General features: G+C 37.4%; 1 protein-coding gene and 1 long non-coding RNA gene across 6 annotated transcripts; one reads left to right on the forward strand and one right to left on the reverse strand.

The window, feature by feature from the left end:
• Positions 1 to 23,862: 23,862 nt before the first annotated feature.
• On the forward strand, positions 23,863 to 108,526 carry ITPRID2 (ITPR interacting domain containing 2). Of its 4 annotated transcripts, XM_046659391.1 has the most exons (19): positions 23,863 to 23,961; positions 71,269 to 71,514; positions 71,870 to 71,915; positions 74,770 to 74,819; positions 75,692 to 75,748; positions 78,007 to 78,046; positions 78,132 to 78,230; positions 79,487 to 79,695; positions 80,594 to 81,294; positions 88,051 to 88,123; positions 91,926 to 92,014; positions 93,380 to 94,573; positions 96,643 to 96,720; positions 96,800 to 96,927; positions 97,207 to 97,357; positions 98,701 to 98,766; positions 99,385 to 99,849; positions 106,426 to 106,543; positions 107,091 to 108,526. In XM_046659391.1, the coding sequence occupies exons 2-18, from the start codon at positions 71,304 to 71,306 to the stop codon at positions 106,528 to 106,530; spliced, it is 3,762 nt and encodes a 1,253-aa protein (XP_046515347.1). In that variant the 5' UTR covers positions 23,863 to 23,961; positions 71,269 to 71,303; the 3' UTR covers positions 106,531 to 106,543; positions 107,091 to 108,526. The 4 variants fall into 4 exon arrangements, with proteins under 4 accessions (XP_046515347.1, XP_046515346.1, XP_046515344.1 ...); XM_046659390.1 differs by lacking the exon at positions 23,863 to 23,961 and having other exon boundaries at positions 71,175 to 71,514; XM_046659388.1 differs by lacking the exon at positions 23,863 to 23,961 and having other exon boundaries at positions 71,289 to 71,514; positions 106,426 to 106,539.
• LOC124238427 (uncharacterized) lies at positions 64,905 to 71,848 on the reverse strand. 2 transcript variants are annotated; one of them, XR_006888306.1, is made up of 4 exons: positions 71,790 to 71,848; positions 67,860 to 67,973; positions 66,479 to 66,549; positions 64,905 to 65,489 (listed from the first exon to the last, which is right to left on the reverse strand). It is a non-coding gene; the product is annotated as an uncharacterized LOC124238427 (long non-coding RNA). The 2 variants fall into 2 exon arrangements; XR_006888305.1 differs by lacking the exon at positions 71,790 to 71,848 and having other exon boundaries at positions 67,860 to 68,206.
• Positions 108,527 to 144,179: the final 35,653 nt, after the last annotated feature.

Genomic DNA, 144,179 nt, shown 5'->3' on the forward strand with positions numbered 1-144,179 from the left:
CTCTTGGCAATGACTATGTGGGTTTGAACTCAGCTCTATACAACCATGGTCAAATTACTTAGCCTCTCAGTGCCTTAGTTTCTCCATCTATGAAATCAGTTAATGTTAATATCTACTCAGGGGTGTTAGTAGACAATTCTCCATAGGTTTCTCATGTTTCTCCCTGTCTTTCAAACAGAGACACTGACTACCTTTGTTCAGGACTATCTTTTCAAAGATGTTAGCACATACAACACCCTTTGAAAGATAGAGATAGTGCTGCCTCCAGAGAAAAGGGCAGGTTTGCCTACTGTACAGCAAAATCAACATAATGCCTCCCTCTGAGGCAAAAGTATGCTTACTGCCTATTATAAAAGATTTAGGGGGCCAGCCCTGAGGCCGAGTGGTGAAGTTCATGTGCTCTGCTTCGGTGGCCCAGGTTTTCACCAGGTCGGATCCTGGGTACGGACATGGCACTGCTCATCAAGCCATGGTGAGGTGGCATCCCACGTGCCACAACTAGAAGGGCCCACAACTTTAAAAAAGTGTATATATATATATATATATATATATATATATATATGCAACTATGTACTGGGGGGCTTTGGGGAGAGAAAGGAAAAATAAAACATTAAAAAGAAAAAAAAAGATTTGGGTTCCCTAAACTCAGGACTCTTCTCCTGTAATATGACCCTCTGCATGTGTAGGCATCACTTGGCCCTCAGAAAACTAGTGCAAATGCTGATACTCTGGATGCTAATACTGATGTGAGTAATAAAGACCTTTGTCTCCGACCCAGGAGTCTCATGTCTTCTGTCAACATCTATGCAACTGTGGCAGACTAATATATTAGCTTCCAAGTAGGGTAAAATCTCAGACTCTTCACAGTTCTTGACGATAGATTTCTGTAAGAACTGAGTAAACTAAGTAAACAAAAAGAGCTTATAAGAGTGTCTGGCACATAAACACTAAAGACTGAGTAAACACTGGTTGTTAATATTATTATATAGTCATACTTGCCAAATGCACATGGGTTATCAGTGGCAAAGCCAAGACAAGAATCCAGATCTGTAAAAATTCAGTCAAATATTCCTTTTACCTCTCCCTTCTACCAACGACTCCCACCAAAACATTATAGTTTCTGCATATTTAACTTACAATTAATGTTGGAAATAATGTAATTTAAGAGGAAGAATTAAGAATTTTATACCAACTTATTTGGTAAACACGTTAAGACTATTATGAGAGGCAATAAATCTGGTGATCCCAGACCCACATATAAATCATTAAAGTGTTATTTTAGGAGAAGAGTGGCCAAAACTGTGGCAAGCTGTGATAGGTAGAAAAGATTAATTTGTTTGGAAATATATTGAGTAAAATACCATAAAGTTTGGAAATTCCCTACTGACAATCAACATTTTAGTATGTCTACTTTTATCTCTGAAAATCCACTACTGCTTTTTATTAAAGGCTCAAAGTAAATTTTTAAAATGTATACGTAACAGACAGAATCTCTGAACACAAAATGGCTCCCTATTACTAACCATTGGATTTTGAAATACTTCCCTAAGACATTTTCTACAAGTCATGTCTTAAGATTTGGCACCTGTATTACCACAGGAATAAAAACAATTAATACTAATAAATTATTGCCTTATGGCTGGCCCAAACTTAGTATTTTCATGTTTTCTTTCACTGAATCCTCACAAAAATCCTACAGGTTAGAAATTATTAGTAACTTAGTTTACTGATGAGAAAATGATGCATAGAGAAGTTAAGTAGCCTACCCAAGTTTACACAGCTAGTAAGATCTAATAGACCAAAGTGAACTAACATCTGATGACTAGTGACCCTTCTCCATTAAACGCTAGCTATACTGCCATAAACCTTTGGTTAGATTTACCAAGCAAATGAATATGGTGAGATGAAACACTAAATTTAAGAAACTAGACTTTTCACCAAACAATAAAACAATTCAATAGTACTCATTATAGAACAATAATTGCAGAACACAAATCAGTCCTACTCCTTCATTAAGGTATTCATGGACAGCCTGGTTCTAACCATATGCTCTTGGATAGAATGCAAGACTTTTGAAGAAATACAATTATAAAAAATCAATCTTAAAAGAAATACAATTTTGTAAATCAATCAGCCTTCTTCCAGAGGCCCTTGAAGATTGTGCTTTTATTGTAAACACAAATATTACATGAAGATAAGCAACTTTTACAAGTTTCTTTATTTCCCTCTCTGTAACTCTCCCTGTTTCACTACTCACACACTTGAACATCACATTTTCAATTGTGAGAAGGTTAAGATCAACGTGCAGTGTGGCTAATGTTTGAGTCACAATGTTTCTAAAAAATTCAAAGCTTCTTCCAGTATTGCCAACTCATTTTTAGTTACTTTAGTTAGAAAGCGAATCTTTCTGATTCGCTTAGTTCATCAGCTCTTTAAAAAGCCTGAGGTCTTTTTTCCCTATGTGTCTTCTATGCTATTTCTGGAGCTCTGTTTTCTATCTTTAAGTCTGTCAAACATAGCAGTTCCATTTTTTAAAAAATAACATTTCACCTGTTCTTTTTCTTTTCTACAGTGCACTTTATACTCTTGAAAATCAGCATGATTTTCTTCATTTTTGATCAACACTTGCTGTAACAGGTTCCCTTGAAGCAAAAGGAAGTAAGTAGAACAGACAACATGCTATGTCATTTTAGGAATTTCAAAACCCCACGTCTCCAAATCTTTTGAACATCAATTTGCCATGATCTTTGTTCATTATCAGTTTAGAGAGGAAAAGACTTGTCTTTAGTTAGCCGCTGGTAAAACACCATAATCATGGATGATTATTGTTAAAAGAACTGCTTATCAACTTGGGCTCTGAGAACAAGAGTACGTCACTATGCAGTAGGGAAACAGGAGTAAAGAAAGACGATGTTGGGGTGAGTTCTCTACAGTGGCAGAACACAGGAGGCATTGTGCAGGGACGTCTAATGTTCTGCAGGGTATGGGAAACTTGAAAGGCCTTATTTGTCCCCCTGTGTGTCCAAGAATGGGGAGAGCCCTGAGGGGATGATAAAAATGATAAGATGTAGACTCTGCCTTTAAAGCATTTCCCATCTAGCTGGGGAGATTAAGCCACATGACCTAGTCAGAACACTGTAGATAATTATTATATTACATTGTATAGACAAGACTGTTAAGAGTTCAAAGACAGGAGACATTAAATATCTCAGGATTACTAATAGTGTTTTCTAGAGACAACAATGAAGATGACAAAGAGAGGAAGGAAAGTGATGAATAAGGAGAGTAGTCAAAGAAGGAAATAGTGATACATCAGCCGTGCACTCCACTGACAGAGGGGTTGTGTGGAAGCAGTTCCCAAAAGATTAGGCAAAAATATTTTTCAGCACAATGTGGCTTTGGGCTGGGGACATCTTAGAAGGGAGACTTGGAGTCCATGTGTGGCCGTGACTCATACAAAACTATAATTCAATTTCTATGTTTATAAAAACAACTTAAATGGAATTTGCTTGTTACCCTCCTAATTCATGATGTCTTTGGGTCCACCAGGTTATAGCAGATATTTCTAAAAGCATATATTAAGTGCCAATTTTGGCATGGCATTAAGTCATGAATTAATAGGACCCCATAAACCCTGTTCTTGGCCTGTAGGTCATTACAATATAATATTGTAACCTAAGGAAACGTCGATGATAGGAATATCGCTAGCACATTCTTTGTAAGATGATTGAAAAGGAGTGGCCCATGATAAAACACTTGTGTTTCCAGTGACTTTTTCTTTGTTCCTTGCCCTTCTTTTCTCAAAGTTCTTATTTCTTCTCAAACTTCCTGAGCAAATCTTGGCAGAACGTTTAGCAAGCTATATCTAAGAAGTGGTAAAATAGTGACTTTCAGGGATGCAGAAAATCTTGAGTTTTGCCTTCTTGAATCCTGAAGAGATATTGCTTTAAGGAGTAAAGGCCAACTCTATTCTTGGAAACACTTCACAGATAATTGCCAATGGCCTTTATGTTACAACAGGACCAGAGTTTTCAACGTGAAATAATTCCATTGGTTATAAGGAGCATTTCAAAAGAATAAGAACTAAAAGATTCAGGGAATTTTGATCCATTCTCAATACCTCAAAAAGCCTTATTTCTTTCTCGGAGAAGTCACTGCCAACATTGTCATGTAGAGAAATCTACTGTTACTGAATTAAAAAACATTAGCCTCAAATCATGGAGTGAAAATTACAAGAACCAGAGCCAGCTCCTTTCAATTTTGACTTATTTTGCTGTTTTTACATAGAATTTTGGATAACCTCTGGATGCAGTGCAATGAAGAATCACCTAGTGTACTGAAGTTTACAACAGGAACAGACTTGACTTGGAAATAACTTACTGGCTTATGGGGAGACATCTACAAGTTTAACTTTGGAGGTAAATGAAGCATAATGTTATTGCTTGTTCTATTTGTTATCTCGGTATTTTTATTAGTGAAAACAGTTGTTGAATAAGAATTTCTTTATTATGAAAGCTTTGGTACTATTCATATAATTGACTGAGACTTGGAATTTTATGAAAATACCCTTTCACCAGTTCTTGCTTTAAATATGCATATTCATTTAACGCTTACTTGAGAATTTAGGATCTGTTCACTTTTGTTCTTTAGGGTACTTTGAAGAAAATACTGTTGTATGAATCCATGACAAGTATTAACAGATAATATCTTGGCTGTTTTATGAATACTTATATTTTACAAACATGAAAGCCTGTTTGCAATTTATTTTTTTCCATTTTATTTTCCTAAGTAGAGATTTCTGTATTGAAAAGTATAAGACTACAAAGATCAGAGAAACATATCAAGGGAGAAGGATGTCTGAATGAAGTGTGGGAAGAGATTCAGTAAATATTTTCTCCAGACATTAAAGAGATGATGTGCTAGACAGTTCTTGGAACATGACTAGAGCTTTGATGTATTGTTTTTGGTTTGATTGATATACCAAGAAAATGGTTGCCCTTCACAGTCAGAAGTGAAATAGGATGTGAAAAGCAAATAAAGTCTGAAAGAACAGCTTGTGCTGTAGTATTTAATATTCTTTCTCTGTCAGCACTCCCCCTCCAGCTTATTTTATAAAGGCCTAAGGTATGATGAAGCATCAGGAGGAAGGGATAACGGGGCATCTGAGCATGGGAAAAGAGAAAAGAAAGATGAGATCTGAAATGGGGGTTGGGCTCAGAGTTAGAAAAAAAAGTATACTTTTTCAGTTAACTACTTGGGGAAAGCAGTATAATCTGTGGGGCTATAAAAAAAAGAAGAAGAAGAAGAAAAGTAGAACTGGAATCTAGGGATCTGGATCCAAATTGTACACACCATGGGCTTCTCTAGTATCAGCTCTGTGCTCTCAGTTCATGGCCAGGAGTCACGACTTACTCACCGTGGAGGAGCTGCAAATTTGAGGATATAGAGCAGTGACTGTCTCCTGATACTGGATATCCCTCAACTCTGATCACTCCGTTCTTTCCATTCCCTTCTAGGGTGGAGGGGCCATTTCTGTGTGAGGTTAGCTGTTCTAGGATAACTAGAAACTGCTAATTATTTATAAACTATCAATAAAACCTAATAAAGAATTCCTTTGAGCAGAGCTTTTGGAAAACCAGATTCTAATGCCAACCTCATAACTAATGGTATACATGAAATATTGGATAACAGCCTATGTGAGTCTCAAATGCTCCTTTTAATAAATAAATCAGTCTCTACTGATGTCCTGCTGTTAAGATTAAATGAGATCAAGTATATACAACACTTTGAGAGGAATAGGCACAAGATTTGTATCTGCGCTGTAGAATTTATTTTATGCTTAAACATGGAAAGAGCCTCAGCTAAGGTATCTGTGTGTAAATTCTGAAGCATATCCCATGAGAAAAGTAAATCTTAAGGCTTTGCACCTGTGTTTATTTGTGGGAGGTGTGGGGGAGGGGTGAGAAGTGCAGGAAATGGGAAAGGGACCCAGTGAATCGGAGAAGACCAAGGATTCTTCTTATGTGAGGATCTTAAACATTACCTCAGATTGTACTTCTGTATTCTACATTAAAATAAAATGGATCTTTAAGAGACTCTTTCTACCTTATGACATAATTATTTATGTCAATGTCTCCTCTGCCATATTTGCTTACAAAGTCCTTGAGGACAGAAGCCGTGCTGTGTTTTATATTTTCTACCTGTGTAAGACTCAGTATAGAGCTTTCACACATAGATAGTCAAAAAACATCTCGTAAGTGAATACTATCTGTTGATTTTCCAGCTGTTATCTGGAGATAAAGTTCTGTTCACATGTTATTAATGCTAGCTCTGGCAGCAGCTAATAAAAGAAACCAGATAGGTGGTTCAGAGGGGACATGGATTCCATTTCCAAAGAAGTCCATTGAAGGCAAACATTTTAACTGCCTAAAAATTCATCATTCAGATCTGGCCATCAACCAAGTTTCTGAGAATTTTTTTTTAATCATTCACAAAGTGTATGTTCATCAAATACGCAAATCCTGGGTTTCATCATCTGCAGGACACACAATGCCAGTTTTTAAAAGTGTTTTTGAAATACAGTCTGAGATGTAATTATAGACGTAGAATTGTATCTCCCAGCTCAAAGAGAACTGTTGAAAGAAAAGCAGCTGCTTTGTTTGTCTAGACTGTCAGTGTCATTATTTTTATGGGATGCTTTTGAGAAACACTAATTTGTGAAAGAAAAGCATCCCAGAAGGCAAATTTGGCAGTTTAAATTCCCAGGCCCAAATTGTTCCAAGGATCATAATTAATTGAAAGATAATGAAAGGCTGAATATAGCTTTGTTTCACTTCTTCCAGAGTCAGGGAAGTCATTCTGAATTAAATTTTCAAATTCTGAAAGAAGAAAGTATACTATGCTTTAGACAGAAAAACACAGGGTGATTGAGTGATTATGAAATGCTGCTGGGCATCCCAATAGCATTCTAGGGTAGTTTCAGCTGGTTCTAGACTCTTAGAATAAGCAAAATCTCTTCCCACACTGATAAACACATACTTGTATATGGCATTCCATTTTTTAGGCAGACTTAAATAGTATGTTAGTTTATTATTGTCTGGAAAGTGATGCCAATGAAAAATTGCCAATTTGGTCCTTGTAAAGAAATCACAACCTAATCTTATCTGAAAGTCAATCATTTTTGGTAGGTTTAATAGCTAAACCAATCTGTGGGCAAACCTTAAAAATGGAATCTGTCATTTACGTTGTGGAGGAGTTACAAGAACAAAAATGTAGTTGCAGTTAAAATCGAGGAAGAACTGTGAACTTCAGGACCTACATTCCTTTATAGTACCAGGTTAACTAATTTTTCAGGGTTTTTTTTTGGCGGGAGGGAGTGGGTATTTTAGCTTTTCCTCTTCTTTTATTGATCCCTGACTGTCAACCCAGTGATGCCAGTAAAAAAAGATGTGGTACTTTCTTTGGGGACATTTAACTTCAGAGAGAAATTGAAGCTGAATTATTTTATGTGGATCAAGATGGAGGTAGGGAGAAAGTTAATAGTAAAAATATTGTCACTTGAAAACAAGCAGGGGAAACAAGTTTGAGCTGGAGGACTATCCCTGAGTAGAAAGCTATTCCCAATGGCAGAAGGTGAAGAGGTCCACATGGCTACCACCTGACAGATTAGAGGGTGGGCACTGTGTGGGGGAATGTCTTGGTGTCACTCACAGAGCTTCTGTGTGAGAGGATTTTATAACTCGGAGTACATTTTCCTGAAGGGAAGTACCATTGATACTTAATAGTACCTGGCAAAAAGGAGGTGCTGAGAAATTATTAGTTCAGTGAGTGAGTAAGTAAACGAATAGAGACCATTTTTTTAATCCCCCATGGAAGTTGAGTTCTCTTCTATCAGAACAAGTTGATATAGTCAATCCAGGTGTAGAATGTAATTTACATATATTTATTGACTTTCTGCATGCTATCTCATGTAGTCTGGGAATTTATCCAGTATAGATAACATTGCAAAGGGAAACTATTTTGAGTCTTAAATAACTGATTTAAAAACAGGATTTTACAAATATTTATAATTGTAATAACTGTCATTTGAATACTAAGTCTCATATACTTTGTACATGTATCATCTCTTTTTATGCTCACAAAGAACCAATGAGGTCAGTGTTAGCATCTCCATTTTGCACAAGTTATTGATTTTTAGTTTAATTCTGTTAAAGTCTGAAACATACTTTAAATTATTTCAATTCATTTAAATGTCTAATATATTAAGGTTTGTTGTATGACCTAGAAGATGGTCTAGCTCAGTGAATGTTCTATATGAACTTGAAAAGAATGTGTTTCCTACAGTTTTTGTGTGGAGTGTTCTATAAATATTAATTAGGTTAAGTTGGTCAATAATGTTCAGGTCTTTTATATCCTTACTGATTTTCTATTTGTCCTATCAATTACTGAGAGGGGTGTTGAAGTCTCCAACCACAATTGTGAAATTCTCTTGTATTTTATTTCTATCAATTTTTGCTTTATGTATTTTGAAGCTCTGTTGTTAGAGGCATATACAGGTAGGATTATAATGTTTTCTTGGAGAATTGACTTCTTTACCATTAAATAATGCCCCTCTTTAACCCTGGAAATATTTGCTAAAGTCTACTTTACCCATTATTAATTTAGCTACTTCAACCTTTTCTGATTAGTGTTTTCATGGTATACCTTTTTCCATCTCTTTATTTTTAACTTATCTAAGTCCTATATTTAAAATTGGTCTACCTGTATACAGTATGTAGTTTGGTCTCACTTTCTTATCCAGTTTGACAATCTATGTCTTTTGTTTTTTGAGGAAGATTAGCCCTGAGCTAACTACTTCCAGTCCTGCTCTTTTTGCTCTTTTGTTTTTTGCTGGGGAAGCACCTGGGATCCGAACCGGCGAACCCCGGGCTGCAGAGAAGCAGAACATGCGAACTTAACCGCTGCACCACTGGGCAGGTCCCAACAATCTATGTCTTTTAATCAGCATGTTTATACTATTTACACTTAGAATAATTATTTTATGGTTAGATCAAACTCGATCATCTTACTATCTGTTTTATAATGTTCTTTCTATTCTTTCTTTTTTTCTTGCCTACTTTTGAATTTATTATTTTTTCAATTTTAGTTTATTTCTACTATGGGCTTATTACACCTTTCTATAAAACTTTCAGTGGTTTCTGAAGGTTTTTATTTACTTCTTGAGGAAGATTAGCCCTGAGCTAATATCTGTGGCCAATCCTCCTCTTTTTTTGCTGAGGAAGACTGGCCCTGAGCTAACATCCATGCCCATCTTCCTCCACTTTATATGCAGGATGCCTACCACAGCATGGCTTGCCAAGCAGTGCCATGTCCGCACCTGGGATCCTAACTGGCGAACCCCAGGCCACCAAAGTGGAATGTGTGCACTTAACCACTGTGCCACTGGGCAGGCCCCTGAAGGTTTTTAAATATACATATTTAATCAATCAGGATCCACCTTACAGTAACAGTATATCACTTGATATGTAATAGGAAGACCTTAAACTAGTACATGCTCAATTCCTCCCTCCTATGTGCTATTGTCAGACATTTTACATTTACATTTGCAATAAATATATAATACATTACTACTATTTTGCTGTAGAAAGTTATCTTTTGAAGCAATTAAAATAAAAAAAATTAATTTTAAATTACCTTACTTTATCCCATTTCCAGCGCTCTTCATTTCTTGATGTAGATCCAAGTTTACGGTTGGTTTCATATTCCTTTTGCCTGAAGAACTTTCTGAATTCTGAATACATTTTGAAGGTAGAGCCAATGAAATTTCCAGACGTATTTTGATTTAGCCTTTGAGAGAAAGCAATGTCAAAGATGACCCCAAGGTTTATAATAGAGATGCTGATAAATCATAATGAAAACTGCAAATAATTGAAAAGAATTCATTTAGGAAGGAAGAGATACTAGTGTAAAAAGTAAAATTCAACTCTAAAAGAATACAACTAGATACACCAAATGTATTTTGTAACCTAGATATCTACCATGGATTTTTCTTCCCCTCAAAGTTCCAAGTTCAATGACCTGTAGAAGTCCCAAGGGGGAGGCCATAGATCCTGTGTGTGACTCCTATATCTACATATGCCTACCTCCTCTCCTCCTTGACAATGTGGATGCAAAACTCAGTCCCTTCACTGGTTTCAATGAAGTCTTCTCCTCCCACATTTATCAGGTTTCCTCACTGTTGTTTTTTACTCCCTCATGTGGTCTTTGTTTCCTCCCCATGAAATCACTTCCGAGCTCTGAATTCTTTCATTTTATGTGGAATATAACGATCTCCTACACTCAGCATTATATACATAAAATCCTTTATGGAGGGTACCAGAATAAAGGAGGCTTCAGGATCCGCCCTTCCTAGCAGTTTAGGTTTACAAATATACCCCACTATTGCAGGTAAAGTTCCCCCAGGATTTGTATGCAGGAGATTTATTGGAAGTGGTCTTAAAAGCAATATCTGTGAAGGAGCAAGGGAGGCAAGACTGAGCAGAAGGAGAAGTTGGAATGAGATACAGTTGAAACAGTAGCCTCAGCCAATGCCACAGGATCTCTCAAGGCTGAGACGATCCTACAAAGATGTCCCACATTAAGGAACATACCTCACAACAATCCATCATTGGATATGGCTGCAGCCAAGAATAGGAGCACAGATTTGGGCAAGGCAGCTGCCTTCAGCTGAGGGCAATTCCCAGAGTTGTATGCAACTGTGAGTCATCAGTAGCTAGCACTACTGGCATTTGAGCACACAAAGCCTTGACCAGGAAGGGGAATCTAGGAGGTGTCCAAATACATTCACTACAATCCACCCCTGTACCCTTCAGTTTCACTTGCTTCATATAGTATATTTCCTTCACGAGGGAACAACTCCTCCAGGATTGTAATTGATCTCCTTTCCTAGGGAAGCTTTAAGAAGAGTTTAGTGGGACGAGCTACAGTGTCAGCCATCTGCCCCCTTCTCCCTCTCCCCATCCACTCTCCTGTTGCCCCTGCAGCTATTCTTTAGACTGTACCTCATATTTATAGTCTCCCTCATCTATTAACCCCATCTCTAGATTCCGCTCACCTTTGACTACCACATCAGCTGGCCTCCATCACTTACCTGGTAGGACGACCCAGGCCCCTATCACTGAGGAGGTCTGAGCCCATAGTTGCTACACCCTTCACACGATGTGCCTTCTGAACATGTCCATTTACCATCAAAATTGGTCTGGGGAACACCAAGAGCCCCCTTCCTTCCCCCCTTCCCCAGCAGATCACTTGGGTGCCAAACGTATTTTTCCCTGTTCCTATTATGTAACAGCAGCCCTACCTTCTCCTGAAAATCAGAGACAATTACTCCTGCCAGGATGTGGATCCTTTTTTGGCCTACTGGATCCCTGACAATAAAACCTAAAGTAACCACGTGGCAGTCATAGATAAAGTTTAATGGGGCTCCTGTGGAAGCATCCTCCCTCTGGAAATCACAACCATTAGATCTACGGAACCTAAGGTTGTGGGGATAGGAAGGACAGATTGCCCAAATGGCTCATTGGGAGTGATAAGAAGCAGAGTCCCTTCTCCTTGCAACACTTAGTTTCAAGATCCACATATTCTCCCTACTGGGGAACACAGCATTATATAATGGTTAATGATTTAGGGTGTGCTTTTCATCCTGGAGGATGAAGATATGCACCGTATCCTCCCATAATATAATTTCCAAGTTGACACCTTAGATGCACCTTCAAAAAGCCATTCCATCCCTCTGTCAGGCTGGCAGAAGCAGGGTGGTAGGATACATGATAGGACCAGTGAATCTCATGGTCAGGTACCTATTGTCACACCTCATTTGCTGTAAAGTGCATTGCTTGGTCCGATGCAATTTATGTAGGATCACATGTTGGTAGATCAAACATTTTATTTGCCCTTGGATAATGGTGCTGCCTAGGAGCCCAATGGGCAGGAAAGTTAATCACATAGAGAACTAGACTCAAAATAATTCCTGCCTTCCAAGGTGGAATGGACACAATATAATCAACTTTGGCTAGTCGATCGCCTCAAAGGATGGTGCCATATTACAGGGTCAGCATTAGTCTTGCTGCTGGCAGGTTAGATGATTGGCAGCAGCAGTACTAGGTCTGCCTTAGTGAGTGGTAGTCCATGTTGTTGGGCTCATACACAGCCTCCATCCCGCATTCACAGCTTCTCCTGTATAGACCCTTTGTACAACATCAGGGTTGTGGGGGCTTTTGACAAAGACTGGCTATTGTCAACTGGCTAAGTTATTCTCTAAGAGTGTTTAGTGTCCCTTCAATGGTAAATTCTCTCTGGTAGGCATCACTATATGAATCAGAGATTCATACTTCATGGCCCTGTTTACATGCCAATTCACATGCTCCTTCACCAGACTTCTTTGTCTCATTCTTCTAACTTTTCTCCTTCCAAGCCCCTGATGAACAAGCCAAACTATTTGTCACTGCTAATGAGTCCACATATAATCTGATCTCAACCTACTCCTTTTTAGACACAAAATAGATGATTATGCACACCACCCAAACCTCTTCCAATGGGGAAGACTGCCCTCCACTGCCGTCTCTCAAAACCATCCCTGAGTGAGACTATTGTGTGAAAGTCCAAAGTATACATCAGTTGTCTACTGTTGTATAACAAACCAGCCCCAAAACAACTGGTTTAAACCAGTTTATTATTTCTTAAACAGAGATGACAAACATGGCCAAGGACGGAGACAAATGAAGTGGAACGCAAGTGAAAGTCATAAAATGAGGATGTATTACATAAAATAGTAATTGTGATATCACCATCAACAAACAATGGCAGGATGTGAGATAAAGAGAATGAAGTTTTAAATAAACGTAGGAGATAAACTAGAAAAAAATCTTTATTCTTTCTACTGAACAAAACCAGAATTCTTTACCTCCGTCTTCAGGCATCTCTCCACTTTGGATTCCATTTGGCTGTTAAATATTCTTCTCTGGCTACACATTGAAAGACCCTACTTTGAGAAACTCATCTTCCGTTTACTGGCTTCACGTCATTACTTCAACCTGGAATTTTCCTCCCACCCCATCATACTTCAACCCTCCATGAAATACTTAATTACTTTTTATGATCCAACTCAAATTTTTTCTGGAAGTAAGTGAGGACTTAAATAAACAAACAAATTGAGCCCCCATGAAGAAACTCCTGTCAAAAATAGATCTTCCTAAAATCCCTAATAGTAGGGCCCACATCTTACTAATCTTTAAACTGCTGCACAAAGCGTATAGTAGTCACTTCAGGTTTGATGAATGAAAGCCTTAGCACTTTCTACTTAGGCAACACAGTCTTGTAGTATATTTTGGAGTCATTTATCATTTCTGTAAGTTAAAAATTTCCTGGAAGGCAGAGACCAAGCCATAATTTTGATTTTCATAGCATCTAGCAAAGTGTCTTAACATCAAGTTAGTACCAAAATATTTAAATTAATTTGTTGAAGGAATTACTGCTAATTCAAGACACAGGAGAAGGGAGGCAGACCTGTAATTACAAGAACAGCCTTGCAGCCTTGCAGTACCCCATGAGGATCCCTGAAGGTGGAGTGGCCCTTTAGATGTGTCCTGAATCAAGGCAAGGGGGACAAAGCTTCATATCCTACATTGCCCAGGCATTGGATGTGTGCTGCGTCCCAGGAAGCGGGCATAACCTTGGGTGAGGCAGCTTCCTTCAGCCAAGGACAATGCCTGAAGAAGGACACAGCTGTGAGCCATCAGCATCCAAAAGTCCAGTCAACAAGGAGAGTGACTACCTTGATTCTAAAATGGGACCTGGGTGGTGCACGAAAGTATCAACTACAGCATCCCTGAGGGGGAAAAACGCAGCCTCCTGCTCACCTTCCATAAAAATCTTCTTCTTGAGGTATGGCTGAAAAGACAAGACTGAATTTACTTTTAGCACCCAAGCCTCAAACTCCTTCTCTGAGCCCAAACAACCCCTCTTTCTCTTTGAGGATTTGAATTGGCACCTGAAGTATTTATTTCTGGCTCTGCCCTGTCACTTGGATACTGGGAAAGTTTCTCACACTCACCTACACAGTGCTAGTCAGCCACGCCAATAATGCCACTGCCCCAGCCTAATCAGGCAGGGTCTCCCTGCATCAGCAGACATCTCTGTGGCATGTGGCTTTTGGGGGCTATACAGCTGTCCCTAGCTTGAAGATCACAACATTATAGAATATGGGCCTGAAAAAAATAAAATTCTCACCAGCGTCTTCTATCATCTTATCCAATCTCAGAATCAAAGCTTACTCCTGGGTTAATGACTCCTACATACAGGGAAGGAGCGTCAGCTTCTGTTCTTTTCAGCTCCTACATGTATCATCTCTGCCTCCTAACAGAAGAAGGAGCCAGAATATTGGGAAATTTTGCTTACAGGGATGACTGGTCTCCTTGGTTCCTCCTTGTTTTCTGATCTTAATTTCTAGATAGCTAAGAAAAGTCTCCCATAGCAAGTGTTGTTTGCTAAAAATTATCCATCTTTTCTATAACCAAATTTTAAAAGGGAGGGAGATGCTTTCCTTTCACCTGGAAACCCTATGCACTGAACATGCACCAGATAAATGAATAGCTCCTAAGTTAAAGGTGGTTTGTATTTGAATGGTCCCAGCTGTTCTCTCTGAGATTAGACCTCACACACTAAAATTAATTAACGGACACAGTTTCTCACTAGGGCTCCAAATCTTTCTGGGTTTCAGATGAGAGCTGGATGTTGGAAATCACTCCCTGGGACCTTACTTGCAAGGAAGTTGATTTACTAGGAAGGCTATTAAACCAGCATCATCAACTGCAACTCTCCGAGTCTCAACTAAGGCCTCCAGTTCAACTCTGCCATTTGGTTGGGTTCCCTAGAGAGATCATCGTCACCCCTCTTTCTTCCCTTGTTGAATAAAGCTGTGCTAACGAGGAGAATTTAGATCTCGCATGAATTCTAAAGCTTTTCTAATAATGCCTTACTGTATGTTGCTCTTGTAATAACATGCTTTAACTGAATCCGATTTTCCAAACTGTTCAATAGCACCTTGTCATATGGCTCATTGCAAAAGACTCTCTAGTATTAACACATTTTCAGAGAACTCTTCTCCATCCTGTTGGTGCATGGTGGGGAAGTGGCTGTGCGAGTCCCAGCAACTCACCACATTATGGAGTACACTTTCAATGCTGTCAAGTATTTCGTCACACAGGTGAAGCTTTGGCAGGACTGAGATCATGTGTACCTCCTAAAGCCAAGCTCATAAACGTTCTTTTAATCTCCTTCGCATCTCTGCCTCTGAAGCCTGCCTCTACCGCAACACAGTATGCTCTCTTCAAACTCAAACTCCTTTTGTCTGTTTGCTGAAATTGGACTGTTTGAAAATATACCTAGCATATGGTTAACAGGTTAGCAGCCTCTACTGGGGGTTCCAACGCTTGACTGGTACCTACTCCAACACTAGATGTCCTGCATCTGAGAAACTCTATCTCAACAGATGGAATTGTAGAAGCCTTTGATCAGGCAAAAATGCAATGGCCATGTACGCACTTCCCATTCCAAAGGGAATGGTATATTTTAGAGTCTATCAAGGGAAACCTCTTACAAAAATACCTTCACCTGCAATTTGGGATAGTTTTGGCTTACATAATGATAGGATACCTTGATTTTTGCTTAAAATATTCAATCTCAAACAGTGTGTCTCTATGCAAAAACTGGAAAGTTGACCTCAGAGTCAACATCTACCCTTGGGTTCCCTATGATGCCGTTGTGGACCTATTTTTTTTAAGATTCTTGGAAGGGCTATTGTTCAATTGAAAATAGAGGGCCTGTGAGGCACATCCTGAAAATCTGCAGAAGGTTTTTTGAAAGGATCTATGAGAAATCACCTTAAATCTTTCAATATCTTAAGAAGGGGTTTTACAGTCACACATTTTGCTTCATATTTACTCTGAGACTATGTTTCCTGACAGAGCCCTGGCTTTGAGCTTTGCCCTGAGGCTCTTCTTACTTTTGAGAGTCGTCTTCTGGGAGAAACTAGGGATGAGAAATAATTTTATTTTTGAACCTAGCAAATCAAGGGTCATTTTGATTTGTTCAACATGTTTCTTGAAAACGGAATAATTTCTTCTGTAGCTCATGTCTCTTTATCTTCATTTTATGAGATGCAGCTAAAAGAAATTAGTTGTCACTTTCAACATTTAGCCTAGAAATATCCTTAGCCAGATCAATTAGTTCACCAGGTTAATTTCTAACTTCTGCAGATGACGGTTTTCCCAAACTTTCCACCACTATATATGCAAGATCTTCTATCTTTTAGTCCCCAAGAACATTTCAGTCACTCTCCTTCAAGCCTTCAGTCACTCTCCTTCAAGCCTTCACTGACAGCCACTTTGAGGCTCACTGGTCCTGGTAACCCCCTACTCCCAGGTAACAAAATCTGTTACTCTTGCTACATAGCAAATCCACCCAAACCTACTGGTATAAAACAACCTTCATTTTGTTTTGCTCACAGATTTTACCTGACAGTAACTTTGAGAAGGGCTCAACTGGGCAGACCCTACCTGGAGTCTCTCACGTCATTGTCATCATATGTTGGCCAGGACCACAGTCATCTGAAGGCTTACTTGGCCTGGATGTCGAAGAAGGCTCACTCTCATGGCTGGCAGTTGAAGGAGCTGTCAACTGGGAGCTCAGCTTGACTGTCAACCAGAGCATATGCAGGTGACCCCTTCATAAGGTTTAGTTAGCTTCCTCACATCTTGGCAGCTTCAGAGAGTTGGACTTCTTATGTGGCAACTCAGAACCCCAAATATGAGTGTTCTCATGAGCAAGGTGAAAGCTGCATCACTTTTATGACCTGGTCTCAAAAATCACATAGCATCATTTCTCTTGTATTCTATTAGTCAAAGTAGTTACAAACTCACCCACTCTCAATGTGAGGAGCGTCTAAGAATTTTGTAGCCATTTTTTACAACCCACCACAAGGGGCCTTGCTTTCTCTTATATCACCAGACCTTATGATAATGTCAGACACATAGGGGATGCTCCATAAACACTTGTTGACATAATGAATTTTGGTAGAAATACAAAAGAAATTCCATGGGTGATGCTAAAACTAGTGAGTCACCATGTGAGGTCTCTACCCCCGAGATCTTCAAGAAGAGAAGAGACACCACTATTGGCTACCTTGGGTGATGCAAGCACTCATTTGTCTAAAAGCAAAGGGCTAACCCTTGTGTTCTTCTCTTGGCCCTTTTCATTTTGTGATTATTCTAGGCACAAGGGAGATTCCTATACTACTAGAGCTTTTATTTGCATTTTTGAATAACAGTCAGATTCCCATACCCCAAGAATATGTGAAGTTAAGACAACCTTGTAGCAGCCTCAAGTAGCATATGGCAAGGAATCTGGAAGAACTATGGATGCTCTCTAAGTGCTGTATTCTATGGAGCCTCACAGATATCCAGCTGAATGTCCTTCTCTGTTCCATGTTACTTAGGGTATATAGTAGAGTGTTTTCATTTTCTTGTGTCACAGGATACACAGAAATTCCACATGTGGATGAGAGGAGCAATAGGAATATTATACACTAAAACCAAATACCTAGACTTGGAGCCAGGATGAGTTTCAGTAATGCACTTTTTTACACACCGTAGAAAGTTATAAATAAGACACAAGCCTTAAAAACCTTTGTTAGTGTCCCTTAACACTCCCACCTAACAAGTTACCAAAATTATAAGTGGAAATATCCTGTGAGAAATGTCATGCATCTTGTTTGAATCCTCTGAAACAAAACAATTTCTGTGATGCATGTATAGTGATGCCAAGAAGTCCATCTGCCAGCCAGAACTTCATCTTTAAATATCTTGTTATGACAGCACAAAAGAACACAATGAGTTTTGTTTAGAGTGTCAGTCTTCCATCTCTGGGCTAAAAGGATTAGGTCTAAATTGCACATCATTATATAAGATCACATGAAAATGTTTGCTTCTTTTGTCCTTAAAAGTATTTCATAGTGTTTTATAAAAAGCCAAAAAAATATTAAAGAAATCCATTTTGAGGTTTATAAGCAGTAGATATGCCAGACATTCTATTTTATGTTGGTAGTTATTTAATACACAAAAGTCAGGGACTTTTCAAGTACAATCATTTGTTGGACATGGCAGAGGGTGAGGAGAGGCCATAGAGTTTGATGGTTCAAAGTGGATTGTGGTGTCAGTCAGATCTGGTTTTAGCCTCTCTGATTAATGTGTGACTAGGAAATGTACTTAACATCTCTGTGGCTCATTTTCCTCATTTGTAACATGGAAATAAAAGTATTCACCTTCTAGGGTTGGTTTAAGGATTAAATGAGATAACATATGTAATTTACTTACCAGTGCTTGGCACAGAGTAGATGCACAGTTACCAGTCAGAAAAGAGTGAGCATACACTTTGTGTGAGCACACACACACATAATGGGGAGGGGGAGGAAGAAGGAAGGAAAGGGAGAGAGAGAAATTGAGGGATAGAGATTGAGGGAGATAGAAAGAGAGCTTTTGGGAAGGGTATATAGAAAATATTGTTAGAGACGGTATGGATGTGATCGTTGTTAATGTTAACTTATTTGATGAAAGGATTTTGAATTTTGAAGATGTTGGAACGGAACAGGAATGGAATGTCAGGAGGCATATGGAGATTTATGTTACTTTGAGAGAGTCACTTGTCTCCTATACACAGGACAAAGCAGAAAGAAACATGTCCCACCTCCTTCTCAGCATTCTGTTCCCATTTCAATCATACTTTTGCACACACCCCACCCCCGGCACTTGTATGCACCCCATGTCAAAAGTCTGTCCTTTGAACAAGATTCTGCTGTCCACTGAGACAGTTGGAAAGTCACCAGGCCATTACAGTGTCACTGCAAATAACTTAGAGGTATTTTCACGTTGTTAAGGGAGGAAATTCCAGCATGATATACAAATAAAAGTGGACTTTCCTAAGAAGAAAAAGTTGGGAAAAGAGTGAAGGAGAGATTTTGAGGTAGGCAAGGCCTTTCCTCCCTTTTCAAACGAAGTGGTGAGGTTATTCTTTTTTTTTTTTTTTAAAGATTTTATTGTTCCTTTTTCTCCCCAAAGCCCCCTGGTACATAGTTGTATATTTTTAGTTGTGGGTCCTTCTAGCTATGGCATGTGGGACGCTGCCTCGGTGTGGCTTGGTGAGTGGTGACATGTCCACACCCAGGATCCGAACTGGCAAAACCCTGGCCCGCAGGAGCACAGTGCGTGAACTAAACCACTCGGCCACAGGGCCAGCCCCTGGTTGTTCCTGTTTTTAATCTTTATATGTTAGACCATTTGGAAGAAACATATTCTGTAATATAATACAGTAACATTGCTATTATTAATTAGAATAATAATTTCCATTGCTTAAGGTTTTGTTCAAAAAATAACATTCAGGTTTAGCAATGTATATAAAGAAATAGGGTATCAATGGCCAATTTCTAGGGTTTTTAATACTTTTTCAAAAAAGTAGATTTTTCTTTTACCTTACCACAGTTCTGTTCAAAACAATTCTGTTAACACCCTTCAAATAACCTTTTAAAATATTACTTATGAATCTGTACACCTCGATAAAATGTTTCCTGTTTTTCATTTCCCCAAGGCTAAAGTGACACAATTATTAGCTTTTGATAGGGTTAAACAATAACTACCCGTACTTACCTTTGTGAAAGAATGGAAAACAAATATACCTTGAAGCATTGTATCAGTTGAAAAGATACTCCTACTTCAGCTCTTTCTTCTTTTTCTTTTTCCCAAAAGAGCACAGAGGAATTTTTTTTAAATCAAATATTTTAAATAAACTTTTTCTCTACTTCTAGGGCTGAATACAGTTCGTTCTGTCTCTAAATGTTAACAATATAATACTTTCTAATGGGGAACCCCTTTAATCCTGTGCAGTAGCAGTTACAACGTGCCAGGTAACATTTTAGAGGCTGGGGATATACCAGTAAACAAAACAAGTAAAAATCCCTGCTGCTGAGTTTACAGGCTAGTCGGGGGAGACAGAAAAAGAACGATACGAATAAGTAGATTGTGGTAATAAATGATAAAGAGGAAATTAAGACAGGAAGGGAATAGGGAGTGTCAGTGCAGTTGGGCAGGGGTTGTGGTTTTTAGATAGGGTTGTCAGAGAAGGGCTCTTGAGAAGATGACGTTTAAGGAAAGATGTGAAGGAAGTAGAGGAGGATGCTGTGTTTTAAGCAGCATTTAGCAGGGCAGGTGGAGTCAGCTAAGGGGAGAGTGGTAAGAAATGAGAGGTAAGAGGGGGCCAGTCTGGTAGTCTATTTTAAGAACTTTGGCTTTTATGCCATTACATTAAATGGCATTACAAGTATAAAATAGGAAGCCATTACAGGTATGTCTGTATCTTCTTTTTCTCTCTCAAAATTCATTCTCCACCCTTCTCCATCCTGTTCTCTGGCCTAGGGAAGCTAAGCAGTATTTTCCTACTTTTCCTTATGACCCATTCCATGTCTTCCTTTTGGCCACCTTCCACCTCTTTCAATTATCCAAGTGTTCCGTCCGTCAGAGAAGCAGAGACCCAGCCACCTGTGTTTCTTTGGATTAGTAGTTCTCAACAGTGGCCCTAAACCCACCTGTGTCATGCTAGGAACCCAATAAAATGCAGATTCCTTGGCCGCACTCAAGACACTCAATCAGCATCTCTGGGATTGGGGTCCAAGAAGCTGCATGTTTAACAAGTTTCCCAGGTCAGTTCCTTCTCACTGTGAGGCTTGAAAATTAGAATTCTGGGTTATAGGAATGGCACCCTTCTGATGGGCATCCAAGCAGTTTCTTACATTCAAGTTTTTTCTTTGCTCCAAAAATAAGAACTCAGAAATATTCGGTTTGGCTCTAATAAATTTTGACTGACTATAATCTGCTAAATTTTTATTTCTATTTTTATTAAATGCTTATATTTTATTTTGTGAAATATTTCATCATCAAATACAATCCATAAGAATCATTTTGCACGGTCCTCATCAATTTGTATCATCTGAGACGATGTCTCATTCACATATTTATAAATTGTGGCAGGATTATATATGACTTCTCTATATTTTTGTACAACAGCACGGATTTTATTTTTATTTAAATGCTAATGTTTCCCATGATGAATCATTTTTCAACACCATACTTGAATTAGAAATAAAGTCAACCAAAAGTTACTAATAAATGCCATATAGCACGCTCTGTTTTTGTGTTGCTCAAGTTGGTAGCACTGAACGATGAGGACTTTTTCAGAGTTAGGGAACGGAAATAACTCTGTGACTTAGATTCTTATAGAATTTGTGGTGAGGAATTCACATTTCCTGGGAGCTTATGCAGCACTGCTTTCACATTACACCCAATCTTCTGTGAAGAGAAACACCTTATTGATGTTTTCCAGAGTATTTCTGTTACAATCTCCAGAGTTCAGCACTTTTAAACAAATATTGTCCTTTCAAGTTTTTGCAGATTTCATAGGTTAATTTCCCCTGTGCCAGAATGTGCTATTTCAAGATACTAAGGCAAACAAGGCTGTCAGAAATAAAGAACAAGGGAGGCACGGTCATGTACCAAGAGGATAATAGTAAATATCTACCTGAGTAGTTGAATCCAATCGCTCCGAACAAGGTTGTTTCATTTGGCCTCTTACTAATTTTGAATTTTTTCCTAGCAGAGAGAGGGTGTGTATTTTGATTGAGAGAGCTGCATAATGGATTTGACCAAGACCTGAGCTTAAACCTGTCTTTTAAGCTGGAGAGGATGAGATGTAGACTTTATGGCCCACTCTGCCTGGACTGTGTTGACAGTGAATATTCAAAAGCATGCATTTCCTCTCAGATATTAGGATTTGCAGCTGCTGGTTAAAAACAATTCCAAAGGGTTGCCAAAGCTGAAGCAAATGGTCCATACATTTTAGGAATATAAGAAGAAAGGCTTGTGAATCATTTAATAATGGCATTGCATATAATAAAATGTCATAAGAAAAGATTCTTGCAGAATTTCTGCTTCTCTATGCTTTTGGCTAAATTGTTCAAGCCAATGTATTTAACATGAGTGCATTTTTCAGAAAGATAAAGACACTTTTCAGTTTTTAAAATAATTGTGCATTTTCTTTTTATTAGTAAAAGGGCATACAAAAGTTCAAATATTAGACATATTCAACGTAAATGAGGATTAATCTATAAAAAAGGGAAAAATAATTTTATGTTTTTATGCTTCAAGAGCCTTTTCTACATTACTTTAAACTTTTATGTAAGGATTATATAGGATTTTGGAAATCCTAAATCTGAAAAGGACCTTGAGTTTAGGAATACTAGTAACAATAATGTGAATGATATAGCTAACCTTTGAGCATTTTCCATCTGCTGGGTACTGCTTTAAGAAGCTTTACATACGTAATCTTAGTCAATCCTCACAACAAGCCTACAAGGTAAATATTATTATATTCATTTGACAGATAAGGGAACTGAGACACAAAATGTTTAACAAATCTGCCTGAAGGCATAGAGCTAGCAAGTGGCAGAGTCAGTACTAAAGCCGAAGGAACACTTATAAAATGATCCCAGCCAGTTCAATCCATGGAAAGTGTACACAGCTGTCGACAGTGTGATTTGAAGGTGCCAGAAGGTCTACCCAAATGCATCACCTTCAACAGTTTACAACACCGCCTCAAATTCCCACCAAGAGAGAAAGTGCTTTGTATGAAGATAATACCTCCAAAAATCTATATTTTAAAAATATTACCTAAGAAGAACTGCTTGCTAATGATAGCAATACAAGGTAGACACATTTTAGGGAGATTTGGATGAGAAAATGAGAAAAAAGAAAACAACGACCTCTTGAAGGTAAACACCATAATATAGACTCTTGGACAATCCTGGCAAAGTAGAGGGGTGATGAAGACAAAATTCATCCAACTTGGCTTTGGTTGGATACAGAAATTATCCATCTTAAGCTGTCTTCTCTTTTAGGAGATAGAGCCATAGCATTGAAAATGGTCAAGTTTAACAGCAAAAATTATCTATGTACAATGTTTTCCTCACCACTTGCCTTTTTGAACAGAGGTTCTTAAATAGGGGTCCCACATATGGACCCCCATTGATATATGAAATCTCCAGTATGTATGTGAGAATGCACAGCACCCCAAGAAGATTATCCAAAGATTTCATCAAATCTCATACGTATAAATGAGCCCCCTCAAAACAGTTAAGTTAGCATAAAATCAACCTAGCCCAGCTGCGCTTATATATCACCTAAAATTAGTGCCCGCTGGAGGTGGTCTTTAACAGCTAAGAGAACACACAACTGCTTTGAATTATGTATCCTAATGAGCGTAGAGGGCTACATTCAAGCAGATATTTATGAAAGCAAAACATGGTACGCAAAATGACCAAGACTAGGATAACGTTACATATCACTGTGTTTCTGCAACAACAGATGCAACTATTCAGGATTGGAGTTTTAAGTAAACAATACGCCACAAGGAAGTGTGACAGGTATGTCAATAAATGTTCTCAGGAAAAGGTTAGGCAATCGTAATGGGCAAGTAATTAAAAATGCTTTTTAAAATGAACAAACTGATCTCACTTTCTTGGTGAGCTATTACCAGGTTCTTTTGAGTTCTTAAAACATTTTCTTTACTCTGTGTTTAACAACAAACGTGGGCCAATTGCTGTGAGTTAATTGAAAAGGATTGTTTGCTAGTTGCCAAGAAACGGCGCTTTCTTACATTATGCAGGCCATTATGTGCACAGATCAAGCTTCCTGATTTTTCTTTCAGGGTTTAAGAATATAGGCTGCTGTGATTTAGTTGTCCCTTGAGGAGAGGAGCACACATCAAGAAGGCTTTCAGGAGTGTTGTTCCATTTTAATTTACCAGGTAAGATTTGGATTTGAAAGTGTTACCTTCTTCCTAATGCTTAACTTTTCCTAAATCACTTAAATGCCTTTATGTTGAGTGAATGAGTGGATCTAAAACGATGATTTTACTTGAGATAGTTTCATGTAAATCACGCTAAATTGATTTTCTTCCAGCGGAAGGTTCTAAGGAAAAGAAAAGAGGTAAAGATAATAACAGACATCTGTGAGACTGGCTCTGGCATTTGTTTCTTCTTGATTTCAGAGTAGTAAATACATGTAAACCAAGAAGTTGTGAGTGTGGTTAGCTTTGAAAATATTAAAATTATTGCTATGGAAGCAAATATCATTACTTCTATTTGTAGAAAAGATAAAATCTTGACTCTTTCCAACTGAGAAATGGGCTTTCTAATTAACTTCAAAAGGAAGACTTGCTGATCTTACGTACAGCTTGGTTTCTTGTCTCTCTTAAAAAAACCAAAACCCCTATATATTTTCATTATCTCTTTGCTGTTAGCTATTTTCTTCATGATTTTGTCTTAAAGAGGAAGATAAAATCAGGGTCCTTATACTCAATGGAGTTTACTAATAGGTGTGATACGAATAAAAATGTCGCTGTTCTTCCTCAGGAAGGAAAACAGAATTTCTTGACTCAAAGTTAGTTGCTCCCAGGCTCACCAATGCAGTGCTCACTGTGGGTAATATGGGGCAAGTGCTTGAAAAGGATTCTGTGAGTTGAGTTTGTTGGGTCAAATCATCCTCCCACTCTTAAGGAGTTAGTACTTTCACATGTTTAGGTTGAACACTGCAATCCCTTGAACTTACATTTACAACCTTACACAATTTACACAGACTATACGTTGAAAACAAGTGTCAAATTTGCAGAGGAACCTAGTTGAGTGTGGTTATTGACCTTTTCTTTCAAAATCATATTTTACCTCCTCTCTTCCATGGCTTTGTGTTTCTTAGGAATATATTTTCTATTTACAAGGAAGATCATCAAAATGGACACAAGTCAGGTCAAATATTTGTTGTCTCATTAGGTAAATTTCCATTTGTTCAGAGTTTGAAGACACCTGAGTATAAACATGACCTGTGTAATATGAAACCTAGTTGATGCTGGAAAGAAATCATTGCAGCATGCCTTTACCTGATAATATGATTTGGGTTTTCAACAAATGAACCAATACTCTGGTAAGGAAACTATTATGTGGAATAATGTTGATGAGGTGATAGTTGAATATGATATGCAATCCATCCATTTATCTTTAATTTGTCAAACTGGACTCTCCTTTCTTAAATTCCTACACATTTTTTTATTAACTAAAATAATCACAATATCATCAAATTCATAACACCGTATTTTTAATTTACGTAGTAGTAAAATTGAAGCAGCCCATTTAAAGAGATGCATGGTTTGTAGTTATGTATACTTGGTGTGGCTTTTACCATTTTTATTGGAACTGTGCATTTGTTTCCAGGTAAGGTGTGATTAAACAATTCCATTCTAGTTAACATTTCTTCCCCTTGTCAAAGAGTGCTCTTTACTCTGAAAATATACTTTAGATGTTATTGGTACTATGGTATTTAAAATATCTATGCTGGGGGCGGCCCAGTCTCGCAGCGGTTAAGTTCACACATTCCACTTCAGCGGCCTGGGGTTCGCCAGTTCGGATCCCGGGTACCGACAGGGCACCACTTGGCAAGCCATGCTGTGGTAGGTGTCCCACATACAAAGTAGAGGAAGATGGGCATGGATGTTAGCTCAGGGCCAGCCTTCCTCAGCAAAAAGAGGAGGATTGGCAGTAGTTAATTCAGGGCTAATCTTCCTCAAAAAAAAAATAAATAAAATTAAAACAATAAAGTATCTATGCTGGTAATATTTTTGCTTAGTCATTTTAACAACGATTGGAACAAGGCGAGAGGTGAATATGTGGGATGGGTGGAGTGGAGCAAAAGTCAGACTGATACAGTGTCTTATAGGTAGATTTCTTCCCATATCTAGCATACTATTTCTTCTTTGTCAGTATGACAGAGTGATTGTGCTAATTAACTATAAAGGAAATATTTAATAGTGTAACAAAAAGTCTGGATTTTATTTCTGAATAGTTTTTTTTTTTTTTTTTTTGCTGAGGAACATTCACCCTGAGCTACCATCTGTTGCCCATCTTCCTCTATTTTATGTGGGATGCCACAACAGCATGGCTTGACGAGCAGTGCTAGGTCTGTGCCTGGGATCCAGGCCTGCAGACCCCAGGGCCACCAAAGCAGAGCTCGAAAACTTAACCACTATACCACCAGGCTGGCCCCAATTTTATGATACCACTCGTAAACATCATTTCAAAGATTTCTAAAAACATTATTGGACCTTTGATTGCTAATTTTCCCATACTCTCTTGACATGACATTTACCTAACTTTAGGAATTTAAAATAATATATAAAGTAATAAAGTGCTTTCTCACTTTCTTTTTACTGGAAAATGGTCTCTTTATGATATTAGAAGATTATTTTCCTAAATAGAGAAGATATACACAAAATATTTTAGTAATTTTAATTGTCCTATTGTTTATACACAATCAGCACAAAACTTCATCTTGCTCTGATAAACCACGATAGACAATCCTTTCCTTTGTCCTAAAAATTTTTGTTAAACTGGAATTTTTAACTCCTCAACTGCAATGATAGGATTTTGGAGTCACTCTTATAAATTCTTTTTTCCATGTTTGCTTCTAAGTATTTCTAAAACATGAGAATGCTGTTTCTCTTCTCTTGCTTCCTTTTGAGCAATTGTTCTCAATTTGACAATGTCTGAAGACATTTTTTGGTTACTACAACGAGGGGGTGGGGTACTCCTGGCATCTGATGGGTAGAGGACAGGGATGCTGCTAAACATGCTACAATGCACAGGACACTCCCCACAACAAAGAAGTATCATATTCCAAATGTCAATAATGCTGAGATTGAGAAACCCTGCTTTACAGGTCTCACATGCCTTATCATGGCTAAATTCATGATTATGGTTAGAATTTTTGTTTTCACAATATCTTGAAATTTCATGTGTAAATAAAAGGAATCTTCATTCACTGAGGAATATTCATCCTGAGCTAACATCTGTTGCCAATCTTCCTCTTTTCTTTGCTTGAGGAAGATTTGCCCTTCATTCCTTTTATTTATATTAGCCTATAGGATCACACCTAATTTTTAATTAAACTCTCTGGAATCTGCCTATATAAAGTCTGGGAATCACGATCTGACTGGATTAGCCAGTTTTCCCTTCCTTGATTATCACCAGTACCAAAATGACAATGGTCACGTTATCTTTAAGCTCATGTCACGTCCATATTACTAAATAGTGCTTTGTCCGAACGACTTGTAGAATATTTCCTTCATTGATTCTACTTGTGGATAAAGAAGGACTCATTAAGGCAAGACAAGAGTATCATCTGTTTCATTGCTGTGCTCCTGATTTTATGTCCAAAGTCACTCTTCAATAATCATTGACTCATTCTATAGATATTTATCAAGCACCTAACATGTTTCAGAAACTGTTTTATGTTGGAAATTCAGCAGTAAGACAAAAACCCTACTTTTGTAGTGATTACATTCTAGTAGAAATCAGAAGATCCAAAATCCCCTTTTCCTTCAACCATTTTTTATCCTGCTCTGTTACATGTGCAAAACAAAGCAAAACAGCAAGAACCGCATCTGGTGCATTATAAATAGTTGCAAAAGTTTGCTCATACTTTTTTTCTTCATGTAACCCCTCTGTTTCTTGGGGACTACCAAGAACGTTTTCATTAATTTCTGAACTTCACTTTCTGGCAGATGTCTCTATTTTCAACTTGCTTGGTGTGCATTCTAGAGAAGACTGATTTTGAAGTAAATTTTGAAGGAAGGGAAGTAGAATATTTGATGAGTTGAAATAATGTTAGTAAGAAAAGTGAATCTGGCATTTGGGGAAAAAAGACATAAAAGTAAAGATGGAAAATTGTGAGAGGAAAGAGGCCAGTCGTGCCTGAAATTTATTTTATTTGCTACGCCAAGAAAAAAGGGAAAAGGAAAGAAAAAAAGAAGAAAAGAAAAAGAGCAGTAATATATCTTTCCAGCATAACTGTACTCAGAGAAATTCTTTTCCTCTGGTAGATATCTCTGTCTCTGGTGAATTCTTTAGACTTCCTTGTCTATTTTTTAGTTTATGCCTCAATAGCCATTGATGAGGTTATTGGTTTCTTCTTTACATAGGTGATGAGAAGCATAGATGAAGTAAAGTATTATAATTTTAATATTCTGATCTTGATATTTCTTTTGACTTTACCTTGTAGTTTCTTTCCTTCCCTAATGCTTGCTTTCTTCATATATGCAGGAGTTCAATGTTCTAATATGTTAAAATGTGAAAAAGAAGCATTTGAAGCTCTAAAATTCTCAGACGTTGTAAACCTATCAGTTTTAAGTAATCATTACCTTATTAAGATTGCATTTACCAAAAGCTATGATTCCCATCTTCCTCTTCTCTTCCATTTAAAAATAAATTGCAATCTTACCCAACTAGGGCGTTATTGGTATAAAAATTCCAAAGAAACAAACGTGGCTACAAAAAATGTTTAAAAATTATATGAGTATGTTTTCTAGAGTTTACTGAAAATGAGAGAAATTCTAATACTATGGCTTACTACTGGTTTTCTAGTGATGAATTTGAAAAAAATTAATTATATCTTAAAAGTCTTAGTAGTACTGACAAATTGCAGTGAAATTGCCTTTGTTGTGTGAGCGAAACAAAGAAGAGTCTTTTCTTTGTTCAAGTCCAGGCTTTGCCATCCATTAGTGCTCTGAATGCAGGCAAGTTACTGAATCTCCAAGAACCTAGATTGCCTCAACCGTGTACTGGGTAAAAATACTTAACGCATAGTGTCATTATGGAAACTAAATGAAATAATACAGTTTAGTACTTGTCACAGAGAAATTATGTGCAATACGATGTTTCTCGTTCTTTATAACTTCAGTCCTAGACTATAATTCATTTCATAGAAAAGATTCTAAAGGAACCTTAAAGATCATCTCAGTGTCACATATCTGATGCCAAATTGTTTATGTAATGTTGCCCTGGTCACTAGCCTACACTTTAAGCTCTAAAAAACGTGTTAATTCCTAGGGCAACAGACATTTATAAATATTATGTTGAAACATATGAAATTGCCACTTTTATAGGTCAAACAGTCCAATATTGGCAAATTTCATATGATTCAACCTAACATATATAACATAAAAAACAAATCTTATTTCCTGAAACATAACTTTATATGATAAAAGTCTGAGATAACTTGATAATGCTAAAATGGAAATGTAGTTCTATTAGCTGTTTAAAAAATACATTTTACAAACACTGCTAGAAAAATAGTATAGTCATTAAGAGCCTTGAGCAAGGGTCCACAAGCTAGTCTGTGCGCCAGATCTAGCCTATCATGTGTTTTTGTACAGCCCATCAGGTAAGAATTGTGTTTACATTTTTAGAGCTGAAAAACAATCAAAAGAAGGATAATACTTTGTGACACACAAAAATTATATGAAATTCAAATTTCAGTGTCCATAAATAAAGTTTTTTGGAACAAACCATCCTCACTCATTTGCATATTGTCTTAGGGTGCTTTTCTTCTGAAAAGACAGAGTTGAGTAGTTGCAACATAGACTTTATTGCTTGTAAAGATTAAAACACTCATTATCCGGCTCCTTTGAGAAGAGATTTGACAACCCCTGTTCTAGAGTAAAATTGCTTACATTTGAATGCCAGTGCCACTACTTCTTGAGTCTGTCATTTAGTAAGTTCCTTAACTTTTGTGAGCCTTAGTTTACGTATTTAAAATAGGCATACTATTAGTACTTGCCTCATAGGATAATTATGAATGCCTAGTATAACATAAGTGTGCTATAAATGTTACTGTAATTATTAATTTTCTCCCAGGGTGCCATTGTAAATGATTGGGGACAATCTATACAAGCTTGAAAAGCTCAGATGGGTGACAATTGTTGCATCATCATATCACAATAAAACAACAGTCGTCATCCTTCTGTGGACTTAGTAAAATGTGACCACTTGCTCATATAAATGATTTTAATATTTACATTTCACTCATACCACATGGACCATTTCAAGTTAAAAGTATTTAAGTTTCTAAATTTGCAAATACTAAGCTGCAAAGTAGGGGCTGTTTTCTCCCTGGGACAATGAACATCTGCTGAAACAATTTATCCAACGGAGCATTTGCCTCTGCTGGCCTTATTTTTTTTTTTTTAAGAAATGGAAAAAGGATCATTGTTTAACTTCAACTCTTCTCATCTTCTAAACCAAAAAACAGTTTCTCTTGGGATTAGATGTTTCTAGGATTTGGAAAAGTAAAGAGGCCTCAGCTTTTTATTTATTTTTTCCTATTTTCAAGTAATGGTAAGTAGAATTTTACTTAGAGCGCCATATTATTTTTTCCTTCTTATTTGAATATTGTTCAAAAGACCACAAGCTTTTCTAGATGATTTCAGATTTCTGTAGAGAATTGAGTTCCACAGCACTTTCTAAGGCTGAGAGAGACTGGGACGTGGAGTGGTGGTTATCACTCGGTAGAATAAGGGTCAAGTTTTAAATTAGAAAGGCTTTTAAGAATAGGTGAGCTCTATTACTTTTCATATGCAAAGTCAGAGGGGTCTAGGGGGAAGATGATCCAAAATCTTGAAAATAAAATAAAATGTTCCCAAAGCTAAAATCCAATAGCATCCTAGAGACAATGGACAGTTAAGTAGAACTGCTGATAAACTTCCAGTCTAAGACTTATCAGTCAGGTGACCTCTCCAGCTTTTCTACATTGGTTTTCCCAGGGGAAGCTGAAGAGAAGACACTTCAAGCTCTCAGCCTTATAATGTGTACTTAAGAAGTCAGTGAATAATGACCATTAGAATTCTCTGGGTAAAGCAGCTTGAATTAAAGGTGCATCTTTTGTTTCCTTACTTTGAAGTAGAACTTCTGGTCCTTGGAGATTATACCAAGAGCAATGAGTCATATCTGAAATGAGGAAGGGAAAGTGCTGTCAAATTTCATGTTGATTCATAAGAATAAGCACAAAGTGTTGTTCACAGTATTTCAGTGGGGCAGGGAGGCACAAGGGGAGACCAGAGAACGAAATATTTGAGCCTCGAAGAGTTTCTATTTGCTACAAAAGACTGAAGAAACTTGCTGTTTTCAAATAGAATGGATTCTATCAAAGACTAACCATTCCTAATTTTTGTTGTTTTCTAATTTTTGCTTATAAAATGGTCAAGTATGTCAATAAAAAGAAAATGTTCAGCTACCAAGTCAAAAATGTTTTGCCACCTGCTATGTATTTGGCCAGCCTTTTAAAATCTTTAGCATTCTTTGGTAGAAAGCCTTAAGATGCTTGTGGGGTGGAGGGAGATTTTCCTCCATTAGAATCTTTTGGATGATAGTCAAACACTTCTGTAATTTCCTTCACCATTTTTAGCTCCTTTTGGCATCACTTATTTCAAGTATACCTCTGGAATGTCGAGAAGGTGCCAGATATTATTTTGAATGTCATATTTTAATATAATATCAAGCTAAAGTTCCTAGAGACAGGAAATAGAGTGCTTCTTTCTTATCTTTTAGTGAAATGAAAAACTTTAATTAAGGACCAAACGGAGCTTTTGGTCAGTCTCCTACCTGTGAAAGTAGATTAGAAAGGAATTTTTATCCTCTGACTAGAGGCAGGAACAGATTTATGTGGGGCAGGGGAGAGGAATTGAGTAGAAGGAAAACCAGAAGCTAGACTTATCACTCAAGTTATCAAATGGTCTAAATATTTGGTCCAAAGCCAATGACTTCACTGGAGTTGTTTTGTCCTGGATATTGGCATTTAAGTCCTCATTTAAACTTTTTAGCATAATGATTCTAGCAATACGTTGGAGTAAACTATCTATAGTTATTTCCCCAGTTGAATAAGTCTAAATTAGAAATTCTGTCATTGCTGGCTACTCTGATCCTCTGAAACAAGCATATAAGGTTTGTTGTGCTGGTACCAATAGGGAAAGAACAATGGAGCAGGGAATGAGATCATCTAATCCGTACTAAAATCATTCAAAATAGATGGTTCTTTAGTTAAAGATTTCCAAGGGATTTGTTACACCCCCAATTGCAGTATGACTAGGCCCATGACAATAAAGGAGGCTTGCTTGCCTTTCTGATCAAGAATCATTGCAATATCAAACAAAGGATGAATTCTTTCCTAAGAAGCTTATGACTAACTCAGGTCTCTACAAGCATTCCAGGAACAAGATTCTTTTTGGTTACCAAGATCATAAGTGTGATTTTGGCCCAGAGGCTTAAAAACCAAAGCACATGTGATGTGTCTCACTTGTTCTGTGGGCCATTTCTCTTTTCATTCCTTTGCTCCAGATTTTTTTTTCTATCTCTGTTACATTAAGAAACAACCAGTACAAGTATTTTTAGCTGGCTTACCTGAATTAAGCTCTTATAGAGCTAACGTATTTGAACTAACAACCACAAAAATTGATTAGCAGAGAAAATTCTTCCCTGCTCTATGTTTTCTAGCTCGTACCCCATAATTTTTAGCTCTGTGACCTTGGACAAGTCATTTAAATTCTCTGCGCCTTAGTTCCTCTTCCGTATAAAACAAGAAAATGAGTCTAGATGACTGAAAGAGTCTCTTTTAACTCTGACAGTCTATAATTCAATCTATCATACAGCAAAATTGTGACCTTTATCAAGAAGAAAGGACAGTGGGAGGGAAACTCGTTAGGAATTTTCTCATTTCTCCCACTCCCACAAATGCTGCAAATGACTGAAGTCAGTGACTCAAAACTTTATTAGGTATGTTAATTATCTGGGTAAAGTTTCACGCAAAGCTATGTATTTGAAGCTAGAGGGGAGAGAAATTCTAAGCTGCAATCTTATTTCTCCCATTTTTGACCAGTTTCTAGACTTGAAACTGTTCTATTTTAGAATAGAACACCGAATTAGACATCATGTGTTAGTTTCTCAGGAAATAACAGCTAATTGAAGTTAACAGTTAAGTTAAAATCAGTATTGCCTTCTTCCTTCTAATTAATAAGATATAACTTTTCATTCACCAGCCACCCCCAATTTTTTATGATAAATGTGCTTACTCCTGCAAATACCCAGTATTTCTTTCTAACACTCCTTTGTTGAAATCCTCCAAAAAAGGTCCTAAATACTCACACTCCAGGGAGAAAATATTGCTAAAGATTTACATTTAATGATTTTATTCCATACACACAAATAGAATCTTTTCTCTTAGAGTCCAACTCTTATCTATGGCTTTGAGGGTGGGAAGAGGAGGAGAATATTTTATTTATAAATCTCCTATTGATATTCTTAGATTTCCTCAAATGGCAAAGAGAACTATGGCAATGAGAACAATCGGAGGGGTCTGATAATGATAAAATATCTAATTTTGGTTAGACAGTGTAGTTAGCAGACTGGGAAGAGGAGCTAATATGAAAGGACTAGTTATGTTTCATTTCCTAAATTTTTATGGCTAAAAACAGAAACATTTTGTCCACTTCCCATTTTGTGGAGCTATTGCAAAAATTTCCCGCCATCACAAATTTTAGTGAGTTTTACTTAAAAGTTGTTTGTGGAAAGCCTCTAAATTTATGCCAAAGTGCCAGTGTAGACTTGGTTTCACGTGAAAGATCCAGGAGTATATTTTTTCTATTAGATGATGTTAGGAACCAGCTTTGGTGACAAGTTAAATCTTTCAAAGATTAAAAAATACTTAATTTTAACTGTCACCCAATTAGTACGTCAGGCTGATGAAGGTTAGGTTAGCTCAGTGACACCAGTGAGCATTAGTAACCATCGCAAATAAACTGTGCATGGACAGCTAATAGCTGCAAGAAGAGCTGGTGACCAGTTACAATGCTCATGTTTATAGTTTTCTATCACTGCTGAAAAAGCACATAAATTTAATTTTCCACAGAATCTATAAAACCTAATTTATACAAAGTTAAAAAATTTATCCATGTTATAGAATCAAAAAAACATAAATAGTTTTATACCTTTTACTGGTAGACTATACAAATTCAGAGGACATTCCAAATGAAGCATCTATGGCTTTCAACTTATAAAACCTCTCATTTTCCAGTTGGTTTTCACGGTATATTCTATTAGATCTTGCTTGAAAATTAAGAGTATACTACGGATTGCATTGATTTCAACAGGAGGAGAAAAGAATCTATTTTTCATTAGAGTTCCTGGTGGTAACCACAGAGACAGCCAGTAACTTGGTAAATACAATAACGACTCCATGAAAATCATGAATGAAGGATATAATTTTTAAAAGATCAACCCATGAGGATAATTTCCAGGTACATCACTTATTTTCTAAACTGCCCTGCTTCAAGGAGGCCTCTCTGGAGAATAATTCAAACAACAACACAACAAATTTTAAAACATTAGATAAGATGTTCAATATATTTTTCTTCAAAATATATTTCACTGACTTAGTAGATATTCCAGGTAACAAGGCACTAGTTTTATACTGGAATTTAGACATTTTCGTTAGTTCAGAATGCTTAATTTAAAAAAACTTTATGCTTTGCTTAAGCACTAAGAAGAGTCAAAGTTTAAAAATTGTCCAATATTATTTTCTGCTCCAGACAATATTATCTTTTTGTGTTCCAACACTCAGCTCTTCCAAGTAACTGGTACATCTCATACATGACATAGATAATAGCTCTTTTAATACTCTTAACCATTAGATATGTATCCAAGATAACCTACATTGACAAATAGAGAAGTACTTTCATTTCTGCATAGAAATGAAAAATGAAGAAATTCAGAAAGATTTCTGAAAATCTTTAATTTGAATTTTAATTTAAAAAGATTCTCACTTAGGAATCTACCCATGTATCAGCTGCCTGGTGGCCCTAGTCGTCCAGTTTGCTCAGGGTTCTTTGTCCTACAATAGTTGAATGGAAATGGCCCTGCTTTTGCCCCAACCCCAGGTCTCACATATAGTGTGACACATAATTTTCTTGTTTCCCCTGCCCCCACCCCACTTCCCAGTAGACATGCTGAATGTCAGGAAGTTTGTCTTCCCCACTTTATTCTTTGTTCTCAGCTCCTACTACTGCTGAATTATCTCTTTCACATCCTTCCTCTTGTAGCTATCCTATTCTATCTTTTCTGCATGGACCCAAATGTGAAACACATGTGTTTTCATTTATTTCCCTAAACACATTCACACCAGGCAGTTGAGTTAAAGATTTGGGTGTATATCTTGGGGTGTGAGGACATTATATCACAGCACTGCATGATAAGTAACGTTAAACTGAACACCAGACACCCCTGTTCCTTGGTAGTACTTGCCACTAGCCAGCACTTTTGCTCAGGATCTAGCTTCTGACGTATTGCTGGGCCATCTTCCCCACCTCCTGTTATCCTCCACTGCTTTTTCTGGTCTTGGAACACTTGATTCACCCATCTCTGGATGAAGCAAAACATTCTTCTTACTTTATTATGTGGCAATATTTTTTGTCCAATTTTTACCTCATTCTTATGGAAGAACCCCATAAGAAGTGACTCCCTGAACAGCTAGGAACAAGGGTTTACATATCAGCTTAATGAAGGGGGCGGGGGATGTGAGTTTAAGGCTTCAAAAAATGGAATGTTCTGTTGAGGCATGTTCACACAACTTTTTGGAGTGTCCAAGTGCCCAAGGCCAGTAGCCTCCCTAACTGGAGACCTCCCTGTGAGGGGCTTTGTGGCAGCTGATTCTCATAAAGCCCTGCTTTCGTCAGATAAGGGCAGTTCAGATAAGATTCCTTTTTACAGATGTTTTCACTCTGAAGTAATCTTCATGTCATTTTGGAGTGTGGTTGGTCACTATGCTATCTCCCTACATCCAATCTTCTTCTCACAAATCTATTCTCCACAGTGAAGCCAGAACGATATTTCTAAAGCACCTGATCATGACACTCCCTTTCTTAAAAACACTTCAGTGGCTCCTTACTGCGAAGGATTATGATTTATAATCCTAGATTTACCACCTTCCTACTAAAGCTCAAAGAACAAAAGGGTAAAATGGTATAACTCTACACTATATGGCCGGAGTTGATTTATGTGGCAGGAAAGGTGAGGCAAAGTGGGTAAATTATGACAGACAAAAAATTAGTCTTTAATGCCATCCCACATTTTGTATCTCTGTTTCTCAGATTTTGCTTCTAAAATCAGTGCTTCAGACAGTGTGCCAGGTACCAAATCTTTTTCTTTTCCCTTCAATTTTAATTAACATTTCATTCCTTTAGGGCCTTACTGAAATGCCTGGCTAAGTAGTTCATTAGCTTATTCTTATGAGTGATAATAAGTTAATGTACTATGCATTTCTACAAGCAATGTTTCTATTTTAATAAGATCTTTCACGACTTATTCCACAGGATGACCTACACAAGGCATTTCAGTCCCTGAAGCAACAAACTGAAGAGAAAATTTGAGCAAATGGGCTTTTGAACACCTCTTAGACCCCTGGCTCTTCCCCTGCCTATGAAGAGAATTGGCCCTAAGGGGAAGAATTCTATTGCTTTTGTATAATCTACAGCCCTCAGGAGAGGGTTTCTTGCTACTCTGAATAACCCTATTATGTAGCACAACTTCAGTGAACCAACAGTGATATTTTGCTATCCAGCTCTGATTCCTATTTAATTGAATCATCCATTTTTTTTTAAAAAAAAAATAGCTTTCTTTAGGTATAATTTACATACCACAAAATTCACCCATTTATAGTATACAGTTGAGTAATTTTTAGTGTATTCTCAGAGTTGTGCAACCATCACCACTATCTAACTTTCAAACATTCCCATCTTCCCCAAAAGAAACCCTGTACACATGAGCAGACATTCTTCATTTCCACCCCCACTACCCCAACCCAGCACTAGGTAACAATCTATTTTCTGGCTCTATAGATTTGTCTATTCTGGACTTTTCATACGAATGGAATCATACAATATGTGACCTTTTGTGACTGGCTTCCTTCACCTAGCATAATGTTTTCAAGATTCATCCATGTTGTAGCATGTATCAGTAATACTTCACTCCTTCTTATTGCCAAATGATATTCCATTATATGGATGTACCACCATTGTTTATCCATTCATCAGTTGATGGACATTTGCATTGTTTCCACTTTCTGTCTATTATGAATAATGGTGCTATGAATAATGCTTGTTGTTAGTGTACAACTTTTTGTGTGGATATATGTTTTCAATTCTCTTGGGTATATCCTGTAGGGGAGGAAGAGAGTTCCTCTACCCTCTAGGTCCTTCTGGCTGGGCTATGAATTAAATTGACATGAGACAGAAGAACAGGAGAAAATCAAACAAAGCTTTATAACATATATACCTGGGAGAAACCCAGGAAAACTGAGCAACTTAGCCAGAATGGCCAAAACTACCACCTTAAATAGCATCTTTAGCTAAAGACAAAGGAGGATGTTGGAGGTGGAGGGAGTCAGTAATGGGAGATTACCAGAAAAGTATGGTAAACAAGAGTAAGGTTATGATGCAGATTTAAGTCCTTGGCTTCCACACTGATAAGAGTTTCTAGAGATAAGGTCATCTCCCCTTCTTCCTGGTACAGAGACAGAGACATCTTTACAAATGGAGAGTTCCCCTAGAAATGTAAATATCTCTTACAAACGGTAACTTCTACTTGGTTTTCAGAGCTTCTCCCCTGCCTGCAGTTTCTTAAAAGTAACGAGCCCAAAATAATCCTCATGCCAGAGAAAGACATTTTGGGGTGGCCAATTCTGATCCCCCATTCCTCACTGTGGAATTGCTGGGTCATACGGTAATTCTATGTTTAACATTTTGAGGAACTACCAAACTATTTCCAAAGTGGCTACACCAGTTTTATTCCCATCAGCAAGGTATGAGGGTTCCAATTTCTCCACGTCTTCACCAACAGTTGTTATTGCCACCCTCATGGGTATGAAGTTGTATCTTGTTATGGTTTTGATTTGCCTTCCCCTAATGATGGCAATCATCTTTTCATGTGCTTATTGGCCATTTGTGTATCTTCCTTGGAGAAATGTTCATTCACATCTTTTGCCCACTTTTAAATGTATTATTTGTCCTTTTATTATTGAGTTGTAAGAGTTCTTAATATATTCTGGATATAAGTTGTTTGTCAGATACATAATTTGCTAATATTTTCTCCCATTCTCTGGGCTGTCATTTTACTTTTTTGTTGGTTTCTTTTGAAGCACAAAAATCTTTAATTTTGAGGTAGTCCAATTTGTCTATTTTTATTTTTGTTGCTTACTCTTTTGGAGTCATATCCAAGAAAACACTGCCTATCCCAAGGTCACAAAGGTTTACATTTATGTTTTCTTCTAAGAGTTTTATACTTTTAGCTTTTAACTTTAGGTCTAGAATCTGTTTTGGATTAATTTTTGTATATGGTATGAGGTGGTGTCTAACTTTATTCTTTTTTGAGTAGATATCTGGTTATCCCAACACCATTTGTTGAAATTGCATAGGCTTTTAAACCATATACTAGAAAGCTGTTAAGTTAGCAGTTACGTTAGCTGTCTGTCACTGAGCATCCGAGTAAGCAAATTCAACTCTGGGAGCTTTCGGAATCAGTATTTGGTTCTGTAGATTTGTATACACTGTACATCTCTTCTTGCTTCTGAATGTTTCACAAGTTTTATTCTGTTGAATATCTCAGGTGTTTGGATGTATTGCTCTTCCCCAAAGTAAATATATAATTTACTATATTTAAGTTTAAAATGGGTGAAAACTGTTACAAGTAATTAATCTTGACCTACAAAGAGCTAGCAATTCATCCATTTATTTCCTCAAGAAAAATTTATTGAGTATCTACTAGGTACCATGGATATAATGCTGGGAATATAGTAATGAACAGAATATAGTCCTTGTCCACAAGGAACATATTCTAAAGAGAAGAAGAAAAAACAAAAAGTAGAGGCGGGCCAGCCCAGTGGCACAATCGTTAAGTTCACATGTTCCGATTTGGCGGCCCAGGATTGGTCAGTTCGGATCCTGGGTGCAGACCTACACACCACTTGTCAAGCCATGCTGTGGCAGGCGTCCCACATATAAAGTAGAGGAAGATGGCCATGGATGTTAGCTCAGGGCCAGTCTTCCTCAACAAAAAGAAGATTGGCGGTAGATGTTAGCTCAGGGTTAAGCTTCCTCAAAAAATAAAAAAAAAGGAGAGCTATAATATGTGAGGTGTTAATACATGTTAAGAAGAAAATTAAAGCAGAGTAAGAGGGTAGAGAGTAATACGGAAAGCGGTTGCTAGTTCACTTAGAGTGGTCAGAGGTCTCTGATTAAGGCAACACTTAACCAGAAACTGGAAGGTTGCAGGGAACTATCTGTGCAGATCTACTAAGGAAGAGTGTCCCATGCAGTAGGAACGGCAAGTACAGTGACCTAAGGTGGAAGGTGCTTGGCTCAGTTCAAATTTTCCCTCTCCCTCTGTATTTCTAATGCAGACAGCATAATTTCTGTGCATAGCCCAACTTCACCAGTTCTTTTTCTAAAAATATTTTGCTGTAATGAATTATAAATTGTGTCATCCCTAAGAAGATTCAGTTAAGAGAATGTTTCATTTAAAACTAAGACAAAAACAACAACAAAAAACTGAAAACATTTTCCTACATTACATTTTGCATCCTTGCTGAAGCACTATTTCTGATGTTGCAACTTCGATCCAATTCAACAAATTTAACTGAATGCCTGTGGTGCTATTTCCAAAATCATAATTTGTGGACCCTATCTGTGATTCAGAACTTTCACTAGGAACTTGACAATGGTTTGAGTAAAGACAGTCAGCCTTCAGTAATTTATGACAACTACATTTGTATTCTGACCATACAAAATGTAGTGAATTCCATCAAGATGACCTAATTCCAAGGAGCTGTGTGTTGAGGAATCTGGATGGCTTATGAACATCTTACCTCGAGCGTCATCAGCTATGACACAGTGGGTGTGTATCATGGGGTCAGTTCTTCATTTATACCACATATGGCTGTGGTAATTCCATGACTCTCTGGAGTTAATGGTAGAAAAATCAGGCGTTGTTGCCTGTATACCATGTTCCCACTGAATATCAATATCCAAAGAGAAGACATACTTGGTATGAAAATGTCAATGTATTTTACAGCCATTACATTTCTTAAAAAGTCATCACTGTTCAGGAGCAATGCCCTGAAAATCAATGCCCAATCTTTCTCTCTTCCTCCTTGCCCTTGTTCGTGATCTCTATTTCAGATTACCTTAGGCGGTTGGCAAATCTTAAGTGGCCTGGATATACGAAAGTCAGATGCTTTAATACCTTCAATATTTAAACTTGGAATATTCCAGGATGCCCTAAACTAAATTAAAATGCAATTATGGAATGCCTTCTTGCCTTTCACCAAATAGATTCAATGCCTACTCACTGCCTAAGGTAAAATAATCTCCCCCTCCCTGAACTCAAGTTAAAACTCTTTTCTCCTGCCTAGCGCTTCTTATGTCTTATTTTCCACACTGTATTGTACCTACGTCCTTTGACTGCCATCACCTAGGAGCATATCCTAGGTCTGTAGTGGGTTCTCAGTAAGTATTTACTAACGTATTATTATTATTATGGCTTGGAAGTATTAGGGAGATAAATATCACAATGATCCCATGGTGTTCAACTTTGTTTCTATTTTGGATTTTTAGCTTTGTTGGCTTAATTTGTATGGCTTTGGTTAAAAAAGATAGGAGAGGATGAGTGGGAAGAAAAGTTTAAAGTGTGTTATTCATTTAGGGATGTTTTTTATTCGGTTATACCCACCCTATGGTCAGAAATAAAATTCAACTTTAAAAAAAACCATTGTATTGAGTCCTACTGGCTATTTCCTTTAAATGTGGCTGGAATGATGGTCTTTAAAGGGTGTTACCAGATTAAGGCTTTGCCAAGTAAGGAAGGTGGAGCTGTGTGGGAATGAGGCTTTGTTTAATCAGGTTGTATAATGTTTTGCTGAGACATGTTGGGAAAAAGCAATCCAAAGTAATGTGGACTCAGTATGAAATCACAGTCTGAAGCACACCTTATAAAACTGAGAGAGCTTTTGCTATCCTCTTGGAAATTCATATAACAGAAATGCTAGGGAAAATTAACTCTATATATACAGTTCCCTCCCTAACATTTGTGGACTTGAAAAAGAGCACAAATAGAGGCCCATGTACAATATTTCAAGTTGTAAATCACGGTAAATATCTTTAAATGAAGTGTGTTCTATCTTCTTCCTTAAAAAAATATACCTTCAGGCAAAGTTCAAATTTAAAATTCTTTGATATTTTGGAGCTTCATGCTTAAAAAGGGGAGATCCTGGGAGAGCCTCTCCCAAAGCCCACAGCCCAGCCCCACGCTCTTCCCTCCCCCAGCTCCATCCCACAAGGTGAGAGATTTCAAGAGTATGCATGTGGACACACCTACCCACATATCCATATCAGATCCCCTGCAAACAGCTGTTGCTTGGGCATCCCTCAGGCCTAGGGGTGTTTCATACGGATGGAAGAAGTCATGCATGGGAACAGACCTGAGGAAGAAGCTGAAGCAGGCTCATTGCCATTTGGGTGGGAATTCTGGGATTCCAAGTAACCAGAGAAGGCATAGAAGGGGGCATGACTCAGGCTCTAGGTGGGCACAGCCATTTAGTTCCTGGGTTCTTTGTCTTGTGCAGATGGCTGTAGTCAGAGGAAGGGCAGCGAGATTCTCTGAAGCCTAAGGCTCAGAACAGAGGCCCCTCTTGCCTGGGTCAAAGAGGCATACTCTGTGTGTGCATATCTATGTGTGTATATGTCAAGTACGACTGCCTACATATCTTTCAAAGACATAGAAAATTTAACATATAATCACGTAGTGATTATCTTACCTAAGGGAGAGGTATAACCTTATGGATGATCTGAAAGGATGAGCAATACAACACATTTGAGATTGGGTGCACTACAACAATTAATTGACTGTGGATATTTAAATACTTCAAACAGATAATGATACGTTATAAAATAATGAGATTGAAGTCCCTCTCAGAAAGGCTCAGAAAGCTGTTGTTTCCCTCATCTATGTACTACAGGATCAACTTCATCTCACTCTACCCGCCCCGCTCTGCACTTCGGGGGTCGGGGGGGAATGAGGAGCATTGTCTCCTGCTGGGCCAAGCCCAGCAGGGGGCTGGCATGGGGCTGCCTCCTTCACCTGGGTCCCCCCCCCCACCTCTCTGCTGGATTTCCTGAGTGCCTTGGTCTTCTTGTATGCCCTTAGGAAGGGGTTTTCTTAAAACCTCCTAACCCTTTAACCTCGTGAGCACTATCTTTGGCACTAGAGAGACTTGAAACTCAATCTTTAGCCTTTTGAACAAAAAAATATTGAATCCCTAATTATGTTTACTTTAGTGATATGGTGATGTTGAAAATCAACAAAACAAAGCATATAAATAAGAGAAAATTACTTTTCATGTGTGAATGTGGCTTTTAATTTTTTTAAGAGGCAATGTTTCAGCTTGTGTCTGGATTCAGAAGTGGGTGATAGGAGAAGCCATCAAGATATATAAAATGCAGTAAAGTGGGGCCAGCTCCGTGGCCGAGTGGTTAAGTTCACCTGCTCCACTGACCCAGGTGCCAATCTTTAAAAAAAAAAAAAATGCAGTAAAGTAATTCTTAGTGAAATGAATCATATGTTTGAGCAGATATTACAAATACATGTATGTGAACTATTCATGTTTAATACTGCATTTAATAGTCTTGGATAACTTGAGTAGTGAATTTAATCTGTTGTGATTTGCCAACATTTGTAATGAGACAAAGTGTTTTACTGATATTTTAAGTGATCCACACCCTAGATCATGATCATTATAACTATTTGTGGGTTTCCTTATTACTTAACCGTGTTCTCAAATACTTTACTACTCTATGAAGAAGAAAGTAGGTAACTGGCAAATGTAAACAAACAGAGGAAGTGAGCAAGAGTTCAGCTCCCTGGAGACAAGGACATCTCACTGGCTTACCACCCCGTTTCCAGGATCTAGAATCCAAAATGGCCCATCGTAGGGTTCTCAGCGAGTATTTGCTGACTAATAAAAGAGTAAGTCAATTAATGAAAGTAATTTATACCAAGACTGACTCTGGCTTAGGGATTAGTATTTTAGTTTGATTAGTGTTTCATATCTTGTATGGTGTTAAATCTTCTGTTATAGGTGGAGAAAATGACGATCAACAAGGTTATATGACCTGCCCAAGATAACACAGCTAGTGAAATGATAGACTCACTGACCAACTACTGTCATTTTATGACTTCTTCCCTCATAATACTTATACATATCACAAATTTAAATCTTGTTAACTTTAATTGGCATGTCAAGAGTATGATAGGTATATATAGTCAGTAACTTCCTTTCAAGGCTACCAGCATAGTTTGAAATAGGGAAGTCAGGAATGTGTGATCTAAAATGGCAAAACTCTGTACAGTAAGTGATCCTGGTTCCTCCGCCTCAGTGAGAGGCAGAATTCCCGGGCACACTTCCAACTGCTTTCTGGTAGCCATCAGCAATCAGGGACCTGTGATGGTCACACAGAGCAGGAAGAACAAAGCGTCACCTGTTCTGCAGAAACTTTCTTTCAAACCCACTCTGACTTCCTGGACTCTGGGCCTTAGTTATTTAGAACGATGGCCCTTGCCAGCTGTGCTTGGCCTTACCTGACTTTCCTGGACTCCAGCCTAAGGGATAACACCTTTGTGCCCCTCCCAGCATTGTGTCTACCTCCCATGGCCTTCCTGAGGCTCTCAAAGTATGGTATCTGCCAGCACCTCCCTGGCTAGTTAGACTCCTCTGTGTGTTCTATTGGCCTGTGTAACCTCATAACCACCTAAGCAATGGACTGCAGAAAACCTTATGAGTTCTAAAAAATAATTGGAAAATAAATTAGCTCTTATTCTAAACTGTCTACTCTGTAACTATCTTATAATACTTATGTGGGTCTTCCCTCTGTTCAGATAGGCCTGAGAGATGAACCTTCAAGAATATTAAAGTATTGGGTGACCATCTTCTGTTATCTGCAGGTATCAAACATTTACAAAAGGACTGTAGTGTGTGTGTGTGTGTGTGTGGTGTCTTGTGTGTGTGCATACTAGATCAATTTTGCATTATTTTGCCAAGGTGTTGTTAAATGTTAGTTTAAACTGATAGGAAATGGTCCTGTGAAAAATAAAATGAAATTTAAACTGTAAATACTAATGAAAATCAAACAAACCCACATCAGATATTGTTCCTACCATTAGCAACAAGCAGAGCAGTTAAAAAGAAATTATCACATGTTTTTAATGTCTTTAGAGAATTGTTTTACTTGTCAAGGACAGAGACGGAGAGAGAGAGGAAGTGTTAACTGGCTTTCCCTAGCAAGAACTTGAGCTAATATTACCTATACTGTCTCACTGTAAAATGATGTGTATTCAAAAAAGTATTCATCCTCAAATGTGAATTGTATTAATCATTAAAAACCATTTCAAAGTCCTCATGGGAAACGTCAAGTGTTTTTCTAGTTTCTAACCTGTGAAACTGAACAACAGGCAGATAAAATCTGGGAAGTTGTTCAACTGAACTAATTTGTTTTAAACACCTGATATTAAATATTTGATTAAAATTTTGCTTACAAGACTCAGTTTGGAATAGTGGAAAATATTAATTTCAGAATGTCTCAGGCACTAAAAGTACTTGCATGTTGTAACTAGATTGGTTTATACATAAAAAAAGATATTTTTGGAATATGTCAGAGCTAAAACTCTTGGCATCTTGGAGTTTTGTGAATTCACATGAAGGTGGTATGGCTTATAAAATGAGCAAGGCACTGGGAACTACCATCGCACTTGACTTCTGGGTCTAGCTTTGTCAATAACTAGTCTGGTGAGCTTGTGCAGGCCATTTGACTTCCTTTGGCCTTAAATTTTTTTCACTGTAGAGGGTCTGGGCTCTGATTTCTAAGGTCAATTAAAGCTATGAAATCATGTGATTTTTCTAGAAGTTTCTTTCAAAATACACATTGCTCTTTAGTTTATGTCTAAGCCTATCCTAAAGGTGTTACTGGATCTTATCCAATCATAGCTTCGGCAAACAATACAGCCACAGAAAAGCTACTTGCGTCACTTGATTTTATTTTTTCACACTCAAACAATACCTGGCAAATAAAGAAAGGTTCCTGGACTGTGACTGGCACAATGATACCTGGTCAGCTGCACTGAGAATTTAAGCAAACTATATATATTGTCAGGCTGCGGAATGAAGGTGAGGGCTGATCCACAATTACCCACATTTGTGAACCAAACCAATGTTGTAAAGCGTGGGTGTGGGACAAATACCCAAAGGCCTACTGTATAAGTTTCTTTCTACATATGTCCACTTTCGTTATTTTAGCACAATCTTCATCCTTCCATCCTCTACTACTCTGGCTTTTCCACTAGAATGCACACAGACTCAGCAACTTTTTCTAGCCCTCCCCCCTCCTAGATCTTCTATTGCTTTTACCAGCATAGTCCACCCTTTATTCTTTGCACTCTCTCATTTCTGTGAGATTACCCAACCTTCTGCCTTGGCTCTCTCTCTCTCACTCCATACCTTAAATTTAGTCATAATACAAGACATATTCCTAGATCATTTGCTCTTCTGTATTGGATCTCACCGCCTTAGAGTTTTCTTGACTGATTGTCACCAACATGTGGACAGCTCCAAAACTGACATATTTTTTTTTGATCACTTTTGTATAGTTTAAAACTAATTGCCCACTGGTTATATTCTTATTAATTCATTTATTTACTCACTAGACAGAGCACATACTATGAAAGGACTACTTTAGGGCCAATGGAATATTTGAAGGATGATTTTTTAATGATATGTCATTTTTCAAAAGAAATGTTATGTGATATATCTAAATATTTACATATCTAGAAAGCATTCTCAGTTTTTTATAGGACTAAATTAGATTTCCTGTTTTTTTTAAAGTTAATGACTTACTTTTCTTTATGATTTAGAAGTTATTTATGAGAAAGAGAACTTAAGAATAAGACTTTTAGGTTTTCAGAATATATTAATTTTCAACTCAAAGACTCTTGCTCTTATATGTAAAATATAAGATGCAGATGTACTGCCATTACATGAAACATGTCTGTAGTTGAATTACTCATCTTCCTCTTCTCTCAGCCAGTACCCTAAACCACTTGTCATGCCTGCTGCCCGAATCAGCTCTCCCTCTCTCAGTTTATCTCATCCTTTCTTTGCCCACCAAGCCTTAAAACAGAGACACGCATGGCTCTTCCCCTCCCTCTTCCCCAGACTCCTAGCCTGTCAGCCATTGCATGGATTCTTGCTTCAAACTATTTTTCAAAAGCAGCTACGTGAGGACACCCTGCATCTGTAATACTGCAACAGTCCACCACTACATCCCCTGCTGCAGCCTCAAGTCCCTAACTCCCTTTTAAATCCCTCCTGAAACCTGCCAGCAGAACCTGTGTAAAACGTTTCACACTAGTCGCCTGTATCGTGAGTAGCTCTCCAGTGACTACAGAAGGAAGTCTAAACCCTTCACGTAAGACCCACCAAAACTATCTGATCTCTTCAAGAAACGCTAAATTGCTATGTTTTGAAATAGAATAGGGATTGCTTAGAACTGAGAATTTTAATGTAAGGGGAATTTTGATTGTTAGCATAGTGTTTTTGTTTGTTTAATCTCCTATCTGCAGGTCTGTTGGACAACAATCTTTCTCAGCAAACAGAAATAAAAACCAGCAACTATGGAAACAGATTTTTAGGACAAGTACATTGACAAAATGAATAAGAAAGGGAGGAAGCAGAGGGATTTGGCTTCCTGTTTGAACTTGGGGGCCTCCTAGACACACTAGGATGCTTTTGGGGCCTAAGGAGGTAATATCTTAAATGAAAGCATTTAGTATCAAGGTCAGACTAGAAGTGAGGAAAGAATTTAGTGTGTTTAGGTATTAAGGCCTATGAGAAAGCCTTATGGGTTAAGGTAAGAAAACTGTAATTATTCTAAATATTTGATGTTGTCCCTTAAATTGAAATAAAATATCTTAAAAACACATTTTAAGAAGCACTTGTCCTTATTACAATCCTTTTTGAATCTAGACAATTTACTTTAAGTTTACTCTAGACAAAAAGCAAAAGTACTACCTTGTGAGACTTTCTGAAAACTGAAAATATGTGAAAATGAAGATCCTCAAATACAATATCCTCATGCTATCTAGCAGAACTGGCAAATCAATCCAATTATTTGGACCACATTCTAGAAGTTATGAAACAAAGTAAAATGTAGTAGAGAACTTATGAGTGCTCTGGAGTCGGACTCCCAGGGTCAAATCCTGGGTATGCCCTTATCAGCTGGATATCTGTGGGCAAGTTACTTAATCTCTCTACATGTCAGTTTCCTTGACCATAAAATATCAATAATAACACTACCTACCTCATTGAGGTTGTGCTGAGGAATAAATGAGATAGTGCATGTAAAGTACTTAGAAAGCACCAACTACATATTTGAGTACTTGTTAACAGCCCTGCAAGTAGACTGTATTATATCTATTTTATAGATGATGAAACCAAGCCATAGAGAGATTGTGACTGGGCTAAAGTAACACTGCTACTAAGCCCTACAGCTTCAGCAGCTCTCAAATCTTCTGTCTTTTTGCACACTGCCTCATTGATTTCATGTTGCTGGAGATGTGATAACGAAAGAGACACTGGCCCTATCTTCAAGGATAATACTTTAAATGGGGAAAGACAAGAGGTGAATGGACAATTGTGCATAGATACTCTGAGAACACTGTAGAAAGGGTTTTTAACCTGGTATGGAAGGGCTGGGAATGGCTTCCAGAAAAGTCTGGTCTTGAAGAGTGGGCAGGAATCAGCTAATGGACTTGGGTGGGGTGGAGAGTGTCCAAAGCAGAGGAAACAGCAGGAAGCATCCATGATGTAGAGGAGTGGCGAGGATACTTTGCATGCAAAAGTGCAGGGTGTGAGAGAGGTCACAGAATATTCCTTATTTATAATATGTGTGCTGGCTAGAATGTAGGATTTAGGGTAGGGCAGGGGCATTTTGATGTTAAGGGAATGAAGTTGAAGGAGTTCTCCTCTGCCAGCCATTGAAAATGGCAGCACAAATCAAGAAGTCAAGTCAAGAAGAGGCAGCGCAATTGCCTGCAATATAATGATGTATACCTGGGCCCCCACAATCAGTACCTTACATGTACAGGCTGGTAGTCATTTACTTTGAGGCACAGGTCAAAATCCTTTTCAATATAATGTATGCTTCAGGCCTGGGGGAGTCAGATGTGTCTATAGGTAGTGTATACTCTGCAGGGAAAATACCTCACTAACAATTGAGAGAAATCTCCCCTGCTTCCTTTTCCAGGTATTCTTTCCTAAGGAAACTTATCTACATTGGAGTTATAGGTTCAGGTTCCTTTGTTTCTAATGGAAAAGCATCTTTCTGACTTCTTGTGTGAAAAATATTATTTTTAGTGTTTTAATCTAACCTTTCATGGCAGTAGATCACCTGTGTAATCGGTTACCCTCAATGCCCTATAGATGGGCTACAGAGAAGTGCTGGTTTAAGGGCCTCTTTAAACTCTACTCCTCATCATAGATTATCTCAAGATAATAGTGGGTTTCAATGGTCAGCACAAGTTTATTATTAAAAACATTTATTAAGAAGTAATGAAAATATAAGCTCGTTAGTCACCATAGGAAATTTCAGCACAGTACCTTCCTTGCTCTGAAAGACAGCTTTGTCCATTTAACGCCTCCCTGGGTAGTTTGTAAAAAAGCTATTTGTATGGTGCCAGAATGCTGAGAAACCATCTATCTTAACAATGTTAATATCAGTGACAGAGGAACTCCTTGTGTTATAGTCTTTAAATCAACTTAACCAATAAAGTGTGACTAACTGCCAGGCACTGTGTTAAGCACTAGGGATACTGTAAGTAAGATATAGCTCTGCCCTGAAAGAACTCATTTCATACGCATAAAAACATAAAATATCCATGATATAATATGATGGCTCTCTAGATACTAACATAGAAGTATGCATTAAATCCATATCAGACTTGAGAATCAAGAGAGAATGTCCCTAAACCTGGAGAAAAAAAGATATGATAATGATAATTAAGCAATTCGGTAATATTTTTTTCTCTAGTAGCTGGATGTAGGAGGGTTGAATCATTTTATATAGGTCATAAAAACATCTGATTAGCACTAACTTGTCTAGTGTTTGATCCTAATTCAAATGAGTGATAATGTTACTGGAATTGTCAGTTCCCTTACCTTTTAAAACACCCTGATCTGCCTTATAAGTGCTCTAAAAATGCAAATTATGTAATATGCACCTGCTTAACTAGAAATGTTTCCTTAGATTATGTAATATATCATAAAATATGTTTAAAGTCATGTCACTGCCTAAAGTGCGATAGTATTCCTAAGAAGACTTAATGCGGATATCATAATTTATGTGTTAAAATTCTTTTGAGACTCTTAAAGCTACAAAACATATTTCTCTAAAACTGTGAAGGAATTTTTTTGTTGCCTTTGAAGCAGAAAAATTTTAATGCGAATCTGTGAGCTATTTGTCACTGTAATCTGAATTCTTTAATCTATCATGAATAATTGATTATGGATAAATCACAATGGTTAATCTGAACAGTCTTCACATTAAAATAATTTAAAGGAATGTCTTTTGTCTAGCCTGGATCACAACTTCTATTTCCCAATGTACATGGAGAATTTCAGGTTAGTATTTCCTCTACTTTTCCATGTGGAGGTGGCATCTGCTTCCATCATCAACAATGCTGTTACTGTCATTTCTTCAACTCATCTTTTTCTGTCCTAACTTCCTCATCCCCAATAATCATATGGCAGTGACACTGATTTTCTAGTAATTCAATGGGGTTATTGCATATGGGATTTATATTTCATTTTAAAAATTAGTACCTCCGTATTTTTTGGGTGTAGAAGAAGAGAAAAGAAATGATACTGGTTCCATGTATTTGAAATACAATGTTAAAATATACCAAATTAGTTTCAAACAAATTTCCTCTTTATGATAGAATTAAGTATATTTGAGAGTCATAAATAATAGATATTTTCAAATTTCCCCACATGTTAGAAACATGAAATAATTTTCATCTGTTATAATACTAGAAAAGGCATCCTGACATGTTTGAAGGTAGATTATACCCATTTTACATATGAATATTTAAACATTTCATGTTTATAATCATACTGCCTTTCACTCATAGATGAAAATGCTTCTAGTATTTTTTCCATCTTTATTGAGACATAATCGACATACAACATTGTGTAAGTTCAAGGTGTACAACATGTTGATTTGATACATATCACAAAATGATTACCACCCATAGTGTTAGCTAACACCTCTATCATGTCACATAATTATTATTTTTTTGTGGTGAGAACATTTAAGATCTACTCACTTAGCTACTTGCAAGTATATAATACAGCATTATTATCTATAATCACCACGCTATACAACAGATCCACAGTACTTTTTTGTCTTTATTTGGACATTTGTATCCTTTGATCAATACTTCTAGTTTTTAAAGTGCTTTCCCATGTGTTGATTTGATCCTTATAAACCTCACAATAACTATAGAGATTGGGAAGTGTGATTCAATCATCTTTGTTAAACAGAGAAAATGTAAAAGGTTTACATGTTCTACAACAGTGGTCCGTGAAATGTGGCCTGGAGGCCAAATCTGACCTACTACCTGTTTTTCACAATAAGGTTTTATTGGAAGACAGCCCTGCTCATTCATTAACATATTGCCTATGGCTGCTTTTCTGCTACAATGGCAGAATTGAGTAGACCATTAGGGTCACAAAGCTTAAAACATTTACTACCAGGCCTCTTAATGAAAAAAACTTTCTGACTCTGCTCTACAGCAAGTTGTCCTTAAGAATCATATTTAAATAACTAAAACCGTTTTTCTCACTTTATGATGTCAAATTAATGTGTGATACATTGTATATATATTTTCTATGAGAAATCTGCATACTACAAGAGGCGAAATATAGAATTTACAGCACTTGATGTTAATATTTTATTTTACAATACAGGAAGCAGCATATCAAAATATGCTTGTTGACAATAAAATAATTAGGGGAATTTTGATTTACTGATAATTATGTAACTAGCATGAACTTAGAGAAGTGCAAAAAGTCTCCTCTTAAAGTGAAACTAATACATTTCTAATTTAGTACGGCATACAATTCCCTTCTTATCAATATTTTAGATTAGCTTGCACTTAGCTCTTAATAAAAGCAATTAGCAAATAATTCTTACAGCCTTGAAATACGCACTAAGGCTGATTTAGCCTTACATTTGAACATCATTTCCTAGGAAGGAGTTTTACACTTGAGCACAAATATCTAGCTCTTTCTTTAGATAGCATCCTCTTCAGACAAGATGTGCTAATTCTATGATGTGTAATACAAAATTGTACCAATGACAGTAGAGTCTCTCCAGTTGAATATACAAATGAATTAAACATAGATTTTCTGTAAGGCAAACACAACTTCAAATTATTGCCTGGCCCTTTCTTTTCTACTCTTAAAATATTTAACTTTAGAGAAACTGGAAAAACGAGACTTTCTTTTATTATTGCTAGAAATTTGAGGGAAACAATTTGGAGCATGAAATAAGGAACTGATGTAGATACATGAAACATAAATGTATGGTAAATTTAGAGATTTTTTTTAAAAAAAAAATTAAACCACAACATTTTAACCATCTGAATGCTTTGCTTTTGGTTTTTACTTTGATGTATTTGAGATACTGAAAAATATAGGATCTTTTCCTTAAGGACGACAAACTCAACATCTTTCTAAAAAGGAATATGCAACCAACTTTCAAGTGTCTTTTCACAGCCTTTCTATACTTCTTGTGGGCCTTATCAATAGCAATTACATTGCTATATTGAAAGAAAGTCATATTTGACATTCTCCATTAGTTTGGTGCTAAGATACTCTTCCCTCAAGGACTGGTCAATTGGTACAAAGTCGAATAGAGCCAAGATAAAAAATTCTACTCAACTTGTCCAGTTTCTTCTCCTGCTTATACCTCAGTGGTTTCCATAACTTTCTCACTGGTTCCTTAAAGAATAAACATAATGTCGTAACGGACAAAAGCTTGATTGCTAAGTACTCCGTAAATGTGAGTTCCCTTTCTTTTTATCTTACTTCTTCAGCCTTTCCCAATCCTTCGGGTTTTCCCAAGTCAAATTCACTCACCTCACACTTGTCAGACTGATTTTTTTTTTTAAGTAACAGTGTATTTAAAGCTGGTTGATGTTGGTTCTACAGGGAAAGGGCCAGAAAGTATGACGAGGAATCTCTCACTGCTTCTCTAGGCAAAAAAGTTGCCTTTAGATCCATTTCAGACTGCATTTGCTTTTTGACATTCTTTTTAAAGTGAAATGTTAAAGCATTTGCCTGTACCAATAAGATGATAATTACCTTACACTGCAGTTCCTTATCGTGGTCCTCTTTAGTTTGCAAGCTTCTGGGTATCAGAAACAAAATCTTAGTACTCAATTCCTATCTGGGTCAAGTAAATCTCCTTGTACAAGTGCAACACAACTCTTTATTAAATGAATAAAAATGTGCATGGACTGAATGATTCTTAATTTAACTGTATTTAAAGTTTTATATATTATAATATATACATTGTATAAACTTGTTAGTAATAAGCACACTGTGGTAAAAAATGAAATTTTCAGTAAGTTGCATAAATATATTTTATTTGCAAAGTTTAATTCGCTAGAAATAACTTTAACAAGTATTTCTAAAATTATATATATTCGTACGCATATATATACACACACAAATACATACATATAGATGAATTGGGGTTTTAGTGAGATTTTCATCTTATAAATCTGTTCTGTAAAATGAAAAATTTTGGTAAAAAGATTAGTAGTATCAAAAGCTGTTTTGATTAAGCCAAATTGACAGCTAAGGCACTTTTATGCTGATAGCTGAGTCAAGTTCATCTGATAGCGAAACCAGGAATTCTAAAAAGAATTATAGATGTTGGCAGTTACATTTAAGTACTCTGCAGTTAAAAACAGCAACAGTTTATTTAACAGATTGCTTGGAATCAAGTGGAACTTACTGTTTTGGTATTTTGCCTGACTTTGTTTTTTCCATTTACAAATGAACCACTGATCTGTAGAAACAACTTTTAAATATAGCCAAGCTGAAATGTCCTAATTTCACCAATACATTTTAGGAACTGGAATGATAGTATTTTTTAAGGATATTTGCCTTAGACTAGGTTTGTGTATTTCTTCACATATTCTGTTAAATGAACACTGGCCAAAGCAAATATCTGAATGATATTTATACCAGATTGCTTCTATGTAGGAACACTATGTTACACTGCTTGCTTCCTTGAAGGAATACAAATGAGTAGAACTCAAACTTTGGTTTCTTTTTTTGAAATGCTACCTCAAAGTAGAATTTTCACAACTTAAATTTACTGATAATAAAAGATACAAACTACAATCTAAATAAACAAAAAAAGTTCAAATGTTTCATCAACCCTGGATACTAATTTTTATCAAACATCAACCAATTTTTTTTTCTATGAAAGTATCTAAAAATATTGACCCAATACAACAATAGAACACCAAAAGAGTCTAGGCAGGAATCTTCTTTTCATTTGTTTGAGTTCTGCTTGTATTATGAGGTTTTTTAGTTTAAATTAATGGTCTCTGAAGATGAAGTTCATTGTTTTTAGGTTGAGGAAAGAGAATTGCTCAAGCCTGAACAGAGAGACGACAGCAGAGGCAAGGCCAAGGTTTCTGCTATTTCTATAAAATACCTCCAGAATTCCTCCAAGGAGCCATAGGAGCTACTGGTGGGGCTGTGGAAGGGTCAAGCAGAAAGGACCCCTCACCTTTCCCCTCGCACACTGTACTCTCTTTAACAACATTTGCTCCACTTGCATCTTTTTTATATATTTGAAATTCTGGGTAATAATGAGCTTTGGGAAAAAAAAGAATTCTGTGCCTAAAAAGCATTTTTGAAAACTATTGTATTATCTTATATACACCATGAGGAAAAAGGGGGAATATCATGGGAGCTCAAATCTGAAATGATGTCACCATAGGTAGCTGTCATAAGAAAAGCCTAGAAATTGCATTCCAAAATAAGGGAAAACAGGTCCTGAATGTAGTTTTTAGCACAAGTAAAACCTTGTTTTCTTTTTTTTTGTACTTTGGTTATTGACTTAGTATTTCTGGAAATTTGAACTGTACAGAGTTGAACAATGTATAAACAAAGTTTGGTAGAGAAACTTCCAAAGTGTTTTAGAATGCAAGGACAGGTGGAGCATATAGAAAAGCAAAAGAATAAACTAGTTAACAGAAATCAGAACAATGGAGTGTTAAATGGACATACTGACAGTAAGAGCTACATATGGACTAAAAGACTCAGGAGGAGCTTTCTGGAAGAGAGATGCTCAAGTACGAGAACAGGGGGCATTCCTAATGGAGAGAACAACAGAGAGGAAGCTGGGGAAAGCATGTTTGTTGAAGACAAGGAAGGTAGATCTGAATGAAGAGGAGTGTTTGTGTCAGTGGGATCTAAACTTGAATTGGTAAAATAGGATTACACTGAAGACGTACTTTGAAGGTAATGGAGGACCTTGAAGTTAAAGTATGCATAGGGGCAATATGGTACTACTGTTGGCATTCAACAAAAGGAGAGCTTTAGTGTCAGCAGGCTGGCAGCGTGTTCTGAATATTCAAGGGACTTCTCTTTTACTGTCTTAAATTACTGGTGGTGGAAAAAATTTAGGTGGTTCTTCAAAAGATACTAGATTGTTTTCACAGATTGAAAATCACATAGGCAATAGTAGACACACGGACATTTCATACTGCTCTTAGAATTGTGTTGACAAAAAAAAAAAAGCTTAGCAAGAATACACCAATGACCTAATCCATCTCTCTCACATCAGATTTATACAATACATTTACTTTTTATCATCCCTTTTAAAAAAGAATTTGGAAAATACATTAAGAAATTTTGCTTAACAGTAGGCTCTATTAGTTTGAGAAATATTTGAAATAAAATAGTCTCTCTTAGGGTAGTTTAGAAATATCATTTGGATACATCAGGAAAATAATGGATATTACTAGATTATTAAAATTGAGGAAACAACTGTCCTTAGGTAGATTTGAATTAAATGACCTTGGAGAAGTGTTCTTTTCCATTTATAGCTATTATTTCTGTTTCTTCACTATGCAAGACCTGGAGACAAAATTTAACGTAGTAGAAATAAATAATACAAAGAAGGAATCAGTGGACTAGAATCATCCTTCTAAGGTCAATTTAATGAATAGCCCTTAGAAATAGTTTATTGTATGATTATTAATTTTTAGAGGAAGCAGACGAACCATTTTCTAAGTAACACATCCTGCCATATGGGTTAAAATAGATCTCAAATAAAATCATCCTACAAAAAGATTTAACTTCTAAATATATTTCTTCAATCTCCAATGTCTTCAGACCACCCAATTGAAATGTTAAATATTTTCTGTTCTCCTTTCTTTTTTCCCCCAAGTTCATTGTGGAGATGTGTGGGTATGCATGCAGGGATGTGCCTTGGTTCTCCTTTCTAAAATCTGATACAGAGAAAACTACTTTTCTAAGGAGCAAAATTTTTCCTTCTTGGGAGTTACCTGGTTTTGCTGGATAATCACTACAATATGCTTGTTGAGGAGTGTGCCTAGTATGTTTGAGTGAGAATAGTGGTAATTGGATAGTATTCTAAAATGAATAACTTCTATAACTGCAGTGTTTTTGTTTTTCTTAGAATACAAGCTTGGAATGAGAGCTGAACTGCATTTAAATAAAATTGTGTTAGGAGAGGAAGGCGAGAAGAATGATGAGATGGCTGGTTGCAGACCAGGGCGTAATTTTGAAGAGTACCAATATGCCCTATAATGTTGTCAATTATAAACTTCTTAGCCCGCTTCCATTTCCCAGCTCTGGAAATCTCTAGTAGAATTGAGTTCACCTGCTCTGGTATCACGCAGCTGGATCTGCCTTGAGCATGTGCATGGGGGAAAGAGCAGAGGCTTCTTGATCTAAAAACCTCAGGATCACTCACAAGCGTAAGTGTGCACACACTCACAGACCTGTGTACACACACACACAAATGTATATCACCATGTAAAAAGGTTACTATCTGTCAACTTAAGCCATTTCCTGACTGACCAGGGGAGGTCAGTTCCTGTCAAACTTATTCTGTTCTTCAATCACTGTGGTTACACTCAAGGTAGAAAATAGAACTTTAAGAGCATTTACAAGCTGATTGGGCCCTCTGATAAGGCTTTTGAAATGGATGAAAAATACCAACTTTTAGTGTTTCCAGGACCACACAGCCTGTAAATATAATCTTTCAGAAGTCTTCCAGCATTTACCTTGTTTTCTTTTGTCTGAGTTTACTTTGTACTTTTGGGATATTAAGAATCGAAACTATATATTTATATGGATAAAGGACTTCATTCTAATTTGTATTCATAACCCAAGAAACACCATGATGAAGTTGTCTACTGCTTTTCATGGTGGCAGTATCATGAATATAACTCTGTTAACTCCTAAAACAAGGAACTACTGTCAAAAGAAGCCCTTTGTTATACAGTTAACTTTAACACTGGATAATCACTGTTGTACGGCCTTATTGTTAAGTGCTTTACCAAGTAAGAAAATATCTGCCCATCTTTATATCACATCTTTGTTTGTTCTATAATAGGTAATATTTTCTGAGCTAGACTAGATCTTTGAGATCATCCAATCCAGCTAAACAGTGCAGAGGCGGACATTACATCTTATGCATTCCGCAAAAATAATTTTTATGGAGTACTACACAAAGATGTAAAACTATGAATTCTGAAAACAGACGTATTTCATACTGAAGAACAAAAATACTAATTAGAACTTGTAAGTTGATACTTAGGGATGAGCAGTATGTATTATTGACTTGCTCAATGAGAAGGCTGATAAAACTGCATTAGTTAGGATGCTTTTGGCTGTAAGTAACAGAAAATGCAACAAAAGCTGGTTTAACAGTGAGGAAGATATACCTGATATTAAAATGTTTTGAGTTAAGGTGGTCCCAGAGTTGGCTAATTCAACAGCTCAATTACTTCATCAATAACCTAGGATCTACCCAACTTTCTATTTTGTCATCCTGAGTATCCAGGGTTGTCAGATTAAATACAGGCCATCCAGTTCAATTTGAATTTTAGCTAATCAATGTATGTTCCATACAATGTATTCGTTATTTGAAATTTCAAATTTAACTGGGTCCCTGCATTACTATTTCTTAAATCTGGGAAATTTATCAGCATCTTGGCCTTTCTTCATAAGCTAGCTCCACTCATGGTCACAAGATGGCTGCCATATCTCTTAGCGTTGTGTAGATGCCAGTATCCAGAGGCATAAAAAGGATTCTGTTGATAAAGAAGACGGAAGAGTAGTGGTTTGGTAGGTAACCAACAATAAATATAGGTCACCAAGGTAAATCTGCACTTTTGTTTACTAAAACATACTTTCCTCTATTATTCAGTAGTTAGTTCTATAATAGTATGTAATTTAGTCTGCCTTCTGATTCAGGGATAGAATTTTTTTTTTCTGTAAAAATTTATTTTTTCTTTTTGAGGCTCTTAGAATTGGGAAAGCTCATATCACTCTATCTGAAATAACTAAAATAATTTTTATTGAGGATTCTGAGCTAAGGGAAGACTATGGCTCATTTGCACATTTCCACATTATTTGTGGAATAGTTTCCACGCTATTCCTAGGGCACACATTAGAGCTTCTCCAAGATCCTTGCTGCTGGTTCTTTCCTCCTCCTTTGTGTTCATTGTTCTCATTACCCAGGGCCAAATCACACCTCAATTTCCTGTGTTCCCTTCCTCCTTCCACTCTCCCAGCTTTTAAAACTTAGCCATATCCTTAGGGCCCTATTTGTACTTAAGTGATAATGGCTTAAAATGGGCTAGATAAACTAATCTGTGCTAATATTCACTTTGCTAATGTGTTGGGCCTCCAAGGTAATTTAAGGCTTTAATCATTTAACAGTTCAGCCCTTTTAAAAAGCTCTTCAGGAATGCTGCCAATCTAGGTATCTTAGCGACAGGCACTTTTAGCTTACCTATCACTCTCCAGAGGCAGGTGGCTACAAGAAAGTCTGGCCTATATGACTCCACTGCCTGGAGTGTGTTCATTATGTCAGGCTGGTGTCTCAACTTATGCCATCTTACATTCCCTCATCAAACTCACATTGCAGCCACTGGTTTCTGTTGCCGTTTTCTCCACCCCATTTCCTGTCTCATGTTGAGTGATTCATACGTGACTTCAATATTTATAGAGATGCTCCACCCAACACCCTAGACTCATAATTTCTTGACCTTTGCTGCACAGGCCTTTACCTCCTTTGGACTTCAGTGATCTACCCAGTGCCACACCCCAGTGTTACCTAGTCATCCCCAGCAACTCCTCACCTCTCTTAATTACTCTTCACAATCAAACTGCCTTAATCTGAGTTCCTGCTCTTTTCAACTATCCCTTCTCCTTACTTCTATCAAACCAACTCTTTGACTTCATAAGGAATCTAAAACCTTAGGAAAATAGCAAAGATTCAAGTCTCTGAGCCCCTCTGCAAGTCTGCTTCCTTCCTTCCTTCCTGCCCTACCTCTCCCAGATAGCTTGCCTTCTATGCATTTATCTCATCAACTAATCTCTCAACTTCCATCACATTCAATCCCTGAACTCCTATCCTGGATGAATCTAAAATTTTGTCTTTTGAAAGTCAACACCTATGTACCTAAATCAGGTAAGTATAGTCCTATCATTGCCGGCAGCATCATAAGGTGGTTAAGAGCATGCATTCTGGAGCCAGAACACCTAAACTCAGTTCCTAGTTCCTCCACTTACTAGCTGGGTGCCCTTAGGAAAACAGTATGACCACTTCATGCACCATTTTCTTTATCTGCGAAAAGAGGATAATAATCAGGCATGTCTCATAGCTATATTATGATGAATAAATGAGTTAATATTTATAAGGTGCTTAGAGGGGTATGTAACTGTTAAACAAGCATTTCACTTTGCCCTTGTACTTCTGTTTCCATTTTTAATAACAGCTATTCTAACCTTTCATTCTCTTTTAATTCTCCAAACAGCTCAGGCTCCATCACTTTAGCAGATGATCTGGCTTAATTCTAAGAGTACATATATGACATTAGGTGTGAACTCCTTTAAATTATCTCCCGCTGAAAATTTAACTACATTGGCGCATTTGTATCTTCTTCTCATGTAAGAGAAAGAAATGACATCCTAAGTTAATTTTCTTGCTCTTCTCAAGATCTTATCCCTTCAGATACCTAACTTCTCCTATGTATATTTAACCTTTCTCTATTTGTTGCTGTCTTTAATGAATAAACAAGTTTTATCTGCATGCATCCTGCCCCCACAAAATAACCAAAAATCAACTCTGCATTTCCTTTTAGCTATTTTCCCATCTTCGCCGTTCCCTTCATCAGATGTCTACATTTGCTGTTTCTACCTTTGCCTCTCTCATGACTGTGTTGCAAAATGACAGCAATTGTATGAAGATCTAATATTAAAATTAATTGGGAATAAACTCAAACGGGTCAAAATTTTAGAACTTGGCTTTTTCCCAGCCTTGGCCAGGCATAGATATTCATGCTTTTGAATGGCCATATATTTATATAATGGCTTTCCTGCTCTTTTGTCCTATCTTAACCAATTAATTGTTTTAGTTTGAATACCCTTGCTATTTCCTGTTTCCCTCTTCTAAAAGGAATTGGCCCCACAGAGTCCCACTCCAGTCAAGGCTTCACCTTCACTAGTCTACTACAATTATCATCAAGGTCAACAATAACATCTACATTGCCAAATCCAGAGGTCAATTCTCAGTCTTCATCTTAATCAACTTTTCAGAAAGTTGGTAGAGTTGATCATTTCCTCCTCTTTAACACCTTTTTTCAGTTGCCTTTTCAACACCACTTTCTCTTAGTTCTCTTCCTACCTTGCTGGTTGATCTTTCTCAGCCTTCTTTGCTGAATTATTCTCATTTATCTGCCTCTAAAATGTGGAGTACCCCAAGATACTGTCCTTGGATATCTCTTCTTTTCATTCTTAACCAATTCCGCCTTGGTGTCCTCAACTAATATTTTAGACTTAGATACCATTTATGTGCTGATGAGTCCTAAATTTATATTCCAGTCCAGATTTTTCCCTTGAAGTCTATACTCATATACCCAAATGCCTACTCAACATATCCACTTGGATGTCTAACAGGCTTTCAAACTTAACACATTCAACAAATTTTTTGAAAATTCTTTTTATTTTTTAAATTATTTTATTGAGGTTATATTGATTTATACCATTGTGCAATTTCAGGTGTACATTATTATACGTCAGTTCCTGTATAGACTGCATTGTGCTCACCACCAACAGTCTAGTTTTTATCCATTACCATACATATCAACAAACTTTTGTTTCTCCCAAAACTCCTCCACCTGAAGCCTTCTCCATCTCAGTCAGGGAGGGTGTGTGAACTTAAGAGAGGGGAACTCTGAGGAACACAACAATACAGCTGACAAAAGAATGAAGCCAGTGAAGGAGACTGAAAAGTATGAGAGTCAGAAAACATAAGGTCAAGAAAAAAATGAGAGGAATACAATCCTGACAAAAGCTATAAAGATACCTATAAAAGGAGAGCTGAAAAGGATTGACTGGATTTGGCATTTTAGAAGTCACTAATGATTATTACCTCAGTAGGTTTGCAATAGCTTACCTGGTAAACAGGAAGAGGGCTGCCCAGGATCATACAGAAAGATGGCTGTCTGGTATTAATGACTCCAAACACTCACACACATATACACACACACCCCTGCAATATTTAAGGCAAAGTTTTATCCAGAGTTCCAGCTCTGTAATGTATTTCTGAATGCTTGGAGCTTCATTTCCATCAGTATATTTTATAAGCACCTCATAATCAATATGTCCAATAGTTAACTCTTTTCCTTTCTTTCCTCTTGTTCCCCTTACTCCCAAACAAATTAATGCCAAATAAACAATCCTCCTAAATTCTGTACCATGTTGAATGACGCCAATACCTATCCATTCACCTAAAGTACAAAAAAATCCTTGGGGATCATTCTGTTTCTTCTCCCCAACCTATTTCTAATCTGTCAAATCTGATCACAGTCCTTATCCCCACTGCTCTGACTTTAGTCTCTATCCATCTCCCACCTCCCATCCCCCACACTAATAAGCCTCCTAACTGGCTCCCTTGCCTGAGGACTTCCCCTGCCCTACTCTTTCAACTATATAGTTACTAGTTACCTTTCAATAAAGCACTTTAGTTAACAAATGAAAGCTGCTTCCAACTTCCTACCAGTAATAATACAAATCCCTTAGAATAGTATACCAAGGCCTTTAAAATTTGTCTGTCACCTACCATTCTAACCTCAGTTTACGAGGTTCTCAACTTGCTTTAACATAAACAAACTGAAGTATATTGCATAGGGTCATGCACATACTTCCCACACTTCTTCTACCTCTGGGATAAATAGCTAGAGCTTTCAAAGTTCAAATAACTTTTTCTCCCTAAATTGCAAATACAACTTGAAAAAATTTGGAAAATCAAGAAAAAAAATCTGTCCAGAATATTGCCATTTTAACAGAGCATCTTTATTTCCCTCCCAATATTCCTCTATATATGTACATATTTGTATACTAAACATATAGTTTTGCATAATATTCTCACATATGTTATTTACCTATTCCTTGTCATGTTGCAGAAAAAGAATATCAAACATTACAAAATTTTATTTTAAGAAAAGAAAAAATGGAAGAAGAAAGGAAAAAAAAAACAAGGGTGGGGACAAAATAGAGCTATGAATAAGGTTTAAGATGCATACCATGATGACCCACTCATCCACCATGAGTGAGCCACACATTTGGCTCTCAATTTTCTAGTAACCAATGTAAAAACAGAAACTTTGTCAGTTATCCAAATCCCAGTGCCCATGAGATTAAAAAAAAATATCCCAGTAATTTCAACTCTTCTTGGGTAGAAAGATATTTCTCTTGAGATCCTCCTAAAGAGAAGACAGGGTGACATACTTAACTTCTGGGAAGATTCCTTATTAGATAGTCACGGGAGTTGCTGAATGTTTATCCTTTAGAAAAACTTTCTGAATATTGTTTCTCTTCAAGACAGAGTTTTAAATTGTTCTTGGGTGAAATCTCAAAAGTTCAGGTCCTATATTGGGCAGTTGAGACTTGCTTGGAAGACCAGACTTTAGGTCGAGGAGCAACAATTCTCACTTTTTGATCATGAATATGGTTCCCCTTGGGAAAGTCCTTTGAGTACAAGGATGTGGCTGGGCTGGGGATGTTACAGTCTTGGGCTTTTGTATCTAATAGAGAATTGAATGTTATCCTAGAAGGACTCCAACATAAGTTGAATAACATACCCAAGTTTACAGAGATTCTCACTGTCCCCAACCTTGAGTCCTCCCTGGAAATATGGCTAGGCGGAGCTACAGCTTTGGGTCAGAAGTATCAGCTTTACTGATAAATTATAATATTACAGGCTAGTAAGAAGCCTGGATACTAAAATCTTTGTTTTTACATTCTCTGAGTTTTTCAGAAGATTTGATAAGAGAAAAAGCAGTTTTTCTTCCTCTGCCTTTATCAATGTTTGTAGGGTTGTTGAGACAAGGATTCTTGTCCCTAAATATTTCTGTCACTAACTAGATGGCTGATCTTAGGCAGGCTACTTAGAGTTTCGGAGCTCAGTTTTCGTCCCTTGTAAAATGAGAGAGTTATAGTAGGTTATTGCCTCTTAGGATTCCTTCCTCTTGTGAGTCACAGTGACCCTCTGCCCATCAGCTGTAAGTGAAGAGTCTCCTCTCTGATGAGAGTAAATGATTGCTAATGTTTCTCTAACAGTAGACCTGGAGTACTATGAGACAGTCACATATCTTAGGTAAGATCATGGGCTTTGCAGGGGTAAAGTCTTGATTCCACTCTGCACTTACTAGTACGTGGCTTGGGGCAAGTATTAACCTCTCTGAAGCTCAGTTTCCCTATCTGTAAAGTGAGAATAATACAAGCCCTTATAGAGTTGTTGTATTAAATGAGATGCTATAAATCCAGCCCTAAATACAGTGTCTGGCACAAAGTAGTGCTCAATCAAAAGTATCCATTTTTAACATTGTCATTTCCTTGGGTCCACTGAAATAACTGTTCTTCTTCTTTCTTTCTTTCTTTTTTGGTGAGGAAGATTGGCCCTGAGCCAACATCTGTTGCCAGTCTTCCTCTGTTTTGTATGTGGGACTCCGCCACAGCATGGCTTGATGAGTGATGTATAGGTCCACGCCTGGGATCCAAACCTACAAACCCCAGGCTGCCAAAGCAGAGTGTGTGAACTTAACTATTACGCCACCAGGCCGGCCCAATAATTGTTTTTCTAATAGCATTTCTCCAAATTGGTTATCAGCACAATTGCAATTATAGTATTTAAAGGTTTCAGGGTTCCAACTTGGGCTGACTCATTTGAAAAAAACTGGAAAGACATAAGCTCAGGGGATTTTTTAAAAATTAAGCAAAACAACCTGTGTGCTGACCTTTACCCTGTAGTTCTTTTATTTAATAACAGTCTGTGAATAAACACTGCTTTAAGCTGTTTCATTAGTACTAATGTAATCCAGGCCAAAAATACTACCTAATAGCACTAATAAACTTTCTTTCCCCAAAGAAATTTTAATGGGGGTTTGCTTCACTTTTCTGTTTGTTTTGAAACAAGATTTCAGGGAAGTTCTTAGTTTTGGGTTTCCGTCAATAGATATTTCGTCCCTTTAACTTTTGATCTTATGTAGATTATCTTTAAATACAACGAAATGAGATAAAATCATTCTCAGATGGGCAAGATAAACTTTGAAGGCTGTGTAAGTACTTATTTTATAGTTTAAAAACAATTGCTTAACCATAAAAGAAAAGAAAAGGAAAAAAAAAATCCCCCAAATGTGGGAAACGAGAGTTCTTTGCTATGTTCTTAACTACAGCAGGAAATATGTGTTTGTTTATTATGACCCTGGTGCTGCCATAGTCAGATTAACTTTCAAACACAGAGTTTTCATTCCGTTTAACCAACAATTGTCACCCTGCCTTGTGGAAACTGATAAATCACAGGGAGTGCAAGGAGAATACTAGCCTAATTACATCTAGTAGATGTCCCCACAGCTTGGGATAGACCCTTTGTGAACAGGCAACACTGCTAACTGTACTTGCACTGTACAAGGTATGTTAATCAGTGCCCAGTAACGGGCTGGGTCAACCTGTGTTAAAGGTGACTTTTAGGGATTATCAAACTTTACAGCAAAAGAGTTCTGAGTTCCCATTATATGTTTAAGAACATCTCCTTGTTGATTCTAGCTTTCTCCTCATTCATGAGATGTGAGCCTCAACTGATCTGTAGCAGGTTGTAGAAAAGTAATCACTTGTATTTCTGCTAGAAAGTTCTCTGCAGGATAAAGGGTGAGTAATATGTTCTATAAATAGATAAATAGGAATCTATTCTGATTCATAAATCTTGCACACTTGCATGTTAAGTGTCTAAAATTTATCAAGCCATTGTATAGACTTTTATTATATTAATCGAATTTTAAAAGTTTCTTAGGAGCTAGCTTATTATTTTTGTCTTTATAGCTCTATTTCCTTTAATATTTTGTTTGATTAACCCTCATGGAACGTCACTTATTTTAAAAGCAATTTTAAAGAACTGCATACTGAATTTATAAAAATTTTTCTTTCTAAAAATTCTACTTTCTACTTTCTAAAAATTGCCTAGAATTATTATTAATCTCTCAAAATGACTTAATCAGAAGAAAGGGATAATTAAGTGTATACATCTTCTAGCTTCTGAATTAAAGAATGACAGAAAGGGGGATTTAAAACTGTCCCTAAGCTATAAGGGATCTCCGGGCTCTGCTCACCATCACAGTGCTGGTTGAAATGAAGTGCCCTTGTTTTGACGTCCTACTTGCTCAATCTTGTACTTTTTGGTTAGTGATGGTAAGGGAAATTAGTGGAATTGAATGTAAAGAATAGCCAAAAATGGTTTAGCAGAATCCTGTCTGAGTCTGGCAGAAACCCCACTCTCTCCCCATTTTGTCCACCCTCAAACTTGCCAAGCCTTGTTCACTTTGGCTTTATTTTAAAAATGCATTTCTGGTGAGTGAGGAAAGGTTTTGTACTGTGTTTTCAATGACTCACCCAAAACAACTCCATTCAACTTGTAAACGGTCCTGTTCTGAATGCAGATTGTGTTTGTTCTGAGAGGGCATGAAGGCGCTGCAGAAGGGAGATTAGAGAAGGGAAATGTGGTGGGAGAGGCCAGTGCAGCAGTTTATATTGATTCAGGTTCAGGCACACATCAGAATTATTTTTTAAAAAAGACATTGTGTGTGTGTGTTTTAAAAAACCATTTATGAGGTCTGTACCATTTAAGGCTTTCAAGATACTTCAATACTAGATCGATCCATGGTTCATCTAGTCACCATCCTCTTTTTTCTGATCCCCATAAAATGTGAAAGGAGAGGTTTACCTGTGAACATATAATTCCAAATATATGGATAGTGAAATAATTTTTTAATGTTCTAAATGGCTTCAAATAGGAAGACACCATATATGTAACATAAGAGCTAGAAATTAATCTTAAGTTAGGAAGAAAATGTGTATCAATAAATTGATCACATAATAGGACAGTATTAAGATTGGCAAGTGACATCCTCCCATTTTGTTGCGTATATTGCAGAAAAATGTTTAATATCAAGTGGCACAGACTGAGCATTTGATATCGATAGATAAACCTCTTTAAAAGCTTTTATGATTCAAAACGTCAGAGCTCTTTAAAAGCAGTATTCTAGGACAGGACTGAAATGAAAAAGAAAAAAGGACTAAACTTGAGCATTAAGGTTTTACAGGTGAACTAAAAAAGATTTTGGCTTTTCCATGTGTAATTATGTCCAGTTATGAGGATTTCAAAACCTCCTCTGAGTTGTTTCATGAATTCATAAAACAGACCAAATAAAGCTTTTCTGTTGTATAATGTTGCTTCACTTATTCTTGAAGAAGAATCGATGAGCTATTCCTACCTGTTGCTCAGAAACACCAGAGAATTGAGCCACTGAAAAAACAAGCTGTCTTCAAGGTTTTAGTATGGGGAGGGTAAATTTAGCATTATATGGCAAACTGAAGAAACTGTGATCTGGGAACAGTGAAATGAGTGATAAAATGACAAGTCTTCAATATGCACAAAATCAGAAGGTATATAAACTTACCTAGATTATGTAAATAATTTGCAAGGCAAAGTTCCAGTAGTATTAACACCTGCTTCACCTTCCGGTGTGTACTTGGGAAAAAGAAAAGAAATCAAAATAGCAGATTATTATGTTATGTTAATGCTTACTTATGAGGACACTGAACTAATATAATAATCCTTGAACTTTTGCTAATGTGGAAAAACCCTAAGAATAAGTTTAAATTGTAGACCTTAAATACTCCATTTTACTACTTTAAAATATACACAATGACTAGAAATACCTTGAAAATTAATAATAACTTAAAGGAATACATCAAAAAACCAATCTAAGTCAGACTAACCACCTTTCCTCATAGTTCAATTACATGATTTGTAAATAAACCTTTGAGAGTTTTTGAAGAATTCACTAGTTCTAGGGGCAACATTTTCCTTTCATTCTCTTTTATCCTATTGCAAATTATTCCACTGCTATCCCTGGAAATGTTAATAGGTATATTGAGGGAGCCCAAAAGATTTCATATTGAAATAAATTTTAGAAATACTGGGTTAAACAAAGCTAAAGAGTTTTTCTTTTAAATAAATCTTGAAGACTTCCTAAGTCTTTAACATTCAGTGACTGGGTTGGGATATGGGGAAGCAAGGATATAATATGTAGTGTTTTCCAAAATAATTTTATATACCATCCTTTTCTCCAGGCAACTCTAAAACACAAGATGTTCCTCTGTTTATTTAATCTACAATTCTACTTACTTTACACTTCCCAGCTCCCTTTTGTCTAATAACGGGTGAAAATTCGGTAAGCTGTGACAATACCACTTTCTGGTCAAATTCTGAATTATTAATATTTCGATGAACAAAATGAAATTTTTATTACATAAATATTATTGAAGAAACAATACCATAACCTTAGCCAAAATACCAAGTGCCTTATCTAAGCTAACATGAAAATGCCTTAGCTTACTCAGCAAATCTTGTTTTGTAATTTTGAGACATGGGTTAAGGACTGGAAAAGCAAAAAATAACTAAAGTAATTAGACTGAACATAATGTTTCACTTTTGATATAAGCTTTTCCATTTAAAACTGCCTAATTTAACCAGAGTATGTTTTCTGTCCTAGCCTGAATTTATGCCATTTAAAAAATTCAGCTGCACATAACCAGAGGCACTCACAACTAGAATATACATCTATGTACTGGGGGCTTTAGGGAGAAGAAGAAGAAAAAAAAAAGAAGAAGATTGGCAAAAGATGTTAGCTCAGGTGCCAATCTTAAAAAAAAAAAAATCCAGCTGCATAAGCATGAAGATAGATGCCATTTACTAGCATAAGAATAATCCCCCCGTATGAAATTGATTTTTGCCTTCTGCAATATAGTAATTTCAATAGTTATATGAGCACCTACTTTATTCCATGTGACGCTCACATCACCTTGAGAGGGCAGTTATCATGATTGCTGTTTCACAGATGAGGAACGTGATAGCCGGAGATATTAGCTGTCTTGCCCCAGGCCATACAACTAGAAAGAGACAGAAACAGATTTCAAACTTCAGTCTGACACCAAAGATTGTACTGTTTCCACTACATCATGCTGGATGGAATTATCCGCATCTAATATAAATTCATTTCTTCCTCCACCTCATAAGCGTCAGTGACTCAGACGTTATTTTTTTATTTTTATTTTATTATTAATGTTATGATAGATTACAACCTTGTGAGATTTCAGTTGTACATTTTTGTTAGTCATGTTGTGGGTACACCACTTCCCCCTTTGTGCCCTCCCCCCACCCCCCCTTTTCCCTGGTAACCACCGATCTGATCACCTTATCAATATACTAACTTCCACCTATGAGTGGAGTCATATAGAGTTCGTCTTTCTCTGACTGGCTTATTTCGCTTAACATAATACCCTCGAGGTCCATCCACGTTGTTGTGAATGGGCCAATTTTGTCTTTTTTTATGGCTGAGTAGTATTCCATTGTGTATATATACCACATCTTCTTTATCCAATCATCAGTTTCTGGGCATGTAGGCTGGTTCCACATCTTGGCTATTGTAAATAATGCTGCGATGAACATAGGGGTGCAACGGACTCTTGAGATTTCTGATATCAGGTTCTTAGGATAGATACCCAGTAATGGGATGGCTGGGTCATAGGGTATTTCTATTTTTAACTTTTTGAGAAATCTCCATACTGTTTTCCATAGTGGCTGTACCAGTTTGCATTCCCACCAACAGTGTATGAGGGTTCCTTTTTCTCCACAACCTCTCCAACATTTGTCGCTCTTGGTTTTGGATGTTTTTGCCAATCTAACGGGTGTAAGGTGATATCTTAGTGTAGTTTTGATTTGCATTTCCCTGATGATTAGCGATGATGAACATCTTTTCATGTGTCTATTGGCCATATTCATATCTTCTTTTGAGAAATGTCTGTTCATGTCCTCTGCCCATTTTTTGATCGGGTTGTTTGTTTTTTTGTTGTTAAGCAGTCAGACGTTATTTTTTACGTAGAGCTTCTGCAATGTGGATTTGCAGTTGGTCTACAATACAGTACTTGTTTGGGAAAAAAGTCCTTGAAGAAGCAAAAGACAGAACTCTCCTCATGTGTGGTATGGCATTCATTATTGAATAAATGTACCTTGGGCATTTTTTAAAATCTCAAAGTTGAGAATACAAAAATCCCTTACTTTTCAAAATAGCTTGCTGTTTCAAGGATTTCCTTCTCTATTATTTTTGTACCCTCAACATTTTGCATTAAAAATTATCATGTAGAAGAAAACACACAATTCTGCTATCGGAGATTTGACAATTGTTGTACTCTATTCTAATGTTACCTGTTGGCTTTTTTTTCTTTATTATTCGACTCGGACGTTTGGTTTTTAAACATAAAATATGGTTCGTTATTGCTTTTCTCAAGAGTTCTTTGTTGTCTAAAAGTGTATTTAAACAACAAAACTAAAACATAATAGGCCTTAGAGAAACAACATGAAGCAAATCTTTTGTCCATTGGACTGTCCATTCTAAAGAACATAAAGAACAGAAATTTACTTCAGGAGAACTCTTGTTCCGGGTGGGATCAGTACTGTACGAAAAGTGTTGAGGGGTGCAAGAATACTGAGAAACGTTCTTTGCTCTCTCATAGTTTACAATCTGGCTGGGAAGTCAAACATACCTTCAGAGGCCATATCATTTACTACACAATTCGGTCCCCAGATGAATGATGTAGACATTCAGTTGTTTATCAGGGAACTGGTGACCGGGGAGTGCTGGAAGGATGGTGTTGAGACAAGTTCTGGCTTAGCTGGATCTTGAAGATCACGAAGGTACTGGACAGAAAGAAGTGGAATGAATTTTGAGGCAAGGACATAGAGTCAGCAACAGCACGGAGAGATGACAGAATTGAAGCTGGGAACAGCGGATGGGTAGGATCCGTCGGGGCCCTGAACGGTACTATGAAGGCAGCATATTTTGTTCTCTGTGGCTTTTGACGAGCCCTTTCAGCGTCTCCTCTCTAGGTACTTCCCTCACTTTCTGTGGCGTATCTTTCCCACGGGCAGCTAGACTCTGGCCTATTTCGGAGGGCCATTAAACTGTTAGCTGCGTTTTGCTATAGGACTCTTGAAGGCTGAAAAGTCTTTAAGATGCAAAGAAATAGTGAAATCTCAAGCCAGTGAGATACTGGTATCACCATTCTAGCTCCTCTTCCATTTCACAGTATACATAAGGCCCAGAATATTATGATGGTTTTCTGCAAAGTTAATTTGGACTTTGGATATGATCTTGTGGATACCGGTAAACCATTCGAAGTTTGTTTCTGATTTTGAATAGAATTTAACCGTCTTTCTGCTATGAGATTTAAAAAATAAGAAAAGGGAACGGCTCACATTCATTTTTCAATATAGTTCTGAACCTTGACATTTGTTTCTTGTAGCACCAAAAAACAAGCAAATATATCTACATTTTCCTGGCCATTCTGTGCTCTCCTTTCCTTCACTTCTTTAAGCCCAACTTCAATGTGGAATTTCCAGATGAAAGATTCTTTCTCAATTTATTTTCATACCTAACACAATCACGATAAAGAACCTTCTTAGACATGAAAGTAGCCCTCTACAAAGCTTGGTCTCTTCCAGTTTGGACACTTTGACAAGAAATACCAAACACGCGCCTCTTTCTTTCATCTTTATCCACAACTCCCGGGACTCCTACTAGAGTAAGTTTCAGCGAGCCCAAGCAGACGCTTGTCTGGACGCGGGAAGACGGGCGTTTCGTGACACTTGGCCTTACCACAGTTTTTCTGTTTTAGACCGCCAGAGCACAAGTCGAGAGGCAGAAAGATTACTAACAAGCGAACAAATCGCGCCCACTTCGCGGGTCGCGGCGGCCGGCTGGCGGCTCACTCCCCGCCCCGCCCCTCCCCTCCCCTCCCCTCCCCTGCCCGCGCGCCCCCGGCCGGAAGGGGGCGGGGCACGCCGTCGAGGGCGGGGCGCGCAGCCGTGCGGCCGCGGGCCAGACCCGGGCGCGCCGGACGGAGGCGGGAGGGGGGCAGCCGGCGCTCGGCTCCCAGCCGCGCTCGCTCAGGCCACTCGCGCTCCCGCGCCGCGCCGCGCCGCGCCAGGCCGGCTTCATGTGAAGCGCCGGCCCTCCGCCCCCTCCCTCCCCTTCCTTCCCTCCCTCCCTGCCCTCCCCTTCTCCTCCTCCTTCTCCTCCTCCTCCTCCTCCTCCTCCCGCGCCCGCGCCCGCTCCCAGGGGCCCCCAGCCCGGCAGGGCGCTGACAGCAGGGGCGGGGGTCCCCGCCGCCGCCTTGTCTCGCGCAGGCTCCGGCTGGGGCCGCGGAGCCCCCGGTGCGGCCATGGACCGGCCCCTGGTGGCGTCGGCGGAGGCGGAGGAGGAACTGGAGTGGCAAGTGGCGAGTCGCAGGAGGAAGGCCTGGGCCAAGTGCCGCAGCTCCTGGCAGGCGTCGGAGACGGAGGACCTGTCCACAGAAGCGACGACGCAGGACGAGGACGAGGACGACGAGGAGGACCTCCCGGGCGCGAAGCTGCCGGCGGCCGCGGGGAGAGGTCGGTGCGCCCGGCCGGGTAGCGGCGGGGACGCAGGCAGTTCGGGCTGGCGGGCGGGGGAAGTCTTGGGCGCCTTGGGCCACTGCTGTGGGTTCTGGAAGGTCCTCCCGGGCTTGAGGGGCCGAGAGCAGAGGGGACGCTTCCGACCTTTAAACGCGCGCGCTTGGCAAGGCGACTCCAGCGTCAACATAGACACCCCGGTGCCATCGCTTCACTTCAGATGACACCCAGATGTGTTGCTTAGGCTGCATTCTGCTCCCAGTCGATTTTCCTACCTGGGAGCGTGCAGGTTGACCCCACTATGAGAGTCCTCCCTAGGATCGGTAACGAGCTGTCCCCTCGCTCTGCCCCGCAGGAAACGTGCCCAACGAAAAGATCGCGATATGGCTCAAGGACTGCCGGTGAGTCCTCGCGTGCGCCGCTCGCGTCCCGGAGGGAGATCCATGCAGCTGGGACGCCCGAGCAGGGTGACTCGGGTTCTTGTGGGTCCCATGGCCGTTGTAAGCTATAAACCGGAAAGTGAGCCGGCCGATAGCTTCCTCCTTTAAGTGATTAGAAATGGAAGCATGACCGCTGATTATTTGTTGACCGTGTTGACAGTTGTTAGGACTTCAGATCTGATGAATGATGTTAGCATCAGAGATCAGAAACCTAAAACAGATAATCGTGCCGTGTTATTATGCTTGACTTGTTTTTATTCGAAAGGATTTTCACATTTCACACAGTATTTTATTTTGCTTTTGTTTTGACCTCCGTACATCTGGCATCGAATCGTTTCCCTTTCCTATGTGTTTTAGATGAGTTTAATTTGCTTAACTACACTAACTGGCTTTAATTTTGTTTCTGTGCCTTAATTCTGTTTGGAGGGCTATTGAAACTAGCTCACTTTGTTCTTGTAGTTTACTTCTTGGACATGCATTTGTCAGATGGCACTGGAATTCACAGAAGGGAAGTAGAGCTTTGAAGGCATTCAGACTGCATAAATCTGTTTAATTACATGCTTTGGGAACTGGTACAAAAATGTTTGATAAAGTGCAGAGGAGATGAATCATGTTTCAAGTAAATCTTACTACAGCAAAATGTGCTTGTTTTATAGTTTATTTTTTTCCAACTTGTTTGCTACTTGTAAAATCTCATATGGAGAATGTTGCTTTTTAACTTTTGTTAAGGTGTTTGCTTCTGCACATACTTCTGCCATCTCAAGGGGCTTTTCTTCATCATTACTTTAAGTACCAGACTTTGGGAAGTCTTTTTTTGGGAAGGGAGAAGTGATTCTCATGTATACCACAATATGAACACTTTTCATTACAGAACTCCTTAACCGTTATTGGGGGTGTCGTAGACCCTTCTGAGATATGATGAACTATATGGACCTTCTCTCTAAAGATGCACACACAAAAAAGTTTAAGAGCAAGAGAAGAATCACATTATGTTTATTTTATGATGTGTAGGAATTAAGATTGTATAGAGATCATATCATGTAGACAGGACATAAGTGCATCTCTTAAGATAAATACAATAGACAAATGTTAGCATTCACCAGGACACATCATCTCTGAAAATTCCAGGAGTTTTGTGGCTAATCTTGACATATGTAGGCAGATTCTGTAGTCTGCTGCTCTGTCCCTCATGGGTTTCCTTCCTAGGTTTCCTTCTTGTTCCCTACAATTGCACCTATTCTGTACAAAAGGGGCATTCATTTGTAACGGAGGAAACTAGAACAAATAGTCTTTTAGTGTTGGCTTTATTATTCACAGATTTGACTGCTAGAATATATGCAACTGTATTTTTTTTCTATGACAATTTAGGATCCTTTCCAGAGTTGTGCATCTATCAGCTTTGTACATTCTGTACAAATGATCTGAAGACAGAATTTTTCCCCCGATAAGTTCTCAAATATTCTTTCTTTTTGCTGTCCATATCCTAAATAAACATACCGTGTTGTCTTTCCTTAAAGGGAGTCTTTATTTTGATATCCGTTTTTTTTTTTTTTTGGCTAGGTGGAAACAAATTGCTTGAATTAGCATCTAAGAAGGGATAGTTGTTGATAGAATTTGGAGAGCAATTGTAAGAGTGAGAGACTTGTTTTTGAAGGAGAATGCGAATTATATTCTGCCTATTTGCCATTTTCTATTAGTATATAGGGCAGTAGAAACAGCTGCAGAAAGAGTAATACAGTGTTTTGTCCTAACTGAGAAAGTAGCCATCAGGGAAGAAGAATGACTTTTTTGAAAAGCATAAATTAGAGTTTTATTAAAATATATACAAAAACTTAGCTCAAAGCTTTTATTAATATCTTTATGGTAGTTGCTTGTGATTCATTTACATTTCAAAAGCACTAATTTTCAAAGAACTGCATTTGCTTGTATATTTGTTTGCAGAAAGTTTTAACATTTAATTGGCATTTCAGTACCTCTTTGAAACTATGTGAATTTGTAACAGGTATAAATTGTCACTGACAAAAGGTTTGTATCACGAAATAGAACTTTCAAAATAAACAATCTGTTTCTTTAACGTAGTTTTGAGAAAGAAGTGAAAAACATTTCTGTATTAAAAAAAGTTTCTGAGTTATCTGTGTCTGAACTACAAGAAGATGAAAGATGAAAGAACTTTAGTAATGGCTAGTTCTTAATGTTGATTCTAAAGCCGACTTTTTAGTAATTTTCTTTGCAGAGTTAAATGAAGAATATATGTATTTTTTTAGTTTCAAAGCAGAAAATAAATTTCAAGCTTCTCCATTTATATCAAAAAACATAGTCATTGGGGTAAGAGAGGTCCTGAGTGGTGCTCTAAAATGCTAGTGATAGATTTAACACAGGAAGTTTAAGAAAACTCTTGAGTCTTCTTTCTAAGTAGACTTTTTAATTTTATTGAGGTAAAGATTTGTTTTCTTTTAATTCTGCTTCCTGTTTTTAGGGAAGGGATTGAGGGGAGCAGACATTTTTTTAATGTCTGTTGTCATTCTCTTTTTCTCTTTTTGTAAAGAAAATGCCAATTCATATCATTTGTAATTGCCATTCTTGCTCTTAATTGCTGGCAGATCAGACGTGATTAAATCATTCCTGGGGAACTGACTTGACGATGCGTATTTGCTTAGTTAGTAGGATATTACTTACGTAATCCACTTACATTCCTTGTGTGTTTAGAGGAGAGTTAAACTGTGATTAGAAGCTTGCTTTGCTAGAACTCTGTAAGTGTAAGGCTGTGCAGTGACAGCTTTCCAACACTAAGCTCTCTATGTTTACGTGGTTTCAGTACCCCTTTGGGAGCCTCACTGGATGAGCAGAGCAGTAGTACACTCAAAGGTAAGAGAAAGCTGCCTTTCTAAATCTGTTCTTTATGAGGGTCCTGCTTCATTTGTCCTCTGAGTGAAAGTCGGTGGATGAATTTAAAAGTGATATTTATGTTTATAAAATATGCTGTTCTGAGAAGCCAAAAGGGAGAAACCTTGTCATAAACCATAAAATAGTGTTGAGTTTAAGCAAATTACCAAACTTTTCTGCAATGTGAAACTCATATTTCTATTATCTAGATAAAGATATAGAAACTAAATGGAAATATGACATGTAAACATAAGGAAAATATATATTAACTAGGTCAGCTTAAGTGCAGCATTTCTTTGCTTACATTAACTGAAATTGCCACACCTGAAATTTTACCACCTGTGCAAGACAGCATTCTAAAGTTCAAAGTACAACAAGAATGTACAGGTAGTGGCAAGGCATATAAAAAACATTTACAGTATCAGAAAATCGAGCTTGAGTTCCTGACTTCATGTAAGGAGGGTAAAAGGAAAGATTGCTCCAGGATCTGGTTTTCCATGAAACTCTTGGGTAAGACATGTCATCGAACTGAGCATCTTCAAAGGCAGAATAAGGATAAAATAGCCTGTAGATTGGCTTCTAACAGCTTTACCTGGCTGCAAATCGTACTTTCTTTACGATAAAGTAAAAGCTTATACTTGCTTCTTGAAACCATAAAATCAGAATAATTTCTGAGTGCATTCTCGTCTGAAACACTTTTACGTATCTTGTACTTATTATGTTTGGGTCTGAAACACTCTAATGTATCTTATGTTTTGCTTGGTCAATTTGTTTTAACTAAAGCAATGGTTTTACACTTACCCGGGGATCAGGAAGACAGAACACCACGATAAATCTTGTACTGTTTCTTGCAGGTGTGCTTGTGAGAAATGGAGGAAGTTTTGAAGATGATTTGTCACTGGGAGCTGAAGGTATATTTGTTCGTAAGAACTGTATTTTCATGTAGTTTTAAAATTAAAGAGAGAAAGGCGAGTGCTTTCAGGTTTACGATCTTCAGAGCCAAATTTAAAGTTCTTGAAAATGGCTCAGACACATTTTTTACAGAACCTTTTGTGTGTTAATAATCTAGTCAGAGCCTGTAGGAATGACTCTGAAAAACCATTATGGAATGTCCATATGTCTGCCTTGGACTTAAATTCTTAAAGGAACTGTTTGGGGACAAACACTGGTGATAAAACTGGGGGAAGAATTGTCCCGCAGAAGGAAGGAAGCTTAAATATTTATACATGAGAAAACTAAATTGAAGCGTATTTTTAGTGTGAGGTAGCCGTATGTGTGACTTAGAGCTGCAGGCTTTCTCTTTGCATCCAAGTGTCTCCTGTCTTTTCCCTCTTCCTCTTTTTCCAGATTTTTAGAAGATTAAAGGATAAAGACAAAATAGTTACTATAATTTCATTAGAAATAATTATGCTGATGTCTATTGCAGACTGCATTATCATTTTAAAAGTGTTTTGTGCTATGTTTAAATTTTCACAGATTATATAATCTTCCTGTGAATTCATAATAAAGCTTTCCACAATGTAAAATTATGATTTTTTAAATGATTTTACTGGTATTTTAAGATTATTGGTAGCTGTATAGCTGGGTTATTAATGTTTGCTTTTTATAAAAAAAGAATTAAGGATTTTATTCAATCTTTTTACATTATAAGTTGCTGAATAGTGAATTTATCCACTGAATTTAATATCCTCGATCTTATGATAGATAACTTATTTGGAACTTTCTAATGTTGAAAATTCTAGAATATGTGAATATAGTAGTTTTTATTATCACTGTTAATATGCTTTCAAGGAATAAACTCTGTAAAGAACTTAAACTTACTTCTTCTCAGCCAGTACAGTTGAACATGCCAAGCAAGCCCTTATTGAAATGCACTTCAGTATTACTGTAAATAGCACTTTTAATATCTGCCTTAGTAGTTTCACAGTATGGAATTTTTAAGACTTTATGTTTTTAGAACAGTTTTAGATTCACAGAAAAATTGAGAGGAACGTACTGAGATTTCTCATATACTCCCTACCCCCTTGCATGCCTCATTATCAACATCCCCCACCAGAATGGTACATTTGGTACAACTGATGAACCTATAATGGGGCATCATATTTACCCAAAGTCCGTTCTTTACATTAGGGTTCACTCTTGGTCTTGTACATTTAATGGGTTTGGACAAATGTATAATGACATGTGTCCATCATTATGATATCTTATAGCATATTTTCACTGCCCTAAAAATCCTGTGTGCTCTGCCTGTTGGTCCACATTGAGTGATTTTATTGGAGACCAGACCCTAAAAAGGAGTCCCAGAGAAGAGGGGAGCTATTATGTTGCTTCACTGAAAATTATTTCAAGATTATTTTCATTCAGTTAGTAAATATTTATTGAGCACTACGTGTTAGACACCTTTCTGGAGGCTGTACAGAGAAACATAAGAAATTGCCATGATTTCGCAGATTGGAAATGAAGAAAAAATTCTGATATGCTGAAATAGATATGTTTTTAATTAATTTGATTCTTTATATTTGCCTATAAAAGTTAACTACAGTAAATTTAACACACTCTAAACTTAACATTAACAACATTTATCTGTTTAGAACTTGTAAGTCAAGATAAACTTGAAAGGCAATTTTTAAAACTTGGGTTGAAATGAGTAGAAATTTTCAAGGTACATGCATGAAAAATTGGTTGTAACTGGTGTGAATTTTCAGCCTTAAAAAAGCCACATTAGAAATTGATTTATGCTATTGCCAGACTTAAATAATGCTAAATCATGTTTTTGGTCCTAACATATTCTTTATTAGCAGCATTAAAATTTAATGATTAGAACCACATAAACCACATATGCTGTACATCTTATCCTTACTACTTATTTCTAAACTGTCAAAGAAGTTTAATTGGTTGTCTATATATCTTTTTATTTTAAACATTCAGTGGAAGTAGTTAGTTTTATGTTGCTAACAAAAAACAAAAATACCCTCCAAAGGTATTGGTTCTTTTCTTATTGATCTACATACTACTTTTAATGATGCACATTTAATGAGCCAAGATAAAAGTTTGTCGTATTAAGCATTTAGCTATAATATTGTGGATAATTTCCTTTCTTGATGATTGTATTGTTGTAGTTACCATCCTCCTAACAATTTTGCCCTGTGTTTATTCTTTTTATCTGTAGCCAACCAACTCCATGAAAGTGATGCTCAAATTGAAAACTGGTATGTAACTGTGTTTGTTTTCTTCCTTTTTAAAAATGAACATTTATGAAAATAAGGTTGTATATAATCTAATTTTTGTTTATAGCCATAATATCTTGGCCAAAGAGAGAAGACTGCAGTTTCATCAGAAAGGGAGAAGTATGAATTCCACTGGATCTGGGAAAAGTAGTGGGACAGTCTCAAGGTAACTTATTCTGAAATTATCCTACAATTACCTTCTTCTAGATGACCTACTCTTAGCACTTTTTCAGTCTTGGATTTGGCGTGGTAGTATGAAATCAAAAGGAATCCAAAGGGTTTCATGGATCAGCATAACTGACAGGAGCTTCTTTTTGTTTGTTGTTTTTTAAAAGTAAGATTAAATAAAAAGCAACAAATATGTTGTTAATGCTACTGGTATCCGTTAGTGAGTATTTTGAGCCCTCTCAACAACTTGAAAGAGAAATATCATAGTGGTGTGACTTCTATTCCAAAATCCTCCATTCTGTTAGGCTCTTGAGTTACTCTGCCATAAAAATCAGAATTTCTAATTTAATTTCTAAGGTCAGAATTTCTAATTTAAAGCTTGATATTTAAGCAAATTTATCTTTATACTAAAACAAAGATCTTTATAATATATTAATATAAGCAAAACATGTGCCTGTGGAACCAGTTTAAACTGTTATCCAAATTATTGTGTTGGAATATGAGCTTTTTCTCTGAAACAAATTGACGTTTTCTTCTGTTCAAGTTCTCTGCTTCACATTCCCGTTTTCCTCAGTGGGACTCGGTGTGGATCATCAGTGGCCCGAGAGAGAAGGGATAGTGAATGGTCAATTCCCAGTAGAAGTAGAGCTGGAAGTTACCTTGGTGTAACCTGTGCTCTCCTTGCCTTACTCCTCCTCCTTCCTGAGTGGAAGTGGTTAGAGAAAAGTTGAGAGTAAGCTCCTCCCTCACTTTCTGAGATCAGGTTGTTACCTGTGTTGCCTCTTCTGGGACAGCCAAAGACAGCAGAAAAGCTCAAGTTCCACACAATGCCCATTGGTACCAAAGTTCTACCAGCTAGTTCCTAGTGTGTTTTCCCTCTCATTTGTTCTTTAATCTGCTTATTCCTTATTCTCCCTCAGCTGTCCTCTAATTGTTTTAGCCACTTTACTGGGGATCTCTTAAAATGACCAAAAAAATAAGGTGAGGAATCAATAAATCTCTTACTGAGTGTGTTCTTGGGGGTTAGCTCTTCTTCCCAGTACTAATAGCTAAAGAGCATGGACCCTTTTTCAGGGTTATTTATCACATTTAGTACATAGTGTATAAAGATGCTGAAATAAATAATGGTTTAGAGAGCAGAAGCTGTAGGAAAAGATTTTATCACAGGAAAGCAGGAATATGAATTCATTTATAATGTGATGTGGACTGTAAACTTACTTTATATCTTGATGTTTCTTTTTTCTTTTTTTGTAGCGTTTCAGAATTGTTGGAACTTTATGAGGAAGATCCTGAAGAAATTCTTTATAATCTTGGATTTGGACGAGATGAACCAGATATTGCTTCTAAAATTCCTTCCAGATTTTTTAATTCATCATCATTTGCTAGAGGGATAGATATTAAAGTATTTTTGAGCGCTCAAATGCAACGAATGGAAGTAGAAAATCCAAATTATGCTTTAACAAGTAAGGTTTTTAAATGTCAGCATATTATTTTTAAAACTGTAGCATCCACAGCAAGATGGTCTTATTTTTAAAGACTTACTAATTTCTACAAATAGCACTGGAAATTTAATTATTAAGGTTAACACAATACTTGTTTTACTTATTCTGAATTTTTATTATTCTCTTTATATAAGTTAACTTGCCTATTCTTCCCCTCCTCCCTAATTCTTGACTTATTTAAGCGTTACCTTGTAGAGGAACACTTGTTAGAGTGTAACTTACTCGTAGAACCTTATACTTATCTCCAGATTGCTTTTGTTCAAGAAGGAAAGAAGTATAGGAGGGGCCTTGTTACTGTTAAATGAAGTCAGTCAGTTTTGGGTGCTTTTCATAAAGCTAAGATAGCATAGCTAATTTTATAATTTTTATTCGTATTATATCTTTGCTTATTTTTCTCTGTTGACCAGAAGTGCCAAAACTGAGATCCCTAGGTGGTCCTTGGACTAGCTTTAAGAGATCTGTAAATCCAATTCCCCATTAGGTCTGAAATATGTACTTATGTATACATTATTAGGAGGACGTTTGGAGGAGTCTTAATGGAGTCCAAGACCTATAAACAGAATCACAGCTGTAGATCCTTAGCTAGTCCTTTCTGTTTTACTCAAAGTTGTCATCATGCTTTGTGCTTTTTTCTGATTTTTTTAAATTGTAAATTCTAGTGCTTAGAGTGAAAAATCTTCCTCCCTCTCCACAGTAAATACAGAGAAATTTAAAGTCTTAGATAAGGAAAAAAAATTTGGTTTCATAATCTTTGTGATCTAAGTTCAGTCATTGGAATTCTGAACAATAGTAATGGTTTAGTATATGTATATATATAAACATAAATATATATGTAATTAATGCTTTTTTCTTTTTGTAGGCCGTTTTCGTCAAATTGAAGTGCTTACTACTGTGGCCAATGCGTTTTCTTCTTTGTATTCCCAAGTCTCTGGGACTCCCTTGCAGAGAATTGGAAGTATGTCCTCAGTGACCTCTAACAAGGAGACAGACTCTCCTCCACCTTTAACCCGAAGTAACACTGCAAATCGCTTGATGAAAACACTATCAAAACTAAATTTGTGTGTTGATAAAACAGAGAAAGGAGAAGGTACTACTCCTTTTCCAGCAATTGAAAAAGGAAAGATTCTGAATGTTTCAGTGATGGAAGAAAGTGGTAATAAAAATGATCAAAAGTCTCAAAAAATTGTAAAGAAGAAAGACTCTTCTTCTATGTTAGCCACAGTTAAAGAAGAAGTGTCAGGGGGTTCAGCAAGTTTGATGGAGATTGCTGACATTGATCCACTTTCTGATGAAGCAATCGGTAATTTTAACCAAGAAAGTGAAAGTGAAGCAAGTAAAGAAACTCAGAGTCATGGGAATAAACTGGGTGAGGGATGTGGTATTACGGAATCTGATTTAGGGAGTGATTTCAACATGTCCGGCCACAGTGAGCTAGAAAATAGCAGTGAGCTGAAAAATGTCAATGTGTCCACACCTGAAAAAGAGCCATGTGCACCACTGACGATCCCGTCCATAAGGAATATGATGGCACAGCAGAAGGACTCCTTTGAAATGGAAGAGGTAGGTAAAAAATGACAGTCTTATTGCAAATAGTGAATTAGGGAAAAAATGCCAAAAAATGTTTTTAAAATGAAAGGTGACTAATAGATTTATACTAGAAAAGATCATCCTAATTTTGACTTTTCAGGTTTTTGATTTTGTGTTTCACAAACCAAGAAGTGGTCATAGCACTGTGTGATGTCAAGATAATGGAGGCCTTCATCAGCTCCTCTAAATCCTCTGTCATCCGCTGCTGATACTTGAACTTTAACCCCCTTTCTCTCTCAGTTTAAGATTTTAGTGCCCTGAAAAAGCCCTGAGAGAGTGTATTTAAATTCAAATCAATACGCCGCAATGTTAAAAACACAAGCACTGAAGTCAAACAGGTTTGAGTTCTGTCTCTGCCACTGAACTGCTGTGTGCCCCTGGGTGAGCTTTTCTTTGCGTATCTCAGTGGAAAGGATAAGTGTGAAGAAGGCTTTGAGGATAGGCTGGGTGTGGGACTGGAAGGAACATGAAGATATGTACCTGAAGGGGAGGTTAGGGAGCCTTGAGGAAGGAGGTTTGAAAGGCCGCTGAACAGGATTTCTGCAAACCCAGAAGACCAATGTTTGCTTACTGTACTTTTTAACCTACTGATATTCCTGCTAGTTTACATAAATTTCAAATTGGACAGGATAAAAATATTCGTTGTGCTGAAGGTCAGCCAAAACTGCTTTCGAATGGTGGGAGCTGATACTCATGAGTAGGAGCTATATGGCTTGGGGTGGAAGCCGAACCTTGTGGCAGGCCCTGTCCTAGGCCCTTGGAGTCCTTTTCTCTCAGTCTCTGGGGCAGGCGGTGGTGGTCTCGTTTTGCACATGAGGAAACTGAGGCATATACATACTGCTGAAGAGTTGTGGCTATGAATTATATAATAGGCACTTTTTAAACAAAATTTATTACAGAAAAGTTTTAGTAATAGTTTACAGTTTTAGAATCATGTGGCATTATTTTGAGGAATTGGAAATGGGATCATTGATTCTGCCTATAAATGTCCTCTTAAGTATCTCTCGCATTAATGAAGATTTCTCATTTACTGCAAAATTTCGATTGCTGATGTAGCGATTCACCTTTTTTGTGGTCTTTGAATGTATCTTTTAATACTTAAATTTCAACTGAAAAGTGAAATAAAAAGGGAGCAGGAGCAGTGTGCTTTGAAATATTTTATACTTTTTGTAAGCTTTTTAAAATTTCTTTATATATTTTTATATTTTTCTTATTTAAATTCCTAATTTATTTCTCATTATAATGAGTTTGGAAAGTGAGTAATTTAATTAAAACAAAAGGTCTTTTAAACAAAAGGTCTTTAAAACATTGTAAAGTGCTAGGCGTGCTTTGGCAGCAAGTTAACATTTAATGATAAACTGGGGTTCTCTTGCTCCCTCTGCTGGTGGAACCAGTTCCTGGAGAAAGTAATGTGACGTTGAAGTGAACATTGCTTTTTTTGAAGTACAAGGTTACGGGCATTGGTGGTTGAAGAATAATGGAAGGTTTTTGTTTTCAAAAAATATATGCTCAACCATAGCTGCATTGTAAATGTAGGGAATTTTAAGGATAATGAATCCTTGTTCTTCAGATATGTTTCAAACATGGAGAAAAACCTCCTAGAATTGTGTTTTTCTCCCTTTGGGAACTTTAAAGAGAGCGTGTAGAACAATGGATAAAGAAGGGAAATAACGTGTTTCTGTAATTTCCTCTTCTCCCAAGCATGATTTGAAGCATACTGACAAGTGAAGAGAACAATCTTTTTGAAGCAAACTTTTAAATCCTATTCAAAATAGATTGCTACTATTTTTCTTTTGGACTTCTTTCCCTTGAGGTTTGATTCCTGTTGGGAACTTTCTTCCTGTAAAAACAGTGAATAAATATAAGTTAGAGCACATTCTCTCTCTCAGTTAGCCAGTTTTCAGATTAACTGACTGCCCGCTGCTTTGGGTAGCTAGGTAGGAGAAATGGTGCAGACATGGCTCTGTGCGTGAAGCTGCCTGAGCCCTCTGAGGCCGAAGGTAAGATCTGACAGCCACCAGGAGCAGTGAGGGGCAATATTTAAATGTAAAGAAAGTTTAAATAGATAACAAAACTGACCCAGGCCTTGGAGAATGAAAGTGACTATTTCTTAAGGAAAAAAAGGCCAGAAACTATTTTCAGTTAAAAGTCAGTTTGCCTTATAAAAAATGTCTTGTAGACTATTTAAAATGTTTCAGTGTGTCAAAAGTTGTAACACCCTACTCTCGAGTTTTCTAATTCTAAATGATTTGACTGAATAATTATTGTATTCTTCTTGAAACGGTTTATGTTGAATAAATACATCACGGTAACTCTCTAGAGCTGTAGATTTGTAGTATGAATGATTCACCATTTAACCAAATGATCCTACTCAATAAGCAATTGTTCATCTTTACGGTTTAAGGGAAAAATTCCTCATACTTAAATGTTGAGGAAGGAGAATTTTTACCTGTGTATTTCTGTAAATAGGTTGTTCTTTGTCTCTTTACTCTCTAAATGAATTTATATTCAAATATAGATATTATTGGAAGTATACATAATTTTATAAGCTCTGAAGATTTAGTATTTGTAATCCTGTCTTCACACTCATTGTTGATTTAACTAATGTACCTTATTATTTTTAGCCATTAAGTTTCAGGATTCTTTTTATTATATTAGCCTGAGTTAAAGTAATCTAAAGTCAGTCAGATTCTTGACAGATAGTTAAGTTGTTCCTTGGGCTTTTGAAATTCAACTGTATGTGTTTTGTGGGCAAGTATTGTATCCACAGTAGGATATGAACTCTTAACACATGACAAATGCACTGATGTTTGTTACTTCCAAGCCCAATTAACCATTAAGTTTTGTTTGATATTTATCTAAATGACTAAGTTAATTTTTTTTCTTAAAGATTGGCACTTAAGCTAACAACTGTTGCCAATCTTCTTTTTGTTGGTTGTTTTTTTCCTTCTCCCCAAAGCCCCCCAATACATAGTTGTGTATTCTAGTTGTGAGCACCTCTGGTGGGACACCACCTCAGCATGGCCTGACGAGCGGTGCCATGTCCACACCCAGGATCTGAACCCACAAAACCCTGGGCCGCCGAAGCGGAGTGTGTGGACTTAACCACTCGGCATGGGCCGACCCCCTAAGTTTACTTTTAAAAAGTATTTACCTGACAGTAAAAGTAAACTGCGTATATGTATGTGTGTGAGTAAAACTTGAAAAGGTTTTTTTTTAAATGAAAATTTGCCACTAATTATAGAATCAGAACCTAGCATAGAAAGAGATCTTTGCATTCATTTCCAGTTTTCTCCCTTCACAGATGAGGAAGCGTTTTCCCCTCTAACATTTGCTGTTGCTTGACAGCAGTCGTTCTCCAGCATCTTTCTGAGGGATGTGATGTTCACTTTGATATCAGTGCCTTACTGGGGGGAGGGGCAAGGAAGTGTCCATGCAGGGAGTTCCCAGAGGATGGCAGAGAGAGAGCGGTTGTAAATCTTGACTGCTTTACTGTTCCAAAATACTTGAAAGCACCTTTGATCATCCTAAGGACCTGTGAGGTGGAAGTTTCGATCTTTATTTTGCAGTTAAGAAAACTGAGATAAGTATCACAGATAACTCAGGTATTATCTGAAACCATTTAGCCAGTAAGTGGCATAAATAAGACTTGAATTCGGGTCTCTGTACAAACCTGCTGCTTTTGACTATACCATACAACTTGGTGAAGTTCAGACTGAGTGATAGGGTCAGACATTGGACAAGAACTCAAGTCATCTGATATACAGCCCCATACTACTTTAGAAAAATAATTCTTTCCTTTGAATTTTTTTGAGATGCCATTAAGAATTAGAATTATAATTTGTAAAGCTCCAGTTTTGATTTTTTTTTTAATAAATTTTTTAAAATTTTTTTCCTTTTTCTCCCCAAGGCCCCCCTGTACACAGTTGCATATTCTTCATTTTGGGTCCTTCTCGGCATGGCACGTGGGACTCGGCCTCGGTGTGGCACGTTGAGCAGTGCCATGTCTGCACCCGGGACTCGAACCAACGAAACACTGGGCCGTCTGCAGCGGAGCACGCGAACTTAACCACTCGGTCACAGGGCCAGCCCCTTGATTATTTTTTTTTTAAACTGCTATACAGGGGCTGGCCCCATGGCCTAGTGGTTAAGTTTGGTGCACTCCACTTCAGCAGCCCGGGCAGGGACCTACGCCACTCAGGGGCAGCCATGTTGAGGCTGTGACCCATGTACAAAATAGAGGAAGATTGGCACAGATGTCAGCTCAGGGCAAATCTTCCTCAGCGAAAAAAACCAAAAAGCAAAAATTGCTGTACAGCTCTCTTTAAACCTTGGAGGAAGGGCTGAGTTAGAACATTCCAAATATTGCTACTCTGTAGAATGCAATACAATAGTTTGGTGCCTAGAAGATACATCTTAGTAAAGACAAAATGACAGATGTTAGAAAACGAAGTAGGTGCCTGCCATGGCAGCAGGATATTGATTCAAAAGGGTATAGTCTTTGTTTTATTAAAACATTTTTGAAATGAAGTAACTCAATTGTGTGCGTTACTCTAAAGCTGTTTACGTACAGCTTTAAACCTCAAAACACTGAAACCAAGCAATTTTATTAATTTGGTTTAGTGGTGGTTTTTTTGTAATTTTTCTTATGAAAAGTCTCAAGCTTACCCAAAGATTAGAGAAAATGGTATAATGAATGCTCATTACCCATCACTCAATTCAGTTATCAATATTTAGCTATAGTTAATTTGGTAGAAGGAAACCTGTAGCAAATGATCAGAATTCCACTGAAGATTTAAAACCATTGAGCAGGGAAAATCCTGCCACAGAAGTCTAAGTTCTGTGTTTGCGTCATAGTTTTCCCTGGTGCACCCCATTTTGAATTTGACTACTTCCCTTTGACAACTGTGACCCATAATAAAACATAATGAGCTATGAAATTTAAACTATTATCAACAGCAGGTCTGTTTCTGTCTTCAGTAAGTGATTGATGATTTTGCTCAGTGGGAGGAAGGATCCTGACTTCAGTAGTTTTATTAGTAAAATATGACTCTCCCAGCTTATTTTTTTAAGGGCCTTTTTCTTTCAATTACTTATGGAGTATGTAGTGAAAGGAGAGAGGGAGTAGATTTCTTTTTCTTGTCATAGAGTAGCATCTTGAAGGATGGTGTACTGAGGTTACATATTCACTAAAGTCATGTTATTTTGTGACTAATTTTATAACCCTAAGGCATAGAATAGGTGATAATTCTACATTTTAAAGTGAGAGATTATAATTTGGAGTATCATAATACTGTGCCTAAGCTGAGATTCCTAGAATATAATTAAAGTGAGATTTGGATTTCAGTTATACTTTCTTGGTCTGTGTGATATTTACTTCACAGAAAACTCTTTGAAGTAGGGTAGGCCTGAATAGAGACTAATAATAGACCTTTTGTTGAATATAAAAAGAAAATGCATTTTGTTTCTTTGCACACAAAACAATGGTTTTCCTGTTGAACTTGCGTCTGCTGCTTTGAAGAATATTATAATTTTTCAATAATAACAAAGAATACTAGAAACTATTTTCTGTGTGATTTATAGGTGATGGTTTTAAATAACCAGTGTGCTTTCAGTTTTAAAAAGATGCATAAACTTGGATTCATGAAACTGTGTGGGACAAATATCACAAATCAGAGCAAATTTTAAATTGGGTAATAATATCATTAACCTTTGAGCTTGTTTTATGTTCATCATTCCACTCATTCCTCTGGAATACTTCTGGTTCTTAAATGGATTCGTAACTCAAAACTACCTAAAACCTGTTTGCTATTTGCTGTCTGATTTGTTCAATGTTGAAAACCCGTGTGTTTGACTAGTTTGCTCACTTTACTTGGGTGTCATTTATTATTTTAAGTACTAATCATTACAGGGTAAAGTGTTGGGAATTAGTATTAGCCAATACTTAATCTTAATATAGACTTAGTTATGTTAAAATAGATGGAGTATTTGGGGGGGTTGGGTGTAGGAATAAGGAATCTGAAAATTCCTAAATTATATCATTGTGCAGATGGGGGAAAAAAAGAGCATATAAAGATAACTTTTGTGGGTTTGATACCTTCTTTGAACATAGTTTTCAGGGAGGATTTATGTTTAAGATTTTCAACAATTTAGTTCTGTGATGAAACCTGCTTTTTCACTTATAACTCCCAAGTTATATCTTAAAAGAACATTTATGTCAGGACAAAGCAGTCTTACACATGAGTGGTTTCTGATACCTGAAAATTTGTGGGGTTTTATCAAACTTTGCAATGGGAGCATGATATGCCATTTTTCAGAGATGCAGGACTTCTAATCGCCTTGACTGTGCGTCGGTCTGCCACAGTGAGTGTGCAGGCGTTTCTCCTGGGATTGACCTCACACTTGGAAGTTTAACAACGTTTAGAGAACTTTTTCTTATGGATCTATTTTTCATTTAATAGTGACTGTTTTTTAAGGAAGAAGTTTATACAAGTAGTCATTTTTCTTTGCTAGTTACAAACTTGCAGTCCTATTGTTAATTGGAAAATAGATCATAAGATTAAGATGTGGGACATTCTTAACAATTTTGAGATAAGATGTCTTGCATTTTTTAAATATATAAAGCTTTGGTACTTTTTTTGTTAAGTTGATTTGTTTCGTAAATGATTGTCAAGAGGTATTCTTTGCCATAGATTCTTTAAGTTTTGACTACTTAAAACTATTCTTTAGGTTCAGAGTACGGAGGGAGAAGTTCCTCATGTTCCAGCCACTTACCAGCTGGGTCTTAGCAAGTCAAAAAGAGGTAAGTAGACCCATACCCACTAGTTCCCCAGCACATTACCAAAATGTCGTCAGTTGATTTGGAAAAGGGGTTTTTATCTGTCAGTGTTTGTAGCACCTGTAAGTGTAAAAAGAAGACTAAGAACACAGGTTTGCAGGCTTCATTATGGTTTAGTTATAGAATTTTTTTATATCTTCTTGAAAGCATGTGCTCATAAGTCATTGTAATTTTTGCTTATCCTGTTATCATCTTGTTACACAATTCCATGTACTCTAAATATTTTGAAGTTCTGCTTAAGGGATGTAGGGAAGTGATAGTGCAACAGGTCAGGGCTACTTTCTACATGGTTGTGATTGAGATGTGTGCTTGTATTGCCCATCTCTGGGTTTTCATTATTTAAATCTGGCTCCTAGGTATAATATGTGAATATGCCTCTGGCAGAAGAAAACACCAATCTCTCAGCAGTAGTTAAAGCTAGTTAAATTAAATTCAAACTATGGATCAAAGGTGAGTGGCTGTAGGTAGCATTCTTCCTTTGAATTATTAATTATTGACCAAAATACCTTGGAATCCGTTCCTTTCACTTTTAACTTGCAATGAGAAAAACATGTCTGATCTTTAAAGTTACAAAGCTTTTGAGATTTAGAGGAGAGGAGAGAGGAAACGAAGAAGTTAAAATGACCACTGAAGGTAGGGCTGTTTATTTTTAAAACTTTACACATGCTGAACCACCCTGTTTTTTTTTTAAGCAAAAATTCATATGTATGTTCCTAGAATAGCAAATTACATGTGTGTTCTGATCTCTGAAATGACTTCATAAGAGACAATTTGCATATATTCTTTTCTTTGATTGCAATATGGTACTAAGAAACACTAGTTCCTACTCATTGGGTCACTACAGTTCTGGGCAGACACAAAAAGAACTTTACTGCTTAATTTTCTTCCCCTTGTAAGTTCATAAATATCTGTGTATGTTTCTGAGCTGTCAGGCAGAGTTGACAGCCATCAAGGGGCCTTTGCTTTAGATAGGGAGACAAAGGATACATTGGAAAAAGCAGCTTGCCCTGTGTCAAAAGGGGTAAAAACAGTATAATTACTTTAAGATCTTTCAAGAGTAAGCTTCCTGTGGTGGGAAGGACGGAATGTGGTTTATATTCACCTCTGGGTTTCTTCCTCTTACTGAAATAAGGTCTCTTATTTCTGGTGGCATAAGTAAAAATGCTAACATTTTTATGAATCATATTTTTCTAAGTTAAAAGTAAAATGGTTTTGTGTGTACATGAGAGGGAGAAAGAACAAGGTGTAGTGTTTCAGTCATTTTTGAGGGTGGCCTGTCAGGTTTGGATAATGTGATATGCAAGCATCTTAGATTAATCGTAGTTACAGAATTAGAATCACTGGTAATTTATTTACTTTACAAGTTTGGTAAAAAAAAATGCATGTAGTACATATATAAAAATACTTCACACTTTAGTAATAGGACTTTTGAAGTTACGGTGATCTTACTGTCAAATCCAGTCCTAGGATTTAAAAACTGAAGCCCACAGAGGTTTAGCAACTCAACTCCTGTCACAAGCTAACCTTCAGTAGATACTGTTGAGTGTAGTCCAATATTTTCCGTATTACAGAAGACATTTAATGTTTTCTTTAGCCTAACAGAGTGTACTGGTGTTCTCTTTTATTTCTTTATGATACTGGATAAGTAAAATTTCCAGATTTTGTTTTGTTCTCATTTCAGCGTTGGCTCTAACTTCCTAGTTTTTAATTAGAAATGATGTCTTATCTCTTCAGTTAGGACAGAGGTCTGTTTCTTTTAGTTCCACCTTTTTCTTTGGCAAACTGTGTTCTTTGTGAAATTGAAATATCTCACTAAAGAGCCTCGATTGTGATTACAGTTTACAAAATAGTTTCAACTACTTTCTACTTAGTTCCGGAAGCCGCCCTGTGAGATAGATAGGAGACTTAACCTGATTTGCTGAGGAGCGAAGCTGTTGCTTATAGTGGTAAAGCAGGGACTTGAACCCAGGCTCCCATGTTCTTCTACTGCCCACATCTGTTCTGAAGCCTGTGTCTACACTCTGTCCTAACCTCTGTGAGCTCAGGACTAACCAAGGAGGGGAGAACTCGGCACAAACTGTCCTCCACTGCAGAGAAAGCCTGAGCAGAGCTGCTCAGGGCGTCCTGGGCCCTCTGGCCACTGCCCTTTGCCCGACCAGATTGGCAGTTTCACTTCTAAATTCTTTAAGCTTGACTGCTTTAATTTTGTTGTTGGTTTAAGAAGATAGTTATCGTCATTGACTCATTCAGCAAACATTTTTCATTGTTAGCTTGCTCTAGGTATTTGGGATACAAAGAAGAAATAAGGTTTCTACCTTCAGAACACTCACAGTCTAGTTTGTTTAAAAAAAGACATGCAAATATAATTACGGTGATAACTGCTATGACATAAGATGTTAATCGTTTTCTCAGTCAATGTAATGCATAATTAGTATCTATGGTAACAGCTTATTCCAATTTAGTTTCACAATTATTCTAATTTACCTAGGCTTATCAAGAGTATGGATCAATTCCTTATATTTTATTATGCAGGGTTTGTTTTTGTTTTTGAGGAAGATTTGCCCTGAGCTAACATCTATGCCAATCTTCCTCTATTTTGTAAGTGGAATGCCTGCTACAGCATGGCTCAATGAGCCGCATGAAGGTCTACACCTGGGATCCGAACCTGTGAACCCCGGGCTGGCAAAGCAGAGCACGCGAACTTAATCACTTTGCCATCAGTCTGGCCCCCAGTTTTGTTCATTTTAAAATAATATTACAGAAGTATTCTAAATTTTTAATGGGGAAAAAATTATTCCATTCCGTATTGCTCCAGGTTGAACCTGAGGCTACAGTGTAATAGTTTTCAAAGTCAGAAAGACTTTGATTTTGGACTCTTCAAACATATTAGCAAGTTCTTCCTTCCTATCCTTCAAATCTTAAATGAATGTGGATTTGGTAAACACTTTATTTAGCCTGTTGCTTTTGAGGTTCTGCAGAACTTGACTTGAAGCATCTCTCTTAGTAACTGTAACACTTGTAAAGTGTCTCGCCTGTGGCAGTTGTGGTGTGGATGGGTGTGTGACCATGCTTGCTATGAGCTCAATTGGCCTTTTCACTTACTGAAAAGAATTTTTTTTAGGTTATACTAACCAGGAATTAGAATTTTGAAGTGAAAAATGAACAGGGTTTTTATAGATTAACAATATTATGTACTGGTTGAACTTACTTGAGTTTCATGCAATTCTTATGAAATAGTTGTTTCATAACTTAGAAATGTTTGCATCATTTGGAACATCAGAGGCATTTAAGTATGTCTTTGCATACAAATTATTTAATTTATTGGCCTTAATTGTATTCTTTTCTTATTAGGAAGATAAAAGTTTTTACACACTACATTTAAACTTCTAATTTCACCTACTGAATATCTTTATATCTTTACATTATGGAAATGGTCTACTTTGGGGCTCTTTTATTAGAGCCACTGATTTTTTCAACCAGTTGTCCTCCAAGAATAAGACATTAATTGGATTTACCAAAATACATTATAATTAAAGCTTAATTAGCAACTGAACACTGAGAATTTGTGATAGCTCTGATTGTTTTTGATGAATTGAAGTTACCTCCTGTGCCTTGAAGCCACAGTTTTGCATAAGTAACACTTACTTTTCTAAGAAAGCGTCAATGCTGTGTGTCATCTATTTGTTGGGAATCATATGTCTGTAATCTTACCGTCCTCATTGAAGTCATATGTAGCAGTTTTGTATGATGGTGTTTCTTTCGGTAGATCATCTATTACGTACCGCAAGTCAGCATTCTGATAGCAGTGGTTTTGCTGAAGATTCAACAGAGTCTCTCTCCGTTAATCATCTTCAGGTAAAACTTTCTATTGTAGTAGGCACTGTGATTAACTGCTTCAGTTTAGGCGATTTTTCAGTAGCTATACATTTTAAGACTGAATCTGTGTAGTCTTTATTTTTCAAATGACTGTAAGAATAAAACTTTCCAGGGATGCAGATGTTATCTAAGCATTTGGCTGCAAATTTTAGATTTCACTAATTCTTTATCTCTCTCTGACTGAATATTTAAGAACAAAAAAAACTCCCTTATTTTTGGACTACCAGAGAAGAGAGTTTATTTTAATCATTATTCTGTTATTTTTCTTATTTTTACTATCATTGTCTTTCAGTATTTTACAATAATTGTTTATTTAATAACTAACATTGAGTGTGGATCCATGGCTTGCTGAATATTATATTACTTTTAAGGTATGGTATACTAGATAACCCAGAAGATAGGCACATCTTTATCCTCAAGGAGCTTATAGTCTGTATTTGTAGTACATAGAATGTACATGAAAGTTGTTTAAAACTTTATAAGCAAATTTTAAAGAAAATTGGAATACGAGAAAATGAGAACCCAGAAAAGAGCCTTTAGAAACGTAGCATTTAAGGGATAGACAGACAAGAGAAGTGTCTAAGGAGGCTCCGAGAGAATAATCTCGTGGGTAGAAAAACTGGGAGATGGAGGAAAAACTTTTGAAAGGAGAACTATGGCCATCAGAGTAAAAAGATGAGAATTTGGCTATTTGGAAACTGAATTGAGTGAGTAATTCTGATGGAGTAACTGAGGCAAAAGCATGATTGGAGAGTAAATTGAGGTTAAGGAAGAAAAGATCTGAATGTTGACTGTTTTTTCAAATAAGGATGATAGCTGAAGGATGATAGGTCTTTTGGTCTTTTTCATAGGGTAATGACTTAGAGAAGCTTAAGGGAGGGGACTGGAAGAGAAAAAGAACTTGATGCAGGAAAATCTGGGATGAAACTCCAGAAATACCCAAGTTCTGGAGAGGATGTGATCAAAAGCACTGGTTGGAAGGATTAGCTTTGAAAAAAGAGACATAGTTTCCTTTCAGAATGGAGAGGAGGAGAGTGGTATGGGGAAGTTTGTAGGTGTTGGGGAAGAAAGTTGAGAAATTTTTGTCCATTTTCTCTGAGTCAGTGTCATGTTGGAAAAAAAAGAGATGGGTAGTGAAAAGAGGATTTAAGGAAAATAGTAAAGGTCTAGAATAATCTTTGTCAGAAAGTGGAGGGGTTTCTGATCAGGAGCAATAAAAGCAGTCTTGAACAGCATCCGAGGCGGGAGACCCTAAAAGTATAGAAGCATCATATCAGTTTGGTATTTTGTTAATGATATTTCTCATTTGAATTCTCCATCCTTCCTCCTGTCTTCCTTTCACAGGTTCAGGAGTCCTTGCAAGCCATGGGGAGTAGTGCTGATAGTTGTGACAGTGAGACAACAGTCACATCATTTGGTGAAGACCATGTCAGACCAATAGCACAAGAATCAGAGGAGGAGTCTCCGATTCCTTTTCAGAAGGGAAGCAAGAAGGCAACATCAGTTGCTGACAAAAGAAGGTCAGATAGCCAGGATTTCCCGCAGTGTGAGACTGTTGAGAATAAAGGAAATAAACAGTCCACTGGTAGTGCAGGGGATCCTGCTACTGAAATTACTGAAACGAAAGAGGACTTGTCTCCAGCACAGCCATTGGAACTGCAGAGGGAAGCAAGTGCTGAAAGTGATGTGGATAAAGGCAGTGAATGTGAATTTGCCCAGTATACCACGCACCATATTCTGAAATCGTTGGCTTCTATTGAAGCTAAATGCAGTGAGAAGGGCTCGGAAGATACAACTGGGCCTCCCTCTTCTGTGGACAGAGTTACTACAGCTTTGCAAAGAGCTCAGATGAAGGTGTGCAGTCTGTCTAATCAAAGAGTAGGGCGTAGCTTGATAAAGTCGAAAGATCTGTTAAAACAGAGGTACTTATTTGCAAAAGCTGGCTATCCTCTAAGAAGGTCTCAGTCCTTACCAACCACCTTATTGAACCCAGTGAAGGTTGTGTCCTCTGTCAATGTTCGGTTGTCCCCAGGAAAGGAGACCAGATGCAGTCCACCTTCCTTCACCTATAAGTACACACCTGAAGAGGAACAGAAGTTAGAAAAAGAGGTGACTGAGTCAGATGGTCAGTCTTTAGTTAAATCCACCATTTTCATCTCTCCATCATCTGTGAAGAAAGAAGAAGCCTCTCCGAGCGAGGGGAACCGGTTGGAGGAATGCCATGCTCGAAGGACTCCCACTTGCTCACTGTATGCTCCGGCGCCTATTTCCCAGTCCACCTGCTCCCTTCACTCTGTCCACTCTGAGTGGCAGGAAAGGCCCCTGTGTGAGCACACAAGAACTCTGAGCACTCACAGTGTTCCCAACATCTCGGGCGCCACCTGTAGTGCCTTCACTTCCCCTTTTGGGTGTCCCTACTCACATAGACATGCTGCCTACCCTTACCGAGCCTGCTCTGCGAACCCTCCTTCTGCCATCGAAATGCAGTTGCGAAGAGTGTTGCATGATATTAGAAACTCACTGCAGAATCTTTCACAGGTATGAGAAAAAGTATATCCTTCTTAACTTTTTTCTTTATTGATCTGTGCACCTCTTGATTCACAGAGGATCTAAGATCCAGCAGGCATGAAGCACCTCGCTTTCATTTTCTTACATGCCTAAACTTACCTGTGCCTGCGCTCCTCCTCTACTCTTCCCTCCATCTCAAAGGAAAAGCTGTAACTAATCCCGAATAAGGTTAATTTCTCTGCTCACAGTCTCCCTTCCTTCTAGAGAAGAAATTTCGCTCATTCGGTTTCTTCCCTTCTGTAGCTTCTCCTCCAGTGTCTTTGTCGGAGTCAAGTTGTCCCTGTTATTAAGAATCTTCCTCCTCAAGTACTTTCTCTCCTTCTCTCTGCCATTTGACAGTGTTCACCACCTCTTCCTTTCTAAGTTTTCCTCCCCTTGGCTTCTGTGTCACCGTGGGCCTCCTGGTTCTGCTCGTAGCTCTCTGACTAAGCTTTCCCTTCATCTACTGACTCCTGATGCTGCTCTTCTGGCACAGAATTAGTCTGCCTCCACTGGGTTCAAAGACTGCCGTTACCTCAGAGAAAAACTCAGGTAAAGTGTGAATTCAAATAAAAATCCTCTATGTGTCTTGTCACTCTAAAGTCCTCTCTGTCAGATGTTTTAGTGAGCTGGAAATAATTTCAGAAAACTTTGAGAATAAGCAAATTGTCTTTAGGTTTGCCTTTCACATTTCCTTTCTAAATCTTTCTCTGAACTACTTACGTTTAGACAATTGAGGAAATGAAGAAAATGACAGTGTAATGTAATGATCAGAGTGTTGAGCTGGGAGTCAGGAGGCCTGGAATGTATATAATGGATCTCTTATGATAATGACATAGTAGACAGCAAGCCACTTTGAAAGCAAAAATGAAAGTTGTAACTTTTTAAGTTGTATAGTAAGATATACCTTCTTTCAAATATAGATTTTATCCTCATGACAATTGTCTCCTAATTATTTTCAGTCTAACCAGAACGTGGATGTCTGTCCTTACATGTGGAGGTTCCTCCTTACAAAACGGAGTTCTAATTAGTGAGATATCTGTCTATGAGTGAGATATTTACCCTTTCAGCTATAATTACGTGAAACTGGGGATTCTTAGGGCCCTGTCCACTGCACCCTCATTGTGCACCTCTCTCTTTCGGCCAGCTTGTTCTGCTCTAGATGTGGTCTTACTCTTGGATGTCCCATCAGTTACTCAGCTAATTAATTTTCCCACCCTCACTCCACCCTACTCAATAGACAGATGCTCTTCATGACCTGGCGTCTGCCTGTGTCTCCAGTCTCACTCCTTGTGTTTGTGTTCCAGCTGTATTGAACTGCATGCAGCCCTCTAAATTGTTGTGCGTTCCTAGGTATCCGTTTTTACTTATGCCCCCCCTTTTTTTTTTCAACTTGTAATGCCCCACTTTTGCCTTTCTTTGCCTGACGAAGCCCTGTTCATTTTTAAGACTTAGCTCAGGTATCACCACTGTTGGGAACACTCACACATCTAATCTGGATTTTGGTGTGTTTCCATCATAGCACTCACCCACTCACCCCAATATTAAAATAATTTTTTTTAACTTTTCCGTCTTACACTATGAGAACACTTGAAGGCTGGGAATGCCTTTTCTCTTCTTTTCTCCACTATGTAAAATAGTGACATATAGTAGATGCTCAGATGTCTAAAGGATGAGTGTGACTATGGCTTGCTGCTCTTTCCAGCCAAGTCAATGCTTTCTGTAGTCTCAGAGTGACGTCTGCTATTGCTTCTACATTTTTGAGTTTCGTTTTTGTTTTTCTACTTTCTCAAGGCAAGAGGGAAGTCCCGCAAGACACAGATTTGAACTGTACCTGTGCTTTGCCTCTTCCTCATTCCTATACCTGACACAGAGGAGTAAAGGGAGCAGTGGGGACTGATTTATTTGGTTCCTGATTACAATATGAAGTGTTTTGTTCGTTTGTGTCTGTCTCAAAGAGAAAAATATGTAGCCCCAAATCCCACCTTTTTAACACCTTAGATAATTTGAAAGTAGTTACTTTAGCTTTGGTTTGTAACCATACTTTCACTCTTTTGAAGTACCCTATGATGAGAGGACATGACCTTGCTGCTGCTCCATATCGTACTCAGAACTCGTCTGTTCTACCTCTTTATGAAGTAAGTTCTTACTGAAATCTTTGTGTTACGAAATAATTTGTACGATTTAGAAGTATGATTTTGTTATATTGTATTTTAGAATACTTTTCAGGAGCTCCAGGTAATGAGGCGGAGCCTGAATTTGTTTAGAACACAAATGATGGATTTAGAATTGGCAATGCTGCGTCAGCAGACGATGGTTTATCATCACATGACAGAGGAGGAAAGGTAAAAGTTCGCTTTGTCTTAATGTAGCTCTAGTATTTTTCGATCCAGAAAGCATTGTTGACCTTTTTTGTAATCTGGTTTTTAGTGTTTGGGATATTTGTGAGAGAGGGTAGAGGAAGAAAGACGAGTTCTCCTAGTGATTACTCCTATTGCAGTTGCTCTCGTGCTAGTTTATGAAACTTGGAATTTTAATACCTTCTGATTGCTTGTGAGAGAGTTGTGAATATGAATCCTCCAGACTGCTGTTTTCAAACTGTGTGCCTGTCACCATACCGATAGGTATGAAGTTGATCAGCTGCAGAGTTTGAGAAATGCAGTCCGAATGGAACTTCAGGACCTGGAACTGCAGCTGGAGGAGCGCCTGCTGGGCCTGGAGGACCAGCTGCGCGCCCAGCCCGTGCCTTCTCCCTTCCGCTCCTCAGCTCTGGTGGTACGGTGCCGGGGGGGTTGTCGTACTTTTCACTGAGAGTTTCGTTCTAGTCTTCCACATCATTTAGGACAAGTACCTTAATTTAAAAACACTCATTTTGATAGCATTAGAAGCATGCAGAATGTTTAAGAGGCCTTTCCTTCAAATCAGTTGAATGTGCAAGTTGTGATTATTTTCCTAAATATTTAGTATATTTAGAAATACATTGAAAATTTTTAATCATAATTTTTAATAGTAGAAAATAAGGAGCAACACAAAAGTTTGGGTGTTTTAAAGGAAAAATGATAGTGGGTTAATGTATGACTAATTTAGATTTTAATCACTGCATATAACTGCAAAGAGCACAAATATATATTTCACCCAGTCTTTTTTTTCCCCCTTTCTTTCCTTCAAATAAATAACCATTTATCTTAAACTTTTTCTTTATTTTGAATGCTTTTCCATTCTTTATGTTTTTTAAGGAGTCAAGCAAGATCTTTGTAAGGTCAGAAATCATGTATACAACTAAGAGACTAAAAAGAAATACCATTTCTCTTTATTTTATGCCACTTTTCATATTATAGTGTTCCCTTCCATGAAATTTGAACTTCAACAGTTGTATTATTTTTTTATTTATTTATTTTCTTGAAGATGATTAGCCCTGACCTAACTACTGCCAATCCTCCTCTTTTTGCTGAGGAAGACCGGCCCTGAGCTAACATCCATGCCCATCTTTCTCTACTTTATATGCGGGATGCCTACCACAGCATGGTGTGCCAAGTGGTGCCATGTCCACACCCGGGATGCGAACCGGCAAACCCCGGGCCGCCAAGAAGCGGAATGTGTGAACTTAACTGGTGTGCCACCAGGCCAACAGTTGTATTATTTTTGATACTGTCTTTGCAGTTTTAGAATATATTGCTTTGAAATGTTGACATCTTGAACTTTTCTCTTTGTTACTTGAACAACATATTTGATTTTGTTAAAAATAGATGAATACACACACACGAATATATGCACGCGTATGGAGTAGAATCAGTAGAATAAGAATGTGTATGTGTAGCTAGAGACATATGTGTTATGGCATAGCATACAATATCCTATATCAGCGATGAATATTTTTCCATAAAAAGTTTTGATCCATTATTCTGAGAGATGTGTTGGTGACAGCAGAGAATCAGAACATCATCTGTGCACCTTCTGTCACAATAACACATTTTATAGGATCCCATGATAGTTGAGGGTGACCTTTGTGACATAAAGGAATGTTTCAGGGCAATAATTAGCCAATTCATTTTATAATGAAACATTTGCAATTTGAAAAAATATACACACACACATATCTATTGTTCTTACTTTTTCAGGGAATGTGTGGCAGTAGAAGTGCTGATAACTTGTCATGCCCTTCTCCACTGAATGTACTGGAACCAGTAAGCCTCTCTCCTTTTCTATCGCTGGGGAAGGGAATGATAGAACATTTCATAAACACACAATTTTCCTAGTCTACATGAAATGGCTTTTTTAGGCCGCTAGACAACCGGTAATTGCAGTAGTGATTTATCTGTATGGCCTAAAGGAGGTAATGCATCATAAAAAGTATTTAATTTATACTCCAGGGGAAATGTGCTTTCAGTCTGATTCTGGGTCCTTTAGGTATTTGGATCTGTAAGATGACTACTTTTTGAACAAGTCTGATTTTTTAAATATTTTAAACAAATTTGGTTCATTTGGGGGCGAAAGCATTGTGAGTAACTATTTTGATTTTCACTAGGACTCTTCCTTACAAGTAATTTGGACTCCCATGTGGTAACAAGTAAAATTCATCTAACTATATATTCTAGTTACACATTTTATGGCTTGATCTCACTATGAATTTAAGTTTTTCTTGCTGTTTTTGCAAAGGAAATTGTTTACTAAATGAGTTAATTAGAATCACGTCTTTACAAATTAAGTGATTTTTGGCAGGAATCACAGCTAGGATTTTAACCTTTTTTTAACTACCAATCTTAATTTCAAGAGAGAAGACTTACAGTTTTTCTGATCTCCAGGTCACTGAACTGATGCGAGAGCAGTCCTATCTGAAGTCTGAATTGGGCCTGGGACTGGGAGAAATGGGATTTGAAATTCCTCCAGGAGAAAGCTCAGAATCTGTTTTCTCCCAAGCAACATCAGAGTCATCTTCTGTATGTTCTGGTCCCTCTCATGCTAATAGAAGAACTGGAGTACCTTCTGGTGACTCAGTGGGCAAACCCAAGACCCATCTAGTACCGAGAAAGAAAGTATTCCGAGCATCAGTGGCCTTAACACCAACTGCTCCTTCTAGAAAAGGCTCTGTGCAGATGCCTCCAGATGTGGAAAGTTCCGAGGAAGTTGGAGCAGCTGAAGAAGCCTTAGAGGCTATAGGACCTAAATCTGAAGTGGAAGAAGGGCATAGAAAAATCCCATTAATGCCAGCTGCTGAGGAAATGCATAAAAACGTGGAGCAAGATGAGTTGCAGCAAGTTATACGGGAGGTGAGTAAAATCTATGCTTAATTAGTTTATATTAGTAGATACGTATTGGAGGAGGTTTTATTTTAACATTATAAGATATTCCTTTGATTCACTGTATTCAGTAATTTTCAGAGTGCTTTTAAATTAACTCTACCATTGATCCAGCTGATGTCTATTAAGATATATTTGTAATAGCATTTCTTCAAATTTCATACTCCAGTGTGAAATAATTTTAATTCTCTGTATTTACTCTTATGAAGAAGGTATTTGTAGGGCTCAAAATAAATGTGACAAACTCTTTAGACTTCTGTTTCCACATTTGTAAGATGAGAGATTACAATTTAGATTTCTTCCAGGATTAAAAGCTGTCATTTTATAATGTCAAATGACATGAGAAAATGGTGGTGTGATTTCAATAAGTATAAAGAATTTGATCTGTTTGGTTTAGTATATGTGCTGCCGAAGTGAGCACTTGATCTGTTTGGTTTAATGAGTAGAGAAATGTGGACATTTTATGAGTTATTCAAAGATAGAAATGCAGAATGAAAAGAAGGTTTATCCTGGATGATGGCAATGTGCAAACCTGAAGCATTTAACTATGGTTCTAGGTCACCAAAAGGACGGCAAAAAATTAGGAAGATTTGTAGTCAAAAGTCAAAAGTTAATTGAGAAAATTAGTAAAATAGCTGTTTTTGGCGCTAGGATCAGGTAATAAGGAATAGTATATATATCATTTAAAAAGGGAGATCTCTATAGATACATTTTTATGATGGCTTTTTATTTTTCTCCTTTTTTTCTCAAATCACACTTTGTCTTTGGGTGCAAAATCCGGTAGATTACATGGGATAAAAATTACACGTGGTGAATAGTATGTTTTTTTCCGTTCTGTTCCCTCATCTTAAGAAGTAGCTCTAAGGAAGAACCATAATTATCCATAGTTCTTTCCAACTGAGATGTTAAAACCCATGATGAGAAAGGATCTTTATTCCTTCCATTAGTTAAAAAGAGGAATATCTTATACATTAAACAAAAATCACTTTGTAAGTATCTTAATGAGTATCTGCTCTGTAAAGCATAAAAGAAACATACATATAAGACATGAAATCCTTAAGCTTAAAGGCTAGTAGGGAGGTAAACAAGACTAACTCAAGAAACAATTGAACAATTACACAGAAAAGCATTTAGTGTAATGTATTCAAGAACTGAGAATTTAGAAATGGAAAAGGTCAAAATGAGCCAGAGAAATTAAGGTCAGCAGTGCCCTATTTTTAATCTGCGTATTTCCAATAAATTCAGCAATATGAACCTAATGTATTTTTAGAATTAATTTCTGAGTAACATAGAACATATTTCTAGTGGTCATAGGTCAAGAAAGGTGGCAGCAGACCAGAATCTTCCCTCAAATGGGCCATTGATCCTCTGGGTCCAGAGATTAGTTCATGTGTATTAAGTGCCATCATTTATAGCCTCATGACAGTAGCTTGAGAAGTACATTAAAAAGAAATACAGTCAGTTTTGCTGTAGTGTAATATATGCATTCCTAAAAATTGTTGTGCTATACAAATTCGTGTGATAAAAACCACAGAACTTGTGGGGAAAATAGGATTAGAAACATAACACTCAAAACTTTGTCCGTGACATATTAAAAAAAAAGAAACCTAATAAAAACAATAGCACAGTTTTATGCACGTTAAATGGTTAAGAAATACATAAATACTGCAATAAATATGGTGCTTTGCCTTGAAAAGACCTGAAATTTGCTTATGGAATTGAGCCTTGGAAGGGTTGCAGCTTGTGAGTTACTGTGAAGTGGTGGAGGAGGGTGATATGAAATCCAGCAGAAGGTTTTAGTACCCACTATGGATAGCTGTGGCTGCTAACACACAGTGGACTGAGATAGCTAGTAGATGTTTAATGTGTGTGCATTTTGTGTGCTGTGTTCCTGGGTTCAGCTGAATGCATCATCTACCTTCACCTAGTGTTACTTGTGGATGAAATTGCATATAAGCAAACATGAAATTTACATTATAGTCAAGTTGTTTCCTAATATCTCAGTCATGTTGAGACAAATTCACTTTTCAAAACAAGCGTTATAACAGAAGAGATTGCATATATGTAATTTCTTTTCATGACATGAATCACCAACTTAAAGTTTAGAAGATCTTAATTCTATAAATTCATTTGTCCCACTAATGTAATTATTTTTATTGAGTTGGTTGTAGCTGGCTAATGTTTAGCAAGCTTGATATATCCACCGTAGTGGTATATCCACCTTATTCAGTTACATGTGACTGATTATAATCCATTCTTATATGTTTCATATCGAAGATAATTTTTGAGTAAAATAATTGTTTTTCTCCGTGCTATATTTGTTACTGAAGAAGTAAGTTTTAAGGTACATTTTTTTCCCCTAGAAATGTGATATTTTGTTCCTTTTAGCTTGCTTTAATTTAAAAGTTTTCTTTGAAAACTCAACTTTATGATGCTTGTTTGGTACAAATACTCCCTTAAGGCACACTTGAGTCCTCATTTTTAGAGTTGATAATGGACGGCCTGATGTGTGCTATGAGTAATTTCCTAGAAGTAAAGCATTCCTACACCAGAGCATTGAGTCTTTGGCTGATAGAACATGGCACATAGAGGAGTCCATTGTCCTGTTACACTGCCCTGGTCCTCGAGAATTACTTAATCATTTATAAGAACCTCCTGTTAAATAGGAAAGATTTCGTAATTTGAAGACATTTAAACTGACATGCAGGTCAAATGTTTGAAGAATTTTTCAGAATTTGTTACTGAACCTGTTAATTAGAAACTCCCTAATTCAGAACTTGGTGTAGTTCGGAGGAAGTTAGGCTTAACATTTACCCTTTTACTGTCTTAAAAGGAGGACTTACCAAGCAAGGGTATACGGGTCAAACAAGGCGTAAGAGGAATATCGATGTGCTTAAGAAAATAAAAGGTTTTAAAGCACTTTAAAAGCATATATTAAAAAGCATAAATTAGTCCAATGCCATTTATAATGAAAAAACCGTGTTAATATCATCTTAGTTCAGTGACAATGGTGTACTGTTAGACTTTGTTTACAAAATATTTAAAATTCAGATTAGTCTTGATTCTGTTCATTTCAAATCTGTAATCTTTTTACCTAAATATACATGGTACTGAATTCCAATTTTTTTCAAATTTATTGTATCAACTTCCAAGAAAATTAAATTAGAGTCTGTCTTCCCAGTAAATTCTGAGTCCCCGACCCCGTTAACAAAGCCACTATTCAGGAAGGCAAGATGCAAGCTTGGGTTGAGCAGTTTTGCAGGTGAGGATTAAGTGTGTTTGGCAGATGCTTTGAGGGACGTTTTCTTATTGCACTCATGGGTGCATGAGAACAAAGATGTCTGTCAGGCCTTTGTTTCCATCATTTCACCACATGTGGTTTTTAAAAGGAATGCTTTTATTATTTATAATGTGTTAGTACAGTAGAATTCTTCTTTAAAGGAGAACACTGAAAGTCCTTTCAGACAAATATTTAATACACTCATTCAATAACTATGCTTTTGTCAGGTTAAACATACCTCTTTTCTGCAGATTATGTATGTTGTGGTGGGAAAAAGTACACTCTCTTGGAATTTGCCAAGTGGTCTGTGAAGTATGTAATCCGTGGTCTAAAGCTGTTTACAGTTACTTAAAAAAAAAAAAAAAAAGGAAAAAGATTACTTAATAGAAGGAATGAGCATGTGCCCACGGAAGCAAATTCAACAGAATTAAAGGTCAAAGAGTAAACATAGATTTCTTTGTGTTTAGAGAGTTCTTTGTTTATTGAAGTTCCTAGGGTTGGTTCATGCTTTTTAGTATCTATGTTACAGTTCATCTGACATGCTTTAAACATGTATTTTGGTAAATACACAGCATGCCTGTGTTCTTATTATAACTTCTTTTAGTGATCACTTGATATAATGGCTGCCACGAAGCAGGCACTCAGTAGATGCATGTTAAGTGGATGCATTGCCCCACTGCAGACTTGCAGTCAGTCTGTTAACGTTGCCCATGAGCATTCCTTTCTGACTCTCAAGTAGTCTGTCTTCAGCTTGTACCACTTTTTGGAAATTGTGCTCATAAAGGCAACTTTACCATCATCCCAGTAGAGTTTTCTCACTCCTAATCCTTCCAACCTCTCTGTAGCATAGGAGAGTTTAGAACTAATTTACTTATCCATACATTTGTTCCTTCAATAAATTAGTAAAGGCATCTTGTCATTTTCAGTGCCAGTCTGTCTGTAGTCCTTTATCTTTCTTCTCTCTGTTCCTTTTTGTGTCTGATACTGTCTCACTCTCGGGCTCTCTTGTTCTGTCTCTCTCACTCTCTTGTTGATGCATTCAGTCAGACATGGATTGAGCACTTACTGTATGCCAGGATACATTGATAAAGGAGACCAGTCCTCTCCCTGAAGTAGCTCACAGCACACCACTTTCCATTTGACCTCATCCTTCCTATCCTATTTCCTTGGACTCCCTAGTAAGAACTCTCTTGTCAGCTAGGCTCCTTTTTTGCTGCCCTCTCATCCAAGGTGCTCCTGCTGCAGTTTTCCTTCCTCACAATCATCTGAAATTGTCCTTTCTTTTTCATGACCTACTATTTTGTGTGTGTGTGTGTGAGGAAGATTGGCCCAGAGCTAATATCTGTTGCCAATCTTCCTCTTTTTTGCTTGAGGAAGATTGTCCCTGGGCTAACATGCATGCCAGTCTTCCTCCACTTTGTATGTGGGATGCTGTCACAGCATGGCTTGATGAGGTGTGTGTAGGTCCGTGCCCGGGATCTGAACCCACGAACCCTGGGACACCAAAGTGGCACGTGAGAACTTAACCTCTGTGCCACCAGGCTGGCCCCATGACCTGCTGTTTTAAGTCTCCCATTCTCTGAGAATTTTTTATTTTTCCTCTTCCGGCTCATACTGGTCGCTCATTTTTCAAAATTTATTCTGTTCTTATGTCATTAATGAATTAATAAATTATTTTTTCCTCTTAATAGTTTATAAAACAATATTCATTTTTTGCCCATCTAGATTAAACCTTCCTGATGGTAGAGACTTATGTTTTACTCCAGTAATGTCTGTACCCTTAAAAATGTTGGCACACATTTTTGGTTTGTAGAGAATACTTTTGGCTAGTTTGTTTTTTGAATGATGAAGAATGATGAGATTTAATAAAATTGCCATATCGCATTGGACAAAAGGACGAGAAAGACTATGTCATGGTCTTTTGTAAATACAGATTTGCAGAGGTTCTGATTCAACACGTTGTAATTGCACTCATATACTGTGGCTAAGAGATTCTAGTTTTCCTAATATTTTTATCCAACACATATTCGTTTGAAAAATGAACCTGAAGTAGCATGGACTTCAGAAACTATTTTTAATGATGTTTAAAGTTTAGAAATATTGGTAGAAGGTAAAATGAGAAGCTGTGTTTATTTAAATATATTCCAATACAGATGGTTGGTAGCTAAGGAGTGTTTGTTTCTGTGAGTACTTACATATAAATCTGTGTATTGTGTTCCATTTTTGCATGACAGATTAATACAGAGCCATTTTTGGAAAGACTTCAATTGAGATATGTTCAGGATGTACTTAAGAACATTTTAGGAAATAGATCAGTCTGACAGGAAACTGTGGAAATGTAGAATTTTTAAAAGCTGGTTGAGTGTCTTGAGTGCTAATTTGGGAAGGCATTATCAGTTTATTTCAGGAAATACACATTTAAAGCCCTCACAAATAGCTATTTGGAGGTGATGCTATATCATTAGAGAGAAAAAGGCGTTGGTAGGCATGTGTAGTGTTTGGACATCTGGAGAAGAAAATCTTGATAGAATTGTCATTGCCCCTAGGTCTATTTGCCTTTTCCAACAATAAAATAAGATTTATATCCTTCTCTGAAGCAGAATTTTCAGGCAGGTGACAAATGTACCATACAACCAAAGAAAAATTTATTCCTCTAGAGTTTAGGGTGGTTTAGAGGATGTTTTTCATGTTTTAAAATAAATTGCACTGAATGATCTTTCCATTTAAAGTGTGCATATTAGTTGAGAACAATATATAACTTCTTTAGCTACTTTGCTTTCGGTTGGTTTAAACAGGCATATAGTTGTATATTATTTTGCCACTAACAGGTTTTCTTAAAAATGAGAACATTTGAGTATCCTGCTAATTACCATACAAAGATAGTCATTAATAAAAAACATAAAAGTGAAACTAAGATTTAATCAGTTTTTCCAGGTTATTTTGTATCATGAAGGAAATTATTTAATAGAAGTTTTTAGTCTATAAAATAACATTTTCTAATGTTCTCAATTTAAGAATTGTGATATTTTGTAATGGAGTTATCTGAGTTATGCTAAACCAGACCTCAGAGCCTGATCTGGGTTTGAGGATAGATGGACACGATTCCCCACCCCTCTCCCTATTTCATGAAGGTTTACATAAAGGTTGTTGTTTTCTCTATGGTTTAGCTGATGCAAGAATTAAATACTATTTATGTTTTTTGAAAATAGAAAAAATGGATTGCAATCTTATTGTTAAATTCTTATTTTCGTCTTTTTCCATTCTAGATTAAAGAGTCCATTGTTGGAGAAATCAGACGGGAAATTGTAAGTGGACTTTTGGCAGCAGTATCTTCAAGTAAAGCATCCAGTTCTAAGCAAGATAGTCATTAAATGGAATTTATAGGTAAATTTTTCTGAATTTGTTTAGCTAAATGTAAATTAGTGCTTAATTTTAAATGCTTTGTTTTCTTAATACACAGGTCTGTTTCTCTAGCTAGATTTTTATTTTCATCTATGTAATATGTTAGCCAGTGTGAAAACCTCATTTAGCCCCATTTGAAGTATAAGCGGGTCAGATCTCATAATACTGACCCCTGAGGAATTATCAGTATTATGTCATTTTACTGAAATTTCATTGTAGTAAAAAATGCTGAAATTAGGAAATCAGGACCTGCAAACCTGAGTCTTATTTTGATAGCATTGGCTATAACGATATTTCAGATGTACATTTTATGGACCAAGATTTTGAGAATTAATCACAAATTCTTAGTACCTTACTTAATTTTTTGTCTTTTAAACAAACATATTCCATAGGTCCATATCTAATCATGTCATAATTTATAGAGGAGAATCTTGTTTATATATATTTAGAGAATATTCTCATCTTTCTTTAAGGGAACCTTTTAATAGTAATATTTGAAAGATATTTAATGTTCCCTTTCTTTTTTAAGGTTGGCATGGATCGTATTAGCTGTATGATATTGGAGTTACCAATGATATACACTGGTGGAGGTGTTATTTGTGCTTCAGAAGATGCTTGCTGCTGATCCGGCCTACTGTATACAATGTACAATGTTTATTTCTTCTGTGCGTATCTTTTTTAAAAACATACATAGAAACTTACGCACTTTGCTGACTTTCTTTTCTAAACTATCAAAACTGTAGCCATTTGAAAAGCCTAATATTTATTTGTATGTCAATATTTTCCAATTGATTCCCTATGTAGAATTAATCTTAAAACTTGAAAACTTCCGGACTTAACCAACTTATAAATAACATATTTCTTCAGACTAGCTTCTTAAAACACTGACCTCTATGAGGTATTTACTGTGCAATAACTGATTCATTTTTTGAGAGCTTGAAGCAACCAATGGTTTTCCCTCCACTGCTGTTAATTAGTGTCACTTCCGAGAAAAATCGTTCTGTTGTAAAAATTGCTCTTAATTCTTGAGGAGGTTACTAATAGCAGTAGGATAGAATTATATGAGGTTACCTACAACTACTTAATGTTCTTACACTGTAAGCATTGTTACTTTACCCAAGACAAATGTAATTTTATTATAGCTTATGTAGTATTTTTTCTTTTGGAAACAAGCCTTATGTTAAACACTATGTACTTTTTGCGTTGTCCAGACTTCTTTATTATAAGGAGATGTTTCTTCTTCTGTCTTTTAGGCTAAATAGTAGACTATTGCCAACATAATGGGGCCTGTGACTTGAATGGATAGAAACGAATAAGCTGGTTTAGTTTTTTTAAAATGGAAGTAATTTAGATTTGTTCTCCTTATAATAGATGGTTTTAATTCAGTTTTAACCAGTGAGAACTGTTTGTTTTTATGAAAAAAAAAGAAGGAAGGTGGTTTCCTATTTGATTTTGTATGTGTTGAATAAGTGTGTAAAGTAACAAACAAATGTTAGTGGAATTACTCTTTTAGCATTTATAATTTTCAACGCCTATTTTATTTCTTTGTGTGAAATTTTAATCAAAAGTGGTTGAGATGTTAACAATATTCTTTGAAGAATATCTAAAAGGTTTATAAATGTTTGAATTATCACACAAAGGCTGATTTCTAAAAAAAAAAAATTAAAACAATAAAGTATTTATTTTGCCTAACATGTTTTTAGCATATTCTTTTCTTGAACTACAATATGAAGAATTTGGATTAGGTTTGATGAGTAACAAATAAGGTCCAAAAGAATTGGAGCATATAACCTAATAGGTTGATGTTCTCTTTTCCTGAAGAGCCTTCTGTGATGCTTTCAAAAATATAATTAAGACTAGACCACCCTGGAGAAAGTGCTCATACTAATGTCTCTTGTTCTCATCTAGTTCTGTGGTCCTAATGATTACCATCTGAGGCCAAATAAAACTCTTCTTTAAAATGTACTGGTAAACTACAAGGAACAGACATTAAAGTATTATTTTATTCTTTGCTCAAATTATTCAGCAATTTAACTAGTTGATTCTAACAATAGCAATGATACATATAAACCAAACACCTCATATTAATAGTAATACAGGCATCAATAATTTTAGCTCTTCAGCTTTGTAGTGACTTATAGTTCATTTCTGACAGTACAAGATACCCAGAATTTGATAATAAAAATTAGAAATATAACAATTGTAATAATAGGCCAAGCCAGTGGGCAAATCACTTACATAGTATATAAATGAAATAAAATGAACTTCAACACTATCAGAGTTTCATCTTTCCTCTCCCCATTCTAAACCTTTGTGTACTTAAACATTTGAAAGCTACTGTAGTCAAGGCACCATGCTAGCTGCTATGTAGAAATGAATGAGAGAGGGTCTGCAAGCTAGATGGAAGAACAAGGCATCTTTTTTTTAATGGGCCACTTTAGAAGTACTAAATGAAAAATATGAGGAAGAAGAATACAATGAATTTGAGTGTAGCCTGGGGTGGTCAGAGAAGTCTTTACCAAAGGGATGTGGTTTGAGTAAAGTCTTCATAAATGGCGGTGGAAAGGATGGGGTTCAAGTAATCAAGAATATTAGCAAAGCTTGTCCAGAAGGCATAAGTTGAGTTTGAATTGCTATGTGCATGATGAAGGAATATTTTTAAGAGCCCAAGTTGTCTATAGCTTGCCTGAATGAAGAAGGCATAGAAGAAAAAGTATCTTGAAATAGTGATTTGGAAGTTGGGAGTTGCTGTGAATGATATCCCGTTGACAGCTTCTCAGACTCAAAGTACATATTGTTTCAGTAACATTTAAAATATGCATTATGTCACTTAAGACTATTTGCTCAGCTGGCCATCTTCAACTATTTATCTTTTAAGACTATATTTTTAGAGCAGTTTTAGGTTTACAACATACTTCAACTTTTTAAGAAGCAAGTAAGAATGCAATAACGTGCATGTAAAATAACGTAATGGGAAAGTGTGTTTGGGGAGTTCCTGAACAGATGTTGTACGGCCTGCTCCTCACCTGTCCACGTGGGAGTGTGGTGCTAGGCGAAGAATAAAGCAAAGCTGAAGAAGCGCAGAGTCTCCGTTTTTTTCTTTTTCCTCTCTTGGAAAGAAAGAATTGATAGCATTTCTAGAAAGTGGGAAGAGGAGACATTGTATCTTACAATTAAAGCTGAGGATCTAAGCTTTGTAGTAAGTTATGTATGACTGACGATTAGAATCACTTATGAATACTGAAAGTATTAGCACTTATGCTAGCTGCATTGTAAATATACAAAGTTAAGATGTCCTTAATAGTTCCTCTCCTATATGGTTTTTTATTTCTATTTATTACTATTAAGTCAGGCCCTTTGCCTTTTATTCTTCTCATTTTCATAACTGATGCTGTTTCTCATATTGAATGAGTAATAGCTTACATACAGAATGTCAGTATGCTCAGCAGTAAATTAGAAATGTACTCTAAGATATATGCTCATATCAAATATCAGGGTCCATTTCCGCAGGAGGGTCTTTTTGGATACCCTAAAGGAGACTGAATCTTTTGTGAACAATGATTAACTAGCTTACTTGCTCACTCTGTTTAGTTCACTGGATACTCGCCCTTTATAAGGCTCTGAGCCCAGGAAAGTGGATATATAAAGAATGAATAAGAGCATCTTCTGAGGAAAGGTAATAAAGTACATTGTTTAGACCTTTGAAAGAATCAATACACTTAGGAATTAGATTGCCTTTTTTTTGGTCCATTTTTTAAAAATCCAAAGGGTTCTTTAAACAAGTAGAAAAGGATTTTAAATTATTGTAGGTAATATGAGTTGGAATAAACATGAGAGGTGGTACATTTTGAAGAGCAGACTTCAGAATGACTTAGAAGTGGGACTGAGAAACGAATGTTGCTTTATTTTAGAAATAAAAATACTTGAAGTGGTAAAATAAATAAAGTAACTGATTTATCTGTAGGTTAAGGAGAAAAAGAAAAATTGAAGAAACCTTGGGAAGTGATTTTAAATATACCCCTTGAGTGAGGACCACACAACTATCAAGAAAGCATGCATTTGTAAATATTTGTATGTTCTTGTGGTTGTAGAAAACCTACATTTGTTTGTTTTGATGCCCCTGTTGATTTAGATTTACAAAAATGTCCCTCAAATCAACTTTGGTGTCATAAATACACTTTTATGGAATCAATAAACATAGTATTGAATGATGTGTACTCAGTTTTGACATTCAAATGATATGTGGCATCAACCACGAAAAGAATGTTTTAAAGCAGTTAGAGATTAATGTTTTATACTAAATTATTTTCTGTTCTTAATTCTAATGTGCATAAATCTCATAATTTTCCTAAGACAGCAACTTGCCAGTGTAACACTCTTTACAAAGTAAACTTTATAATTTAATGCCTTTAAAAATTGTTTTAAATGTCATATATTTGGCTTGATGAAATAAATGTGAATGATACTTTTTTTAAAATACACATTTTAATAGAATACCTATTTTTTCCAGTGCCATTAAACTTACAGCTAGTCAGAAGGAGTGTTTTTGTTAAATAAAAGTAGTTAAACATCATTCTGTATTTCTACAGGTGCTTTCTCAGAAAACAAGGTAGTAGGTTATTAGAAAGGGTAACAAAGTCTTTTAGAAAAGAGGGCTAGTCCGAATGAGATTCCAGCAATCTCTGACTTGACAAGGATGTACACATGTCTACTGGTTAAGGCTCAAGTGGGTTCAAATCTCTGCTACATAGAACTGAGATGGTGATAATAGTGCTTCTTTCATAGAGTCAGTGTGAAGGTAAATGCACTTAGCACAGTGCTCGGCACGGCTCAATAAAGTTTGCGGTAATGGTGGTGGTGGTGTTGGGTAGAAATAGCGGAACAGGTAGATGAGGTTTGGCAAATTAAGGACTATGTGGAAGAGAGAACATGAATTTATAGGTCCCTGCATGCATTTTTCATCTTCATTCTGTTCTTTCAAGCAGTGGGAGCAGGGACTGGCAAAGGACCCCTGACTCTCCTGTTATGGGAAGGGCGAACGTTACTGCATTTCAATTTTCACCAAAGAAATTTTGTTCTTTGGAACAAAATTTTCGCTCATGGAATACCACTTAGAGCAATGCTTCTCAAACTTTAATGTGCATAGAAATCAAATCACGTGAGATTGTATAGAAATGAAGATTCTGATTGGGTGGGTCTGGGTGCTACTTTCTGGGGTCCAAATTTCTGCATTTCTAGAAACTCTTAGGTGAGGTTGATGCTGCTAGTCCATGAACTGTAGTACTTTTAGTAGCAAAGATTTAGATTAGTAGGTCTCAATATTTGTCTGACAGATGCTTCAAGGGAGAAATTTCTTAAGGAGGAAAAGGACTTTTTATCTCCATAAAGATATCACCTTGGAGGCCCCCTTCAGGAATCTTTTCATTACAGCCCTAAGTTCAAAATTGAGAACAAGGGGTCCGGCCCCATGGCCGAGTGGTTAAAGTTCCACACAATGCACTTCAGCGGCCTGGGTTCACAGATTCGGATCTTAGGCTGCACCTATACCACTCATTGGCCATGCTGTGGAGACATCCCACCTACAAAGTAGAGGAAGATTGGCACAGATGTTAGTTCAGGGCTAATCTTCCTCAAGTGAAAAAAAAAAAAGATGATTGGCAATGGGTGTTAGCTCAGGGCAAGTCTTCCTCACCAAAAAAAAAAAAAAAAAGAGAGAACAAATGTAAGCACTGCACACAGGAGGAAAACCACGAGGGGGACCACCCAAGGCCCCATAGAAATGTACAATGGTCAAGAGAGGCCTGAGTGGCAGCAATAACAGCAAGAGCAAAGAGCTATTTTGCTGTTGATGATAGCAGGTAATAAGTCTGTATACTGTGCTGACTGGACATTGACAAAATGCAGAGATAATCTCAGTGCTTCTAGAGTCAATCAGTCAAGAACCAGAATGAGACCCAAAAAGGAAAGAACTAGCTCTGGAGATGCTGCAGAAAGAGGAGATCAGCTCTGGGGTGTGGAATCTGTTGCAGTCATTGGCATCTGGCGGAGTTTACCATTCTTTTTGGGAAGGGATTAGTGATGAAAAGGATGACACCTGTGTCAAACACATTGTAATATGTTACTTTGTTCCTGAGTTGATTGTTTAGTAAATCCATCCACAGATGATTCATGGTTTGTTTCAGTGAATCTCAAATAATTCCAAAGTGAAAAATCCCTTGAGGAATTGCGAAGCAGATGTTACCTGGTGAGTTGGTTCACAGTCTCTCACTCTCCTGTGCCTGGGCAGAGATGGCTCTTGATTCAATCACTGGGATCATCAGGGAAATCTCAGCTGTGAGTGTTCTGATTTGTGTTTGCTTAGAAAGTACTTATAACATTATTAACCTATTGAGATATGTAAAATAAGCCTATTCTTTTAATCACTTGAATAAAAATTTAATGTGCTCACCCAGGCCTCCTCAGCCTTCGAGGACAAGTGGGATTGCCTTAATGATGGTAGACACTTTCTTTAATCTTTTTCCGTCTCCTGCTGAGGCATGTCCTCTCCCAAATCTCATTCATTTGTACTGGGGAGTCCTCAAGAGTTATATATCTTCACAATAGTCCTTATCTATCAGTGCCAAGTGATTTCCTCTTCTCTTGCTCTCTCTCTTGGTGGCTACAGTGCTCCCCTGCTCTTCCACTGGTGGGGTCCTCAACTGGCCAAAGTTGTGATGACATCATGCTATGTGGAAGTGGAAAAAGAGCTTATCTTCCTGTATCACCACTTACTACATCTGTAGCAAAGCAGCACTGCTAAGAACCCAGCCTTCTACAAGAATCCCTTGTGAATGCATCTTTGGTGGTTTATGCTTTCACGATCATCTCCATGGGGCTTGGCGATGGGTGAAAAGCACTTGAGGCAGACACTTTGCTGTCCTCCTCATCATCTGTTCTCCTCCAGTGTGGGCAAGCTCTCTCACTCTGACAAAACACCCTTCTGCAAATCAATGAATTCAAATCGACCACGGCTGAATCTTTAGCATGAACATAGTGTGGGCACAAACTAGTTTCCTCCTACTCTTAGGAACAGACAAGTATTTTAATGACAAATGTTGAGCATTCACATTTTTCTTATTTTTTAATTCTGAAATCTCCTCACAGTTAAATTCATTTAACACACATCTAATGAACAACTCTTGAGAACAAGGCACTAGTGACAAAGTGAATTTTTTATGGCCTTATTTTACTGTGTGCTAATTTGTGAATTTTACTAGCATTTGAGTCAAGTTTGTCAAGATTCACAAAAGAGATATTTTTATTTTGGTATATTTATTATTGTTGTTGTTATCTCTCAATTACTGTGTAAGGAGCCAAAAGCAGAACACAAATAACATCACATTTCTGTTGGGTGTAATCCTAAACCATTTTTTAGAGTAGATATTAATTTCCTAGAAGAGTCTTTGCTTGGTCCATTCTGCCTGTAATGCCCATAATGGGAAAGAGAAATGAATGAAACGGCCCATCGCTTCTGAAATATTCTACTTCTTTAGACTCTGGATACACATTTGATAGAAAGTATTTGTGGAAAGGCACAAAAGCAGTGATGGAAACTTCATCCATTATCAGAAACTATGTGAGTTATAGAAAAAAGTTGTAATTGTCACTCATGATTTGGGGAACAGTTTTCCAAAAGAGGCTTAACCTCCCAAAGGCTTTGGATTTGTGTCTACCCCTAGATAAATTATCTTTCTTTAGAAATCTCATGGAACACTTGGCTTTGTGAAAAACCAACCTGGAACTCAATATGGAGCATCAGTGAAACTGACAACAGTCCATTTACAATGTGTCTTGGTTCATAGATTAGCTGAACTGTAGCAAAGCAGGCAGCAAAGCAAGTTTCTTTAAAGTACTCTATACTTTCCAATTAATAACAAAAACAAAGGGAACAGAGGATGACACAGCCGGGGGAATCAGCAATGGCCTGAATTTAAGTCATTTGGTGAGGAAATACTTCCATGATGGAAAAAATCCTAAATACAGGTGCTTACAGAGCAACATGCATTTCTTTTACAGTGTGTTCTCAATTGCAGCATTTCCTTTCTGCTGTTCTCTTCTATTCTTACCTCTTTCCCATCAAGAACTGGAAATTACTTCCTTACTGAGGGATTTCTTGAAACCCATTTTTTCTGCTCTGAGAACATTGTTTTCTTCCTCAACTCTTTGCATTATAGTACCTGATAGAACTGGATTAACATATCACATTTTGCCAACAAATGTCCCTTTCAATGTTGTGCTAGTCTGAACACTGAGTTTGAAACTTCAGATTATGTAAAGCGAGTTAGTTCTTTATGTGATCTGGCCTACTTGTTTGAGTCTGTACTGAGTTTCCTAAAAACCAAAGACATCTATGGTCACTTCTTTTTACAAGAATATATGCTAAAAATATGTATAGTTGAAGGGAGCAGAAGGTAAGCATTAGAGGTCCAACTGAGAGGCTGATAGGCCTCGGTTCCAGGCTTACCTCTGCCACTCTTTTACTCGTTTTAGCCTCACTCTCCTGAAAATAACAATAGCACCTACCTCTTTGGTTTATTGGAGGAGATGGATAGGGTGTAATCACACAAGGATATTTAGCATAGTGCCTAGCACATGGTAAGAGCTCAATAAATATTAGATTCTAACAAGAGGTAGTAATAATGACAATAGAAGAAGAGAAAGCAAAAATATATAGCAGTGTATTAAAAAATCAAGATGAGGGGCTGGCCCCATGGGACCGTGGTTAAGTTTGGTGCACCCCACTTCAACAGTGTAGGTTTGTGGGTTCGGATCCTGGGTGTGGACTATACCACTTGTCAGCCATGCTGTGGCTGTGACCAACATACAAAATAGAGGAAGACTGGCACAGAGGTTAGCTCAGGCAGAATCTTTCTCAGCAAAAAAAAGAAGAATCAAGATGATATACTGTGCTGATTATCTGTGTCAAATATGAGTGAAAATGCAGTTGACATCATCCCAACTTTATGTTAAATAAACCACTATTAAAATTGTGTGATTTGTCCTGCCTAAGCTTTATTTAATTCTGGAAAACTCAATGTTAGATACATTTGTCAGAAGTTTATCTTCTCTATTCTTTTCACTGTACTTAATTGGCACACAATAAGTAGGATTAATTAGGATAATTGCCAATGATGAGATGCATTACTTTGTATCATTTATTTAAAAGATTTGGGGCTCCTAAAAACTGGAATCCTTGGTTTTGGCTATTCGTAGCCCTGTATTATTTTTTATAAGAATGCCCTGGAAAATAACATTCTCCTAGTATTATCTTCCTATTTGTTTTTTTGTTTTCTCTGTTTCTCATTTTTAAAAATGGACCAATGAAGGGCATAGTGATTAAGTTCGTGTGCTCTGCTCTGGTGGCCCAGGGTTTGCAGGTTTGGATCCTGGGAGTGGACCTACACTCTGCTCATCAAGCCATTCTGTGGTGGTGTCCCACATAAGAAATAGAGGCAGATTGGCACAGATGTTAGCTCAGGGACAATCTTCCTCAAGCAAAAAGAGGAAGACTGGCAGGGCCAGCCCCATGGCCGAGTGGTTAAGTTCACATGCTTCACTTCAGCTGCCCAGGGTTTCATAGGTTCACATCTTGGGCGCAGACATGGCACGGCTCATCAAGCCATGCTGCAGCGGCATCTCACATAGCACAACCGGAAGCACTCACAAGTAGAGCATACAACTATGTACTGGGGGGCTTTGGGGAGAAGAAGAAGAAAAAGAAGAAGATTGGCAACAGATGTTAGTACAAGTATCAATCTTTAAAAAAAAAGAGGAAGATTGGCAACAGATGTTAGCTCAGAGCCAATCTTTCTCACCAAAAATAAAAATAAAAATAAAAATAAATGAACCAATGAATAACTGAGTTGAGCTTTTAAAAGCTCTCTAGGCATAGTGGTTCTCAGCTGGACAAGAGCAATGATCAGAACATGTGTTATGTGAGTGCCTATGTGTGCATGCATGTATTTATGCACATGTCACGGGCATGTTGTTTTTATTCGGTTTTATAATTTTGTATTTTGAAAACATCCTTTTGAAATACAAACTAGAGAAAACACAGTCTTTTAAAATCTTCTGAACTGGGGATACGGGTTAAACAAAGTTGAGAAAAACTAACAAATTAAGCCAATTTATTATCAACATAGAAATATTACAAATAAAATGTACTATATCCAGAGTGCATTATAACTATTTACTTTTGAGTGGTTCTACTATTCAGAATATTCAAGTTCTAAATCGTATGTAACAGTCAAATGATTTTTCAGGTTAATATAATTCTAAAAGGCGTACAATCTAAAGTTGAATAAACATTCAACTGGTAGACATTGCAAATAATTTTGACAATAACTTTTAAAGGCACAACAATGGGACAGTTGGCATCTTCTCTCTAGAGGGAAGAATTGACAGCGCTAAGTCACGAGGATTGCTAAGGAGTAACACTTGCTCAACCATGACTTGTGTATCTTAGAAACTGAAAATCAGGAAGTGTGGACAGAACTATTTCATGACCTTGACATCTCATCACAGGCAAGGAAAAGAAGAGGCCCTTTGGAGAAGTGATGGGCACTGACAACTTTCTGGTTTCTTCTTCAAACAAGGAACATTTATGACACCGAACCTGAAGTGAGTTTGCTCACCTGTTGCACAGCAAGCCAGTCTCTGACACCGGGTGTGGTGGAAGAAAGTAGGAATTTTATTTTTGCACAGCTCTGAGCAAGGAGAGAGTGCAGCTAACGCTGAAATCCCAAACTCCCCAAAAAGCTAAAAGGAATGGTTTTTATTTGGGGTTTTAGGTAGGGGAGGGGGAGCATATGGCCTTGCTGGTCGGAGCTTTCCCACCAGCCTGGTTTTGGCCTTGAGACACTTGCAGAGAGGAGGGAGCCCATGAACTTGCTGGTCAGCAGCTTTCCCACCAGCCTGTGTCTCGTTGTAGGGAAGAGATAATCCAGGTGCTTGTCCTTGGTGGTGTCTGTCTCCATGGAGGATAGTGGATTCTGGAGCCAGGAAGCCAGAGAGTAAGCAGGGAATGAGTGTTTCGGTTTTAACTCCATATATGTTGGGTTTAATGTGGGGAAACTGATATCAGGGTTGATATCATTTAGACACCTCCAGAATATTCTGGTACAATGCTAGAAAAACATCCCATATGCAACAGGTGATATTTTCCATCCCACCTATTTTTGTGGTTGCTGGTACGAAACTTCATAGTTATTTCTTTAAAAATTAAGGGACTTCTAATTAATGATGATGCTGATTTACAAAAATAACCATAAAAAGAACTTCATGATATCCATAGTAAGCCCCTGGTTTGGTGGTTATATAATTATTAAAATATATATTTGGCTTCTCTTCAAGAAGAAATGTGTGAACAGTTTGATATACTTCAGCCCACCTTTACAGATTCAAAGCACATAAAAACACATTTATAGATTGTGCCATACGTCATTTCTTTCCCTTCAAGGGAATATTATATGCAAAGATATGTCATTTGAAGTGTTAGCTATTTCATATTACTTTTTACATTTTTCCCTTGTTGACATAGCTAAGTAAAAGCCCCGCCAAGTTCCAGTTCCACTTAGCAAATCCTGGTTGTGCTTTTTATGCCAGCTACCTTGCTTTTTTACACCAACTCCTGATAGTCTAACTCCCTCATATCCAGTCATCTCCACTGCTGATATCTTACTTCAGGCCCTCTTCTTGCCTGAGTTATGGTGCTATTTCCCATGCAGGCCTCTCTGCCCACTGGAGTTGTTCTGTAGTCCACATTCCTTCATATTGTTAGAGTGATGGTTCTAACTGCAAATATGATTCTGTCACCCTTTTGCCCCTATTGGTCAAAGCCTTTGAACGACGCCCCATTACTTTTGGTAGAGTCCAAATGCATCCCTTTTTGCATCTCCCAGCCTCTTTTCTTGAAAGCCCTCAATATGCAGCTGTGCTTCAGCCATATTCAACCACGCTGCTCCATCCTGCCCTGTCTTTGCATATTCTCTCTGCTTGGAAGTCTTTTCCCTTTCCACCAGTGCCACCCACTTGAAGCATCTCTTCCTCCAAGAAGCCCTCTATGATCCACAAAGCAGAGAACACTACTTTGTCAATGCCTCCACTTTACCTAGTACATACCTTCGTGTGTGTGTGTATCAGAGTTATTGAAATATAATTCACATACCATATCATTCACTTATTTAACATGTACAATTCCCTGATTTTTAGTATATACACAGAGTTGAGCAACCACCATCACAACTAATTTTAGAACATTTTTATTACCTCCAAAATGCCAGTGCCCATTAGCAATCACTCCCCATTTCTCCCTACCCTTCCCCGGCAACTACTAATCTACTTTCTGTCTCTATAGATTTGCCTATTCTGGACATTTCATATAAATGGAATAAAATAATATGAAAGCTTGTGTGACTGGCTTCTTTCACTTGACGTAATGTTTTCAAAGTTCATCCATATTGTTTCATGTATCAGTACTTCATTCCTTTTTATTGTCGAATATTATTCTGTTACGTAGATATACCACATTCTGTTTATCCACTCATCATCTGACAGCTGTTTCAGTTTTTTTCACTTTTTTCTACTATGAATTATGTTTCTAAAAGCTTTCATGTAGAAGTTTTTGTATGGGCATATTTTTATTTCTCTTGGGTAGATATCTGGGAGTAGATTTTCTGGGGCAGAGGATAACTCTATGTTTAACCCTTTGAGGAACTGCCAGACTGTTTTCCAAAGAGACTGGTTAATCACAAAGTTACCAAAGGTTAAATAGAGTTACCACATGAACCATTTTGCATCCCTACTAGCAGTGTATGAGGGTTCCAATTTCTCTTCATCCTTGACAAACTTGTAATTGTCTATCTTTTTTTATTCTAGCCATCCTAGTGGGTGGGTGGTGGTATCTCATTGTGGTTTTGATGGGCAATTCCCTGAATGATATTGAGCATCTTTTCATATGATTATTGACCATTTGTATATCTTCTTTGGAGAAATGTCTATTCAGATCCTTTAACAATTTAAAAAATTTGTCTTTCTATTATTGACTTGTAAGAAATATTTTTATATTTTAGATATGAGTCCCTTATCATAAGTATGATTTGCAAAATTTCCCTTCTATTTTGGGTGCTGTCTTTTCACTTTTTTTTTTTAAGATTTTATTTTTTCCTTTTTCTCCCCAAAGCCCCCCATACATAGTTGTATATTCTTCATTGTGGGTCCTTCTAGTTGCGGCATGTGGGACGCTGCCTCAGTGTGGTCTGATGAGCAGTGCCATGTCCACGCCCAGGATTCGAACCAACGAAACACTGGGCCGCCTGCAGCAGAGTGCGCGAACCTAACCACTCGGCCACGGGGCCAGCCCCAGTCTTTTCACTTTTTTGATGGTGTCCTTGACACACAAAACTTTTTAATTTGAATGAAGTCCAGTTGATCTATTTTTTTCTTTCATTGCCTGTGTTTTTGATGTCATAGCCAAGAAACCATTGCCTAACTCAAGGTCATGAAGATTTAGTCTTACGTTGTCTTCCAAGAGTTTTATAGTTTAAGCTCTTACATTCAGATCTTCATGGATTTTGAGTTTTTATTTTTATACATAATTTGAGGTAGGGGTCCAATTTCATTAATGTTCATGTAGATATGGTACAGACCTTTAAAAATTTCTTTCTTTTATCTTACTATGGTGTAATTAATTGTTTAGTGTATGTCTTTCAAACTACAGAAGGTAGTTTTTTCCCAAGAAGGAACATACCTTATACACCATAGTATACCTAGCACAGTGCTCGGTATGTTGCAGATATTCCATAAATACTTGTTAAATGGAACTTAACTAGATCTGGATGGAAAATATTGACCATTTTTTTCTTGTTACTAAAAAACAGTTATTTTGATTAAATTATGCCAAATTACTTGATTTTTAGGATCGTTATATTTTACAAGGATATGTTCATTTTATTTTATCTTTTTTTCTTTTTCACTCTTTTTTGAGGAAGATTAGCCCTGAGTTAACATCTGTACCTATCTTCCACTACTTTATATGTGGGACACCTGCCACAGTATGGCTTGACAATTGATGTGTAGGTCCACACAAACTGGTGAACCTTGGGCCGCTAAAGTGGAACCTGTGAAATTAACCACTGCACCACCGGGCTGGCCCCAGGATATGTCCATTTTAGATGTGCATAAAAAAATTTGCAAATTGGGTCTGATCTATAATCCATCTAGACATATTTTGTTTACTCTAAGAGGAACAAGGGCTATATCATAAAGTATTGATTCTTCTCCACAGTTTTGGCACAGTCATAAAGAATATACCCAAAATATTAATTTCCTTATGCAATCATTTTTTACTTAGTGTAGAAGATTACATTTTCCAAAGATGAGACCAACAATGTCTCCTGTCCCACATACTCTTCTAAAACCTTGTCACTTCCTCATCAAGAGCTGGAGTCTAAACCCCTTCCCCTTAAAACTGGTTGAAACTTTATGACTGCTTGGAACAACAGAGTGAAGTAGAAGTGACTTTCAAGGTTAGGGCATAAAAAATGCCATGAACTGCCATCTGGTTCTCTCAGGATGCTTGATCTTGGAACCCGGCCACCATGCTGTCAGGAAGGCGAAAACACCTAGGAAGAAGAGACCTACATGGAGAAGAGCAGAAGCTTCTGGTCTTTGGCCCTGGCTGAACTCACAGCACCAAATTGCCAAACATGTGAATGACTTACCGTAAATGTGGATTCTCCACTTGCCAGTCAAGCCATCACAGATGATACCATGTAGAGTTGAAACGAGTTGTCCTTGCTAAGCTCTGCTCAAACTGCAGATTCATGAACAAAATAAATGACTGTTGTTTCTTTAGGTCTCTAAGTTTTGGGGATAGTATCTGTATCAATAGGTAACTGCTACTAAGTTTGGTACCTAGAAATGGGATGCTGCACTAACAAAAATGTACAACATGTCATTGGTTTGGGAACTGGTTGGTAGGAAGAAGTTGGAATGGGGTTGAGGAGACAGTGAAAACCAAAGGGTCTCAAGTAGAGTGTTAGTGGAAACCTAAGAGGCCATGAGGAGGCTGTCAGCAAAGCCTTAGAGGAGAGAGAAGAAAATATTATTGGAAGCTGAAGGAAGGGGAACCCTTGTTAGGTGATGACAGAGTTTGTCAACATAGTCATCTGTGATAATGTGGCAAAGAGGAAATGTACCTAACAAACTCAGTGATCTAGCTAAGGAGATTTCCAGACGGAATATTCAAAATGCCAACTATTTTTTTTTCTCATTGCCTATGATAAAATACAAGGAAAGAAAGATGAGCTAAAGAATAAACTATTAAATATAAAAGAGCCATAACTTACTGGGTTTGAAATATAATTGTTTCTCACACCCAGATTCTATAAAAACTAAACTAAAAAATGGCTTCTGGAAAGGATCAAATCCAGGATGAGTCTATAAGATCCTTGTTAATACCTCAGAAGTATTTAAGACAGTTGCTCATAAAACATTTCAAACAGAGGAAAGCTCCTTTAAGGATCTTAATGCCTGCCCAGCTATATCATTTCAGTTAAATAATAGGGCTTCTAAGATTCTTAAGGGTGTTCTCCCACAATAATCTCAAAAGAAGCCTAACTATACAAGGGTTTGTAGTGTGTGGATTTGGCTTTTATCTAATGGAGTTGGTTATAAATGGATACATAAGTAACCAACAAGAATTTTTAAAGAATCATATCAGCTTAGACTGAAAGCAAGAAACACAATACAAAGTGAAGAGGGCTTTAGATGCCCAAACTTTTAGAGGCAAGAGGCAGGCCTTTTTAATTCACACTACCTTTGTGATGGCATTAGATTATTTATTGCCTTGCTTGGGTAATGTATTTTCCTTTATGTGTTTTACATTTTTCATATTTCTATTTTCAAAGGGCATTTTCTTATCTCTAATATGACCAGAATTTGAAGAATAAGATGTTGTCCTCAGTCCATTAAGTTAGTAAGTTTTAGAGACTTCAAATAAACTATCACACTAACTGTCAGATTGAAAAACACTAGAGGTTTTTTTCTCTCATAATGTAGTTTCCTCCCACTCATTCCCTACCATCTACATTCCTTCAGTAATTTGTTTCCCTTTTATTTATTTTCTGGCTTTACTCTGTCTTTCTTAACATGCATTGGCTGAACTACACTTAATGTTTCAGAACAGATGTACGCTGCTTCTGTCAAAGATGAGGACTTCTTCTTGATGATCATGGAGATGATATTTGTCTTAGAAAATTTGGTGTGATTGAAAAATTACTTAAATATCTTCAGCCATAAATCCCAGAACAGGGAGATTACACTGTTAACTGCCTCATTAGGAACAGTTCAGGGATTATGGGAAATAAAGTAGGAAGCAAATATCACATCATATGTAGTCAGTAGAAACAGTAAATATTGGCAGAGTCCTGTTTGAATAGTCAGGATTATTCCATGTATTTCCTTTTAAACACTTCAATTATGTTAAGTTTAAGGAGTGAATTGAAGTTTAAATATATCTGAAATACTTCCCCTTGCATTTGGCATTCAGTGACTGGAAGTCGGTGTTGCAGCAGGTACATATTTGGGATTGTCTCAGAGCCTCTGTGAAGTATGTCTTTTCCTGTGCAGCATGCATTTGCACTGTCAACAGTAACTAAGTAAGGACCAGTTGAGCTGCATTCTTTGTAAAACAACCTAATTATGGTGAGCCCAAAGACCTTAGCCTTGCTGATAATTTCCAGAATGAAATGTTCACAGGATGAAATGGAAAAACATCAGCAGCTCATCCTTTTCTCTGTCATCCTTGTTTACGGAAACCTAAAAGTGTGAATGAGCTTCCCTTGTTTGTATTTGCCAAGCTTCATAGAGACATATGCAGAATTTGGCCTGGTGAATCAGCATTTCTATGCAAGTTCTATACAAATGGCTTTCTACTGTTTGAAATTAGTCACTTTTTCTGGATTCAAAGTCTTTTAGTTAACAAAGAAACAAATCCAATTAGATCAAATTATTAATTCAAGACCCAATGTTGAGTGGTGATGGAATCTCACATTTTAGTTGTTTGTCATTTGATACGTCCAGTTTTGTAGAGTTTAACAGAGTCAGTGTCTGTCAGATCTTTATTCCTGATTTACTCTGGCAGGATAATCTTTTCATATTAATTTATGCTTATTTCCTTAGTATTTTTCTCACTCAAATTAGAACACACTAGCTAAGACATGATCCATTGCTTCAAGGTGGTGATGTAGCGCTGATTCTCCAACACTAATGAAGGAGAGGCTGCTGTCCTGAATCCTGCACTCGAAAGGGCTCCACTTTGGCACTCATCTTTTGACCATTTCATGAGAAAACCCACCACCACCACACGACAGCAACCACAACTTTTCCATGGCAAGGTCCCTGGAGAAGTGTATATGCTGCAGGCTGGGTGTTCTCAGACCAGACCCCCACTGTTCAACTCTGATGCCTTATATAGAACATGAGCTAAGAAGAACTTCCTGTAGAAAGAAGACCACCTACTCTTTGTTTAGGATTATTTCCAGGGAGAAGGAAGGACAAGTTCATGTAAAAGCAAACAATCTAATAGAACTTCCTGTCACTAGGTCAGAAGTATCACTAGGGACTTTAGACAAAGGAGGATGGCTGAAAGAATTTAGGGGTCTTAAATTTGTAGTTTTCCTATGGTTTTTGTTTTACATGTCCATCTGTTATCCTAAAATGAACATCAGTGACACACAGAAACTGAAAATGCTCTATATACTTGTCTGGGGGTCAGATAAGTAAGATTCTGCCCAGTGTGTAGACATTCTTGAGAGATAAGCCTAAGAGATAGTGGGGAAAAGGTTCTGATCTCTTGAAGACAGTAATTCCCACGCAGGTTGACTAATCCTATGACACAAATGAAGTAAGTTTTTAATCATTCATTGTGAAGTAAATGTACAGAAATGCAGATTTTTACTTCTCTAAAACTGAGCTTACTCACCATTTCTATTTATGCATGATGCTCATCAAAATATAATTTTCAAAAACATTAAAAACATGACTCTTCTACAAATATAAAATTAGCAAGTGTCAAAGATTGATTTAGTTAGCTACTGAGGGAACCAGGGGGATAATAAAGCTAATTGAAAAATGTACTGGACAGGCAGAAATATTATAATTGGAAAAAAAAGAATATCAGAATAAGATTGTTAAATTGAATTTTAAAACCTTATGTTTTAATCTTTTCTACTATATAGAAATGATTTACATCTCTATAAGACAAAATTCATTTGCAATGCTATGGAACAAAAATAATTTGAATTGCTATCAGTTTTCTATAAGTTAACGTTCACATTTTACAGTTGTAAGATACCCTAATTGCTGGAAATAGTAAGTGAAAACAAAACTATATGCCCTTAAAGAATCAATCTTTTGCCTATCTCCACTTTGGGATTTTTCTTCTTACTGTGCTGTTATAATTAATTATAGTTTCTCTCAAAAAAAGAAATGCAGACTGATTGCTCCTGAGTGGTGATTCCAATAAGGGAGTGAAATTATGACACAAATATTTTGGTATTTATTTTATGTAATTTTAAAAGTGTGTTCAAGTCAAAATAAAATAGCAAATGAAATTAACTGCTTAATAAATTTAAATACAAAATATACAAAAACATTACCAATAAATTTAAAAATAAATTTATAAAAATATAAATGTCAAACATTTTGTCACTCTACCATAAAATAACAGATAAAAATGTAAGAAGAATAAAAATATTAAATCAAAGACTCATAAAATGCTAAAAGTTTAATTAATCATAAGAAATAGTATTATTCAATTTCTAGTTACAATTAAGGAAAATAAAGCCCTTGAATACTGGTATAGTTAAGTGGCAAGACTGCTTTTGTGTAAATTGTTACAGATACTGAAAAAGGTTTTTTGACTTTTGATTAACCTGGGTAACGTGCAGTGTTAACTCCATACTGAGGATTGTGGTATAAAAGATTTCTAAACGAGGGCACCATTGCTTATTGCAAAATTTTAAAGGTGTGTGATGAATTTCTAGGCACATCTCAAGATATAAATGATACCAATTCCATTCCCTACTCCTCAACACTGGCTGCTTTTAAGACTTTCTCTTTAATACTGGTTTTCAGCAATTTGACTACGATTTGCCTTGGTGTGGTTTGAGCTTCTTGGATGAGATTCTTGAATCTGTGGGTTTATACTATCATCAAATTTGGAAATATTTTAGTCGTTATTTCTCCAGATATTATTTCTATCCTCCGACCCCTCCTTTCCTTACCTGACATCGACTACATGTATGTTAAACTTTTAATATTTTTCCTCAGCTCACTGAGGTTCTGTTCTTTCTTTCTCCCTCTCTATGCTTCCTTTCAGATATTTCTACATCTTCATGTTGATGGATTTTTTTCTGTAGTATCTAATCTGCTCTTAATGTAATTCAATGAAATTTTCAATTCCAATATTATATTTTCATGTCTAGAAATTCAATTTGTTTTTTTTAATAACTTCCATTTCTCTCTGCATTGTTTTTCTGTTTTTCTTTGAATCTTTGAACATATTTATAACAGTTACTTTAAAGTCCTTTTCTGCTAATTCCATCACATGTGTCATCTTGGGGACTGTTTCTGTTAACTGATTTGTCTCTTGGTTACAGGGCATATTTCCCTGCTTCTTCACATGACCAGTAATTTTCTTATTAGATGCTGAACATTGAGTGCTGGATTTTATGGTATTCCCTTAAAGAGTTGGATATTGGTCTGGCATGGTAAGCTACTTGCAGATCAGTTTGATTTTTTTAAAGGCTTGCCTTTCAGTTTTTCATATGGGTCTATAGAAGCCTTTAATCCCCCTACTAACCCTGAACTTTTTGGTTTCCCTAATGAAATGCATGTGTATTCACAACGTTTCTCCACTTTGACTGATGTGACTCAAATGATTTCCAGGTTTACTTGAGTTCTGGGGATAGTTCAGTTTACAGCTCCCTAGTAACTATTTTCTCCCAGCAGTTCTTTTTTTCTGGCCATGTTGAATTTCTCTTACCCACCAAAGACTAGTATTCCACCAAAGACTGCTAGGCAGATTTCCAGAGCTCATTCTCTGCATAGTTCCCTCCTCTCTGGTAATCTTCCCTGAAAATTCTAGCTGCCTCAGCCTCCCTCATTTCTGACTTCTGCCTTCTCAACTCATTGTAACTGCCACTGTCTGTTTGGGTTTGCTTTCCTTGTGCTGCAGTCCAGAAATTGTTGGGGCAATCATAGAGTTCATCTTGTTTAGTTCCCTTCTCTCAGAGAGTACAGTCAGTCAATGTATAACCAGTTGTTTCCTTTATTTTGTCCAGTTTTCTATTTGTTTGCAGTAGGAGGGCAACTTCTGTAAGCAGTTCTGCTTTCATAGAAGGAGGGGTCAATTTAAATAATTCCAGAATAACAAAACTATGCCAACAAAAATATTGCATTTTCTTACTTAAATATAGCATTGTATATAGGAATAGCAGAATGCCAACCAACAGTATAGCAGCCACTATGTCTGGAGGAAGGAGACCGACTTCCATTGTTGACTAGAGCCCACCACCGCTCTTGCTAGTGTTTCAGATCCAGTGAGATTTTCTGTGATGCCCGTTCAATGTCTAGTTTAGAGGACACCTCCTTACAGCCCTCTGCTAAGGGCTGCAGCAACTCCAGCTTGAGCATGTGGAAATTTCTGAGGAGGGAGATGAAGGGGCTGCACACTGGGTGCTATCACAGGTCTTCTTGGTCTAAATATGCCCCATTGCCTTCTACTTCATGGCACACATGTCAGTTTGGCATGGAACGCTCTTTGAGGCTGCCTCCAATTAGAAATCCAGGCCCAAAACAAGTGAAAGTTCCTTCCGTGGATAGAATTGAGCTATTTGAGAGTTTTCTGCCATCTAGTTTATTGTATAACCCACCCTCCTCTCTACCTGGGGAGGAGGCAGGGCAGGAGCCTCTCTGGAAACTTACCTATGATTCACTTACCTGCTCTGCTCACCTTTGGGATCCTTTCCACACTCTTTGGACTGAATCAGGTCCCCCTCAAATTCATAAGTTGAAACCCTGACACGCAGTGTGGCTGTATCTGGAGTAACGAAGTAATTAAGGTTAAAGGAGGCAGGAAGAGGGGAGCCCTGATCTGACAGGATTAGCGTCTGTATAAGAGGAGACACCTGTAGGCTTGCTCGCTGTCGCTGCCAGGTGAGGGCACAGAGAGAAGGCGAAAATCTGCAAGCTAGAAGGAGAGTCTTCACTAGGAACTCAATCATCTGGCACCTTGATCTCGGACTTTCTGGCCTCAGAACTGTGAGAAATAAATTTCTGCTGTGTAGCAGAAATTTCTTTTGTTTCCTTTCTTTGGGCTATAACACTGCCCTCCTGTTTTCTCCTGTATCCTTCATATTTAAAGGTTTTTATTAAAAACTCTTTTATCAACCTTCCAGGCTTCGTTTCTTGACATTTAAAGGAAACACTATGGAATTAAAAATGAAAACAAAACAAAACCTTCTTTATCTCAATCTCTTGCCTGCCTCTTGAAATTGAAAACTAAATTCAAGACTATCCTCGCTGAAACTGATTTGAGGAACCTAATTTTGGAAGCCAAAAGCCAAACTCTGACTCTTTTTCTAATTATAACAGTCTTAATACTCTCAGAGGTAATGAATAGCTCCAGTTGAAGAGAGGTGAGGTTAAAAAATATATACAAGGAAGTGACAAAAAGAAAAGCATAGTAATGTATTTCGAAATATTATTTCACTACACAAATATAATACAAGATTTTCTACCCATGCATTAAAAATAATTGAGAAGAAATAGGTAACAACAAACAATGGTTAAAAAAAGGAGCATTCTGTTCTAAGCTACTTCTCTTCCCTCTCTCTATCCCATGGTACTGTTAGAACTCAGATGACAAAGCCCTTCTCTTCCTTGGTAAGATCTCCGCATCTCCTCTTGGTCCTGGGTCCTGGTGTGCAGAGGCTCCTCTAGACAGGCCTACTTTACAGTGACAGTCCACTTCCCCCGGCAGCATTATTATTCATGTGGTTTTCATGGAGAGTAGCCTCTCTTATTTTCTCAGGTCCTATTTGTAGCACCAGCTGTAACACACTTCTTGATATCTTCTTTAATTTCTTGAGATATTTAGAACAATATCCTCCACCGGCAGAGTTGGGACCATCCATATGGCATCCCATGGGGTCACCTGGATATATTGCCTTTTCTACAAAATCAGCCGGTTTCCTATGATTCAGTTCAAACATCTTCCTACTCCTTTCTCTGCGTTTTTTACATATCTGGTATCTTCCATGAGAGGTTTTAAGATTGTTTTTAGCCTCTTCTTTTTGGAGAGATTTAATTCTTGATTCCTTTTTTTTCTAGAATCCATTTACAACTTCCCCTCAGGGAACATCAGAATCTTTTGCAAACATACTTACTGACAGTTTGTCCTGACATGTTATAATTTTGGGTGACTATACAAATTAGGCCTTTCTGGAATCCAATCCAACCTGGTTAAAATGACAGAGAGGATTTATTGGCTCATTTAACAGTTGACATATAAGTTGGCTTCAGGGTTGGTTTGCCTCAGCTGCTCAGTCATGTCTTCAAGGATTCAGTTTCCTTTTATCATCTCTCTGTCTCTAGCAAGTTCAGCTTCTTCTTAAGCCTGGTTCTACTTTGTAGTCACAAGATGCTTGTGTCACTTCCCATGGCAGTGTGCTTCTCCATGCGCATCTATGGTGGAAGAGGGGATCATTTCCAAGAGTGTTCTCAGAAGAGGGAGAATACTTTTTCTTTAGAAACCACCAGAAAAACTCTCCTTTGATCTTATCAGCCTGAGATCAGTCATCCTGGAACGAATAACTGTGACCAGGGGAGGGAACATGTTCATTACTTTGGTCTTCAGCCACTTGTCCCAGTGCTAGTGTGAGATGCCCAGGGGAAGCGAAGATATCTGAATGAAGATTTGACTTTTGACTAAGGAAAGGGAGAGTAATGCTGGAGAGCTAACCACAATGTCCAGTATATTTAACTACTCAGAAGAGAATAAATGTCTTGAAAGGAAAGAAAAACATGCTAAGTATTTAGTTATGTGAAGCCTTGTGCCAGGCACTACATGTGTTTCTGATGCTGTTAGGGAATGCCTGTCCGGACTATTACCTCCTTTCTTTGAGAATTTCCCTGCCCTCAGGGATGGGTTCTGACAGCCTGTTTGTTGGACAAAGGTGATTGTATCAAGGATAGACACCTGGTCCAAACTAGGCCCATTGTCTTTCTTCTTTAAGAATTTTAAAGTGGGATTCAAACTAGTTAGTATCTGCTGGTCTGTGGGAGCAAACATGTAATATAGGAAGTGGAGGTGTGGCCGTCGTTGTATGTGCATAGAGAAACAAAGAAAGACAGTTTGGTGAAAGGGAGGAGAACAAAGTAGATTATGGGCAAAGAGGAGCAGGTTGAGGAGTTGTTTGACTCTAGAGAGGGAAAGACAGAGAAGAGCTTCCTTGGTTCCTGATGACTTCCACTCTCACAGTTCAGCTACTCCTTAAACCCATTATCTGCGTAACAGGTTGTTAAAATGGAACCCAAAGACAAAGAACAATATAAAAGATTCTAGAACAATTCCCTCCCCCTACCCAATGCCCAAGATTCTAAGATGAAGTGCTGACATGTGAAGGGATAACAGGATGGTTCTGCCAGCTTGATCATGTACCCCAGCTGGTATAAGAAAAAATGGTTGGACAGTAGAGGTTTCTTTGTGTGAGCTTTGTGTGATATTCCCTGCTCCCTCCTCACAGGAACAGAGGAGGCTTTACTTTTACCTCAAGCCAATGAGCGAAGACTGAGGAGATTTTGATATTTGATATCTGTGTCCCAGAGATTGAGAGAGATAGACAATGGCATTTGACTTAAGTCTGAGAAATCCAAAGTGAAGAGCTAAAAAGAGAATCCACTGGGGTAGTAGGCCCTTCCGCTCAAATTGGGTCATGTGGACAAAATGACACTCCTTTCAAAGGTGAGTTGACCTGGGTCATCTTAAAGGGAAATCTCTTCCAAAAAGATAGCCTCAGTGGGTTATGATACATGAAGAAATGGTGAGTTGCTGGATGGATGCTCAGAACAGAGGTACCCAGAGGAGGGCATTGCCAAGGGCAGGGGGCTTTGTTGGTGATCTTGAGTGAGACTCCGAAGAATCAACAAAAGTGTCCAAAAGAGAAAGAGTCAGCAATGCTTCTTTAGTCCAGAGGGCACTGAGGCCAGATAACCTTATACCAGCCATGCAGCCTGGCCCCGTTCTTCTAGTTCCTTTCTTCCTAGGCTGACTTCAGAGAGAGCTCACAGTGGGAGAGGAGGCAGAAGAGGAACTGCTTAAGAACCAGCCCTGCTCCCTTCCCCTCCTCCCCCCGGGCCTCCATTCTAGGAATGGGGAAAGTCTGACACTGAATAAGAGTCTAGATATTTTATTTCTTTACTGGAGTGGACTCTAACTTTACAATTATTAGACTAGACTGGAACTTTTGATGCCAAACATTATGTAAGAGTGAGTATAAAAGCCATGGACCGACTACAGTTTCATGTTTAACAGTGAGAAATAATACATTTATTTTCTTTTTATATTTTATCACAGACTGAGGTGTCATATACTGAGGGTATAAACCAGGAACTGTGGTAGTCTAATTTGGGTACAATATAAGTCTGGGCAGGGTTAGGGAAAGATAAGTCTGGAAATATCTTAGAGTAACAGAGGGCAGTTCTTTAACCTCACTTCTCCCCTTGTCTCTCCTCTAGAACGGCCTCCTTCTCATTCTCTGAAGAAAAAGGTTTGAGGATGAAGGGATCCTTTCCATTTGACCTATGTGAGAATGTACAATTTGCAAAGTAGGGATTATGTGCTAGAACTCCACAAGGTATAGGGAAAAATTGCAAGAGTTTTTGAGATAGGTCAACCTAGTTTTGAATCTGTTATTGTTTAAGAACATACTATTTCTGAAACTCAATATCCTTATCTGTAGGTCGGGAAATTACTCTCTAAGACTACTGTGAAGGATAAATGAAATAAGATGAAAATGAGGCAGATACATAAAATAACTGTGTGACCTTAAGCAAACTGCAAATGTCTTGGGTCTCTGTCTCTCAGTTTGCCCATCCCATTGTGTTGTCAATGACACTTCCTGTCAATGTTTGAAGTACATAACAGGAATTTTTTTAGGCAAGGCACAAAGTATTGTTTTTTTATAAATGCTCAGTAAATGTCAAGCCTGTATTTTTTTGTGTCCAAAATTAAAACTTTCATTTTCGTTACATAAGAAAGGTCCTTTTGGTGAGGGTGGGAAGGATATTTAAATGGAAAGTTATATATATTAGGCCTGAAAATTGTTAATGACCTTATTTAAAATGACTAGAAAGGTACTTAAGGAAGGTAGCAGTTGTAGGCTTTCTTTTCTTAGGAAATCAATACTCATAAAACTCAAGGATGGAATTGAGAATTAAAAACCACAGTGAGTTTATTTTAAAACATGTAGTCTGTCATCTTCGTTTTCCCTTTGGATAACACAGTGTTTATATCCTGAGGTCTATTTATGTTGCTGCGACTTTCGCTGACTTTGAAGTGAACTTCACATGGTGCTAGAATCAGAACAGCGGGGCTTAGAGATCACACAGTCCAACCCTCTCGTTTAAAAAGAGTAAATTGAGGTCAGAGAGGAAAGTGAATCGCCCGGACACCTCCTCTGTTTCCTCCGAGTTATAAAATGGAACCTCCTGTTGTTCTTAGCCACCAGGCCCAGCTCTGAGAGGCCAAGAGTCGTCCTCCCCTGTTCCCCCTCCCTCGGGCCTTGATCTTCCACTAAACGTAGACAGTGCCTGGCACTTAGCAGGCACTCCATAGTTCTCAAAAAGAGGAATGGTATTAACTGTGAACAGGGTTTCGTTCTCACCAGAGCCTGATTAGAGCCTCTGGCATTCTTGGTGTGGCTTAGGAGAATCACTAACCGCTGGTTAAAGAAAAAAAAAAAAATCCTTGCTGCTCGTCTCCAGGATACATGCTTCATGGAGATGCCCTTGTGAGAGACGTTCCACAGCCAATCAGCCTGCAATTTAATGCATCCTCCCCGTGTGACTTCTCATCTGCAGATTCCTTTAGAGCCACCATTTCCTCTGTCCGGGGCATCTCGAGGCATCCAGCAGCTCTCCTCTACTTGGCAAGCACACAGATTTGTCATCAAAGCTCATGGTCAGGTCGGAGGGCTGCCGAGTTCTTCCGGGTGTCCTTTCAGGGTCTCAGAAAACAAATTTCATTTATGCTTATATTTTAAATCTGGCTGGTCCAAAATTTCAGTATTTACAAAAGAAATCTGTTTATTTCTTTTGATGTGACTCAGATGGAGACTAATTTTATTTGTATAGTTATCTTTAAGGTTATGTGGGTTGGAGAATGAGTCATAGACAACGAAAAAGTAACATGTTGAGTAGGACAAACCCACTTAGAGGTTTGTAATTTTGGAGGTTTTTGTCTGAAGAGGAGATAGCTAAACCTGAGAGAGCAATAAGTGTCCTGTATGTTCCACGTAGGAGTGACCAGCTGTTCCCCTCTTTCCTAGGGTGACCCCAATAGTCATTAGGGTTAAAGGGCAGCAGTAGGCATTTTTATTAGAACCAGATAACTTTCTGGAGTTCCTTTAATGACAGAAAGATACCTTCATGGAGTCCCTTTCGCCTGTTTTCGAATTCCTCCAAGGCCAGTTCTGCAGCTCACTTCACCTTGTTCACGGATGATCTGGAGCCCTGGTCCTCAAAGGAACCCAGGTGCCCTGGGCGGCCCTTGCAGCGAGCTCGTAGGAGCCCCGCAGGGCGGTTTACATGGTCGAGGGACAGCACAGCGCCATCTGTCGGACATCACGCCAATTACTATTATTAAGTTGTTCGGACCTCACTAGTACTTAATAAACGAAACTATTAGATTTACCCTAGGGGCACGGCGACAAATTTGCTGAGACCTCAGGGAACCACGAGCCAAGAAAGTTTGGGAACCTCTGAAGAATGGTTAAGAGACGTCAGAAAGATCACAATTGACAAAGGAGTTAGCAAAAGAAACCCTAAACATTCTCCCTTTCTGTTTATTGCCTGCAGACTTCCCCACTCTGTTCTTAGCTATGTAAACAAAGGCAGACATCATTGTCAGGAGCCAGGCTCCAGCTTCTCTGCCTGTTATCAGTTTACTGCTACTTTACAGCTAATGAACCCTTTCTATTTATATCTTCGTGTCCACGTCTATAGATGGATGATGTTTATCTGCACCTGTGCATTTTTTCCTAGCGATGTCTCCTTAAAAAATTATTTTTAAAAAGTTAAGGACATGGGTTTAATGTTACAGAATGTGCTAGAGTAGAAGCTGTGTAGTTCTCACATCTGAATTGAGGGCCATCATGGGGAGAGGTGTTGATGTGGAATTAATGTCCTCGTAGGTGACCTCTGTCAACTTTACAAGCTCTTTGATGACTGATTAGTCCATTTATAAAACAAAGAAAATAATGCAGATGTTATTGAGGTTTTGTGTTTATAAAATATCCTAAGATGCTCAGATGAAAGGTGTGACATGGGAAATGCCGTCTGAGATGGACCCTCCCACAGAGTCACAGCTGATCCCTCTCAATGTGACGGAAACTTGATATTTGAAAACTCCCTTGATAAGAATCGTGTGCTGATCAGCTGTGCCTTTTCTCTGACATTTGTTCCAGTTTTCTTTCCTCTTTACCATCCCTTCAAATTGGTTGACGTTTATAACCTGCGAGAGAGTCATTGAGCAATGACTTAAGAGAGGCTTCCGCAAACACAATTGCTTTTCCACCAGGTAAAGGGAATGTGTGTGTGTTTAATTGTGTCCCTTCTTTCTCAGTATTTGTCCATCAAGGAAATAGATGTCAGGGAAATGTCTGATTGCTTAATCTTACCACTATCAACAAAAACAGGGCTATTTTGGTCTGCAATGCTCCCTTATTTTAGAATGTTTTCTAGGCATATATAGTAATTCAAAGAGATCAAAGTAAATCTCTCTGCCTAATTCACACAAGCCTTTATAATAATGGACTTTCATAACGTGCCTATGCTCAGGTGACAGTCACCCACTAAGCCTTTACTGGGGGGAAATTTGAAGTAGGGGGAGGATCTTATGTGTTATCTTTTTAATAAACAACACTTTTTCTGATGAAAAAAATAAAATGACCCTCACTCCTAGCATACAGAAATAAACACTATTGAAATGCTGACCTGCTTCAGTCTAGTCTTTTCTCTATGCACATTTTTGTGTTATATACATTTTTTTTGTTTTATTCGTCCCATTTATGTCACAATTTCTTTTGGTAATTTTGATTGCCATTCATTCCAATTAAGTCAATCATGTACTATTTAACACCTTTCTTTTTTCACTAGCTGTTTAAAAAGGCCAATTTAAGATTATTTTACATAGAAGTTAATTGAAATTGTAAGGTATGGATTTAAAAGATATTATTTTTGAAATTTCCATCTGGAAGTTACATAATTTTATGTTTATTGACCCACTCTGTAATTAATTCTAAAGCTCATACCACCAGCTGTTCATATTGTTAAACCTTAAAAGGGACTTTGGGCAAAAGAAATTTGATTAGCTGTTTGAGTTAGAATAAGTAGTATTCATGTGCTTTCCCACCGGATAACTGTGTTAGCTTTATCAAGCAAGCCTTTGAAATCTCACTCAATTCATGAAGCCATGTGGGTTTCATCTGGGGCAGTTAGTAATGTCCCCATTCTCAATCATTTAAAAATATTATAAGTCCCTCTGACTTATTGAATCATAACATGCCTTCACTCCATTATTTATACATAAAATAAATAAATATTAATCAGCTCAGGGCTAGTCCTGGGTAAAATTCATGAAGTTAGATTGCCTTTTGTTCAAAATTGTTTCCGTTTTGAGTCATCTTTCTTTCCTTCCTGTGCTCAGATGATCAAAATCTGAAATTGCTGCTTGGAGCCTGAGGAATGTGTCTTTCACTCCCTACTCAGCTCCCTTTTCCCAGCAAGGCTTCTGCTTTGGCCCTTTTCTGACATCGTTCCTTGCTCCCACAATCACCAGCCAGTGGTGGGTCTTACGACGACCAAGGGTCTTGTCAGATGACTGCATTGCTAATCTTATTGCATTTTGCTAAATGCAAATTGTTGATTAATGCTTCATGAGTCATGCCTCCTAGATTGTGCCCCTAACTAATTCATGGAAGCCTTTCAAGACCTTAATCCCTAAAAGGGACTGTCTGGGGTATAAACTCTAGGCAATAAGGAACGTTGTATTAAGGGGTAGTGAGGAAAAGAAAGCTACATCCATGGGATACTGGGTTTCCAATATGACTGTTTTGGATCTGATTCTCAGAGGATGACTTTGACATGAGCATCTGTGAACAAGAGATTTGTTAGGGCAGTACTCCCAGGAAAAGCCAGTAGAGGTATAGGGGATGCCAGACAAGGAAGGGAAAGAAGTTAAGCAAGGGAGCAGTTTTATGTCAATTCCCAGCCTCAGCCTGATCCTACAGGAAGCTGTGCAGAATTCATTACATTTCAGAGTTTGTCTTGTCTTGAAGGAAAGGAGCTGGGCTTTCACTCTTCCACACTAGTCAGTCATTGGCCACAGGTTGCCCTGTGGGGGACATAAGCTTCTTGGCACTTACAGCTCTATGCAGGTATGGCCAAAGGGACTCCAGTAACCCACGGACAGTCCTTGAAAGACTGAAGCTATGAGCTGTCAAAAGGACAATATACACAAGTCAAGGGACTCATGAGGAAGCACAAGACTCATAAGAAAGACCCAAGGGGATGTGGGTAGAGCACTGTCTATATCCACTGTAATGACATAAACTTGAGAGGGAGCATAGTGGGTGAATGATGTCTATGCAGCCGGGCCTTGAGCAGGGAAGCGTTCTTCCCAGGGGTAATTGCAACACCAAATCAAGATATGGAAGAACATAAGCACCCCAGAAGTCTTCCTTGTACCTCCTCCCATTCAATAGAACCTTTGAAAAGGTAACCAGTTCTCTATTGTAGTTAGTTTTCCTTGCTATGTAGCCATATATAGATGAATAACAGTATGTACTCCTTTGTGTCTGGTTTGTTTATTCAACTTATTCTGAGATACATCCATGTTGTGGCATGTATCTGTAGTTCATTACTTTTCATTGCTCTGGAGTATTCCATTCTATAGCTGTTTCTCAATTTATTTTACTGCCGATGGGCATTTGGTTTGTTTCTGATTTGGGGCTAGTATGAGTAATGCTGTTATAATTTTTTCCTAAGTGTATTTTGATACCAAAATGTTTGCATTTCTGGCAGGTATGTTGGGCAAATACCTGAGAGTAGAGTTGATTGCATAGACCACACATTTATTAAGCTTTTGTAGATATTGCAATAGACACAGTTTCCGAAAGTGATCGTGCCACTTTGACTCTCACTCGCAGTGTATGAAAACTTCGGTTGCTCTGTATCCTCACCAGCTCGGTAGTCTCAGTCTGTAACTTTTAGCCTTTTTGGGTGTGTAGGTTGTTTTTTAAACTGTCCCTAAATTGAAAACTTGCAAGGAAATTTTGTAGAAACTTTCCTTGAAGCTAGCAACCTCTTTTGAGAAATGCTGATATTGGTGAATAACTACTCTTCCCACAAGTAAAATGAGTGCTAACTGTTACTTATTTATTCAACTGATAAATTCGTTTCTTAGTTTTAAGTCGTTTGAATCTGAATCAACAAGATCACTGTTTCACACACAAAATGAGTTACCTCCCTCGGAGAGTCCCTTGTATGCAGGTTGGGGCAGGAGATGAAGGGAAGCAGAGCCTGAGCTAACTTGGAACTCCAAAATGCACAGCAAAGAGGGGGAAGGAAGGAGAACCACTGATTCCCTTTGTATGCAGAACACATTTGGGAGTGAGGCACTCTGAAATGGGAGTTCTGACACAGGATGCTCCCAGACTGGACACTGTACCAGGTAGCATACAACAACCAGCAGGGCCAGGGAGCCCTCAGACTCTAAATAAAAGTTATTTGTGCACCTTGCAAATTTTCCCAGCCTGACCCCCTCCCAAACATCCAAGGCAATTTTCTAAACTCAGAATTTAAAGTCACTTACAGTAAAAGAGGTTTTCATTGATCTGATGAAACACATTCCAACAATCCCTGTTTGATAAAGATGCTCAACCATAAATATAAATAGCAACCCCAAACTATAAACTAATCGAAGAAACTGAACCATGAAAGTGAGTCATTCAAAATATTCAAGGATCCAAAAAGTTTCTGAGTAGCACGAATAGAAAAACACCACCCACATTTAGACACACCCGAATGTCATTTCAGAATGCCAAACGTAAAGATAAAATCCTAAATGGTTCTCAAGAGGGAAAATTAGATTCTCTTTGAAAGAGTTCTCTCCTGATTAAAATGAGTAGCACCGGACACAAGTTGACAACAGAGAAATATCATCAAAGAAAGAAAAAAGTTACTAACTTGGAGTCCTTCACCCAGCCAAACTCACTCACGTGGGAGGGCAAAATAAAGATTTCGTTTTTAGATATGCAAAGACTTAGAAAGTTTACTATTTATGAGTCATTTCTAAAAAAATTACTGAAGAACTCAGTTCAGCAAGACAGAGAATGAATCCAAGACAAAGACGTGGGATATAGGAACAATGGTGAGCACATAAACCAGTAAAATGAGTTAATCAAAACGTACTGTAAAGAAAAAAACCTGAAATTAAAATAAAAGATCATTTCACCATGTTAGGTGAGTGAAGGCTGGGGAGAAGGACATGCTAGGCATCCTGTTTGTTTGGGGACAGATGTAGACAAGGAATGCCATTCATCTACTACAGTAGTTAGTAGTATAATTAATTTTAAATAGGGCAGAAAACAATGTATGCACAAAGCCCTGTGAAGGCTCAGAGGACTCTGGAAAGACATTTCAGAGGAGGGGGCATTTGAACTCAGTCTTAAAGAAGAAGTGTTTGCCGAGTAGGAAAGGTGAGTAGAAGGATGTTCTGAGCGAAGCATCTGCGTGAACAAAAGATGGAGCATTGTGCAGGGTTTGGGTTATTTGAGATAGAATAAGAAGTTCAGTGGTGGCCGTAGGGTGCATGGCCTGAGATGTGTCTAGAAAATTCTTTTCTAAAGGGCCAGATGATGATCTAAATTGATTTCCTTATCATACTTTGTTAGTTACCTACTCCCTATCACCCATTTTGCTCCATGACTCATTATTTGCACTGGAAAACAGGGCTCAGCACATTACAACCTGCTAGAAATTTCATGTTCTTTTTGCATTAAGAGAAATCCCTCTGCTTTCAAGATCATTATGCACATATTACACAAGCAGTATAATGAGTCATATGCTAATTATACTTTTAAAACTAGGTGGTTAGGAAATCATGAAAAAAAGGCTTAGAAGATTTCAAACTCTCAAGAAACAGAGACTGTGGGATGGCACCAGTGATCCCCATAACAGGTTGCTGTGAAGTAAATGCGATCAATAAGCAACTCTGACTTACAGACCAGACCAGAGTTGCTAGAGACCAACCTGACCAAGAAAAAAAGGGGAAACGCCCTCAGACATTCAGTACAGGTTTCGTGTTCTTACTAAGAGGTTTGCTTTTACTGGAAGTGACTCATCCTAATCAGTAAATTATTCTGTTTTTTAATGTTCCATTACTTAAGATTATTTGTGGATATGAATAAGCCTCCGCTGTGCATGGAAACATAGGCAAACTCTCAAGAATGGCTATCGTTTTCCTTTTCAGAGTCCACTCAGAGCCAGAAAATTGCTAAATTGCAACACCATGAAGCCAAAAGTTGCAATCATCATATAAAGAACTTTATTTTTGTGTAAGTGGAAGTTAGAACAGAGAGAACATACACAAAGTACTAAATGTATAAATACTATCTACATAGTAGATATGGAGGTGAGCAGAAAGACAGAAGAGAGTGTTTATCGAGTTTTATAATCATAATAAAAAAGGCAAAATGATGACTGTTCAAGTGTCAACTTAAGCTTAACCATTTCTCAAGGTATAAGTCAGAAGAAAAGGGATTTTTGGCAAAGTAGATCTTTCTTTGACACCAAGAGTACAGAAAACAATTGGCTTCCTTCCACAGAGACGTTCAATCAAATATATTTCTTGAAAAAGTAAAAACACACTCAATATGAATATAGTATTCATATAATGTATAGCCCCAGTGACATCTATATTGCATGAAACTTTCAAATCACATGTATACTTAATTTAAATTTACATCCTTTTTCTTAAAAAAAGATCTTGAGACTCTTATCAAGTCAGTTACTATTAGCACCAACTTTCTAATTCTGGGGATTGATAATTAATTTTTGGCTTACGCAGACTTGTGCCTCTGGTCTTTTCTTCCCTGTATCTTGCCTTTTAAGCAGTCTTTTCACGATTAGTGTTTTACTCAAAGCAGGAAGCTTTAGGGATAAGAAATGGAACATATCTGTCAATTATGTCACCTTGGAGTATCTCTAATACAAGCTTTATATATACATGTATAGAGAGAGTTTTGGGTTAAAAAAATCACTAAGTAAGGAAGAAAACTCGAACCAATATCAAGAATTGATTTAGATCATGTGTGTGCTGTTTGTTGCTCTTTCCCACAGAAATCCGAGATGGTTGTGAATATTAATTAAAATAATATACAGAAGATTATGCTCAGAGTATTTCTTACTTGACACATGTCTCAGTGTTATATAAATTTCAAATTAAATCCCATAGACTATATTTGCAGGTACAATTGAGTTGATCTGAAGAGTCTATGAAAACATTTCACGGAACAACCAGACATTCAAAGAAAAAAAATCTTGTCTGCTTTTTTACATCATCACAGAAATTGGATTCTATTCTTATCAAAAATTGTAATCGGAAAAGACTGTGTTCATACCGATTGTGCAGAGGTTTGGTATCCACTCTGATATGGGATTCTTCTAGAGTTAAGATAAGTCTGAAACATCTCAATTATAACCTTACGTACAGAGAGGCCCCTTCTTGGAATTTCCCCGGGGAACTCTAGATCTTCGAGTTGTGCCCCAAGGTGGTAAGAAACTATTTGAGACTGTCCAAACATGAAGGGGTAGAGGAGAGATGGGCTGATGTGCCAGCAGAAGGTCAGTTTGGGGTTGGAAGAAGCCCCTAGTCTGGGAACTATAAATCAGAACGCTCGCTGGTCCCCAGCTGTCGGAATGAGGCTGTTGGCAGCAGCTGGCTGGGGTCTCCCTGGTCTTCCACTAGCTGCACCTGAGTGCCCTTTAAGAGGTTACATATATTTTAAAGTGAAGTGCCTCACCATCTCTGGAGGGTAGTCTTTTCCTCTCTTCTTCAATTATTTAAAGTAGCCTCTTGATAAAGGTAGTGCACAAATGCTTTTCCTGATGTTTGTAAGATGAACGAGAGGCTTTAAGAGTCTGCCAAAATTTCCGTGACTGTCAAGATCGTGCCTGACATCAATCACACGAGGTTACAAGGCACTGACCTCAGGTGACTCACAAAACCCTGCTTTGAGAAACTGTGAAACGAAAATCTTGGGGGTAATTGAGGGTGATTGCTCTCTAGCTGGAATTTGATGACATGTTTTAAAGAACTAAACTGGAGATAGTATATTAGCTGGGGAGTCGCCTTTTTTTTCCTTCAGAGTGTTCCTTCCGAATGAGTAGACATCTAAAAAAGTAAGACTGATCGGGGGGCTTGGAGAGAACTTGTTCCTTTAGGTCTGCTCTAACTGGTGAGTATTGCCAGAATATATTCACACTTTTTCCGATCACGTTTTTGTAGTGTGAAATACCATTTACGTTTCGAACATTTCTTCTGAGAAGAAGACTTGAAGTTCCTTAAGGTTTAAGGAGCTTCCTCTTTTGCCCTGTTAATTCTCTCTGTTTTTCTCTCACATTTATTCATTCATTTATTCATGCTGTTTTAATTGTGTAACAATAAAAATAAAAATATTCTCCGTTTGTTATCCATACCTAAGAGAAACAATCGACAAAGATAAACAAGAAAATAATAGCTATTTTCATGGAAATTACAGGAAAACAAAGATTCTCCTGATTTCTTCCAGGTATTACTGTAGCTCATATGCCTTCTATTGCACATACCAGCAAGTAGACTGAAAGGCCCGCTGTGTACCCACAGTCTTTCCTAAGGTAAATATGAGTGTGATGAACAGTGTTCTTTTGCATTTAATCGGTGAGGTAAATTCAAGATGCTTATGGAAATAAGCAGGTTATCCTTAATTAAAAGACAAAACGTTTTTTGAAAAACTACTCTATTTTAATGTCTTTGGTTTAAGGGAGAGTGTGAAAAAAGTCTTTCTTGCATAAAAATCAAGACCTTCGAAAGAAAGTACTATTTAAAAAAAATTTGTTATTCTGGAAACTAATTTTTCCTTATAAAATTAATATCTCCCCATTGTGTAGAATAGAAAAGCACAAAGAGCAAAGATATGACCTATAATCCTGCTACCCAGAGATAATCCTCAGTAAGATGTTAGCACAGGTTCTTCCAAATATTTTTCTCACATCGCACACACACAAATATAAATATGTATACATGTGTATTTTAATATGTGTTCAATACATTAGCACATGTGTGTGTCTGTGTATCTATATAAATGTGTAATGGAATTATACTAGACATACTGTTTAATAACCCACCTTTGTAAACTTAATTTTGCTTAACAATACACTATGGGAAAAAAGTTTTCTAATTATTTGAAAACCATACCAACAAATAGAGTTGAGATTTTAGAAGTTATTCCAAATCCAAACCCAAAACCAATAAAATACCATCATAACATCATTTTATCATCATTGTATATACCACACTCATCAAAAATTGGTAGGATGTGGAGTTTTACAAATGGATTATTTATTCATTTGTTTATCTTGTTAAGAAAGAGTAGCACACCTGGCCTCCTGGAAAGAATACTGGCCGACTCTTCAGGAATCTAGAATAGCAATTCCAGCACAGAAAATAGATGTATAATCCAAAATAAGTTGTCTACACTTTATTCTCCTCAACTTAAAAAAATTGTATTTACATTTCTTTTCACAAATTCTCCCTCTCTTTCCTCCGTCTCGTGTGTATTTTCAACCTCACTCTCAATCGGCTACCTCCTTGCAGGGCAGGACATGCTCAAGTGTTGTTCACCTGTAAAACAAACCTAAAAATCTCTATTCCACTCTCACTCTTGGTCCTGCGTATGAAGGAGACTTTATTTTAATTTCCAGGGTTGTTTGGAAGAACTAAATTTTTGTTTTCACTTACTCATCTCCCATTCTCTCCCTCATCTTAGTTACTAAAATTTGCAGATGCTTTTTAATAGTGCTGATAACAAGTTTCCTAAAGAAACTATCTTCAACCTTGATTTCCATGTTACCATTCTCTCTTGGTCTTCCTAAGTAATTTTTATTTGTTTATTTCTGTTCTGTCTTCTCTTTCCTCCCTTAACCTTTGGGTTTCTCAAAATTCTATACTTCCTTCTCTTGCATCCTACATAATTCTTGGATTAATTTATCTACTCCCATGTCTTCAATTCTTATTTGACAATGACATATATTTATGTGTTTGTCTTCAAGCCAGACCTTTTTTCTGAGTTATAAACCCAAATATAAAATGGCCAGCTGTAAAAATAATAATAATGACTTTAAAAGTAGCCACCAATTGCTGAGTTTTGACTTTATATCCCTGTTCCAAACTTAGTAGTATAAACAACAAGCAATTTTTACACTCCCAGATTCTGTAGGTCAAGAATTCCAACAGGGTAAAGTAAGGATAGGTTGTCTCTGTTCCATGGTGTCCGGGGCCTCAGCTGGAATACACAAACAGTTTGAGGTGACTCACATGGCTGGAGGCTGGAATCATCTGGAAGCTTCTTCATTCACATGTCTCATGAGATGGCTGTGATGACTCAAAGGCTGGTCTTCACTGGGACTGTTGACTGGAGTCAGCATGTGACTTCTCCATATAGCTTGGGTTTCTCACTGCATACCAGCTGGGTTCTGAAAGAAAGTGTCTGAAGAGGGAGCACCTGGAGGGGAGACAGACAAAGTAGAGCACAAGTGCTTTTCTTTTCACTTTGATGGCGTAAGCTCTAAAGACTTAAAGAGCAGGATAACTTGAATAACTAGGTACTAGAATGCTCTGGAGGCTTTTTAACTCACATGTCTAGCACCCTTGGTAAAATGACTCAAAGGCTAAGCTCAGTTGGGGCTGTTGACCAGAGTGCTTACATGTATCCTCCATGAGGCTTTGGCTTCTTCACAGTGTGGTGGCTGCTTTCCGAGAGGGAGAATTCCCAGATGGAGAGTCTAGAGAGCAAGGGTTGTAAGAGAACTAAGCAGAATTAGTATGGCCTTTTATGACCTAAACTTGGCAGTCATGTAACCTCACTTTCTCTGTTCTCTGTTGGTTACAGATGAGTCACTAAAGCCAGAAAGATCCAAGGGGAGGGGAATTATACTCCACCTCTTGGTGAGGAAGTAGTAAGGATACATCGCAGAA

The sequence above is a fragment of the Equus quagga genome, chromosome 4 (genome assembly GCF_021613505.1).
Source record: "Equus quagga isolate Etosha38 chromosome 4, UCLA_HA_Equagga_1.0, whole genome shotgun sequence".
Lineage (NCBI taxonomy): Eukaryota > Metazoa > Chordata > Mammalia > Perissodactyla > Equidae > Equus > Equus quagga.

Excerpts from the sequence above, each read along its gene's own strand:
- ITPRID2 (XM_046659391.1), top strand. The coding sequence starts at position 71,304 with ATGGACCGGCCCCTGGTGGCGTCGGCGGAGGCGGAGGAGGAACTGGAG. Across the intron at positions 96,721-96,799 it reads CTGTTCTACCTCTTTATGAA|AATACTTTTCAGGAGCTCCA; the intron begins GTAAGTTCTTAC and ends ATTGTATTTTAG. Across the intron at positions 98,767-99,384 it reads CACTGAATGTACTGGAACCA|GTCACTGAACTGATGCGAGA; the intron begins GTAAGCCTCTCT and ends TCTGATCTCCAG.